The 115,876-nt window shown below is 37.0% G+C and overlaps 3 protein-coding genes across 4 annotated transcripts; 2 read left to right on the top strand and 1 right to left on the bottom strand.

The window, feature by feature from the left end:
* The first annotated feature begins 41,101 nt into the window (after positions 1-41,101).
* Positions 41,102-44,662, top strand: LOC149842751 (Peptidase C78, ubiquitin fold modifier-specific peptidase 1/ 2). Of its 2 annotated transcripts, none has more exons than XR_016431089.1 (5): positions 41,102-41,171; positions 42,183-43,048; positions 43,233-43,331; positions 44,220-44,315; positions 44,408-44,439. XR_016431089.1 is itself a non-coding variant. In XM_090001560.1 (5 exons), exons 1-5 carry the CDS (start codon positions 41,139-41,141, stop codon positions 44,489-44,491), a joined length of 1,194 nt encoding a protein of 397 aa, XP_089857686.1. In that variant the 5' UTR covers positions 41,102-41,138; the 3' UTR covers positions 44,492-44,662. The 2 variants fall into 2 exon arrangements, 1 of the variants encoding a protein (XP_089857686.1); XM_090001560.1 differs by having other exon boundaries at positions 43,217-43,331; positions 44,408-44,662.
* Positions 44,663-47,927: 3,265 nt separating this feature from the next.
* On the top strand, positions 47,928-54,352 carry LOC149842750 (proteasome subunit beta type-4-like). Its single transcript, XM_089999401.1, has 7 exons — positions 47,928-48,049; positions 48,172-48,236; positions 51,238-51,314; positions 52,928-53,057; positions 53,197-53,356; positions 53,454-53,639; positions 53,962-54,352. The coding sequence occupies exons 1-7, from the start codon at positions 48,044-48,046 to the stop codon at positions 54,073-54,075; spliced, it is 738 nt and encodes a 245-aa protein (XP_089855527.1). The 5' UTR covers positions 47,928-48,043; the 3' UTR covers positions 54,076-54,352.
* Positions 54,353-57,116: 2,764 nt separating this feature from the next.
* LOC149842749 (sphingoid long-chain bases kinase 1-like) lies at positions 57,117-84,558 on the bottom strand. Its single transcript, XM_089999404.1, has 9 exons — positions 84,256-84,558; positions 81,947-82,493; positions 81,476-81,841; positions 80,579-80,672; positions 80,407-80,444; positions 62,762-62,908; positions 60,424-60,523; positions 57,697-58,655; positions 57,117-57,577 (listed from the first exon to the last, which is right to left on the bottom strand). The coding sequence occupies exons 2-9, from the start codon at positions 82,370-82,372 to the stop codon at positions 57,428-57,430; spliced, it is 2,280 nt and encodes a 759-aa protein (XP_089855530.1). The 5' UTR covers positions 82,373-82,493; positions 84,256-84,558; the 3' UTR covers positions 57,117-57,427.
* Between the last annotated feature and the right edge of the window lie 31,318 nt (positions 84,559-115,876).

Here is a 115,876-nt window from a genome sequence, read left to right as displayed (position 1 = left end):
TGGAGTGAATGCAGTAGAAGAGTTAGCTCTTGCAAAGGTTAAAATCTATGGGCTTGAAGCAAAGGAGATCATTCTACATATCTAGAAAGAACTTCTACCAACTCAGGCAAAACAGCTATCTACTAAGGATAAAGAGCAAAAGCACAAGGGAAAGATATGTATCATTCACAAGAATCACAAACACTAGATTTTTCATAGTTCGGATTGGATTCATGAACAATTAATTGCTTTTTAGATACTCTTATAATTTATATATACTTTTGTTGTAATTGAATGGCAGGCTCAAACTTGTATACTCATGTTTATATATACTTTTGTTTCAATATTTGAATGTATATATTGTGATTACGTAGATTTATATACCGTGTCTTTGTTTATGAATGTATTCATAGGTTTATTTTTATAAATGTATGTATCATTTATAACATGTTTTTGTGAATGTATATATAAATTGTAACAAGTTTTTTATATTGTGAATGTATGACATGAATATATATATATATATATATATATATATATATATATATATATAAATAACAGGTATTTAAATTATTTTTGAATGATGATATGATTTGTATCAAAGTATGCAAAAATGAGGACATTCACCCAATCCGCTATTTATATTATCAATTGGACGATATTCGCACATTAGAGTATGTAAACCTCATGACATTTGCATGCTCTAATATAAACCATATCAATTGGATGACATTAGCACATGAGTGTGCAAAACTAAGTACATTTTGCATTTTCTGATATTAACCTTATAAATTGGATGATATTTGCACATCAAAGTGTGTGAACCTTATAACATTCACATGCTTTGGTATTAACCATATCAATTAGACAATATTCGTGAAGGTATGAATGTTTTCAACATCTAATTGCCAAATTCAGAAACAAATTTATGGACCTCATGATCATGACAGGGTTGCAAAGGTCGGCACGTTCACAATAAGTATTTGTGAACTTTATCTTGTATTTGCAAACGTCAGTGTTCAATTTGTGTATGTATACTTAAAGGAGATCTGCATGCAATGAACGTGTAAAGGTCCTCTGTTTTGCAAATATGTGATGTCAATTCGTGGACTTCGTGATCATGACAGAGCTGCAAAGTCCTAAAAAAGTCAAGAATCAAAGATTTTGGATATGCAAATTGATAGGCATTCCAAAAAACGCACTATTTTACAAGGACAATATGATCATTTTTTGTATTATTATTTACTAATCTTAAAAATATTGCCATATATAAAACACAAAAGATATAAAAATGTATAAATATAATATAAATATAAATAATATAAAAATGGCAATATTTTTAAATTTGTAATATCACAATAAAAATGTGATATAATCAAAATATTGTCCATTTTGAATTTATCTCTTTATTTGGTATTATATCAGCCTTTGAAATAATTCTAGATATTTTCAAAATATCGATAAATTTGTGACATGGACATAAACTAAATTAATACAATAGGTTGCCCGCTTTAGTCGGACAAAAAAAAACATAATTTTCAGAATAACATAGAAATGATGCTTAGACTAACATGCTGCCATTTATAGAAAAGAAGCACGTATTTGCTGGATTAATACGAAGATGAAAAGGTATTTAGGCAGTGTGACAAATATAGCAAGATTTGTGACAAATATCATGAGAAATTCCTGAATGTTTTAGACGATAATTTCTCGTGATATTGTCAAAATAGCATGATTTTTTCGTAAAGCCATCAATATCGCATTTTAAGCATAATATTTATGTTTTTAACGGCTATTTGTCACGAAGAAACCTATGTTTTTATTTCTAAATATTTTTTATTGGTATTATTTCCTAAAATTTATTTTTTAATTAATTAATTTATTGTTGCCTATATTTTGCCAAAAAATAAGTTTTTTCAAAACTATTTTTTTATGACATTTACATAGAGAAACCACCTCCAACATCATAGACCTAGCTGAGCTGGCTTTACCTGCCATACTTATAGTTGTTGTCCTCGCAGCGTAAAACTTTGTGGGCTCACCCCTTGCCTCCCGGCAGCGTAACAATGCTTTTTTCAAAAACCTTTGGCTGCCAATATTTTGATGTTCTAAACTTTTGCCTATTATAAGGGAAAAGAAGATTTGTTAGTTACATGTGGTTGTCTACAATTTTTGGGTTTTTATTTTTCAAACGAGATGGTTGCCCAATCATTTTGGTACTTGTGACATAAACATGCACTCATTAGTAGGGGTGGACATCGAGCCGACTAGAGATGGCCATGCCCGTTTACTGATGGGTTGGGTTTTGGCCTGGTTCTTAATGGACTCGGGTTTGAAGCGCAGCTCATGATTGTTATCATTGCAAAATTTTACTTTTGCAAGTCAAATTGACCTTTTGAAAAAGTTTCAAAATAACTCGCCTCTGTTTTGAAAATATGGAAAAATTGAGAGATTGGGACTCGCCTGTCGGTACGAGGTTCAACCGTTTCTAGTGCAATAACCAGGGGTAATCAAACCAATGATCAATCTGATGCTTTGTTTTGCTCAACTTGTCTAAATTGATGTTTTATTCATAAATACACGAAGAATCAGGCATGTGCTATGAACTTTGAAAATACAGCTTGAAAACATGATGTATGCTTCGAATACTTGAGGATTCTTGGAAAAAGATGATTTGAAAAATCATGAATCAGGGTTGGGAAAACACTTTTGAAGATAAGGAAAATCAATTTTTGAAGGAAAAGAAGTCCTGATGTTTTGAAAAAAAATCGATTTTGGAAGAAAACTTGGGTAACTTTGAGAAAATCATTTTTTCTTAGATTGGTTTGTGAAATAATTCAACAGAGATGGGCGTGTGGCCCTGTAAAACTCTTTTCATGATGCAATCTAAACCTAGATGATGTATGGATGCAATTTATGAAAATATTTTCTAAGAAATTTGAGAAAATCATTGGTAAATGAAATTTTTGTGCCTTATAGAATTTAGATGAAATAAATTTGTTATATATCCCTAACTATGGCCACGAATACATATTAAATATATCTTATCTGATTCTAAAAGGAAAAATACTTGAAAAAACTTTGAAAATATGCAATGATTTTTTAAGATAGTCTAAGAGTGTAGGTTGTTTGTAACTTAAAAGAAGATGATAAATCTGGGTTTCGTTTGTATTCTGATTATGGCCACAAATACGAAACTCATCGAGTTTATTAACTCCTTAGAAGCGAGTTTACGTGTCATTCGTGTTGACCATTATGAATTTAAAATGTGCATGAACCATCATCCATCACAAAATTAATATTAAAAGTAAACTATATGCAAATGCAACCATAATCTAAGCAGAAAAATAAATTCTCTTATTCCAATATTATAAATTACATCAATAATAAATTAAAGAAAAGAAAAGAAAAATAAAGGAAAATACAATCTTGAGTGTCCCTGCAAAATTAGCAAACTTGTTAGTAGACAAATGTCGGCTTTTCTGGATTTATCCAATAATATTGGAAATTGAGGGATTTATCCAAATATAAGCATTTTTCATGCTTCTCTGAAATAAATACAATAAAGGATGAAGAATAACTAAATAAATAATAAGAATAAACAACTTTGAAAAATCATAATTTGAGGGAAAATAGCTAAAATACCCTAAAAAATTGACCTTTATTGCAAAACAGGGTTTCTCAGAAAAGATTTTTGTAATTTGTTTAATCCGGGGATCAAACAGATTCAAAACAATGCCAAATTGAATAAAGGGCACCCTGATATGATTATGAACATGATCAAATCCTAAAAATATGAAAAATTTTATGAAAAAAAAATGAAATATTAAAAAAATATTGATTTTTGCTCGTGTTTCAGTTGAATCGGGACTCCGCTGGCATCCCGATTTTATGAAATAACTAAATAACATATCGAATGAATTCCAAAATTCATAAAAAATGACATATATGCTTATAATAGCTCTAAAATTAAAATGCAATCAAAATATATATTTTTAAGATTTTTTTAATATAAATATTAAACAAAAAGGGAAAATTACATGATTTTACCTGGGATCACGTACCTATCACAGTGTCAGACAAAAATAGGATATCAAACAGTAGTAAAAATTTATGAAGATTGATAGAGGAAAACTAGACAAGTTAATGAAAACAAAACTTTTTACAGATCTAGAATATGATCTTTGGTTAGGGAGATATGATTCCGGCAATATATATCTAATTTTGCCCTATGCATAACGATACAATAATGATTGATCCGGTTTCGGGTTCAAGAAAATATAACAAACCACCATCAAAATTTAAAAAATTTTACAGAGACAAATTAAAAATTACAATGATAAGAACTTCTTTTACGGATCAGGGATACAATCTTCGGTGAGGGAGAAATCATTCTGGCAATACGAACCAGGGATCGAATCAAGATTGTCACTCAAGAAACATAGATTCTGATTGCGAGCTACAAGAAAATAGAAATCAAAAATAAAAATTTATAAAAACCACACCATCAAAAATAGACACGTAGAAAAATCAGTGGTTTTTTACAGATTGTCAATATGATCTCTGGTTAAGGAGAAATCATTTCGACAAGTTGACCCATGCCCTAAATCGTACCTGTCGGTTCAAGAAGCATAGGTGTTGTTGTTGGGTCAAAGAGACATATAAATCTACCATAGAAATTTATAAAAATTTTACAGATTAAAGTAAATATCCTGACGAGTACACTGCTTTTTACGGATTATCAATATGATCTTCGGTGAGGGAGATACAACCTCAAAAAGATGTTCCTAGATTTTTACAGCGTTTTCCCAGCTCAGAAAATATGTTCCGACTTTGATTTTTGAAAATGGGGTTACAAACCTTAAAAAAATCTGATTTTTTATTAGAAACCATGGACATATGCATGATTCTACCATAAAAATTTCGGATTTAAATAGTGAACATAAATATGCAAAATAATTACATTAACTGACAGCCAAATTTGCAAATAAAAAATCTAAAACCCTAGAATGAAATAAAATTGATTATTCATGCAAAAAATATAAAAAAATATATAAATAATCCAATGAATCATGATTTTATGCTTGAACAACTAAAATAAACATAAATATGATGAAATAAACAAAAAAAAACAGGGAAGCATGGTTGAGGTTTTAATTTAGCCATTAAAAGAGGGATTCGACCTATAGAAAGGTCAAATCTCAATCTTTTTCAAGCCTTTAGCATAATAAATGCATTAGCAATGATTCCAACAGATCAAAATCATGCAAAACACCATGGATGATCAGTAGATTATCATCTTGGGTCGTGAGCATTGGCCTTGAACAAAAAAAAATCCAGTACATAGGGGCGACAATGGTGGAAATACACAAAAAATAAAATAAAAATAATAAAAAGATGAAGGAGAAGAAGGGAAGCTCACCTTGACTGCAACAATGGAGGAGGAAGAAGCTTGAGGGAGAGAGAGGAGAGGAGAGAGCATGTTGGTTGACCCCCCCTTATGCCCCTATTTATAAAATTTTTGAAACTCTTAATTAGAGAGTTTCATTTTGTCAGAACTCTCTTAATTGCTTAAGAGATGAATCAAATGGGGGCGGGGGCGATTTATTTAGGGAGTTTTAACCTAACTAAAATAATAATTAACTAACCTAATCGAGTCCTAATTAAACTTAAAAACAATCTCAAATGTGGCACCACCCACTCTGGGCCCACATTTGGTTTTTAAAACCCTAATTACAAGTTTTAAAAACAAGGTTTTAAAATACCAAAATAAAGGTTGAGTTTCAAAATCAATTTTGACTTTTCAAACTCCTAATTTAAGTAAAACACTAACTAAACCTAAATTAACCTAAACACCTTCAAATGTGTTGCCACCTACTGTGGGCCCCGTTTGATTTTTCAGAAAATGATTTTAAAAAACTTGAAAATAAAGGGGTTAAAAATGATTTTTTTAAAAAAAAAACTTCAAAAAGACACCTAGACTCACTAATATTTTTATATTTTTGAAATATATAAAGCATGAAAATGAGATGAAATCAAATAGAGATGGAAAAATTAAGGTTTGCACCCCCTGTAGGGTGGGCCCCACTTGAAGAAAGTTGATAAAATTGGAAATCAATTTAGAAATCAAGTTTAAAACAAATCCAGATCATTTTTCTAAGGAAAATACTTTGAAATAAGGAATGTAAAGCCCTGGGGTTGGCCAAATGGCAAATGTCGATTTAAAACCTAGGTTTTTGAAATTGATTTCAAAATAAGGTTTTAAAACTCGAATCTGGATTGGAGATTTCGAAAAACCAAAGTACTGGATCTCGAAAATGACATGCAATACGATAAAATGACATGAAATGATACAAAATAATATGAAATGACATGAAATAATATGAAATGATTATAAAATGTAAACCCTGAGAGAGGGATTTGAAGTCCCGGACCCCTGGCAGAGACAAAGAATTGAACATTATTGTTCAAAGATGAAAATTAAGGATTGAACCTCAAACCCGATATTGGATCCGATCCAAATGTGAATTAAGTCTCGGATATAACTAAAATTTTCAGGAAGGGAACTGATCTGTTCCTCGATTAGTGGTTGTACTAACTAGGGGAATGATAAAATAAAGTTCTGGACAAGAATGATTTTGCCCATGCAGGACATGGAGTGACACTAGAAATGAGGTTTGAACTAGTCTCGACTGGTTTACACTGAATCCTAGGGTTTCTGAAGTCAGGTGAACTAAAAGGACACTGACTCAAACAAACTCCCCGACTGAATGATTGAGAAATTGTATAATTCTCAGAGAAATTATGAGAAATGACCACTGGAGTGAAGTGGGTGACAGGAATATACTAAGTTTGAGCTAGAACAAAGGTCAGAAATACTAAGGTGAACTAATTTCAGAGCTCAAACACTAGCTAAACTGACTGGACTTAGCTCAATTTCAGCTGAAATGAGCTGACATGGGCTCCTAGACTGCAGGAAATGGATTTAAACTGAAAGCGAGCCACTTGAACTCTCGGTGAGCTCAAGTTAGACTCAGAGGAACATAATTGACTGGGAATAGCTGACTCAGAAACAATTGTCTGGAATTCGAGCTAGAATTGAGCTTATTTCTCAGGAAATAAACCATTTTTGACTTAAATGGTAAAAAATGAATAGGATTGGCTCATCGTGAGCTCAGAGGAGCTAGAAATGATAGACATTCTAACTATTTTGAGCTTAAAAATAAGCTTAGTCGACGCTTACTGACTGAGATCTAAGGTGACCTAGGGGTAAAATGATAATTTTTTGATAAAATGGGCCGAAATGACACCTAAACTGGGATCAACTTAGGGCTAGACTCCTATACTGACCTACAGGGGTTGGCATCTGTGAAAGTGAGTGTCTGAGAATGGATGAGAAAAATTTGGGGTCTTTACAATGACCTGGCTCAATGAGCCAATGTGAAGCAGGCTAGGTTCAGCCCAAATTCATTTGAAAATAGTAATAATTAACAAGTTCTCAACTTTTCATCCACCAAATTAATTATCTTTTTAGTTTTTATAAAATTAATGTTATTAATTAGGTAAATAATAATATTTACCAAGTTACTATGTAATTGTTAAATTTTATATTATTAAAAAATTAATACATAACACATGTCTATCGGGTTGGCCCACGCCCGGCCCATGTATATAACGGGTTGGGTTTTGGCCCTTTACCTAACGAGTCTGGGCCTAAAATCTTAGCCCAAACCCGGGTCAGGGTGGGCTGGGTCAGCTTGGCTCATCGATCCTCCCGGCCCGTTGCCCGCCCCTACTAAATAGGGTTCCAAATAGGTCAGGTTCAAGAAGACATTTTTTGCAAAATTTAGTTGTTCCGGACCCAAACCGACTGAACTCTCAAGTGTATTTTGGGATCCAAAACCGACCCATTTGCATCCCTAGCACTCAGTTGTTCATGTGACATTGTTTCATTACCTTTGCATGAATTGAGGGCAAAGTAAAATGTGACAACACTATATACTTCGAGTCCCGATCGGGTGCAATATAATTGCACAAAAATTTGTGCATTAAGCACCCATCACCCTCCATCAGGTCTTGGGTCACACACCTGACGGGCCCTGACCCCAATATGGAGGGTGATACTGATCAGGTCCTTAATGCACAAATATTTGTGCAATCATATTGGACCTGATCTTTTCACTATATACTTCTTGCAACTATGCAATTTAGCAATTTAGTTTACGTGAAATGAGTGACCTCATCAAGAAAACGTGATCATAAAGAGTTGTGTGATATCACATAACTTATGCTTGTCTCATTTGGCAACAACAAACAAAGTGGTATTTGGCAAGTCCGGATCAAGTGCCATCACATGGCACATTTTTTGTGCCTTATGCACATGATCTTCCATCCATCCGAATCATGGGCCTCACACCTGACAGGCCCTATCTCCAAGATGGAGGGTGATCAGGTCCATAAGGCACAAAAAATTGTGCCATGTGATGGCACCTGATCTTTTCACGGGATTCACCCGTACGTATCGTATTGGTACACATATTTGTGGTTCATGAATTAACTAACTTATCCATCTAGGCAGTAGGGCTAGGGAACGAGATGAACATGAACCACTTAAAGAACTCGTTTAAGCTTGAGCCTTGACAAACCCACTATGAAAAAATAGGCGTTTGACTCAGATAGGCTTGTATGAGCTTGTTAAGTAATAATAACTACAATTTAGATATACTTTTATATCAAAAAACATAGCATAAATGAAATAGTCAAGGTTTTAGGCTTGCAAGTAATGCATTTCGAATTCAAAGTCTATTGCTTTCAACTTTAAAATGCATTCCGCTAGCCCACTCAAGTGGCAACAGGTCTGAGGAAAGGTGTTGACCTTTTGTCTCATGTTTGACTCGAGCACCTGATGCCCTTCATTTTTAGCTGTCAGTCTTTGTAAAACCGTGAGGATCTCTTCCCTTCCCCACTTAAGAGAGACCCTCATGGACCTCTATATAAACCCGTGAATCTCTCTCATCCCCTCCATTTTTCTGAGAGAGGGAGAGGTGTGAGATAGAAGGAAGGAGAGAGGGAGTTTGGGGAGGTCAAAACACCAAGAAAAAGTGACCAACAGGTAAGTTGTCCTCCCTTTCTCATTCTTTTTTCATAAGAAGAGAGAGAGAGATAGTGAAGGCATGACACCCTTTGTCTCAGCCTTCGGCATTATCGACACCATCATAAAAAAAAAAAAAAAGGTGGGCACCCTTTGTCCCAGCCACCAGTAACCTCAAGGTTGCCAACAATGGTGCCAAGAGGAAGAGCGGGGGACAAGGGACAGAGGGTGGCTGCCGCCCACAGTGAGGAAGAGAGGGGGGGTAGGGGAATAGAGGGTGGCTTTCTATCCTTGTCACCCACCATGAAGAGGAGAAGGGGGGGGGACACAGACGGTGTTCCTCCGTCTCTACCTGACACCGTCGCCAGAAAGAGGATGAGCGAGGAAAGGGGGGATGCCCCTGCCTCATCCATTGGAAACCATGAGGTTGCCAGCAGCCCTTACCCAAGAGAGAGGGAGAGAGAGGCCACGAGCGGAGTCTGTGGCCTCTGTATCGACCACCTAAAGGCCACAAACTAACTTGGTCAGAGTCTAAACCGAACCAAGTCAACCAAGACCCTCGATCTGGGTGCAACCTAGACCAGGTCTGGTGAGTCTGCACCAAGACCAACTCGGTCTAGCACTACAAGAAAAATGCTAGTTAGCGACGAATGCTATCCGTCGCTACCGTGTTTAGTGACGGATGAGCGACGAATAGCGTCCATCGCATAATCCTAGTCGTTAAATTGCGAAAGAATTTATCTGTCGCCAATCCGTCTCTAATTAATGACGGCTTAGCAACAGCTTATGTCCATCGCTAATTAGTGACGGCATAGCGACGAAATATATCTGAATATAATCTGTCGCTAACTTTTGGTCGGCAAGTTAGCGACAGATTAAAGTCCATCGCAAACCATCGCCTGATTGAAATTGGCGACGGCTTAGCAACGGATATAATTTGTTGTTAAGCCATCGCCAATTTTAAAAAAAATATAATTTTTTTTTTGAAATATGAAACTCGATAAAAATTTCTAGTTATACAATTTATATAACCTGCTTATAAAAAACAAAGTATTTTGCAGAATGATGCACATTCTGCAAATTACTCACTAAGGTACTAGATTAACAGAATTGTGAGTACCTGGATGCATATACTGTAAATTACTCAATAAGGTGCTAGATTAGCAAACAATGGGGAGTACCTGGAAAATTTTGTGAACCCATGTAGTCACAGGCTCTTTTTGGATGCCATTTGCTTGAACATTGCGATGCCCATTTGCGATCTTTTTTTATGGAGATGAATTCTCTGGAAAATCATTTGCAGCATTTGATTCTTTCTCAAGGATATCAACAAGCTCATTTAATAAGAAATTCAAGAATTCATGTGCATCCTACACCCCAAAAAAGGGAAAAAAAACTTAGTTACCTTCCAAAAAGAGATGAGCAAAGTTTGTAGAGACATCTAAGATGGCCACCATTCATAACTATCTCCACATACACAACAAAATCCATCCCCTCAATCACCTGGACAGTCTCATGATCTTGCCCAATATAATCATAATCATCTGTCACATGTTTCTGCAAAATAAACAAGAGCACAGACCATTAACCCAAACATCAAACCATAGATCGAGACTATTAAGCAACAATTTCACAACTTGATGCTTTACTGCTCAAGCCTACAGCCGGTATACCTTGTCTCCCAATGCCTACTCCAAGTATTCAACGGATCTCCACAAATACAAGGACATCGTGAATGCACACGCATATCCAATATCCTTCCATCTTTTGCTCTATAATCATATATATTGTGATCATCAATCATGATCTTAAATCACCGTAGTCTCCATATCAGCATTAAGAAAATACCACTTTCTACAGCTAGCTAGATGCAGCAGACGGAGAAAATAGAAGGGAAAGTAAATAATAGAACCTAAAAGACACCCTTGTAATTACAAAAGCATGATTCAATCGGAACCAGAAAACATCTATCTCCATCTTGAGAACTAAGCCTCACAAGCACAAACCATGAGGAGGAGGGGTCTTGTGGCTAAACGAAGCTTCAGTGGTAAATATCGCCAGCATCTCCCCAAACACCAAGCTTGCTACTCTTAGAAACCCAACTATCGGAGAAAAGAAGAAAGCCTAGAAAGGGACCCCCATTTTCTTCACCATCACATGAAGAGATGGAGGAGAGATTCAAAAGGAGAGATCGACAACTCTAAAAGAGCAAGTTTTAATCCTACGCGAATAGCAGCCAATCATCACTTCCAGACCTCAAGCCAGGATAAAAGAGCAGCGAAGATCTACAAACTGCAGACTCAACCCACAAGCCCTTCCATCCCTAGCTCCCTCGAATTCCCATCCTTGGACCAAACAGAGTGCATCCAGGAATAAACAAAACCCTAACTCTCTGAAACAACGCTGAAGCGGAGCCCCTTCAACCAGATCAACACTCTCCCAGCCGTGAATTCTGACGAAAACCTGCTGAAGACAAAGATCTCAGAGAAACCTCTAACAAAAATGCACAACAACTCAGGATGTGAGACGCAGTACCTTCGCCGGGAACCGCTTCTAAGAGAATGTCACTGATGCCCAAGACGTCGTCGTCCTCGACCTTCTCCTTTGAGTTTGTTTCCCCACCGAAACCCTAAGCGTCGACCCCAACGACCACGAAGAAGAAGAAGAATAATAAGTGGGTGATGTGATGGTAGAAGAGAGGGAGGGAGAGAGGGGGCGGTCAACGACGAGCGAGAGGGGGGAGGTCATCGGAGAGCGGGAGGGAGGGGGTGGTAGCCGAAGAGAGGGAGGTGGCGGTCGAAGGAGAGCGGCGCGGGTGAGAGAGAGAGAGAAGCGCGGGTGAGAGCCAAAAAAAAAAAGATCGATTTTGTGCCCTAGGGCGTTTTACATCGACATTTAGCGATGGATGGGCGACAAAAACATTTCGTCGCTAACTAGCGAGCGTTTTACATCGACATTTAGCGACGAAATATTCTCGTCGTAAACACCATCGCTAACTAGCGACAGAAAATATTCCGTCGCTACATCCATCGCTAAGTGCGACGGGTTTTGCGACATAAAAATTTCATCGCAAATCTGTCGCTACTTAGTGACGGAATTTTTTCCGTCGCTAATTTCGTAAATATTTCAAATGTTAGCGACGTATGGTTTTCTCTCTCTAACCTGTCGCAACTTTGCGACGAAAAAAATTTATCGCAAAGTTTCGTCGCTAATTAGCCTTTTTCTTGTAGTGTAGGTGTGACCCAGACCGAGCGTGGTCAATATATATATATATATATATATATATATATATATATATATATATATATAGGACAACAACTGTCTCGGTTTCCTATCTCAAACTGATTCAAATAGACCATGTTCGGGTTTGTACCAAAACCCATACTAAATCAAGTTTGGGTTAAGTTTGAACCAAACTCAAACCAGATCAAGGTTGTGTCTATTTGAAATGGGTCTGGTTCAGCTTATATCAAATTAGATCTGGATCTAGTTTGATTAACTTGTGATAAGATAAAAATTGGATCTTTATCTTGAGTCTAGTTGGGATCCAAATTAGATCAGATTGGATCTAGATCCAGTCTATTTAATTGGAGATAATTAGAGACTAAACCCATTGAGGATCAGTTTGGGCTAAACCCATACCAAGCTAGGTCTAGGTTAGGTTTAGTGAATTCAAGAAAAAAATATATGTGTGTTGGAGAGGGTGGGATGGGATTTGAACCCCCAACCTCTCACATGTAGGGAACTACCCCTAATCAATGACTTAGTTGGTTAAGAGTAGTAAGCAAATTACACATATATATGTTTTAGGGTTTTTCTTATAGGATATGAATTCAGGTCAAACCAAGAATAGGAAATCAGACCTAGAGGGTTAAGTGGATCCCTCATAAATCTGTTATCCAGATCCAAACCCGCTTGAGAGGTAAAATAATTATTTTGTCTTAGTTTTTGCCTACTTTGGTAAAATGGGCATCTCTTCACCCCGAACTCAAAATCAGGCGAGGTTTAGTGTGTTAGAACTGAAACGCAAAGAGAAATCTATTTGTCATATTTTCATGGACACACACAATGCAAAAATGAGGTCTGATAAACTATCTTTAAGAGGGATTATTTGGTAATTTTATAAAATAAAAGAAATATCGATTTGGTTAATTGAGTCATTGTACATACCTAACTATTTCTATGAGAGACTCAACTACATGGTGATTGTTGCATTCGAGGTAAGAGAACATTTACAAATAACTCCCTAGATAATAAAATATAGTCTTTATATATAAATGCATCTTGTTATAGATAGGTGTTGTAATTCCTTATATGTTAGAAGTATGTGTATGCAAATTGCTTCACGTTTATGATTAGATTGACTGAATGCATGCTTAGTTGTCTATATTTTGTGACTTTAAAATGACGCATGTAAATTATGGTTCATATTACATGTTATCTTAGTATTTTGCTAATTCATAGAAATGTTGGTATATGATTCATGTCATAAATGTACTTATTGTGGAAATAAGAATAATGGTTTGGTACATATAATATGTTGTGTAAAAAATGAATGCTAGGCTTTGAAAAAATGGAGGTAGAGTTCTCAAAATATGACTTATTCTATAAATGTCATGCTTATACCTTGAAAGGGGTATTTTAATATTGTGGCATGATTAATTTATGTTGTATCTCTGTGATGGATTGTCATCTCTAGACTTGATATCGTGTCCACGTGATTATGTGTTGAAAACTAATTAGTGAATGTACAATTAAAATGGTATAATATGCTAATACTGGGAAAGGAAAGAAAAGAAAAAGAATAATGCATTTAGGATAACACGACAGAGAAATAAGAATTCTACCAGGAAGGACATGATCTAAGGATTTGTTAGAGGTGTGTGAACCTCAATTATGCTTAGGAAAGCAAATTAAAGAAAAAGAATAATGCATCTAGGGTAACTACACAAAGAGAGATAAGAACTCTACTAGAAAAAATATGGTCTAAGTCTTTGTTAGAAGTGTGTGAACCTCATTTGTGCTTGAGATCTTGAAAAATTCTTAGGTAACCCTTTATGGGTAAAAACATTGCTTATGATACATGTAGGAAGTAACATGAACCATAAACCTTAGTTGCTAATAGTACTAACAGAAATGGTTACGAAAAAGACAGAAACCTCAAAAGGTTTGAGTGCTCGACAACAATACAAATGGATCAGATGGCAACAATTTTGACGTTCTTCTTGGCAACACTGATGGATACAGCAAGAGTGTTTAGACTCATGATGCCTCCCATTCCTCCCTTGGCACCAGTCATCATAGTGGTCAATGATGACTATTATGGAAGAAAGAGGTTTGGACCTTACCACTTAGCACTACCCCTTCCAATGATTAGAGGGTTACCAGCGTCAAGAGGAAAAACCCCACTTGAACCCTTTATAGGAGGACTAGTGAGGCATCAAGGACGTAAGGATGCAACCGTTGGCTGCATGGGTTGCGGTAGATCCCATTGTAATTGTTGCAGAGCCAGGCAAAGGATAAAAGCATTGTCGTAATCAGTGGTGGATAGGAACAACCTTTCAAATCGGGTCAATGCATTTTGGAATCTGGAGGCTACGGCTCTAGAATATGAAAGCGTTGCCGGTTCAGACAAGGGGCATGAGAGAGGGATAGCACAACCTGCACGGGCTTCACCTCTACCTAGGAGAGGTAAAGGCCACATGAACATGCATCAATATTTTTGTTCCCTTCATGTTGCAGCAGTGACAACCTAGAGACAGGTTGTAGGCCGAGTAGCAGAACTTCCAGCTGCACCAGCACAGGCAAGGGTTCTTTTATACTCTGAGGCTGAAGACGAACCCACGTACACCTCGAGTACCCCTTTGTTGTCTAGTGGGGTCCTGAGACATATATAGCAGTGTGTTCTTTTGTTTCCTTTTCTGGTATTTATATGTAATACAGACTATTTTGTAGCCTTATTATTATTGTGATTCCCAGGTTGTATTATGAAAGAACCCATAAAAAAACTTTGTTTGATTTGTCGATTTTGTTTTTGTGATGTGTTGTATTTATAGAAATAAAATAATAGTTTTTGTGATAGATGTGTTTTGCTTACATACTATGAAATGAATGATTAACATATATATATGCAGGTGTCATCTCACACGTATTATAAATGCAGTATGAAGACCCAATAAGGCACATTTTACCAGTCGAGGAACTCTCTAACAAGTAGGAGTTGAGCTACACCCTCACATACGGGACGAGTTAGGAATGCTCTAGTAATAGGGGGTATGGCAAGCCCCAATGTATTGGTCAGCCTAAAAGCTTCTAGGAGCATATCCCATTATAGTATTGAAGCTGAGGGTGGAGGAGTACCACTAGCATCATAGGAACGAGAGCAGGCCAGTGTAGAGGGGGGCGTACCATCAGGGTATACCACCAAAAAAATTTGTACGGGTTGTCACAAAATTTGAAACAGCAAAGTCAGAACCAGATAGTGACAAGAAGTAGTTCTTGGGTTGAAAAGTTCAAAAACATGAGGGTATTGATATTTGACGAAACTCTAGGTGGGGAGGTAGCAGAAAAATAGATTATGCAAGCTGAGAAGGCATTTAATGCAATTTAGTGGCTGAAGTATCAGAAAGCATGGGTCATGACTGCTAGTCCTCGAGCAAAGTGACCCCTGAACAAGAAGCAAAAGACAACTAAACTAAGCAAAAACCTAACTTACTTTTATAGGAATCACGGTTGCATTTAGCATATGCAACAAGCCTTTTAAACCATTGGGTTACCTCAGTGAACGAGTAAGGTCTCATGAGGGTTTACAATGATGCTACCCACAAACATCTCTGTCATGTATGCATAAAAAATCAACTTTAAAAAGTATTAAGCAATTGAGGAGTTGGTTTTCACAAATATTACATGTCATTACATTATCAAAATATAATTAGAGCATTTTATAAGCCATCACATAATAAAATCTTTTCTTTTACTTTTCTAAATATCATAATCATTTATGCTTTATTCTCAGAAAATCAAATATATACATGTCATTATTTATTTATCCTCACTCATATGTTTTCTGCACAGGTTTTCTCAATACTTATTCTTAAGCAGTGAACTTTTTCTTTTATACTCTTTCTTTTTCTAGATTTTTAATTTTTCATACTTTTTCTTTCCTTTTGTTGAGCACTATATCAAATTTTCAGTTTTCGTGACCCGTGTAACGAGCTTTGGGTCAGTGACTCTCAGGCCAGATGACCTTAGGGCACCAGATACAAAGTATTTCTCAGATTTACTTGCTCGAGTCACTAGACCTTCCATTCTCATGTCCATTCTCATAGTTTTATGTATAGCTTGCTTCTTGTCATGTGCAATGTCGACATCTATTAAGCTCTCTATAAAATTCATATAACGGGCTTTCGGACCGGTGGCTCCCAAACCAAAAGGCTTTAGGGCACTAGGTGTACACACCTCTCAGGCTTTACTTGCTCGAACTAAATAGGCCACAAATATTAACTTAGACAAAGAAGTGACTTCCTTCATTATCTTTTTTGACATGGGAATCAAACACTTAAACTTGTGTCTGAGCCCAACTACTAGGGGATACAAAGAGATCAAACAACTAAATGTATGCTCTTTTTCACTTTTGAGCTCTTCTTTTCATTGTTGTTTATTTGCTTAGTTTTTAAAAATAAACCATGCATAAGCATACTTGTGATTCAAAATAAACTCTAATATGCATCTATCATCATTTCTTTGAAATCCACATAAGTAACTATGTTTTTCTAGATTAGTATCAGAAAAAAAATTATGAGGCTTAAAAATTCTCTAAAAATATTAGATTATGTAAAGCATTCATGTAAGGTCAAACTCATTTATTAAAATATTAGATTATGTAAAGCATTCATATAAAGTCAAACTTATTCCTTAAAAGTCTAATTTTTATGAGTTTTCATCAATATATAGATACATATGCAAAAAAAGATTTTGGTGTGCAAACTACACCCTCCCCCATGCTTGAATGACACTGTCCTCAGTGGCACTCCCCCATGCTTGCATGAAACTATATGAATGCATATAAGAAACATAAGAACTAGGAGGAAAATAATAGAAGTCACCTGATTCGCACTATGAAATCTTACCAGAGGTTGCCTTATATTGGCTCTACAGAGATTCTACATGTTTCAATGTTGACAACTCATAAAAATGCAATGCATACATGATCTAACATTCATGCTCATGAACAAAAGAAACGACAAAAAAATAGCAAAATTACTAATATCACAACACTAATATGGGCTACCTCCCATAGAGCGCTAAATTTTACGTCTTCAGCCAGACAAATCTCTGATGACCCTTCATTATCCATGAGATCAATGGACGCGAAGTCATGCTCAATCGAGAGGTCTAAGGAAAATGGTTTTATCTATGACCTTGCCCACAATATTTCTTCCAACTCTACCTCTTTAGACCCTGCAATGGCTCTCTAGCATGCTAAGAACAAACTTAGTCTCCATGTGAAGATTATTCTCACAAGATGGTGAGCCATAAACTGAATATACACCTATACAATCATCCAAATATGGATCAAATTGCTTCCATTGAACGTCTGTCACATGGAAGCATTCGACATTTCTTATTGCTTTCGTGGCAACATAAAAAATGTTTATGCGCAAATGCTTGTTGCCAAAAAAAACTTTAATCTCCTCAGTACGATAATCAATATGAGCGTTGACATTGGCCAAGAATGATGGGGGTTTGGTGAGCGACATTAGTGCCCTCCATGTCCAGAACGAGAAAATCAACAGAAAAATAAAAGTCTTTGACATTGACTAACACATCTTCCAAGATTCTTTGGAGGAGCTCGATAGACTTGTCAGCCAACTGTAAGATGGTCTTCATGGACTTTAAATCCCCAATCCCAAAATGTCATAAAGGAAACCTGACAGTATATTCACACTTGCCTCAAGATTGAGTAATGCATGCTCGATGGCCATGTTTCCTATGACATAAGAGATGATCGATGCCACAGGATCCTTTAGTTTAGGTGGAGCTTGGTGCCGAAACACAGAGCTCACCTGCTCAGTCAGGAATATCTTCTTGGGTAGTGATTTTGACTTTCTTTTTTGCGTGCAAAGTTTCTTAAGAAACTTTGCATAAGCGAGCACTTGTTGGATGACATCTAGTAGTGAGAGGTTTATGTGAACATGCTTGAATATGTCAAGCATTTCGTAAATTCTAGCCCTCTACTTGCCAAAATCATTTAGTTTTTTTAAAGTCTGAGGAAAAGAAGCTTTAGGAATATACGAAAGAGAAGGAATAGGCAGTGGGCTCTACCCGCTTTCCTTGGGCCTGGAAGGGGAGATCGACTGATAAATAGGTCTATCATTGGGTTCTTCAGTCTTCTCCTGAGTAGGGTGGAGTTTCTTCCCACTCTGAAGGGTCATAACAGAGTTGACCTCCTCTTTATGAGACTCTTTGAGATGCAGGCCTTGGTACATGGGTTCTTTATCCTTCGGGTTGACAACAGACTAACTTGGGAGGCTTTCCTCTGTTCGTCTGCTCAAATCCTCAGCCAACTGTCCCAGCTGGATTTCTAGCTTCGCTATCGACTGTGTATGAGAACTGAGGTTGGCCTTGATGTCAGAGAAGACCGCGAGAAGCTTCTCCTAAAAATATTGACTCGATGTGGGCTCCTGAAGAGAAGGCAAGATAAGCTGGGGAGGGGCCTGTGGGAATGTGGACCGCGGGTAACCTTGTGGGGGGTTACCTGGTCTGCGCTGTCTTTGGAAAGGTAGATGGGGTATGACTTATGGATTGCTCCACGCAAAGTTGGGGTGATTTTGCCATCCTAGGTTATAAGTGGTTGCATATGGACCGTGCATCGGTCTGGCAAAACCTTAGGCAATACTCACTTGCTTCTGAATGAATTCAGGATAGAGTGGCGCTGTCGGGCAGTCTGAAACATAATGTGCAGGGCTAGTGCATAGCTCACACACTTTTCCTACGTGATTTAATAAGGCTGAGTTGGCCAATAATTGATCAACTTTCATAGTCAACTGGTCTACATTGATTTGCAATTCATGTTCAGACCCAACTTCATAAATCTCTCACTTTTTAGGACTACTAGAAACAGATGTGGTCCTATCAAGTCTCGAGGATAGGGCATAGTGCATAGCATTTTCACTCAACGTTTCGAACAGGGCTCATGCATCATCCTTGCTCTTGAACATGAACGTGCCCCCACACAAAGAATCAACCATATGCCTATCCTTCTCAGTCAGGCCATCGTAAAAGTACTGCACCAGTTGACAACGAGGCACCTGGTGGTGGGGGCACTTTTGGAGAAGATCTTTCATCATCTCTCAAGTTTTATGGAATTATTCTCCCTCAATCTGAGAAAAACTGGTGATGACTTTTGATCATGCATAATATTTGCACTTTATTCATCTTAATTTATGCATAATCCAATAAAAAGTTGCTTTAAAAACCCATTTTTATTGTTAGTTTTAAGAAACTGTATTGAAATTGAATTTATCGAAAAATTGCATATTTCAAAACTTACCCTGTATTTTTAGTATTTTTATTAGTTTTAGATTTTTTTTAATTATATTTTAATTAGGTTAGGTTTGAATTAGCCAATATTAAATAGTTTAGGAAGTTGTGTTTTTTAGAAAAACATGTTTTTTATAAGAGACCATGTTTTGGAAATTATCAAAAATCTTTGGACTCTTTTAAAAAAAATGGTTTTAACCTAATTAGAGCATTATAAATACATCTTTTTCAGCAAAAGGAGACGTTTTTCCATATTAGAGTTCACGTCCCCTCCTTCTTGCCCCTCTCTTCTCTCTCTTTGTTGCTCTCTCTCGCTCTTTTGTTGATTTCTTTCTTTCCTTGTTCTCCCCTTCTTCTTCTTCTTCCCTTTTTTCTTCAAGCTTCGAACCCTTTTGTCATCAACAACTTCTTCCTCTTCGTTGGGGCAGCGTGGATACAACTGGATTGACCATCTTCTCTTCTCAACCCTTTCATCGGAGGTGATCCGCAATAGGTCATTTTTTTCTCCCTCTTTTTTTTTCACCGTAGTTTTAGGTTTTGCATCGCATATAATTTCTTAGATCATTGCATTAGCTGCATATTTAATTTAGTTTGTTTTGCATCTAAAAAAATAAAAAGAACAAAAATATATTTTGTTTTGAGATAGCGTAGCCATTTCTTGATTGATAAGTAGAAAAATCATGATTTAAGTAGATTGTGGTTTTAATAGAGGTTTTACATGTTTCTTGATTAACTTTAGATTAGTTCTAGGAAAGATCTCAGTTAGAATAGCTGGTTGCACATTTGTTTTTGTCGTTCTTGTAGATCAATTAAATCATGTTTTAGCATTTAGTATTATTCAGCCGATATGCATTGTTTCTATTCAAGTACCATTTTTTTATATAGTTTAGATTAAGGTTAGCTTATTTTATTTTATCAGCTACAAAGTTAATTAGATGCACTTCCAGAAAATTTCCTTTTCACAGAATTAGAGTAGAAATAGTCATTTTAATTGAATGTCATTTTTTTTAGTTGTGGTTTCAAGATTAGCAATTTTGGTTAGTTGCATAGTTTTTAGTTTCAATTCACGTTAAACTTTATTTTCCAGCAATTAGATTAAGATTATTTCTGTTAGTTAATGCTAGTATAGAATAGAATCTGGTCACGTTAATTAAATTTGATTAGTTGTTAATTTTAGTCCAGCCGATAGTCCTTTTTCTTCTTTTGCGTTAGTCATTAAATGATTAGCATAACTAGGCTAGCATACTGTATTGACTTTTACCTTTGTTTTCGTTAGTTAACGTATATGCATAGTCTAGTTAATTTATTTTAGCTTTTCTTAATGAATAGGTGGTTAATTTATTGATGCAACGTTGAGTCTTAGTATTAATTTTTTTGTTGTTGTTTAGTGAAAACAACCATAGTCAATATCTTTGTTTATTCTTGTAGGTGATTCATAGATTAATTAATCAAGATTGATAGTCTTGCTGTAGCCTAGAATATTATTACTTGATGGTAGTTAATTTAGATCTGATTCACATCACATAGTTATTTTAGATGTATGGTGTTTCTTCTTGTGGATTTATTATGCATAGTTAATTAATAAGATAGCCGGTTTTTATTTTATTGCTTCATTTGATTTTCAGCATAGCTTAGGTTACTTTTATATTTCAGTTTTATTTAGTAGTTTACATGCAAAAACCGTACAATAGCATACTTCATGTTCATTTAGTTAATTTCTTGCTTTCTTCGATTAGTGCTATTAGTCTGTTACATTTGCTTTCTTAGTTGATTAGTTAGATAGGTTGTTTTACTATTTTGTCTTTTAGTGATAGTTTGTTAATAGTTGTTCATAGTTAATTCTTGTTTAGTTTAGGTAATTCAAATCTTGTTTTAGCTGAATTTTTTTATTATTAGTTAGTCAATTTCTTGTTAGTTTTCCTCGTACTGCTTTTTGTTGTGTTTTTATGTTTTGCAAGGAAGCGTTGGAACGTGCGGTAAAGCCCCTTTTTGTGTCCTCGAAGTACCCTCTAGGGTCTCCTCAAGCCCTTAGAAGTGCCCTTAGGGAGCTCTCAGAGAGCCCTTTAGCAAACCATACAAAAGTGTTCAACCTAAGTACCTAAAGGGTACACATATGAAAGGATAAAGGGAAGCAAATCAATCAAGAAGGGACAAGAAGACTCGAAGCACTGAAGCCTTTTCTTTTCTTTTTTTTTAGATTAGGATTTTATTTCTGTTATTTATTCAATTATTTGGGTTGTAATAAGGCTGTTAATTATTGTTTAAAGTCCTCCACAGAGGGCTGCACTCTTCTCTTATTCACTCGATTAATTGAATTTTTCTTTTTTGGCAATAAAGAGTAGTTTAGATTGTGTGTTAAATACGAAGTATTTCCCGTTCCCTGAGATCGACCCGGACTCCACCGCTCATGCGAGCCAGTTTTTATATTTTTGATGTCTAGCTTTCACTTGATTTTGATTAAAATATTGCTTTAAAAAAAGGTTTTCCAAAACTCACACCAACTTTTCAAAATTGGTTCGTCTTACCAATTGGAAAGTATTTCTTGAGAATTTCTCACTGCATGCATTTTTAAGTGGTAATTTGAATCGTATCTAAGGCCTTCAGCCAGTGCTTGATTTTGTCCTTGAGGGAGAACGAGAACAACGTCAACATCAACACATCATCTACAAAATTGTTGATCCACATTGTAGAGCAGATCTTGAAAAACTCATCAAGATAATGGTAGGGGTCTTCGTTGCTAAGACCATAAAAGAATGGTAACATTTGGATGATACTGGCCTTGAACTCGAACTATGGTACTCCTATAACGGGTCTAGCGTTGCAGGAGGCGAGAGTGTATTCATTGAGAATGAAATACTTCGTCAGGGGATGGGTCAACTGTTGATCCTCAGCCATGGGGCCAGATCAATGGGCTCTCCGGTCCTCAATAGGCTCAACAAGCTCGGGGTCAAGCGAGCGTCACCCTTGCATACACCTCAGGGTAGACCGGTGTAGCAATCGTCCTAAAATAAGGGATTTCTACCTACCTAACGCGCAACATGATCAAACCACAACAAACCACGATGGGGGTAAAATAAAATAAGAAAAGAAAGCAGTAAACACATACACCACACACTTGCACCCAAACAAATATTTTGTGAAAAGTAAACAATGAGAATAGTACCAATCGTGCACATTCACCTCTTAAGGATAGCCTAATAGATGGACCATGCAGGAATAGTAAACTGATCTCTAGAGCTCACAAGCACGTGGTTCTACAATCCTAAGTACTGAAATAAACTAACAATCCTAAATAATAAGCAGAAAAATAAACTAGCAGCCCTAAGTAAATAACAAAAAAGGAAACTAGCAATCCTAAGTAAAACGAGAACACACAATGGGCAATAAAGTGAATACTCAAGTATTTCACCGTTCTTCAACAACGGTACCAAAAATTTGGTGTAAGTTTTATGAAATAGATTTTTAAAAGATATTTTTGATAAAAATAGTTTATGCAAGCCAGACACTAAATAATAAAAACTTGCTCGCATGAGTGGTGGAGTCCGGGTCGATCTCAGAGAATGAGAGAAATACTTTGTATTCCACAGAAAACTAATCTACTCTTTATTGCCTTGAAAAATAAAAGAATTAATTAATTAATTGATTAAGAGTATAGCCCTCTGCAGAGGGCTTAAATAAATAAAATAATTAAGTGGCCTTATTACAAACCCAATCAATTAAATAAACAAAATAAATCCTAAGCTAAAAAGAAAAGAAAATGGTCTTTAGTGCTCTGAGCTTTTAGTCCCTTCTTATCATCTACTGCTTATTGCTTGTTATTGAGGGCTCGCCGCACGATCAACCGCTTCCCTGCAAAAATAAAAACACAAAACAAAACAACGCAAAACTAAACAAAAACTCATGGTTAGTCAAATAAAAAATCAGCAAAACAGGACTCTAATAGACTACTAACAAAATAACTAAAAGACAAAATGGTAAAACCAACTAACAAACTATTAACATATTTTATAACATCTAACTAAATTGAACATGAAAGAGCTGATTAATCAATAAAGAACGTCATGAATCTAAATAATGAAAGATAATCTAACTAATAAGAACATAGACTAAAAAGTAATTCCATCAAAACATGAATGGGAACTAACTATTAAACAAAAAGAAAATATCAAGTAGATATTACGACTAATTCACAACTTACTTAATTCAGAAACAACAAACAAAATGTGTATTGAATTTACTACTTACTAAAAAATTCAAAACATATATCTGTGCTAACTGTTAATAAAAGAAACAAGACAAACCTTGCGAAGTACTAAAGAACGTGTTAACACACTCATGAAATACTATCATATGGCTAAAGAAATATTATTACATTAAACTAATTTGAATCAATCAAAATAAACAATTAACGCAGATCACGTATGAAGGCCAAAAAATAATCTGTTCTGGACTTAGCGTCAATCATGCAGGTGTGCGTATTTGACGCTGGCTGCAAGAAACGGGTTGCAACTCGTTATCGTGTACAAATCATGGCTTGCAATATAAAAAATATATATTTTTATTATTTTTTTTTATAATATGTTCAACAGGCCTGATCATGTGCTTGATCACATAGATCTGCGTGAATAGCAACTCACACAGATTTGTTTGATGGTGTTGATGTTTCACTCTATGTGTGATCTCAACTAAAAAATATTAACTATAACAAAAGAAACGATAACAACAACATAATACGATCTATCGATTAACTAAGCAAAAAGAACAAAAATATTGTATTTTCAACTATGCTATTTAAACGACTAACAAAAAATCAAATATAACAGGAAAATTCATGAAACTACTATTTGTGATTCATATGAACTATTCTAATATGCAAAAGCCATATAAATAAAAAATCAGATTCTGATATATGCGATGATGATGCTAAAATAACCTTATGATGCATGCAATGATCCCAAATAACTATGGAGATGGGGGAGAAGAAGCAAACCATGTGATTTACCTCCGATGGAGGGGTTGAGAAGAAGAACATGGTCTTTCATTCAGGTTACATGTACCTTTGATGATGGAGACAAGGAGAAAACAATGATAGCAGAGATTAGAAGCAAGATGGAACAAGAGGGAAACAAAGAACCGAGGGAGGAACCGATCAAGAGTGAAATAGAGGAAAAAAAGAAGAGAGGGAGGGGGGGAGGTAAAGGTCTGCATTTTCCAAGAGAGAAGTCACCTTCCATGGTTGAAAAAAATAATATTTATAATGAAAAATTAAGTCACACGATTTTTTAGAAGAGGTCTGATTAATTTTCAAATTTTCTAAAAGACCACCTCTAGAAAAATGTGTTTTCAAAGAGAGAACACTTCTAAATCGAATGAAATACTACTTAAACACTTCTAAACTAATTAGACTAAGAATTAAAAGGTTCTAAACAAAACTAAACACTGAAACATGCAAGAAAGAACTTGAAATATGTGATTTTTTCTTTATTTTCCAATTTAAAAGCAGTTTCTCAAAAATATTGACAAGAATGAGTTTTTAATGCAACTTTTTGACGAATCATGCATAAAAATGTATGAATAAAATGTAAAATATATGCATGATCAATGACATTTAACCTAGTGAGAGATGCAAAGTGCTAATGGCGATCCATCAGGGATGTGCTGGGTGACAAAGAGTTTATTTCCTAAACTATTTTTGTAAACAAATTTTACCAATAATTTTTTTCAAGAATGGAGAGGATGAAGAAGGAAGAGGAATTTCAAAAGTTGAGACAAGGGAGTATGAGTGTGATAGCCTATACAGCTAAATTTAACTAGGTTTGCTAAGACTTTAGTATCTACAGAGAAACAAAAATGAAAGTTGTATGAGCGAAGACTAAGGCTTGAGATCCTAAAGTTAGTGGGACCATTACAAATAAGGAAGTATAGCAAGCTAGTGGAGATGGCATCCCACTACGAGTTTTGGGATACACGTATAACAAAAGTGAGGATGGGGGAGAAATCAAAGCAATTCCAGCAGGGACAATCTAGTTCATCTTCTCGATGTTTCTTTAAGGGCAAGCAAAACAATAACAAGTCTTAGAAGTCATAGGGAGGAAATGGCGGGGAAAACTGCAACAAGCAGCAGGTTAGAAGGTCTGATCAATAGGAAGCAAAGAGGTCTTAACACCAGGGACCAACGAATAAGCACAGTGGCAACTATCAAATATGCGGTCTCAAGCATGAAGGTCATTGTGAAGACAAGAACGTTTGGTGCTACAACTACGGACAAACTAGGCACATCGCTAGGAAGTGTCCTGAGCGAGTGTGAGGAGACAGAGCAAGACTTAGGGAGAAAACAGTTTCTCCAGGCTAAGTGTATGTGACAACTCTTCAGGAGGCTCCAGCCAGCCCAAACGTTGTTGAAGGTACTCTACTCATTTCATGCATTAGTGCACACATACTTTTTTATTCGGGGGCAACATATAGTTTCACTACCCCACTTTTGCTACATGATTTCCCGTTCCACCTACACTGCTAGACATGCACTATTAGTTAGGTATACCAGTAGGGGAATCCATTTATGTGAATACAGCTTGTAAAGGATGTGTGGTATGCACATGAGAACATTTGTTTATAGTAGATCTTCTGCTATTAGAATTTAAGGGAGTAAACAATATCTTGGTCATGGATTGGTTGTCTAACCATCATGCAACTATCGATTATTGGATAAAGCATGTCAATTTCCAACAACCCGAGACTCCATTGTTCACCTTTCAGGACATTAGAAAGCTCATAAAACTGGCAATTATTTTGTGTCTTCAGGCCAACAGATATCTACAAAAGGGTTGTGTTTGTTATTTGCCCTATATGAAGACAAAGGTTGGAGATAGTCTTACTATTGCAAAGGTGAAAATCGTATGAGAATTCATAAATGTTTTCCTTGACGAACTATCAGGTCTTTCACCAGAAAGGAAAGTCGAGTTCCAGATTGATTTAGTTCTCGATATTGTATCCATCTCCATTGCCCCTTACCATACGAGACTTGTACAAAATATTTATCAACATTTACAAAAATATACACAGTTCCCAAAAACCACAAAAGCAGTCCCAGGTCCACACCCATGAATGTCCAAGAGCTACTCATGTGTCCTCTGCTGCCATATATGTTTATCACTGAATACTTGAAAAAAAAAAATAATAATGGGGTGAGACAAACCAAAGTCTCAGTACAAACTAACTACTCACATAAACATCACTTACCATCATCACCCTAGAATACAAATAGCATGTAAACACACCCCTTTTAGTTACCTTAAAATTGTCAGCTTGCAAATGCCCATAACTGGAATATGCAAGATTCCATATCTCAAATGCATCACACAACATGCAATATATATCAATGCATAAAATTGGTTCATCTTGAACCACCTGAAATCACATTATTGTCTCATTACACAAAGATTGCTAAAAAACAATAAATGCTAGTGCCACAGTATATACATAACTATTTCATACTTGATTCTTCAATTATAGGGGTTGACTCTCAGGCTTAACAACCCATACCCCAAGTTAAAATGCCAAGAAAACCATATTCGGGTGTCTCAGAGGTCAACTTTTCTGTTATAAGGGTCGATTTTTTATAAAAATGAGTCGACATACAAAATACAGGGGGTCAACCCTCTACCCCAAGAAACAAATCAATATGAAAAAGATTAAAAGTAGACCCTTGATTTGCAGAGGTAGACCCTCGGGTTTAGAATAACATGCAAATTATAAAATAGTTGACTCCAAACTAATAGGAGTCGACCGTTAACAAGAGAAACCAAAAATTCTCATTTCAAAACATAACTTTTCAACTGAATTCTCATTCTAAAATATGAGATGAACATTTCTAACATGCATTCGAACAAGAAAACATGATCAAAACTGCATTAAACCCCATACTCATTAAAACACACACAAGTATGCTTTTGAAAATACTATTTTCTAAACATACAACATTCATGGGTATGTAAAATTATGAAAAGCTTAAACTAAAACATAGTTGAGCAACTTTATAGCATATTCAAACAAACATAATTTGCATGCTTACATGCCCCTAGAGATCATGGAGTAGGAAGATCACACCTTATAATCACTGAAAAAATACAAAATTCATCGAAGACAACTCCTCACACACGAGGAAATGAACGTCACAAGATAAAAATCCCAAAAAATAAAGACCCCAAATCCGTTCCTATAGGTTGCAACCACTTGTCCTCAACCAAAACGTAATGGTTGAGAGAGAATTGAGTGAAATCAAAGAAAAATGTGTACAGTTTGGTGAGGGAGATGAAAAAATGTGTGTGTGAGAGAGAGAAGAGAATGAATAGAGAGGGAAATGAAACAGAGATATGCATAATGAGAGTAAGAGGGATTAGTTTAGGTTTTATAAAACTTTTTTGACATTAATAATGTCTCTTTTAATATATGTCTACAAAAGTAAAGTTGGTGGGGTTGAGCTGCCCTTATTTATGATAGTTGCCCTCTGCCAAATTACCAAATTGCCCTTTATGCATTTTCTATACCCATTTTGCCCCTTTTGCCAATTTATTTACCATCCTGCCATTACCCAATAAAACCAATTTCTTTCAAACAAAACCTGAACCTATCCCTTGTCAAATTAATCCTCCGCCTTTTCAAAAATTTTCAATTATGTTCTTTATCTATAAAATTATGATTTTGGCCTTAGATCATATCAGATCCAATTTGAACCAGATTTTGGTGATTTTGAGGTCCAAATCTCATAAAATCTAAAATATAATAATATAATTTATGAATTATGCAAAAAAATCATTTTAATATATTAAAACATGGCAAAATATCATGTTACGAAAAGTCAGGATGTTACATTCTATCCCACTAAAAAAAATCATCCTCGAAAATTAATTATAGTGAACCATCAAAATCAAAGAAAATTCCAAAAACCCAAATCACAACGCTTCCACTACGTACTCTGATAAATCTATTATCGACGATCAATACTATCACTTCAAGAACAAACAAAAACATAGCAACACAATCAAATAATATACGAGCAAAAATAATTGACTATATGCATATATATACCTTCAATGGTCTTGCCCTTATTGCTCGGGCCTATTTCCTCTATAGTGGCCACGTATACTCGTCAAACTAGTCTCCTCTGTTGTTGGTCCTGTGGAAGTGTCTGGTGTTGTAGTTGTTGTTGTGGGTACTATCATTCTGGATGTCGTGGTACCGTTGTCCTTTTCGGGCACTCCCTAAGGAAGTGTCCTAATTCTCTGCGCCCTAAACATGCTCCCATCTCCATTGGGCATTGTATCCATTATGATGTCTACAACATCTCTGGCAAACCTTGATCATGGCCTTCCTCTGTCTAATTTCTTCTATCTGAGTACATGATTTCTTTTGTGACCTTTCTCTACCTCTATTTTTTAGGCACGACCTCCTATCATCCCTTCTTGATCCTGATTCCTCCAAGCATTTTTGGGCTTTCCTCAAGGAAACCCAATCTTCCTCTAGAACTGTGGTCACTTCAATGGCATCATTCAATGTCTAAGGACCATGAGTCAATACCTTGGTCCTGAGACCATCAGTCAATCCTCGAGTTAACTTCATAACTTGAGCGCATTTGGTCGTATAGGCATTCAGAAAATAGTGCTCAGGGTGATGAAATTGATTAGTGTACTCTGATAATGTCAGCTCATTCTATCGCAACTCTAGGAAATCCTGCATCTTGCATTTTCAAATATGTATTGGGAAATAAGCATCAAAGAACGCCTTCTTGAAATCTTCCCAATCAATCACCACTGCTCCCACGAATTTGACTTCTTGAGTGGTCTCCCACCACCTCTCGACATCATCCTTGAGTTGGTATGACCCAAATAAAGTCTTATTTTCCTCAGGAACTTCAAGAAACTCAAAATTTCCCTCAATCTCTCTAACCCAATATTCTGCCTTCTCAGGATCTAACCTTCTTGTGAACGCGGTGGATATAAATCCATAAAATGTCGATACGACACTACTTGTGGTTGCATATGTTGTGCCTAGACAATCTCAATCAGTATGTTGAAGTCTCTCTACTCATTCCATTGCTAAGGCTGACGAGCCTTTTACAGATACCAATGCAAAAAAGTATAAGACATCTATCGATAAACAGGAAAGATCTAAGCATAATTCCTCAATTAAGCTAGATTTTCCCGTAATCAAATCAAATCACATACATCAAAATTATAAGTTATCTATTTCATATCAAAGATAAACCTCAGTCACAGATGGCAGAACATCGGTAGAACACAAAGCTCAGACTTCGGGACTAGTTATGGACTTGCTTTGATACAAAGAAGTAAACCCTCATCTGAATTTACTATTTTTTTTTTCAAAAACATAGTGGAAGACTGTTCTTATTTTAAAACTATTTTTCGAATGTAGGTTTCCAAACCAAGATCCAAGATATATAAGATAATTACACACTTATGCAAAACATAAGTCATTCATTTTACAAAATATAACTTGTAGAAAATATTTATCAACATTTACAAAAATGCACAAAGTTCCCCAAAACCACAGAAGCAGTCTCAGGTCCACATCCATGAATGTCCAAGAGCTACTCACTTATCCTCTACTGCCATATATGCCTATCGCTGAATACTTAAAAAATAGTAATAATTTTGGGGTGAGACAAACCATAGTCTCAGTGTGAACCAACTACTCACACAAATGTTATGAGGTAGTAACACGAGATCAAGTCCGTTCGAAAATGTCACTTATACTTACAAATTCTTTTCTTAGACAAACAAAGTCAATCCACAACTCATCAAAAGTCGACATTCAGAAGAACTCTCATTCAAGAGAAGAAACTCAAAGGAGTCGACTTGCCCCATCTCAAGGTTGACTCGAGGACTAAAAGAACACAAACAAATGAAGAACTCAAGAGGAGTCGACTCTTTCAACTCAAGGGTCGACCCTCAGCTAACAAGGAGGAATGAACTCAGATACATACATGAGTCGACTGTAAAAAATCCAACATAATATACAACAAGAGAAGGAGTCGACTCTTCATTCCAATGAGTTTACTCTTAATACTGAACATAACACCAACATAAACTAAGAGGAGTCAACCCACCCAACTCAGAGGTCGACTCTTAGAGTAAAACATAATATCAAAACCTAAGAGGAGTTGATGCTTCTCATTCAGGGGTCGACCCTCAGGTGTGCCCTACACCGAACACACAATCTCATGTTATGTCTGCTTATATGCATGCATATTTTATTAAATCCTTTCATTTAATTATTGTTGCATTACATGCTATGCACCACACACATTTATTAATTTAATCATGCTTATCTAAAGGGGCACCACTCTCCTAGCCATTTGGGCATCACCAGACCATTCAATGGATGTTCATTTATCTATTTCATTTATAAAACCCATATGGTTACCTTGGTGCTTGAATCAAAGTCTGAAACTCTTCATCAAGGCATTTATTTTACTAGGACTCAAAGTTCATAACCATGTCTCTTTTTCTGTAGTCAACGCAGTGCACTACTAAGTATACTATAGCAGCTACACCTAAGCCTCGAGTATCGGAGTCCAGTGTTCCCTAAGTCTCATGGTGAGGAATGGGTCCCTTATACCCAAATGACAAAAATTCTTTATGCTCGGTTGGTGCATGCTTTTTCACATTTAACAAACTAGCTCAAGCCAAACGAAGACTAGGCAAGCATAATAATCATTCATTGTACCTTATATTAAATATTAATTCATTATGCAACAAAATTACTCTCTTGGTACCATGGGTCAACACCCAAACATATTCTTATAACAAGATACATTTAGGGACATCACCTTAGAATACAAATAGCATGTACACATATCCCTTAGTTACCTTAAAATTACTAGTTTGAAAATGCCATAACTGAAATTTGCAGGATTCCATATCTCAAATGCATCACATAACATGCAATATGTATCAATGCATAAAATGGGTCTATTTTGGACCATCCGAGATCACATTAGTGCCTCATTACACAAAGATTGTTAAAAAACAATAAATTCTAGTACCATAGTCCATACATAACTATTTCAAACTTGATTCTTCAATTATAGAGGTCAACTCTCTGGCTTAACAACCCATATCCCAAGTCAAAATGCCAAGAAAACCATGTTCGGTGTCTTTAAGGGTCGACTCTTCAATTACAAGGGTCGATTCTTTATAAAAATGAGTCAGCACACGGAATACAGGAGGCCGACCCTCTACCCCAAGAAATAAATCAATATGAAAAACATTAAGAGTCGACCCTTGATTTGCAGGTGTCGACCCTCAGAGTTAGAATAACATGCAAATTGTAAAGGAGTCGACTCCAAACCAGTAGGAGTCAACCCTTAATAGGTCAAATAAAAAATTTCTATTTCAAAAAACAATTTTTCATGTATTCTCATTCTCAAATGTGAGATGAACATTTCTCACATGCATTTAAACATGAAAACATGATCAAAACTGCATTAAACCCCATACTCATTGAAACACACACAAGTATGCTTTTGAAAATACTATTTTCTAAACATACAACATTCATGGGAAAGTGAAATTATGAAAAGCTTAAACTAAAACATAGTTGAGCAACTTTATAATATATTTAAACAAACATCATCTGCATGCTTACATGCCCCTAGAGATCATGGAGTAGGAAGATCACACCTTATAATCACTGAAAAATACAAAATTCACTGAAGACAACTCCTCACACGTGAGGAAGAGCGTCACAAGATGAAAATCCCCAAAATAAATACTCCAAATCCGTTCATATAGGTTGCAAGCACTTCTTCTCAACCAAAACGTAATGGTTGAGAGAGAATGTAGTGAAATCAAAGTAAAAGGTGTACAGTTTGGCGAGGGAGATGAAAAAGTGAGAGAGAGTGAGAAGAGAATGAATAGACAGAAAAATGAGATAGAGATATGAGTAATGAGAGTAAGAGGGATCAATTTAGGTTTTATAAAACTCTTTTGACATTAATAATGTCGCTTTTAATATATGTCTACGAAAGTAAAGTCGGTGGGGTTGAGCTGCCCTTATTTATGATAGTTGCCTCTTGCCAAATTACTAATTGCCCTTCATACATTTTCTATACCCATTTTGCCCCTTTTGCCAATTTATTTACCATCCCACCAATACCCAATAAAACCAATTTCTTTTAAACAAAACCTAAACCTATCTCTTGTTTATAAAATTATGATTCTGCCCTTGAAACATAACGGACCTGATTCAAACCTGATTTTGGCAATTTCGGGGTCCAAATCTCATAAAATTTAAAATACAACAATATAATTTATGAATTACATGAAAAATTCATTTTAATATATTAAAACATTGGAAAATATCATGTTACAAAAAGTCAGGATGTTACAATAAAGGTATCTATGGGTCATAACTGACCTAGATGTACCAAACCCCATAGGGCCTGGGTTTGGTAATAAAGAAAGAGGTTCAATTAGAATCATGGTCATACTCAAAGGGTCCAATTAGTAGATGTAGATGGGTTTAGTTTGTGAAATTTTATATCAGATTTGAGTCCAACCCAAGTTTCGAATATTATTAGGCTAGCATGCTAGGATTAATGTAAACGATTTGAAATTGGGTCGGATGTGGACAATACCAGATCCAACTATTTAGATATTGGTTAACTGAAGTCAGATTCAGATGGAAAAAAAAAACTTTAGGTTCTGTTTGGGAGAAGGGTGTTAGAGACTGTTACATATTGTGGTAAGCGTAAATGTCAATTGGGAGTCAGCCAACTCCAAATACCAAAAATTTTAAATTTCAACTCCTCTAATAAAGAGGAGGCATTTACAACTTCTTGAATCACAAGGATTTAGTGAGTTCCTAAATTTTTGATGGTTCAAATTTTTTACCTAGTTTACCTCAATAAATCCTATATTCACCTAATTTTATATCAGTTGAATCGGTGGATATGTATTGTATCATTAGATTTTTTATATGATACAAGGGCCTGAATCAGCCTTTTCAAAAATCAGCCAATTTATGCCGAAAATAATTCAACAAGACCGATTCAGAGAATCATTCATGCTGAACCAGCCCGCTAATGAATCGGGCCAATCAGGCTGTTGACCCAATCAGCCTGGTCAAAGCCCGACCCATAAATTGATTGGACCGACCTATTGGGAAAACCTCAGCCACAATCCACCTGTTATGCCCGTGGGCCTAATCAAGTCAAGTCGGGCTTACTCTCTCTCTCTCTCTCTCTCTCTCTCTCTCTATATATATATATATATATATATATATATATATATATATATATATATATATATATATATATATATATATATATATATATAAACGGGTCAAGCCAGGCCGCAACTCAGTCCGTTTCAGTTTGGCTTGAGTCAAACTTGGACTTAATTTTTATGCTCAAGCTCGGCCCATAACGGACTGAACCAACTTATTGCCCACCTCTACTTACAATTACACTCACCTACAACCAAACCAAGCATGTTGAAAGTCTGAATCCTTGAAAGAGTTTCAAAGGAAAGAGAAAATCCTCTTTTAAGGGTCTGTTTGAAATCTGGACGATGGGATGGGCGTCTATGCATTTGGTGTTCCCGAGGCAAAATCTTGGTCAAATGCCCATGCTGGTTTTGTTTGGAATCTGGGTGCTAGGATTTATGCATTTGGGATGAGAAGTGAGGCCCTTTCTCCTTTGTATTTGACAGGTCTGGCAAAACAGCTGCCACTTCCCTCAAATGCATAAACTCCATGAATGTCCGTCTCAACTACAAGATTCCAAACAAGCCCTAAAATCCATTTTTCTTAAAGACCAGTATTTGTATTTTTCTCATACTCCTTGCAAATTCCTCCAACACTGGTTCCCAAACAGAGCCTTTTGATTTTTTACATGAAATCGGGTTTGAGTATCCGTTAGATTTGGTAGCAAAAATAGAAACCAAAACCGAATACAATTTTTAATCAGATTCTATTTGGCTTACTGAACCCAACTAATCAGGGTCGGTTTCAGTCAGATACTAGATAAAAGCTAATCCGTTGACATGAGATATTTTTTTACCCATATCCAAACTCCACTTGTTTACTTCTCAAGCCGGTTACGCCAACTTTTATCGGGTTTGGGGCTGCACAGGCTGCCCCAGCCCGACCAATCTTATAGCTAGGGCTGCAAACTTATTGGATATCGTCCAATATCCGAGCCGAGTCCAACTTGTTATCCTCTGATAAGGATCTTTTAAGTAAAATCTGAATGTGCATTCAAATTGGATTCAGATCTGTTCAATAGGATTGCTTTCAGATTCGGGTCCAATTCAAATCAGCATTTTAAGGAAGTTCTGGAGTTGATCTGAATAAAAAACTGACCCGATTGAACCTTTTACATGTAAATAGTTTGTTTTTGCTCTATTTTTTACGGATCCAGTACTACTACATGTATTTTGGATTGAGATTTAAACTTACCTCTTCAGATCTGATTTGGATTCGGATTCGAATTTACTGTTACATTTAGGATTCGGATCCGATAAGAACCGGATCGAGTCCTACCCGTTGGCACCCCTACTTATAGGCCTTGAATTGAGAGAATTTAAATTGGCAAGTGCCTTGGGAACAATTGGGTCCCTTTCTATCTCTCTCTCTCGCGCGCGCGCGCGCGCGCGTGGTACGTTCTTATCGAACATGTTCTTTAAACTTTTTGGGTTTTCGAAATAGTTCCTTTTAGATGATGATGGTGTTTATGTTTCGTGTTGTTTTGCGTATTCAAATGCTGTGGGTGTTTGTATTATGACGATGGTGGTGATGATGATTGGATTATATGATTTTGGAGTTTCACCGTTTAATCTGCCCTAAATTTATGATGTATCACGAGTATGAGTGCTTCAGTCTTTTTTCTCCTCATATCAACTTGTATTTGTTTGCGTATTTTCTCGGATTCGTGGTTGTGGTGATTCACTGTGAATCGGTGTTTGATGCTGCTAAAGTTGAACCCATGATTGTTAGGACAGGTAGTTGTCGAATTTAGTACTTCACATTTGTAGGTTCGTTTTGGAACTTCAATCCACATGTTGTGCACCTTGTTCATTTATGGGTCTTAATGTGTTGTTTTGTTGTTATATGCAATGATAGACCATGAAGCATTTCATGTTTGTATATTTTCATTGTGCTTCCGTGGTGTATGCATTACGCAAACCTTTTGGTACATATTAGATTTTACACGGCTTCAAGGATTTTTTGACAGTTCCTTATAAGATATCATATACTAATTATTTAGCAGAACAGGGTTACGAATTGACAATCTAAGTACATGATGCGGGCATGGAAGCTTTCTTGAAAAACAGAAAAATTGGGGACTTTTTGTATATATTTTTTATTGTCTGAATGATCAAATATATGTAATACAATACGATTTGTTTTGTAGTATGTTGTTGTATATGATTTATGAAAGACTCAGTTCATAAAGTACAAATAACTAAGTCAAGACTCAAGATCATCAAGCAATATGGTAAAAGTCATGCTGATGGCATATTATATAAAAAAAAGACCACTACATGATTGGAATTGAAGGCTATAAGAGAGCGTAATTCTTTCATGAACAGGACATTGACAATGCCTGTCATAAATTTGACCAGTTCTGAAAGGGTATTATTCACTGTCACCGATATCGCCGATATTTTGTAAATATCATGATATTATCGGCAATTTCAAGGTTGCCGTTAATGTCGGGAATATATTGCTATATTTTCAAAAATATCAGCAAATAAAAAATATCACAATATTAGTATTAGGTACGGATATTATTAATATTATTAGTGTTTATGCACCTCAAGTAGGTTTAGATGATTCCATTAAGCATCAATTTTGGGAAGATTTAGATAGAGTAGTACAAGAGACATCTTATGGAGAAAAGCTTTTCATCGGCGGTGACCTTAATGGACATGTAGGCATTAGTAGGGATGGATTTGAGAATATCCATGGAGGCTATGGTATAGGAGAAAGAAATGAAAGTGGAGAAAGGATTTTAGATTTTTGTTTGTCCTATGATATGATCTTAGCAAACACCTGGTTTAGGAAGAGGGAGTCTCACCTAGTAACATTTAAAAGTGGGGTTAATACGAGTCAGATAGATTTTTTCCTACTTAGAAAGAGAGATAGGGGTTGTTGCATCGATTGTAAGGTTATACCAGGAGAAAGTGTAGCTACACAACATAGAGTCTTAATTTTAGATCTTAGAATTAGACAATGCCGCAAAAGGGATAGACATAGGATAGATCCTAGAATTAAGTGGTGGGCACTGAAAGGAGCTAAACAAGGAATGTTTGTAGAGCAGGTAGTTAACGAAGTTGATTGGTGTCTCGAGGAGGATTCAGAATCAATGTGGAATAAGATAGCGGGTGGTATGAGAAAAGTAGCTAAGGAGGTATTGGGTGACTCTAAAGGCGGTGCACCACTAGGTAAGGATACATCATGGTGGAACGAGGATGTCAAATTAGCTATTAAGGTTAAAAGAGAGTGTTATAGAAATCTAAGTAAGAGTCGTGATAATGAGAATTTGGAGAAGTATATGATAGCAAAGAAGGAAGCTAAAAAAGTTGTTCGAAACGCGAGGGCTAAGGTATATAAGGAGGTTTATGACAAGTTGGATACCAAAGAAGGCGAGAAGGATATTTATAGGCTTGCAAAGATGAGAGATAGGAAATCGAAGGAGTTGGGTATGGTTAGATGTATCAAAGATGAAACGCAAAGGGTTTTAGTCAAAGATGAGGAGATTAAGGAGAGATGGAAAGATTATTTTGATAAGCTATTTAATGATAGTCATGCTCAAGATCTTGGAGACTTCTCCATTCCTTTTCATGAGATAAATCGTGACTTCATGCGCAAGATTCAAAAGAAAGAAATTGCAGAGGCTTTGAAGAAAATGAAATCAAGAAGGGCAGTTGGCCCAGATGGTATACCTATCGAGGCTTGGAAATGCTTGGGAGAGAAAGGTTTAGAATGGTTGACAAATCTTTTTAACTTGATTTGGCGAACAAATAAGATGCCTAATGAGTGGAGGAAGAGTACTTTGGTGCCTTTATATAAGAATAAGGGTGATATACAAGATTGCACAAACTATCGTGGTATAAAACTCATGAGTCATACTATGAAACTTTGGGAGAGGGTGATTGAGTCTAGGTTGAGGAAGGTTGTCATGATATCGGAGAATCAATTTGGTTTTATGCCTGGAAGATCAACTATGGAAGCTATACATCTTCTTAGACAACTTATTGAAAGATATAGAGAGAGGAACAAAGATTTGCATATGGTTTTTATTGATTTAGAGAAGGCATACGATAGAGTACCTAGGGACGTTCTCTGGTGGACAATGATGAAGAAAGGTGTTTCTCTCAAGTACATTAGTATAATTAAAGATATGTATGAAGGAGTAGTAACCAATGTCCGCACTTGTGGAGGGGTGTCAACCAATTTTCCGATAACGGTTGGGTTACATCAAGGATCTGCTTTAAGCCCTTTCCTATTTGCGATAGTGATGGATGAGCTTACGAGATCAATTCAAGAAAATGTACCGTGGTGTATGTTGTTTGTTGATGATATTGTTTTGATTGATGAGTCTAGAGCTGGGGTTAATGCTAAGCTAGAATTATGGAGACAGACATTGGAAGCTAGAGGTTTTAAGTTGAGTAAGAGTAAGACTGAATATATGGAATGTCGGTTTAGTAAGCAACGAAGTAGTGATGGGAGTGTAGTGAAGCTTGGTGAGCAAGATATACCGGTGAATGATTATTTCAAATATTTGGGATCCATCATTCAAAAGTATGGAGAAATTGATGGAGATGTAAATCATAGGATAAAGGTTGGGTGGATGAAATGGAAAAGTGCTACTGGAGTGCTGTGCGATCGTAGAATGCCATTGCGGTTGAAGGGAAAGTTTTATAGGACGACTATTAGACCCGCTTTACTATATGGTACGGAATGTTGGGCAGCCAAGAGACATCATATTCAAAAAATGAGTGTAGCTGAGATGCGGATGCTTAGATGGATGTGTGGAAATACAATAAAAGATAAGATTCGGAACGAAGAGATACGTAAGAAGGTAGGTGTTGCACCCATTGAAAATAAGATGCGAGAGAATCGTTTACGGTGGTTTGGACATATTCGGCGAAGGCCTAATGATGCTCCAGTTAGAAGGTTGGAGAAATGGGAAAATATATTAGTTAAAAGAGGTCGGGGTAGGCCTAGGAAGACTTGGATGGAGATGATAGGAAAGGATATGAATGCTTTGAACCTCACCGAGGACATGGCGTTGGATAGAAATGATTGGAGGAAAAGGATTCATGTGGAAGACCCAAAATGAATTTCTTTTTTGGTTCATATCGCTGACCCCAATTGTTTTGGGATGAAGGCGTAGTTGTTGTTGTTGTTGTTGTTGTATTTTTTGAGATGCTTTTTTTTTAAGTTTGCATTTCCTATTTTTTTGTTTCTTTTATATTTTAAAACCTTTAAAACATGTTTCTTTATAGTTTTTAAAGAAAAATAATACAAAACTTATCATTTTCTTAGGTTTTTTGTTGCTATTTATATTTTTTTCAATTTTTTAAACTCCCGAGATTTACCAACTTTCAAAAATCTCTCCGAGAAATGCCCTCGCCGATGGATTACCTTTAACGATACATGTAACTATGGTATTATTGTATCTGGTGTGGATATGAATGTTTTGTCATGGTGCACCGATACATGTAGCTTATAAGAGGTTTTTTTGTGAGAGGGACCTTAATCGGGACTTTATTTTTTAGTAGTTCATTAGTTGGGAGATTCTCCTGTTTGGTTGTCTACAATGATCAGTATATAGTGATCAAGAGAATTATGAATCAAGTGAAAGAAACTTTAATGTTGGATGCAAAAGTATAAGACAGAGGTCTCCCATGATTGTACAAAGTCATAGATCATTCTTCTGAAGTTAGTCTGCCATTGAAATAGTGTTGATCAATATGTTAGATTTTCTGATAGTCTTTCTGAAAATTCATAGATGTTTATCACTGCCTAGTTCAAGGACCTGCTTATGTTATTTGGACTGGGGATGTCAATGGATCAGATTATATCCGATATCTGACCGAGTCCGATTCCATTTAGTCGGATTTGGTAAGCCAAAACCATATCCAATTATAATTGGATGCACATATGGTTTTGATTTTTTGTTACATAATCTGATGGATATGTGGATTTGACGGACATTCGAATCCGGTTACATGTAGAAAGCCAGATTTGGTATAAGATTTTCACCATCTGAGTCTGAATCTGTTTAGCCAATATCTGATTAGTCGGATCTGGTATTGACCACATCCGACCCAAATCTGAACCATTTACATTCCTAATTTGGACTGACATCTGCTACATGTGTCATGTGTTCATATTCTAGTATGGCTGGAATTTTCAAAATGTTCCAAAATTAGCTTATGATAAGTACATGAAACGGGCTATTTCAGACGATGAATCTTTTTTGGCTGATTGAAGACCACTATCTTTCAACTGCTTGAGACCTATTATTTTGATTATCCTGTTATTATACATATTCATTAAGCTCTGATGTTTATGTTTGTAGTTCAGCTCGTGCCTAGATTTACATAACCATCTTATGAAATAATCTGACGTTTGTTGACTTTGAGGTTAAAGCAGTACATTAGTTACTATTTGACTATTTAGATGTTTCTGGGCTCTGATATTTGTTGATATGGGATTGAGAGCCTTGCTGCCTCTACATAAACAGACCAGAGGGACCAAAAGATATTTTGGCATGAATTAGTTTGGCCTGCTTAAGCTTCTATTCATATTTCATACAACTGTTTGTTTTCCATAATTACAAACAAGGACAGTTTATTATATGCTCAACAATCATATCAGCACCTACACATCTTTATCACTCATGCAGTTCCACTATATGTTCTCATGTCACACAAGATGGATAAGTTTGATTACATGACTCAATCCGGAATATCTACCAAGAGAGCCAATAAAGAAATACCTATATGCAAGTGTAAATATGTTGAAACAAGTTCTTGCCGTCTTGATTTATCGTACAACCATTTTCACTTTTATTTGTTCATCCTGATCAATATCATGAGTTGGGACCAAAATACTCGAACTGTAATTTATGCTTCATAGAGGTGATAATTCCGTTATTCATTTATCAATGATGTGGCATTGTCTCTGTGAAATGTAGAAATCATTACAAAATGTCAATGTGTGCATCTTGTCCTGTATGTCAGATATGCTTACCTTTACCTGATCTGGAAAGGTACAATGCTTTTCTTCTGTCATCTTTTCACTTTTTCATTTTGTTTTTTTTTTAAATAATGGGGAGTTATTTGAATTAGATATTAGTTCATTTGATATAAGTAAGAAACTGCTTGGCCATCTCATATCATTTTTACTTCAAAGCAAATTATCTTTGGTCGTGGACAACATTTACAGGCATGTCAATGATCATTTTGAGGACAATGAGTTTGCAAGGGAAATGGAGCTGGCACAGACAATTGCCTTGACCCCAGTGAGTCCTTTGTCGGTCACAGCAAAATGCTTGTACTATCATTTATTTACTTTTGTTATTGTTGCACGTTTAACCTTTAGTTAGTCTACAACTCGTATAGATTGCTAATGTGTGGTGGAATTCTTTGATGCTTCGAAATTTTGTCTTCACTAGTTTTTATTGTGTGATCCATGTATATGTATGTGCACTCACATATGCTTAGGTTCCTTGCTAACTTTAAGAGAATGACAATGTGCATCATGGGACACCAACTGCCTTTCAATTTATACAATATTTCAGATGTACATTATGTCTGTTTATGCCTTTACTGCTTATTCTATGCTGCATATGCTGTTCTCTTAACCACTCTTTTGAAGATTATTTACTGAAGCATGTTGCACTAGATTTTTCTGAATATGCATCTCTGAAGATCTCCACACCATTCTGTTAGGGTTTGTGGACACTAGACCAGTCAACGTGTTGAGGGTTATATTATGTCCATTTATTCTTAGGTTAATTCACATTGTAATGATTAAGTGAATCAATTATGCCTTTTTGTTACTGGTTTCTGTTAATTCTTCATATATAGCCTAACAACCCTTGACTAAGAGTTGCTTGTCTGCATTTTATGATGGCATTCACGAAGTATGATGTATTCTGTGCTAGTAGGCCTAACTAAAGGGTTGTGCTCCATTAGAAACAAGAATGAATTTGTTTGGAGGTCTTTTGACTTGACGAGGATCAACCTGTGGCATTGGGTTTCCTGTAGTAAACTCTATAACTCCAGCTGTTGCATGATAGGGGATTCTTTGCTCACAGTTTTCTTTCATGGAATTGGCAACTGCTGCCTAGTAGCTTTTGTGAAGCTTCCATGAAATAGGATATGCCCAATATCTGAATGGCCAGTTTTCGTCTTGCTATTTGCATCTCTAGTTAATAGTGAGAATGTTCTCACTTTTTTTTTCCTCCTCCTTTCTTTTTGTCTAAGTTTCTTCTTTTGTTTCTGAATTTGGGTTCTCTTTGATTCTTCAGCAATATGAATTAAACTTTAGTGAAGACCATCCAGGAACATGTCCTTCATGGGATGAAGGCAGTTCAGAAGGGTATACTGATGGGCACATTCAAGTAAAAACTGATCATCTAATTAGTGTACAACTAAGAAGCAAATTCTACCATGTTGAAGATAGTTTAATGGCCTTATTGAGAAACTGCCTGGAGTTTGATAGTAAAAATATATGCAGCATAATTTCAGGACATGTTGACCACTTTCAGAGTACCAAGTCAGAGGACTCTGGCTGGGGATGTGGATGGCGTAACATTCAGATGTTGATCTCACATTTATTAATGCAGAGGAAGGACGCCAGAGAAGTTTTGTTTGGTGGTGTAGGATTTGTTCCTGATATCCCTTCACTCCAGCAATGGCTTGAAATTGCCTGGGAGAGGGGCTTTGATAAGGTTGGTGCAAATTCATTTAAAAACAAAATATATGGTTCAACCAAATGGATTGGAACAACTGAATGTGCTGCACTTCTTCGTTCTTTTGGCCTTCGGTCAAGGATAGTAGATTTTGATCGTAAAAGGGTTGACTCTCTGACATCATTAGGAAATGGTCATCAGAAGAAAAAATTTATGAAACAAGTTCATGGACCAATGGACAAGTTTGTGAGCAAACTTCACTATCCTGCACCTCAAACAAATCCATCTGAACTTGCTGATGTCAAAAGTGATTCTCAGAACTGCTTCCACAAAGAAAAGTGCATCTCTGTCAATCATGAAAACTCTAGCAAATGCTCAACAAAGGATACTAGCAGTCATCATGCCCTTGTTGACTGGGTCTGGAATTATTTTTATGGTGACGGATCCTGTGGCTCAGGCCATGTTTCTGTCAGTACGAAGATGTAAGTAGTTAATGAAAAATTTGTCTCATTTCAATTTAGTTTGCATTTATCAATTCTCCTATTATCAGTAAATGTGGTTTCCCTTTATGTTCTCATCTTGCACATGGCCATCATCATGGATATATGAATATTCTTGAATGGTATCACACTTATTGAAGTTGTAAGCAGGCCTTTGTATTTCCAGCATGATGGCCATTCAAGGACAATTGTTGGGATTCAAGCTCACAAGAGTTCGGAAGGAATGTCGCAACAGTACAGTTTGCTGATTTTAGACCCTTCTGAGGTTCATATCTTATAAAGCCCTATGTACTTAATGTTAGTTTTTCAGAATTGATGGATATTGGGAAAGCATATGATATTTTCTTTTGAGTATGTCATTTACCACCAAGTAACTCGGGGAACTCTCTCTGCCTTTACTTTATTTTACATTGAAGGTACAACCCAAGGGAAATCTCTCTGCCTTTACATTTTCAAGGTCAACATCAATTGAATGCTTTGAAATTAGTTACCATGCTGTCCTTGGAAAACAGATGGATGACAATGTTATGGTTTCTGCTAGAAGATTCATATATATATTCCCTTTTGCTGTTACATAGAAATCATGATTATTAGGTCAACTCTGTTGGATTGGATATGTTAGTTTAATGCATTAATTTTCATTTCTTCATTGGTCAGTATGATTCATATAATTTTGTAAAGTTTATATCTTAGAAGTCTTAGAATCTTAGTTTTTGCATATCCCATATCTTTTCCAAACTTATGAATGTTTTATGATAATCGATCTTTCGGGGATTTCTTTCATGACACTTCTTCAAAATGTCACTCATTGCACAACTATCAAATCCCTGTTTTTTTAGATGTGTTACCTGTATTTGTGACTGCCTTAAAGATTACTGTTTGTGTCTTCATTTTGTAAAGGATATGAAGATTAGAAACCTCCAGGAAGTACTTAAAACTGCTGACAGTTTAAGATAGCTGGACCGTTTAGCGCAGCAGTATCTCAACCTAGGGACCTTTGGTTTAAATCCAATTGGTTGGAGATCACTAGCTTGACTATTAAAAAAAAAACTGGCCTTTTATCTTTGTTACAGTCTTTGAGTTTTAGCTTTCTTGGCTACGTGAAATCGATGTCTGGGCTTTACTAGTTAAGCACCGTGATTTTGTTCTGTAGAGAACAGCTGACCTGGAAAGGTCACTGAAAGGGAATGTTGGATGGCAGAGGTTACTGAAGAGAGGAGTGCATACGCTGAAGCAGCCACAATATCAGGTTACTCTTTATTTTTTACCTTAGGCTTTAGCTATTGATTGGTGTGTTGTATTCTGGCATGTTTGTGTAATCTATCGTGTTGCTTTTTCCAGTTGTGTTATGTTGATCCTGGAATTGCACGTGGGAAGGAATTGGAGCAGCTCAAGACCATTGATAGCATTCTGATCGAAATCTGATGGTCTGAATATGTATTTCATGTCCACAATTCCTTTGTATGAGCACAACTGCGTGTATATATGCGCTTGGCATTAATGAAAGGAACTACATGAAGTTTTTAAATGTTCAAACCTCTGTTAAGTTATATTGGATATTGTCTAATGAATACAAAATATTGGTATTTTCTGATGCTATTTTGGCCATTAGCTAAGTTGGTTGCCTTTGCATCTTATCACTCTTTTGTGCTGCATGTCCGTCTTGCAGCTTTTCCGTGTTCTGCTATATACTTTATGCCATGATACTGGACACTGCTTAAGGCATATACGGAGAATGGACATGCTGAAGAAACTTGCTTTTCTGAAAATATTCAATCAAGAGCATGCAACCAGATGGTTTCATTCCAAGGCCTGTTTGTCTCGTGCAGAAGAAGGCCCTAAGTGGGAAACCCGGTCCGGTTTTGTTTCTGCAGATTGGCAAAGGTTTTGTAGTAACAAGTTCATGTTTTAGTTGACACAGGTGAGATGCGCAGAAACGGCGCCATTTCTGTGCCACACAAACAGGCCCCAAGTGCGGCGATTCATCTCTATGAGCACATGTGAATGGTCCAGGCGGCTGAGAATGTTCTCGGGTTTGTTAACATGCAGGTCTTGGTGTTTCAGGAAAATTTTAAGGTTGGGATGAGATTTTTACAGCATGAATGGTTATGGATAACTGGACTGCTTCATGGTTAGCAGTACCTAATTCTTGTTGATCTATTCTGTCGACAGATATTGGATTTTTTTTTCAATATGACCATGGTTGATTCAGTGCTAGTTGGCTCCCCTCTTGAACTTCATCTAGCCATGGGCATCGGGCCAAGCAGCCCTAAGACCGCCTCTGGCTCATGCGAGCCTGGTTTGTTCAGCTCGGACTGGGTTGGACCACCCCATGGCCTGTCATTGGCTGGTCAAGCTTGCCCATATATGGACCTCTGCTGAGCCGGGCTGCTCCTGTCCATTGGGTCACAAGGCTCACAGATCATTGCATCTACAACCAAGCCATGCCGAGCTGCTCGGTTGCCTACCCATAGGTCCTGTTGTCGAACATTTTGGATATGCTAGAGGCTGAAAGGTATCAGATACTGTCCCAGATCATTGTTGATTCAAATCTTGAATTTTAAGTGATAAAGTACGATCCAGATAATTCTATATGGCAGTACTAGTTCTAGGTAAAAAGGTTGGAAACAAACTTGTTTAGTACATAAATACCAAACGAGGATTGAATATGATCCTGATCCAAATATAGATCTAATAGAAACTTGTGACCTGAATCCAAAAAAGTCCAATCAAACCGATTCAAATCCGATTGCATGGCGTATTTGGATCTTATTATTATTAAAAACCCTTTGAGGATAAGGTGTTTAGCGCCATTGCTTGGTACAATGATAAAGTGCTTGTGCTGTTGTTAGAGTGGGTCCGGTTTATGTTCTCAGCGATCCAGTATCTGAATATCTAGTGCAACACAAGGGACAAGGAATAGAACACTCAATAGTATGTTTTCACACATTATTCTTGAATTTGGATCCAAAAGTATTTTCTGAATAGGTATTCGGACTGAACTAATCGGGTTTTATTGGATTTGGATCCAGAACTTAATCAGTATTTCCGGTTAGATTTACATTTGAATTTGAATGAAATCCAATCTATTTCTACTTTTTCACACGCAAGACCTTCACTCTCAAATATTTTTCTACCGGGTCGGCTTTTATACATATCAAATCATATCCATATTCAACCTCACTCTTTTGGAGTTAAATTGGATATGGATTCAGTATTTAATCTCTACCATATATGATCGAACTCACTAAAGCCCTAGTCCATTCGACCCAAATCAGATTTTGTGCCTTCTCTCGATATCCAAATGAATGAGGATCTCGAAACCTCATGAGTCGGGCTCTAAAAAGACACTGATTTGGGCCCCTTTGTAGGCCTGTGGTCCATGGATTTAGTGAAAAGATCAGGTGTGGCACAAAAATTTGTGCCTTACGCACCTGATCACCCTCCATCTTAGGGATAGGGCCTGTTAATTGTGGGACCCAAGACCTGATGGAGGGCGATCAGGTGCTTAATGCACAAATTTTGTGTCACCTGATTGCACCCGATCTGGACTCATGGATTTAACAGGCTGCAGTTTGTATTAACCACGTATCCAAATGTCAGCAATATTTTGAAAATATCATGTTTTTTTATTAAGATATTTTTAAAGCTGATACATCTTCCAAGAAAACAAGATATTTCTTAAATATCACAATTTATATTAATTCAACATTTTTTTAACTGTTTTATGTTTTTTTACGTTTTTCATATATTTATATATATGTTTTAAATGCCTACAAGGGCTCTGATGGGGGGTTTCCCCTGGGATCGTAACAAAAACAGTTAAAAACGGCAAAATATCAGCAGCCAAAAATTGTGAGAAATTGCATTTTTTTGGGCAAAATCTCGGCAATAAAGAATAAATTAAAAATATAAAAATATTTTTATAAGGAAATATAAATAAAAGTATTTAAAAATAAAAACCACATGGTTTTTTCACGATAAATAACCGGTAGAAACATAAATATCATGTTTAAATCGTGATATTTATGTTTTTGATGAAAAACTCCTGAGAAATTACTGTTTTTAACATTTGAATAATTTTTCAGGATGTTTTTCACAAGATTTTCATAAATCTCGTGAGATTTGTCCATATGCCTTGGATTGTCCAAAAAGTTATATATGTTTTAAATATGATATGAAGCTTCTTTTTTCGATTTTTCTTAAAAAAACAAACCTTTCAATATATCTCAAGAGTTAATTTCCCCTCGTCGGCAATGAAATCTCGATATAGATGTTTTTGACACTGTTACAAACCAGGTCCCAATGGGTCTAAACCCACTTGGTTCTGCTTTGGGTTCGGAATTGGGATACCGGAGGCCTAGTCCGAGTAAACTAGTGTGGGATATCCGAAAATCCAGCCCGTTTATGTTCAGTTGAGCCCTGCTGCGAATGGATCGGATATGGCCGGATATCTGATCTGAGTCTGACATGTTTTTCAAATATGGATTGTTTAAATAAAATCCGAAAATAGATTCGGATTGGATTCTGATCTGCTCAATCGGATCACTTTTGGATTCGGGTCGGATTCGTATCAGCAATTTAAGTCAGATCTAGAGTTGATCCAGATCAAAATCCAACCCGAATTCATTTTTTTTACATGTAAATAGATTGTTTTGTTTTAGGATTAGAATTCAATCAAAACTTTTCGGATCTAAATCGGATTATAATTCGGATTCGGATCTACTGTTTGTATTTCGGATTTAGATTCGGATCTGGAAGGATCCGGACCGAATCCGACCCGTTTGCACCCCTGGGCGGACCCTCCATGAACCAGATCGGATCGAGTCGGGCTGGTAAGAAAACGTTTCTTGCCCCGAAAGAAAGACGGACTCTGTCGAATCGAGAGCGTTTGCTCTTTTGCGTTTTTCTTCGTTTGGGGGAGAGACGACGATCCATTCACTTGTGTTGCCTTCAGCTTCTGCCCTAACAGAAGAGATGGACGTCAGCTCTCTCTCTCTCTCTCTCTCTCTCTCTCTCTCTCTCTCTCTCTCTCTCCGGAGGAGGATGAGGATGGCTGTTTTCCGATCTTCGCCTGAAAATCTGTTGCTTTTTGTGTGTTTCAGATGATGGCTTCCAATCCTTCCGGTGAATCTGTTGGTAAATTCGACGCCGATTCACAGAGAACTCTGTAAGATCTCCTCGGTTGCCTTTTTCTTTTCTATGTTTTGGTTCTTATCTGCATATGCATCATCGATTCCTGAGATCTTCACGGTGATGGTTTTATGTGGCCTTTCTAAGTGCATTTCAGGTTTCTTTTTGGCGGCGTTTGGCCTCTGAGATATTAGGGTTTGATGATTCTGTAACGCGACGAAATGCCCTTCTTTTTCTTGTTCATACCCTAAATTACATATCGGTGGGTTTATTCGCGTGGGAGAGCGTTTAGTTAAAATTGGTTTTCTTGTTGATCGCCGGAATAGATTGTTTTCACAATTGGGACGAAAAATCCAGTGGGATTCATGGTATTTTTGACATGGAGAAAGGCAAATGGCTGGTGGGTTGTAGTATGGGCATTCTTAGGTTCATGGGTTAACAAGAAACAAGTTACTTTCCTGGCGTTTTCTGATTTTCGTGGGAAACATAAGCATGTCAAGATCAAGTCAAATTTGTTCCATGCGGAGAAAGATGGAGGATGTAGAGATTGCTGCAGAATTTGTCGGAATGAATGGTCAAGGGGATGCTAAATTCACGAAAGTGATTGGTTGGTTCCGTGTTAAATTGTCGGAAGGTACCCATGTTTATAATGAACACACCACAACAGTATTGGGCTGGAAATCATAGGTGTAGCTGTATAATGGCCACATAGATGTGTTCAGAATGGTTTTTTTATCTAGTGTTTACACCTTGAATAATGTTTTTCTGACATAAAAACATGATTGAGTTTTCGTACATTGCCGACCAATGATGGTCGTAACCTTTGCAAGGCATTCTTACACATAATCCAAGACCTGTTTTCTACTAAGCAAACCATGTATAATGCATCTGTAGAGTCTGTTCTAAAAAAGATCAAAAAATGATGTCTACTCAGTAGTGCCGTGCCTTCAAAGTTTAACCAACATTACTAAGATCAAAGTGAGTGACCTGTTCGTGATAGTACATATGTTTAACTTTTTATTCAAGAATGTTCATGGCCACTTTACATATGATATATGCTAGATGACAGCATATATGCTAGATGACAGCATATATGCTATTAATATGATTAGTTTTGCAAGCCAACAAAGAGGATAGCGTAAAGATCTGAGAAAGTTATGTCATTTCTTTCTTAGATTGTTTATCTCTTTCCAACATGTCTAATTTCTATGCCCTTAAAATTTGAATCAGTTCTTGTTGGAAGGACTCTTCATTGGTTGAATGTCTAATTTGGCTTGTTTAACCAACGGGGACTCTGCTTGTTTGTTCGGAGCAGTTAGTGGATGTCACCATGTAATGGGACGTTGCAAGTTCGATACACACTGGTATATAGGTGGTTGTGTAACCATTGTAAATGGAGGGGGCTTAATTCCCCCAGCTCTGTTATGGGGAAAAAATTGGCTTGTTTATTCTTTAGATCTGACACAATAAGATTGTCACATTTTTTGTGTAAAAAATTAAAACATCTTTTGAAGAAGAAAAGGGAAAATTAGAATTCAATATTTTGATTTTCCATATGTCCTGCTCCTGATGTCTTCTTGAACCCCAATATCGAAGAAATGTTTTGTATTTGGTAATTGACAGGCTAACATATATGATTTCTAAACTTGACATTGAGACTTGGAGTGATATCTGCAGTGAAGGACACACTTATCAGAAATCATCCTATTGATCAAATTCAGCAGCCTCATTTCTGTGTAATTTTCAGTTGCTTACTGTAGACTCTAGAGAAGGAAATTTAGTGGGTCATAATTGTAGACCTCAATGTACAAAATGTTGTGGAGTTTTTATTGGAGGCTTTAGTTGGAGACAATATTCAAAATCATTCAAAGTCATATGCTTATGTGCATTTTGACAATTTGGGCATACAATACAGAACATCAACATGGGGAGTTAATTTTCATTTTCATTTTCATTTTTGACTTGTTTCCTTGTAAGCTTGTGGGCAGGTGATGCCTTTGTTTTCTTTTTATGCTTCCACCCTTCTTTTCTTATTTTGGATGTTTCATTCAGTTGCACATCTATTATCATCTGCAACAGTATCCTTTTTTTCAACAATCAGCATAATTCGAAGAGCATCTCATGAGCTTATTGAACTTCTATCTAAGTTGCTTTTGGGCTATTGGTTTCCTTGAGAGAACTTGCTTTTTTCTTGTGACGTTGATATGCTATTGACACTTAAAATGTTCGTGTAATTTCCAAGTTCTAACTTTGAATTTGCACTTTTTGATTGATAGTGCTTGGAATGGTCTCTGTTTGTTGTTTAGTATAACTGCCATTTACTTTAAACTCCAAATAAAATACATATGTCTATGTTTGTCTTGCAACTAATTACTTTAAACTCCAAAATGTTTCATGGAATATTTCTGCATGCCAAGCATGATGCTACTGGAAGATCTATGTATAAGGATCCAAATGGGTGTATCTTTTGTTAATTGTGTAATTAACCAATGGAAGGATCCTTTTGATGGATTCATGAAGGTGAAATTCCAGTTAGGGCTCTACTGAACCTCATGTTGGGTGATGCCTTTAGTACTGGAGCAGTTTGGCTGAGTTGTATTTGACTGGTATAAGTGAGAATCGGTGCAGTCCTGGATGTCTGAACTCGAAGCTCCTTGGACTCGGAATTGCCTGAGCCTTTCAGGAGTTGCTTGGTTTTTATCTGTCTTGCATGAGGCTCCATCAAGTTGATGTGAATCATGTTTCATATTTAGTCTCTTCAGTCTATGATGTGATTATATCTCTGTTCATTTGTTTGCAAATGTGCTTGCTCAACATCTAAATTTTTGTTATTTTGTGTTTCTTTCTTGATTGCCTTCAAAATGGATTTTGAAATTTGAATTATAACATGCAGAATCCTTCAGAGATGTTTATTATCTCATAAAAAAACTTATCGTGTTGAATGCATGAAAAGTAAATTAGACTTGTGCATCTGCAGTTGTCCATTTATGTGTTTTATTTCATTTACTAGAGATTCCATTGCCCTATTGCTTCTGCAGGTATCCATATGTCACTGGTACATCTGTTGTTGCTGTTAAATACAAAGATGGAATTCTTATGGCTGCTGATACGGGAGGTTAGATACTGAACTCATTGTTAGGATTCAAATGAACAACTGAATATGGACTTGAATATTGGTTATCTTATTATCCAATGAATGAAAAATCAAGATTCTCAGTACTTTTTAGTACTCTATGGTCTAATGATGGTTTATAACTTCCTTGTTTCTGTTTCGATTCTGAATCCAAAGTGCACTAGCATCACGAGAACAAAAGTGATGATTGTAAAGCTAACTGAATGTACTTCTAAGCTGAGTTGAGGCCAACATGCATATGCCATTATGCCTATGCCTTTTGTTGTTTGAAAATTACTTTCTTTTTGGTTTATGTTGTCAGACTTTTTCATATCACCTCTTTTCTCCTCTTGGATTTCCTTTTCATGTTTCAATGATTTTTTCACTTCATGTATGTTTTCATTCTGATCAGTCTGATCGTGCGAGTGCGTATGCTGAGATGGATGTGTGGAAATACAATAAAAGATAAGATTCGGAACGAGGAGATACGTAGGAAGGTAGGCGTTGCACCCATTGAAAATAAGATGAGAGAGAATCGTTTACGGTGGTTTGGACATATTCGGCGAAGGCCTAATGATGCTCCAATTAGAAGGATGGAGAAATGGGAAAATATATTAGTTAAAAGAGGTCAGGGTAGGCCTAGGAAGACATGGATGGAGGTGATAGGAAAGGATATGAATGCTTTAAACCTCACCGAGGACATGACATTGGATAGAAATGATTGGAGGAGAAGGATTCATGTGGAAGACCCAGAATGATTTTCTTTTTTGGTTCATATCGCCGACCCCAATTGTTTTGGGATGAAGGCGTAGTTGTTGTTGTTGTGTATGTTTTCATTCAGCAGATTCCACTACCCTGATAAATTTCAAAATTCCATGGAAATACTGTCTTGTATTGCACCGCAAGAAACATTTTTTTGTCTTTATTTTGAAACTAGAAACTAAATTACTAATGAATTCAAGAATTCTTTATATAACTTTTGGTACTGATGATTCCCACTTCTATACCGGCAGCATGTTTGCCTGGACTTCATCTAATAGGAAGATCATTGCTGACAAAACTATCTGTTTTTTATTACTTGCATGCTGCTAATGTTTCCTGTCTTGGGTATGGATATGGATTGACATCTTGCATCCAGTTCTTGTAGAACGGCAACCAAATTTTTACCTCTTGCTAAAGTCCATATTCCTTAATTTGATGGTTCTTTCCTTTCCTCATCTTGCTTTCATTGCACTCAAGGGCTATGTCATATTGAAAACTTGATAAAAATGGCTGTATCCCCATGTCCACATCCGTATCCACATGACATAGCTGAAGGGTGATTGCTTATCACCCTGCTACTGTATTTCAATCAAAGATTCCATCTTCCATTTCCAAAAGATGATGTAACTGTTTGTGTAACTAAATTTGTTTAGGCAAATCAGTTATAATGTTTAACATAGTAAAGGGCACTTATTTGATGTATGAGAGACTTAGCAGTTTCCCTCTTAAAGGCCACAGAAGTATTATATCAATAAAAGAGTTCTAGACTCATTGCACATTTGGATATAAAGAGTTCTAGATCCATTGTATACTTGGATAATTTTCTTTTTGATTTGGCATATTTTTGTTGGCAGGTTCCTATGGATCTACTTTACGATACAAGGGTGTGGAGAGAATTAAACCGATTGGTAAACATTCTATTTTGGGCGCAAGTGGGGAAATAAGTGATTTTCAGGAGATATTGCGATATCTTGATGAGCTGATGTATGTATTCATTCCTGTGATTCTCCCCTTTCCTGATAATAGTAGTGGTATTATGTTGGTGCAAACTTATACTTACATTAGCACTCGTATATGTAAATTTTCTCTGCTTTATAGCCATTAATGGTTCAAACATCCGCAGCTTGTATGATAATATGTGGGATGATGGGAATTCTCTGGGGCCTAAAGAAGTTCACAGCTATCTTACTAGAGTGATGTACAATAGGCGCAACAAATTTAATCCCCTATGGAATGCACTCATTCTTGGAGGAGTGAAAAATGGCCAGAAGTACCTTGGCATGGTAAGGAACTGTTTATGATCTTTTGTTACTGTACAGTATTTGCTCTTTTGGAGTGCGACAATATTGTGGCTTCAATTTGTCATTTGTTCTCATCCAGGTCAACATGATAGGGGTTCATTTTGAAGACAACCATGTTGCAACCGGGTTTGGAAATCATCTTGCCCGGCCTATCCTCCGTGATGAGTGGCATGAAGACATGAGTTTTGAGGAGGCTGTTAAGCTTCTTGAGAAATGCATGCTTGTGCTTCTATACCGTGATCGATCAGCTATCAACAAGATTCAGGTCGCTATTCTATGTTGCCTGGTTCTTGTATTTATTACTTTCCTTTTATATAGGCAATGGGAAATGGTGACCATGAAGCAGTCATTCAAGGTCTCTCCCAAGGGCCCAGGGGCCTAGCCAATCTGGTTAGATCAGTTGGAAAGTTCATCTTCCGAGTGGCATCCTCTAACTGAGGTGTAATACCTTGAATAGATAATTACATTTTCTAATGAACTGGTAGGGGTCTGCCTAATCCCAGCTTGCCTATTCTAAAAAAAGGAAAAAAGTTCTCTCAAGTGGCCATCTTAATCAATGAATCATGTTAACTATTTTTTGGTTACAGATTGCCAAGATCACCGATGAAGGTTTCCAGAGCTTCCAGCCTTATGCTTTGAAGACGTTCTGGGGGTTTTCTGCATTTGAGAATCCATCCAAAGGAGCTGTAGGGTCATGGTAGATGCTTCGTGCAGTTCAAAGTTGCCACCATCTAAAGGCCAAGTCCAGAGTAGTCTACAGTGCGTTTGATCTATCTATCAAAATCACATATCTGATATGTGATCGATCATCCATGCCCATCTGTTCACAATGATGATTCAATTCCCAGGAACTTTAGCTGTTCTGCAATTAGCCAACTTCTACTGGAATCTTCGTTTCCCTTTTTCTGGCAAACGCTTAACCACTTGTTATGGTTTTCTACTTTTTAATGCATATGTTGAAATTCACCTTTTGAAGTAGCATATTGAAGATTTCCCCCTGTTGCTCTCACAGACATGGAGGTGTTGCTGAGTCCCAGCTTACTCTGCCAGGATTTCATCTGAATGTCCCGAATTGACTGAAATTTTGGATGATCTGTTTGCCAATCCCATTTGAGCCATATCTAGGCGTTGTGGTTGATGTTTTCTTGGAAACCCTGGAAGTATTGGATTCCCTTGTGTTCTTTACAGAGTTGGTTTATGCTATCCCTTGTGTTCTTTACAGAGTTGGTTTATGCTACATACAAGCATCAGACACGCACATGGATGCTGAGGGCATGAGCTATGAGCAGTCAGGTCACTAGAGCTGGGCACAGTCGGGCTACCCATGGCCAGGCCATTTGTGCGGCGCTTGGGCTGGTTTTTTGGGCCTCGACCCAGACAAGCCCGGACAGGGGCTAGCCCCCAACCTGTGGCTTGTCAATGTGCTGGGTGTCCTAATCTATGCCCAGGTCTGGCCATGGAGAACGGATGTGTAATCTGGCCTCCATGGGCCAGGCCTTAGAGGGATTTTGAGTTCCTGCTCTTTGACCAGCCAGCTTAGCCCAGTCAAGTATGGTCTGGGCCAGGCCTTGAGAGGGATTTTGAGTTCCTGCTCTTTGACTAGCCAGCTTAGCCCAGTCAAGTATGGGCTGGGCCAGGCTGTTTCCCACCCCTACCGCACAATAGCTGGTTAAGAATTGATATTTGAAGGCAAGATTTGGTATTTGATAACTGGATTTAGGGCTATCAATGGGTCGGGTTTGTCTCCAATGCCTGACCTAAACCTGAAAAAATACTGAACCAAATGTTATTTAGGTTGATCTGAACTTGACCCAATTAACATGCAGGTTGGGTTTAAGATATGCTTTTTGCCAGTTAACCGATATGGCCCGCCTGATCCTAGCATTATGCATGTATTTTTAAGTGTAAACATAAGTATTAAATGTCCTTTAAATTATGAGTTGGGTTTTGGGTTCCATTTTCTTGATTTGACCTAATCCGAACCTGAACGTGACTGTTTATTTTTGGGTGGGTTTGAGTGAATAGCGATGGGGCAGATACCCTACCAGTTGACAGCTTGGTAGATTTTGGTTTCGGATCCCCCATGTTTTAGCAAAAAAGAAGTCCGGAACCGACTTTTTAATTAACCCAAAATTTGGTATGTGATAGCTGAAGTGCAAGTGTCTTGGACTCTGTTTGGGAACCCATGATGAGGGTTCACTCCGACTCCGTCTCTTGTTTTACCGGGCAAAGTCAGGAGGGGGTGATGCAGTAGAAATCAGCAGATTTCAACAACATTCGGGCGAGGATATTGTTGCGAAATCTGGCAATTTTGTTCCCACCTCTTAACTCCGCTCCCAAACAGAGCCTTAAACAAGAGATATAAGCTGGAATATCCTGCAGTTGGAAAGATGAGAAAACTAGTAGTTGAAATTCTTTTGAGTGGGAGCCCTTTCAAAATGCTTTGGAGTGGAATGGCCAAATTTGTCGACCACAACCCACTTGGCCAATTTTGGGTGGCCAGCGTTTTGAGCATTCTCGAGTTGGCATCATTGCTTGTGTGTATTCTCAAAAACTCAGCCAGCTGTAAAATGTTTGCTCTAAGACCACCTTTTGGATTGTAGATTCTGCCATTAACCTGCTGTATATTTCTTTTACAGAAGATGGTTGGACATATGAATCACAACAAAAGACTTTCAGTTGTGTTCCCTACCACGAGATTGGCAACCCTTTAGAACCTTGGGAGGATTAGAAGTATTCTATTATAAGATTGAGAAGTAGGAAAGTATATATATATACACACACAAAAGGGGGTATCATTGGACCTTCTTTTGTCAGACGAAAGTCAGATGCAGCCTAGAGTTTTTTTTTGAAAAAATGAACTTTAGAGGTGGTTTTGAACCGCCTCTAAAAGTCTGTTTTTATGCAATTTTTTTTGCACTGCTGATCGTGGGTCTGATGATACACCCGACTATATGTATAGTTACTAGAATATGAGAACTACAAATATGAGAATTTTCTTTACTTTTTTGCAAATCCAACCATGGATGTGCTCGGCATGGTGAATTTGCTAGGAAGCAACCATTGGATCATGAATTTTCAATGAAAAATTGCATTTTTTGAATGCTTAATATTTATGAAGATTATGAGCAACTAAATGTAAATCCTTAAAAAATTCTCATTTATGCATCAAAATCGGATGATTCATGAGTGGGTTCTTATAAAAACCATGCATATAGATAACATCCGTACAGTTAGATTCAAGAGAAAAGAACAAAAACTCCATAAAAATCACAGATACCACATTAGTTCTAATATTCTAGTTACTCATATATATATATATATATATATATATATATATATATATATATATATATATATAAAAGGTAAATATTGGCTACTAATGAAAGCAAGAAACTAATGAGTAGAAATCACTTGTAGATCAAACGTACGGAATTTGATCTACATGGTTTGTTTAATAAGAAACTTGTTTTGAATCTTGTGATTATGACTAGTAATTTGGTTTTTAAAAGGGTCCAAAAATCAATGGCCCAAAATGTGCTAAAATTTTATTACTCAAAATATCTTTTTACATCAGAAAACCAAGATCCAAGGTTTGATCCTTAACAAACAAACCATGTTGAACACATCCCCCCCCCCCTCTCTCTCTCTCTCTCTCTCTCTCTCTCTCTCTCTCTCTCTCTATATATATATATATATATATATATATATATATATATTCCAAGTTCGCCACAGGCTGAAGTAATAAATTCAACTACATTATATCTCAAAACAAGACTCCGAGGCAAAAAAAGGAAAAGTACACGGAATTCCAATACAACAAGTGGACTACAAAAGGGTGAAAGGGGATATAGGGGGGAAAAGAATCAACCTCCCAAGGTTAGAGCAACACATTAATTTACAAGAATAATTAGAAGAAAAGGAGTGAAGAGCAAAAGGAAAAAGATGTACAACACATTTGATGCTCTGGCCATTCCACTGCCACAACCTAATGGTTCTAGGATGTGGAAGCAGAGCACACCTCCTTAGAAGCAAAATACTAGGAAGAACATCCTATACATGGTCCCAGGGTGGGCGGCCAATTAGCTTGCACTGTTCGGGAAGCAATGAAGCAACAACATGACCATTCATCGGAAGAAGCTCACCGTCAATGCCACACCCGTTATGGGCATTCTTCCCAGGTGTAAGCCGCAACGATCTTACCTGCATCACCATTGGAGCTCACAATAGGTTAACATTAGTTTCATAAATTCACAAACAATGCAAGCTCATTACATGTCTTTCCAACAGAATGGATTGTGTGCAGTTTAAATGGGACATACTTGTACATACTCCACGTAGGGCAGTGAAAGGTGTTTGCCAAATTGCATTAGCAAAAAGAATCTCAATAACTTAAGCCTGCCATTCCCATGAACTAGCAACAAGTCCAATGCCTTGTCATCATGCTCTGCTTTCGGTGCAAGCACTTGCGAATTCAAATTCTGCACCGTCTTGCATGAGTGGTTGCAGAGCAACACGCCAAGGAACTCTCCTTTCTTAGCAACCCACTTCTCTTCTTGTTTTGGAACTTCAATTTTCTTTCCTGTTTCCATATCATCATCTAGTCCCAGCTGCCTAAACGGATCCTCAGGAATCCAGGTGGTCTCTGTATCCCACTTGGGCTCAGCGTCCCACTTTGGTTCTGAATCCCAGATTGGCCCTGGATCGGACATTGTTGATGAAATATCTTCTTTGTCATTTCCTGCCATATGTCCCCAAGGTCCACGAGAATCATTTGTGGAAGTCAGACCTGTCCAACCTTTATCAGTCCTTGATTTTGATCTTGTCCTTGGCCAGTTAGGGTTTGCTGATAGCTGCAGCTGAGGATGAAGAACTTCTTCTGGTTCATGCGTTGCATTGTTTCTGCCAGAAGACATCCGCTTCATTTTGGGGTCTATACCACGAACATAATCAGAAGGTTCACTGCCCGCAAGAGTACTACAAGTTGTATCCAGATCCCCTGACATTCGACTTGGAGTTAAAATGGAGTCAATACTTGATAAACTTGATGCCCTAGGTATGCCAGCAGTTGTAGCCTTTCCCGTTGTGTCTGGATAAATTGATGAATCTTGGAGATCTCCATTTGCTGGAGCAGTTCCTTCAGCATCTGGTGCGCCCTTTGACACAGGAAGATATTCCAGCTCAAAGCTATACTTTGGCAAACAGAAAAATTTGAGTACTCCAGCCACAAGGTAGCGCAGAGGTCCAAAACGCTTCTGATACTTCTCAGAAAGCTCCAGTACTGCCACGAGAAACCAATAAAATTGCTACAACACTCCTTTATACATGAAACTTGAAAAGTGAACACAGATTCAATAGATGAACATTTGAGGCAACTATTTGCACAAACACAATCATCCAAAGCTTGGTCTTTAAGATAACCATTTCATAAAAATAAGTTGGATGCTCTAAGAAAAGCTGAAGCTAAACTTGTTCTTGCACGTCCTTTGACCTTTGGAGATCAAAACCTAAGAAATGGAAAGTGAACACACATACACATTTTGTTTAGGAAAATGTCACTAGTTATCCATTCCATTCGTTGCACCAAATCCAGAATGTATGGAGTTAAGAAACATCTGAGCCTTCATATCTTTCCAGAGCTTAGCATGTTTGCATGTGCATGTGAACACACACACAGACACTTCATGGAAAATTACATTGATAGTAATCATTTCCACAAGATATTTCACAAGGACAATGACAACCATGATGGAGGTCGCAGGAATTAACATGAGCAACTTGAAAGTCTTACTATATGACCACAATACCTTTCAGCTTACCAACATTGATGCATCATGCATGTACAGGATAATCAATCTACGCTGGTGACAAAGCATGATAGTTAAAGTGAGACACACTGGCTTGAACTAGGGGAGCCCTGAGATGGACCTCCAATGTTTTCTGTCTACTCGGTAATACACACTATACATTCAGTGACATTATCAGAAAAAAAAAGAAACATGGAAACTGAAAGCAGGGAGGAACACAAACAAGCATAACATTTAGGGGCAGACATCGGACTGGCCCAACCCACCTGACCTGATGCCTGCTAGAGCCCAATGGGCCATGGTCTGCTGATAGCCTAACCCAACCCTTGTCAGGATTAGGATGGGCTCAGGTCTTAACAAAAGATTGGGTTGGGACTCACAGAAATTTTTTGCACCTCGGCCCCAGCCCAGACCGCTTAGTGTCTTGTTGAGTTTCCAGATGCACAGGCAGACAAACCCATCCCATCTCAGAGCAGGTACCCAAAATCCCATCCAGCACCTGGCCTAACATCCACCCTTAGCAACGTGCAAGATGATATGGTTGATACCCATTACCTTTTTTTTTAATGAAGAGGAACCCTCGCTGAAGTGAGGAAAACCCTGGGTGGGGCCCCATGACCACCCTGCCTTACATGGCCCACCTCTGAAAGCTACATAAACACCCATGCACCAGCAGGGTTTGATCCAGTGCCTTCATCTCAAAACCCTCACAACCACCCTGCTGGCCAGGTGGACGACCCCTGTGGTGCTGATGATACCCGTTACTGAAAACTCATAAAAACCATACCAGCATATTTTAGATGCTTATGCACACACCTTAATGCATGGTCTAACATGACATATAAATACACTATTTGGAATAGAGTAAATTGGTTGTCATATCATCTATAGAAAAACTAGGACAAACAAGAAAAGGCAATCAAACAAGTAGCTCGCAGCATTTGCAGAAGTGGCAACAATGCACCTGAATTGGCAATTCCACATCTACTGAATATGTTCCACTTCAAGAGAAGAATCATCTTACCATCAAGAACAAGTGTTTTTTTATGCATTGAAACAGAACCACAGGCAACAAAACCAGGAGATAAAAGGCCTTCAAAAGTATTATTGTACTGAATGGAAATGAAATGTCTAACAAAAGGTTCTTGTTGCAACAATGGAATATTGTTGTGTACGCTTATGGCAGAATGAATTTTCCTACAATTGCAACATAATAATCTAAAGCACAGTTGTTGAAATTACCATCACTGACAAACCCGTAATATGCGACAGTTATGCCAAAGTGTATTGCACCAGTTTGTATCCATTCCACAGCAAAAACATCTGTAGCTGTGAGCCCCCCCTGCATACAGCAAACAAAAGAAAGAGAAGTACATAAATCAAATCAAAGGAACACATACTTATCTTAGGAAAGAAAAACAATCTAACAAGACACCTCAAAATAGCAAGATTGTCCAAACAACAAAAAAAGAATGGTTCTATAATTTTCAAGTGTTACTTTCAAGTGTTACAATGGTACAAGACATTAAAATCAACTGCATTAACCATACTAGTTTGAGTTTTCAAAATAGATTTTCGCATTACAATCTTAATGTTTATTTTTATATGGCAGGGAAGAAGATAATGTTTAAGAACTTTGGTTTGAAAGCCATGTGCTTAATGAGTAGAAGCAATAACAAAGTGGTAATAGTTAAAGAATTTAACAATGAAATGTAAGTTTGAGGAAATAAACGAAATAGAAAAGCACAATGGAAAGAAGGCAGAAATCCATCACTGATAATAGCATTTGGTAGACAAAAAATAATTGGGAAGTTGTATTATACAGCACTGCACCTGGATCATGTTTTGGCTGTCCAAGCTCTCTCGTTAAGAATAACGACAAGCCAAAGCTGCACTTGAGATCAGATGTTTGAGCTTGCACTTGATATATGATTATACAATATATACACACATATTATTTACATATACATATACATATACATATACATATACATGCATATTATTTATAATATATATTATATACACAAGTTTTATACATATATAGTATAATGTATAACAACCATATTATATATGTTGCATATTATATAAAATCATAACAAATGAAGTTGTCATGACCCAGCCGAGTCACAAGTCAACCCATGTAGAGTCGAGTTGCTAATCATTGGGTTTTAAAACACTGGTTCTTGGTCTTGACTAGATTCACTTAACTCAGGATTACATCCTAAGCTTTTCCCAAATAAATAAAAGCATGTGCAACTTCTTTCTCTTGACTTCTCAATAAGATGCCATTGCAAGGAAATGGTTTCTTCGTTGGCCATACAGACATAAACCCTAATTGGATTTAGGAAACCACTAATTATCTTCTTGGTTGTTGCGCCATTAATCTTTTGCTGATAATGCTTTAGTTTTATGTGCAGCTTTCTATATATCTTTTATTTTATAAATAGAAGCTACCATGATTTTCCTCCAATTATTGAGTGTTTTCTTAAGTTAAAACATTGTTGAACAATCTAGCCAGCCATGAAATCTCCACCTTCATCCACCAAAACCAATCACTCTTTAGGAAAAAAATAGTTATTAATGCTTCGTTTTCATAGTTTTTATGGAAATAATTTCAACTTCCATTGAAACAAATTAACTCGACGACACATTCCTTGACCATCTTCTCCTTAGTTATCTATGTAACCACCACCTCCCACTTTACATACTCTCCTAACCACATTATTCTTTATCTAACATGCTCCATCTCTCTTTTATTAAAACCCTTCAGTTTTCAACATCCTTAACACACTTTAAATAGTAGGACTTTTAGCATTTCTTTTCACTAATTTCAGCAATCTTGTAGAAATATTTTGTCTTCATCTAACAAATTTGATCTAATGTTATCATATATTTCACATTTAATGTCACTATTATAAATGTTACCTCCTTGCTAATTTATCTCTCAAGGTTTATCCTATTTCATATCTTATCCAATTCCTTATATGTTCCTTTTAGTGATTTATATAATTTTTCCTTTTCACTCTTTTTGAAAGCCTTGCTTTCCCGAACATATGACCCTCTGCAAAATACTTCTTTTGTCTCTTGTTTTGTACAAATTGACTTGTCTATAGTTCATCCACATTCTAATCCCACTATCCCCATGAATGTTGCAAGCCTTACACATTCTTTGGGATTCTGTTCTTGCCAACTGACTCTTGAATTGCAAACCTAGAATCTTAACATATTTGTACAATACTGGGACTCACTAGATATGGTCTTTCAATTCCTGCATGTTTCCAACTATCTTCACCATCATAAAAACTTGGGAGTATACAATGATTATGATGATGTGAAATTACAGGAGTCATAATAACATTTTTGAGTTTTGTAATTAGGGAGATCCTGTATAGATTAGAAACATATCCAGGTTTCGGTCATTGAGAAGACACCTAAAACTTAGTGGAAAATGGTTCGAAACTAGAAGGAAATGAACATGAAGAAAAACAGGAATGAATCCAACTTTCTTAGAGAGGATGATTATATAATAAAATTGATAAAAAAATAAGTATCTACTGCTCAGGAAGGAAAACATAAATACCTTTACTATAGCTATTGCAGCCGATACAGGGTCTCTAACTCCTAGAACAGTCCAAACAAGTGAATTATCGGAACCAGCGGGGATGATGCCAATTGGAATTGAAATAGCTTCGTTTTGGTCATTTCTACTAAGCAAACCATTTAAAACCTGAAAAAATCCATGACAAGACAAAACATCAGTTTACATCTTATCAGTCAACAGCTCAAGACAGGTCCACGTACTACATACACATTAAACTGATAAACATAAAACATTAAAATAAACAGTAAATTTGTCTCATTTAACCAAAGCCAAGAAATTATTGTGACTTCAAAACTGTCATTAGCAAACAATATGATCTTTGTTACGAGTGCACAAGGATGAATGATTTCACGGATCAACATTTGAAAATGTAAAAGTAAAGAAATACTCTGAACTAAGGTTCACTGACAGCATAACTGGAAATAGCATTTGAGTGATGAAGAATCTTCTTCTCAAATATGCTACTTGACACCATAGTGACAAAAGTTAAAAACGGCAAAATATCGTTTTTCAAAAACTCACGAGAAATTGAAGATTTTTCATAAATCTTGCATTCTTTTGGCAAAATCTCAGCAATAAAAAATAAATTAAAAAATATAAAAATTATTTTTTATAAGAAAATATTAATAAATTTATTTAAAAATAAAAACACACGGTTTTTTCATGATAAATAGCCATTTATTTAAAACATACATATGCGTTTAAATCACGGTATTTATGTTTTTCACAAATCTCGCGATATTTTGAAAATCTTGCGAGAAATTGCCGTTTTAAACGTTCAGGGAATTTCTCGCAAGATTTTCATAAGTCTCACGATACTTGTCACTATGCCCGACACAACATTAAAGAAAAAGATAAGATAACCTTTTTTTTGCTAATAAATAAGTATCACAGCAATAAGAAACCATTTAGGCCACCAGGTACATCTGTTCAACCAGTCAGTATGCTAATCAAACAACTGATAACTATGTCACAGGGACTCGGCAAAACAGATGCCGCACCCGCGTCGACGCTACGCGACGCGGGATCGCGTGCGGGTGCGGCACCGGGTGCGGTCAACACGACCCTGGGTGCGGTCAACGCACCCAGGGTCATTTTTGTCCACATTTTTAGGCGAAAAAAAAATTCCCCCCGATGAAAAGGAGGATTAGGGCAAAAAAAAATTTTTGCCCTAATCTCTCCTCTCTCTCCCCCTGAGCTCGAGCTCTCCCATCGCCGCCCCAGCGTCGCCGCCCCCAGCTCCGCCTCCCAGACTCCTCCTCTCGGCTCGCAGGTATGTCTCTCACTTTCTTGGGTCGGCTGGGGAGGGGCCGAGCACCCCCCCCCCTCTCTCGGTCTCTTGTTGGGTCGGCAAGGGAGGGGCTGAGCCTCCCCTGCTCCCTCGCTTTTCGGCACAGGAGGGGCCGAGCCCCTCCCCCATGTACCTCTTTTTTTGGGTCGATTGGGTCGATAGGGGTTTTTTTGGGGGGTCGACAGGGGAGGGGCCGAGCCCCTCCCCCATCTGTTTTTTTTTTTGGGTCGACAGGGGAGGGGCCGAGCCCCTCCCCCATCTGTTTTTTTTTTTTTGGGTCGACAGGGGAGGGGCCGAGCCCCTCCCCCATCTGTTTTTTTTTTTTGGGGTCGACAGGGGAGGGGCCGAGCCCCTCCCCCATCTGTTTTTTTTTTTTTTGGGTCGACAGGGGAGGGGCCGAGCCCCTCCCCCATATGTTTTTTTCTTTGGGTCGACAGGGGAGGGGCCGAGCCCCTCCCCATATGTTTTTTTCTTTGGGTCAACAGGGGAGGGGCCGAGCCTCTCCCCCATCTGTTTTTTTCTTTGGGTCGACAGGGGAGGGGCCGAGCCCCTCCCCCATCTGTTTTTTTTTTTAGTCGACAGGGGAGGGGCCGAGCCCCATCTGTTTTTTTTCTTTGGGTCGACAGGGGCCCCCTCCCCCATCTGTTTTTTTTTTGGGGGGTCGACAGGGGAGGGGCCGAGCCCCCCTCGCTCTCGCTCTCTAGTTGGGTTGGCAGGGGAGGGGCTGAGCCCCCCCTTCTCCCTATGTTTTCGAATTGATTTGAAAATTGTAATGTATTTTTTTTTGTGTTTTCAGGATAAAAATGACGGATAAAGGGAAAGGACTTGCGTCATCCTCATCCCAACATGTGAGTTCTGCTGCTAGTTTTGCTGATAGTTGCAGTGGGATTGATGATGTGGGGCCACTATGGATACATGTAGATAAACTTGCAAAAACTGGAGGAGGTGGTGGAAACAAAAGATTTCGATGCAAGCTCTGCGAAAAAAATTTTGTTGGGCCTTACACAAGAGTGAAGGCTCATTTGTTGAAGATACCAGGACATGGCATTTCAGCTTGCAGAAAAGTTGATGAGGCAATGCGAAGGCAATACAAGAAAATACAAGAAGAATATGAGAAGAGAAAGGCAATGGCCGATTCTTCTGCACTCAGTGTGCCATTTGCAAGCCACCAAGAAGATGCTGAAAAAAAAAGAAAAGTCAATCTAGGAGGTAGAGGAACGATACAAGCAACATTCAATACATATGGAAGAGAAGAATTGGATAGAAAAGTTGGGAGGTATTTTTATTCTGGTTCACTCCCATTTAATGCGGCTAGAAATCCTTATTGGAAGGATTTAGTAACATCCTTGGCAAATTGTAATTTGAGTGGTTATGTGCCTCCAAGTTCAAAAAAAATACGAACCACACTTCTTGCAGAAGAGAGGGCAAACGTGGAGAGGTTGCTAGAAATTAAAAAATATTCATGGGAGCAAAATGGAGTTTCCATTGTGTCTGATGGATGGACAGATATTCAAAGGCGTCCATTAATCAATTTCATTGCTTGTTCGCTTAGTAGCCCAATATTCTTGAAAACAGTTGATGCATCTGGGGAATATAAAAATGCAGAGTATTTGAAGGGATTGTTTATAGAAGTGATAAAAGAAGTGGGTGATCAGAAAGTGGTATAAATCATTACAGACAACGCTCCGGTTTGTAAAAGTGCAGCGTTAAGTTTGAAGAGTGAGTACCCTCATATTTTTTGGACTCCCTGTGTAGCACACAGCTTAAATCTAGCCCTAAAGAGCATATGCAACCCCAAAGAAGAAGAAAATTCACAAGCATATGCTTTATGTTCATGGATTGAAGATTTAGAAAGAAATGTCAAAAGCATTAGGAATTTTGTTGTTAACCACCATCGTGCTAATGCTATATTTAATAGGCATTCTGATTTGAAATTGTTGAAGGTCGCTGAAACACGTTTTGCGTCCATCATTGTGATGATGAAGAGGATTAAAAGAGTGAAGAATGCTTTGATTAACATGGTGACTGATGAAAATTGGACATTCTATCGTGTTGATGATGATATGAAGGCTCAAGAAATTAAGAAATTCATTCTTGATGATGAGTTTTGGGACAAAGTGGTATACTTCCTTCAATTTACGCAACCTATTTGGGAAATGTTAAGAGAAGTTGATAAGGATGAGCCCATGCTTCACAGAGTTTATGAAATGTGGGATAATATGATTGAAAAAATAAAAGCTATAGTTTTCATGCATGAAGAAAAAAATCCTGCAATGGATGATTCAGATTTTTTTAATCATATTCATTCAATTTTAGTCAGAAGATGGGATAAGAGCAACACTCCTTTGCATTGCATGGCACATTCTCTTAATCCAAAATATTATGCAAATAAGTGGCGGGCTGGTGGTATTGGTCGTGTCCCTCCAAATTTAGACCCAGAGCTATCAAGACATAGAAATATGTGTATGACAAGACTTTTTCCAGAAGCATATCTTCTACATCAAGTCACACAAGAGTTTGGAAAATTTTCATCTTCGAGATTATATGCACCGGCATTATTCGCGAGAGAAGAAGATAATATAGATCCTATCACATGGTGGTCAACATTTGGATCAGAAACACCTCTTCTGCAACGTCTTGCATTAAGATTGCTATCGTAGCTTGCTAGTTCATCTTGTTGTGAAAGAAATTGGAGCACATATTCTCAAATCCACAACATGAAGAGAAATAAACTCACCAGCAAGCGTGCAGAGGATTTAGTATATGTTCATTCAAATCTTCGATTACTTTCGCGAAGCAATGATGAATACAGGTACTAATTTTCTCTCTTAGTTATTTGATTATTTCTTAGTTTTCATTTAAATATACTTGTATTGTATTTATCATTTTCAAATTGGGTTTATAATGCAGACAAGAAACATCCAAATTTTGGGATGTAAACCCAGAAGAGTGTGACTTCGAGGGAGAACATGAATTCAACGTAACAAACATGGATTTAGCTGAGCCCAGTATTCCTTCTAATGATGCATTTGATGATGAAGAAGAAAATTATTAGCATCCATTACTTCATCAGGATATACTTTGGTATGTAATTTAGTTCTTTTATGCAATACTTATTTGATTGATATTTAGGTCGATTTATGTAATTGCTTTACTTATTTGATTGATAATTTGATATTTAGGTTGATATACTGCATGCATGATGAATCATATTATGAGTTTATGATAATGTTTATTGTTAAATGTTAAACTGTTAAAACTTCAAAATTATATATATATATATATATAATTTTTTTTTTACATTTTTGCCCCTGCCGCACCCCCGCACCCGGGTTTTTTGGAAGTGCTGAATCCCCGCACCCGCACCCGCTCCCGCACCCATGTGACATAGACTGATAATTAATCCACAGGCAGATACTTAAGAGCACAGCTTCCAAACTTCACTAGATTTTTTAAGAATTACATGGTTATTACAAAAGCGTTGGTTTGATTCACAAATTGGTATCCAGAGATACACTGCATTTTCAGGTTAAAAAAGCTATCAACAATCAGACTCCTATCAAGATAACATACACAAGTAATGCATAGCTGTAGCACATCAAAGTAAAAAAGAAACAGACTTCAGAGAAGAAAAAAAAGTATTGTAATTCAACAGCAAACTGGCCGGTTTCCATTCATATCACAATGTTTTCAAGATAGTCACCAAAAATAACTTTGAAGTGCTAGGAGATTTGTGTAAGGGAAGGGGGGGCACACTTTGAAGTGTGTCGCTGCACCTGATGTCCTCCAACTTTGGCTGACAGTCTGTCAGTTGCGGGGCCCAAAAGAAGACGGAGGGCAGCCAAGTGCAGAGGCACACTCAAAGTGTGCCATGTGATGGCACTGATCCTGGCTTGGGGGGGGGGGGGCGGGCGGGAATGACAAAGTTGTTATTCGTAAAATATCAGCAGTTAGCTTTCAGCTCATAAGAACCAGAATTCTGTGCATCCTATTATCACAGTCAGAAAATAGTTCCTTTTTACCTCACTAGCTGTGTCATTGCCCAAGTGCAATAATTCCTCTTTAACTGGTGGGCTTCGTAAGGGCTTGGATGTCGGTGACCCCACTCCCGGGTTTTCCTTGCAGGGAGGCCGGCCCATTAAGTGAGCTGATTCTCGGCAAGGGTTCCTTGCCATCAAAAAAATAATTGTGCTTTTTTAATAACTAACTAATTCCTGGGGTGTTTATTGCCACAAGAACCTGTTCTCCATCATATTTCCAAGGGAAGACTCAATTATAGAAAAAGCTAAAGCCAAACATGGAAAAACTAGTATACAACATGCATATTATGATGCATATAGATGGATAGATTGGAGAAAAACTTGAAAAGGCATATCAAGAAAATAATCTCTGAATTTTTAAAATGCCCAGGGTCATGAGAAAAAAATTCTCAATCTATTGAGAATTGGTGCATAATGACAGCTGGGAGAAGGAAGACAAATCATATGACCATCACTGAGAGGATGCAAAAAGAGAACCTATTGTCTTTCTAGACCTCTTGAGCTAAAGAAATGGTGTATGGCATCTATTTCAGTGATGAATTTTGAGATCATCTATTTGTCCATCCACTGGAAAGAGTGATTTTTCATGCAAGAATGAAAGCAGCAGCATTTGCTTAAAGATGTGGAAAAAATTAAAATAAAACCTACTTTTCAAGGAGACAAATTTGAACTTGCATAAACATTCTGCTATAAGAGAAATATCAGCTTCAGTGATGAGGAACACCACCATACTTTCCATAATATTGGACTAAACATTACACTTCAAGAGGAGCTACACCAGAACAAGGATACTCTTAACCTATGTCACAGGGATTCGGCTAGCAGGGTGCCGCACCCGCGATGATGCGACACGAGTGCGGTCAACCCGACCCTGGGTGCGGTCAACGACCCAGGGTCATTTTGGTCCAATTTTTCGGACTTAAAAAAAATTTGCCAAGAATTTTTTTTTTAATATATGTCACAGGGATTCTCCAACTCGGTGCCGCACCCGATGCGGTCAACCTGACCCTGGGTGCAGTCAACGCACCCAGGGTCATTTATGTCCAACTTTTGGACTTTATATATATTATATATTATATATTTTTGCCACACCCCCGCACCCGGGTTTTTTGGAAGTGCCGCATCCCCGCACCCGCACCCATGTGACATAGCTCTTAACACATTCATAATCCAAGATTATGTTTCCAGGATTGCATATGTTGCATATGTAAAAATATCATTCCTAGCTCATCTAAAAGTATACTCCAAAGACTATATTCAGCATCTATGATTACTGGAGGCTATCAGGATGATTTCCTTTTAACAAGGAAGAAAAACAATAAGTACTGCAACTTATTCCCAAAGAATTTCTGACTTATGTAGTTTGACAAATAATCCAAATATCGTGCAACATAGATAAACATTTTGCTGTTCCAACACCAAACTAATATGTCCCTTCATATCAGATCTGACCAGACACTCCATATCATCTATTGACATTGCATTTCCAGCAAAATTGCTTACAAAGATCAGACCTTATCTTTATTCAAATCTAGACAATGTGCATTAGGGTTTCACAAAGAGAATCACAAAGGAGGAGAAGTGAAGAAGAAACTTCATTAATAAGAAAGGGAAGAGAAAATACAACATATAGGGGTCGACCCCCTCATTGCACAAAAAGACAAAAGTAGTTTTCTAACCTCCTAACAGATTACATTGTTACCCTTAATAAATAACAATATGTACACTTTTAGTGTGGTAGTACAAATGAATAGAAATACATAGAATACATGTATATTACATTGTTCAACACTCCCCTCGAACTTGAGATGATGCAAGAGGAATCATCCCAAGTTTGAAAAACAAAAGACAATCTGTAATGGGATTAAACTTAGTAAAAACATCTGTAATTTTCTCTTTTGTGCCAACATGCTCTAGAGCTATGACTCCATCCTCATAAGCTCTTCTGTTAAAGTGACAATCAATCTCAATATGTTTCATTCTTTCATGAAAATCGGAATTCTTGGCAATATGGATAGCACTCAAATTGTCACAGTATAGAAGTGTCCTCTCAAAAACTATTACTCCAAGCTCTTTCAAAAGTCATCTAATTTATATGATTTCAGCAGTAGCTTGATCCATAACCTCTACAAGACAGAGCAACTCGTTGTTGCTTTTTATTCTTCCAAGAAATCAAAGAGCTCCCAATAAAGACACAAAAACTAGTGGTAGAGAGACAACAGCCAACAGCCAGACCTACTGACGTAGGTGAACTCATAAATTGACTGACAACATGCACTGCATGGATAATGCCTAGTCTGGTGATGGTCAAATATAACAAATTGCCCACTAATTGCTTGTATACCATAGGATCTTTAAGCTTCTCACCATTTGAACTTCTCAGCTTAATATTTGTTTCCATAGGAGTAGAAAACTTTTTGGAATCATCTACAAGCCTCGCTTTGGTAACAAGATTTGCTGCATATTGGTATTGTGTTACAAAAAACCCTCTTCCAGAGTAAGCAACCTCAAGACCCAAAAAATATTTCAAATATCCTATTCATCTCAAAGATATCAGCTAATCTGCTTTTGATATTAAGTATTTTCTACACATCATCTCATGTAATAATCATGTCATCTACATACAAGAGCAATATACATTTCCCTTATGCAGTGGAATCCACAAACAAAGCATAATCATGATGACTCTGCTCAAGCCCAAGTGACTTTACAACAATGCTAAACTTCTCAAATCAAGCACGATGTGCTTGCTTAATCCCATATAGGGCTCATCTCAACCTGCACACCCTGCCCTAAAAATCAGAATAACTAGGTGGTAGTTCCGTATACACCTCCTCCAAGTCTCCATTCAAAAATGTGTTCTTCACATCCAATGGACAAAGATTCCAATTGCATTATTGCAGTCACAATAAGTAATGCCCTTATGATAGTCATGTGAGCAACTAGAACAAATGTCTCGACCAATGTTGTATCATACTGTATCGTACGATATGTATCGTTACTATGTATTCTAACGATATGATACACACGCGTATTGTGAAAAGAGTGTGTATCGTATCTGTATCAAGTGTATCATACGATGCACTTCATGCACATTTTAAAAGGGCCGAAACTTTTTTTACTTTGGGTTTTAAAGATCTTCCTAAGGTCGATTTTTCTATTTGTTTAGAGGCCATTAAAGGGAAACCCACACACCCATAGGAGACTTGAGAGCATTTTGGGGTTCAATTCTGCGCAAGGAAGAGGCCTTTGTGGTTTTCTCACATAAGAGTGCATTTTCACCCAAATTTCACTCAAGGAAGTGAGATAAGGTAAAAATTCTTCGTTCTTTGCTTCATTTGTGTATGATTGAAGTTGAAGAAGAGTAAGCACTTTTCTTTTTTTATGTTTTTAGAGGATATTACTTTATTTTTAGTCTTTTACCCTTAATTTCATTTTTTGTGCCCTTAAAACTCAAAATTTGTCCCTAAGTGTGTTATTGAGCAGTGTTTTACATCATTGCAGTGATAGAATTTAGTAATATATACTCTAGGAGGTCAATGAAGAGTGGAGGTCTTGGAGAATGCCTCTCAAAGGATCATGCACTGAAATATTATACTTCAGTTGACTTGGAGATGTATTAGAAAGGAATAGTGAAGTGTAACTTTTGTGGTTTCTTAATCTATAGAAGATTGTATAGATTTAAATGTCATCTTGTAGGGCATAAAAACTCCATCATGAAATTATGTACACATCATATTTCTACTGATATTCGTGTTGAGCTTTTTGCTAGTCTTATAGAAGATGATAAAAGAAATGCACAAGTGCGGCAACATTTGTAGAAGAGAAATAGTCAAAGGTGGCCCCTGATTCAAAATATGAATATGACCCATCATCATCTCAAGCCACTAAATGATGCAATAAACGAAGGAAATCATTGTTGAAGTTTGATACTGAAGATGACTTTTATATATAGACATATGTTTCTGAAGTATAGCTTGTATGTCTTCCCCCTTAGCATGGCATTCTATAACTGAAAAACATAGTTGGCAAGCTTGTGACTCAGGCTCGGATCGGACCCCTACTGGGTCATCGAGTCAGCAGGTTGACTCGGTGTCTCGGACGAGTCAGAACTCTAATTTTATAGTGTAAGCACATGAATAAGACATGGAAATAACTAAACTTCAAGCTAATATGTATAGATAAGTTACAAAAACATATAATTATACATGATTATTATTTTTTTTCATTGAAAAATATTAGATTCTTCATAAAAAGTGACTTTAATATAAGAAGTATGCATTAAAATAATAAAATACATGATAAAAAATTTATATTTAATGGGTTGGATCGGCACACCTGAATCGTGACCCAGTTGGGGTCCGATCCGGATCTACTCGAGCGATTCACGAGTCAACTCGCCGGGTTTGCCAACTATGCTAAAAAATGTAACTAACTTTTGTAATTAGTTATGAAAACCTTTTCGCTTTTGAATGTATCATTATTTTTTCTTAACCGATTGTATTTTTGGTGATTAGATGCGTGGTTGCACAACCAAATGTGTGGTTGTTAAATGTTTAATGACAAATCTATGTTTAGTTAATCATATTACATAAATATATTATGTTCTTGTATTCTATGATTTTTTTTTGTTTTTGCAAATCTTTTTTAGATTTTAAAAAATAGTGAAATTTATGATTTTTTAGATACGATACAATATATATCTTACTTTGGGCCTGACCGATACGAGTTACGATACGCTACTTACAACCTTGGTCTCGACAAAATCAATACTGAATTGATGGTTATATCCGGCATTGTATCTTTCAATGAACCCGTTTGCATTAGTCTTGATCTTGTAGACTCACTTGCATCCAACAACATTTTTTCTTGATGAGAGTTCTACAAGATCCCAAGCATATATCCTCTCAAGTGCACTCAACTCCTCAGCCGTAGCATGTTGTCCTTCCTATTTAGAGGAAGCCTCTACATAAGAATTGAGCTCAACATAAGAGAAGATTATAGCTAAATAGGCACGATGTTGAGGAGAAAATGAATCATAAGACACAAAACGAGTGGGAAGAACAAATATTTTGGAGTTTTTACGTACCTGAGGAGGTGAGGGGGATGAGTGACTCTAGACTCGTGCTCTGGATCAGCCGAGAGAATTAGAATTGGTCTTTAAGTGTCTTATTTCCTCTAACTCTATCCGATCTAGAAAAAAGTATTTTCACTATATTTTCTCGTCTTCTAACATAAGCCTGCCCAAATTTGTAAATCCTCTCAATAGATTCCTCCTCTTGAACCTCCACTCTTTTCAACTACTCTTTTCAGGGAATGGAACTAAGAAAGAAAAGTTGACAACTTCTTTTCATTTATGCTCTACTTTTTCCAAAGTAAGGTGTGTCACGAAAAACTGTGAGAAAGCAACGAACGAGGAGAGAGAGGCTCTGAGGGCTGCAGAGAAAACCCAATACAGATCTGCGTGTTTTGCTTCTCATTAAGTAGATTTCTATACAGTGATTACGGTACGAAAATACCCATTACATGTTATACAAATATTACAACATGCCATTAATGAGCATGTGTTAATAAAGAAGATAAGTTGGGTCTGGATACTGAGATCCAAATCAAGTCATGAATGGTGTCTTTTTACCCTCCCTCAAGGTGTACATGGTCTTGAACCATGAACAACTTGCCTTTTAACATCCAAAATTTGTCCTTGATAAGTCCTTTTGTAAACAAGTCAGCAACTTGATCAGTAGTCCGAACATATTCTGGTTCAATTTCCTTTTCTTCGACCTTCTGTCTTACAAAATGTTGATCAATTTCAATATGTTTGGCACGACTGTGGTAGATGGGATTGAATGACATGTTGATAGCACTTTGATTGTCACACAAGAGAACGCTTTTGAAAATCGATTCTCCTACTTCTGTCAACAGATGTCTGATCCATGTTACTTCAGCTGTAGCTGCTGCCATCGATCTATACTCTGCTTCTGTGCTCGACCTCGCTATGGCTTTTTGCTTCTTACTGCTCTAGGAGACAAGATTTAGGCCAATAAAAATACAGTATCCTGAAACTGATCTACGCTCATCTGGATCTCCTGCCCAATCTGCATCTGTGTAAGTAAGAAGCTCATGCATGTGATGGCCATGCATACTCTTTCTGTATTGAAGACCATCTCCAATAGTTCCCTTCAAATATCGAAGAATGCGTTTAACAGCTTCCATATGCCCAATATGTGGTTCATGCATAAACTGAGATACCTGATTGACAGAATAGACAATGTCAGGTCGAGTGAAGGTAAGATACTGAAGCATTCCTACTATCCTGCGATATCTTGTAGGGTCCTCATACAGATCTCCATCTTGGGAACTGAGTTTCTGATGAAGTACACTGGGTGTGCTTATAGGCTTGCAATCAGTCATACCGGCCTTGCTAAGAACATCAACGATATACTTATGTTGAGTGAGTGTCATGCCTTCAGCAGTCCTGTCAACTTCTACTCCAAGAAAGTATCGTAGTTTACCAAGATCCTTTATCTTGAATCTATGATTCAGAAGTTCTTTAACATGTTCAATATGTTCATTAGAGTTACCTGTAATGATAATGTCATCAACATATATCAATAACAGGGTAACTACATCTTTGCATTTGAATATGAAAAGAGAATGGTCGAGAAGAGACCGAATAAAGCCATATTTTTCTACTTCAAGCGAAAAACTGTCAAACCAAGATCGAGATGCTTGCTTCAGACCATATATAGCTCTCTTTAACTTGCATACGTATTCTTTAGAGTTTCCTTCTGCATACCCAGTGGGTTGCTCCATGTATACTTCCTCCTTTAGAGTTCCATGTAGAAACGCATTTTTCACATCCAGTTGACTGAGAGTCCATTGGTGTTCAACAGCCAATGATAGTATGATGCGGATAGTGCCCATTTTCACGACCGGACTGAAAGTCTCATCATAATCTTGTCCTTGCTCATGTGTGAAGCCTTTAGCAACCAGCCTAGCCTTGTATCGTTCGATAGTCCCATCTGGCTTATACTTTATCTTATACACCCACTTCGATCCAACCACATTTCGATTGTGGGGTCTGGGAACAATATCCCAAGTCCCACATTCATGAAGGGCCTCCATTTCTTCGTTCATAGCTTCAATCCATCTCTTAGAATTTATTGCTTGATAAAATGTTGTGGGTTGATCCTCCTTGCCCAAAGAGGCTAAGAAGAGTTGGAAATCCATTGTAAAATTCTCATAACTAACCCACCTATCAATAGGATGTCGAGATCGGGTAGACCTTCTGTGAATAGGTGATTGAATGGAAACAGGATGATTCTGCTCCTAATTAGAGCTGAGGGGTATCTCCTTCTCACGTCGAGAGTAAACAATGCCTTTATATCTTTCTGGAGCCGATAGTGACTCAGAGATCACACTTTCCTGAAGTCTTTGCTCAGCAGTAGATACGTTTCCCTCATCTCTTTGATGACATTCAGAGGAACAAACATCATCAATACTAGAAAAGAGATCTGAGTTTAACCAAGGATGGTAAACTTCAATTTCAGGAGGAGTGATAGCATTATGACCAAAATTTGATTCGTCAAACACAACATTTCTGGATATTTTGATGCGCTTGCTTACGGGATCATAACATTTGTAGTCTTTGTAATCATCAACGTATCCAACAAATCTGCACTTTAAGGCCTTATCCTGAAACTTATGCCGCATTGAACTATCAACATGAACATAACATACACACCCGAATACACGCAAATCATGATAATTTGGATGCACACCATGCAAAGAGAAATAGGGTGATTTGTTTTCCAAGATGTTCATGGGCAATCGATTTATGACATAGAGTGTTGTATGAAAGGCTTTTGTCCAGAAGGTAACTGGAAGATTACTATCATGCATCATGCTCATTGCACTCTCGACAATATGGTGATGCTTTCGTTCAACAATCCCATTTTGTTGAGGTGTATGAGGGCAAGACACCTGCCTACTTATCCCATTTGTCTGGAGGAAACTAATAAAATCATTTGAAGAGAATTCACCCCCTCCATCACATTGAAAACAAATGATACTCTCAGAGAATTGATTCTGAACAAATGAATGAAAGTTCCGAAATAACTGAAAGGTTTCAAATTTATTTTTCATAAAGAAAATCCATGTGTATCTAGAATAGCTATCAACAAAAATGAGATAATATTTAGTGCCAGACATGAAAGAAACTGGAGCCGGGCCCCAAACATCTGAACATATAATCTCGAATGGTCTTGAAGCTCTTTTATTAATAGAATGAAAAGGAAGAACATGACTCTTACACTGAAGACAACTAGAACATTTTTTATTGTCGACACTTAAACTTAGACTTGACTTGGGAATAAGACTACTTGAAACAAGCTTATCAATAAAACGACTACTACAATGACCCAGACGACCATGCCAAAGATTCGGCTCAATACATTCAGAAAGATTAAAAACACTGTCAGGAGGAACTGAGGATGATGGCGTGAGCTTCAAGGTGGAATCAACAGACTGAATACCGGATGAAGGATTCTCTTGGAACACATACATATTCCCTTGTCGTTTTCCTTCAGCAAACGTTTCCCTCGTGTGAAGGTCCTTAACACAAACAGAGAAAGGAGTAAACTCGACTGAAGCATTAATGTCATCTACAAGCTTAGAGACAGAAACAATATTTTTCTTGATGTTAGGAGCATGGATGACATTTGAAAGAGCAAGAGAAGAGTTGGACATAGGAATTACAGAGTTTCCAATGTGCGAAATATGGTGGTGAGACCCATCTCCAGTGACTATACTATTTCTACCAACATAAGGAACAAGATTTAGGAGCTTACCAGCATCACCAGTGACATGAGTGGTTGCACCAGAATCAACATACCGAGTGCCTTGATCATTCTGTTTGATATTTAATTCAGCCAAAGCAGACAATAACAATTCTTTGACTTCTCCACTATTTTTCAATGTATTTGTTCCCTTTCTTGTCTCCAATTGCTTTCCTCTATTTTGCGAGTTAAACCAGCAATTTGCCTTTATGTGTCCCCTTTTGTTGTAGAGAAAGGGGGTAGGTATGGTCCTTTGCCTTTGCAGATTAGGAGGCATACTGGGAGTAGGTAATATTCAACGAGTTCCTTGTCCATTCCTCTCTTGACTTTCTCTTTCTCTAGATTCATACCTGCCACGTCCACGACCATAGGCGACTCCTGTGACAAGAACGTCGTGGGCTCCAACGGGGTTGTGATTACCTTCAGAGAATCCTTTCAAAGTCATCTCATACTGTAAGAGCTTAGCACGAAGATCTTCAAATGTAGGTAAGTCTGGCAAACACAGCAAGGAAGTAACCATCATATGATAATCGGGTCCCAGCCCGCTCAAAGTTTGTTGCACCATATCTTTGTCGTTAACCGCGCATCCCACTATAGCCAACTGATCTGTGATGGTTTTCATTTTGTTTAAGTACTCCATGACAGTCATGGAGTCCTTTCTCAGCATTTGAAATTCTTTCTTTAAAAATAAAACTCTTGCATGAGAAACTTGAGAGTACGTCTGAACGAGACTATGCCATAACTGCATAGTTGTGCAGTCATCAGGGATTGCCACAAGCACCTCTTGTGACAGGGTGGAAGTGATGTAGGCAACCAAAGCCTGATCTCGCTTCATCCAGGATATATATTCTGGATTTCTGACAAAAGTAATGGAAGTGTCACCCTCCCCAGTCTTGCCATCTTGTGATATGAACTCTGGAGGAACGGAAACAGAGTCATCTAGATGCACAGAAAGATGCTGACTTCTTATGAATGGGATGATTTGTCTTTTCTAGGTAAGAAAATTGGAGTTGTTCAGTTTTTCTGACACAAGTTGGCTAAGAAAATTGGAAGAAAGTACAGATTGAGAAGAAAAAGAATCCATAGGTAATTGAAGGTAGAAAAGGAAAAGACTATTGGGGTAGAACAAAAAAAAAAGTCAGAAACAAAGGTCAGAACAAATACGAAATTTCAGAAAGCTCAGACTCGGCTGCCTTTTTTTCTTTTTTTTTTTACATCAGACCCGAGTCAGGAAACAAATTTATGCAGTAAACTGATCTGAATGAAGATCAGTTAATAAGAAATCAGTTAATAAGAAGCAGAACAAAAATACGCTATTTGGATATAACGTGTTTTTTTTTTAAAGATGCAAAGGGCTGAATCTGATTTTGGATGAAACGATATTCTAAAATGTAAAGAAAAAAGAAACCTGAATCTGTCCAACGATATTCTAGATGAGGGACAAAAAAATTAATGAAGTCACACAAAAATTTGCTCTTGCGTGATCATATGGAATCACGTCAAACAGCGTGAAAGGGAAAAGTAAATGCAAAAGACTCTGATGACGATTAAAGGAAAGATGATTGATGAGATGCAGACCTTAGAGATAGGAGAAAGAAGAAACAGAATACCTTAGAATTAGAAATAGGAAGGCAACGAGGAAAGATTACCAAGGGGAAATCTGCTTGTCTGGTAAGAGTGAAAGGGAATCACGTCAAACAGCGTGAAAGGGAAAGCAGCTAATGCATATTACCTTGTAATGGAATATTTAAGAGAGAACCTGGAACCTGTTGCTTTGATACCATGTGAGAAAGCAACGAACGAGGAGAGAGAGGCTCTGAGGGCTGCAGAGAAAATCCAATACAGGTCTGCGTGTTTTGCTTCTCATTAAGTAGATTGTTGTACAATGATTAGGGTACGAAAATACCCATTACATGTTATACAAATATTACAACATGCCATTAATGAGCATGTGTTAATAAACAAGATAAGTTGGGTCTGGATACTGAGATCCAGATCCAGTCGTGAATGGTGTCTTTTCAAAAACAACATGCCTTGATACCCAAACTCTTATTCAATCGGGTCATAGCATTTATACCCCTTTTGTCCATGAGATATACCAAACTAGGGCAATTCACAACACCCAAAGACTTTCTTACTCAAAAACGACCTGAATCGACACCTTTAGGGCAAACAATCTCCACCAATAAGTCCAGAACAACCCAAAATGTCAAATCTGGACATTATTTGCCAATATACTCAGAAAATATTGAAAAATCATAGAAAATCAGATATACATCCCATTACCACAATTTTTTATTCAATTATCTTCTAAACTCACTCTCTATCAAAGCCCTATATCAAATCAAACAAACTGTAACCTTCACACGGGCATGCTGATGTCAGCACCTTGAGAAAAGTGCCCACAGAAGAAATGCTGAAAATCCCATAACGAAGCTTCCAATACCCTCCTGATCTATGATGACCTCTCCTTAGAGCCATAATGGCTATGATACCATATTCAAATCTGGACCATATGCATTAGGGTTTCACAAAGAGAAGCACAAAGGAGTAGTAGTGAAGAAGAAACTTCATTAACAAGAGGACAAAGTACAACATATAGGGGTCGATCCCCTCATTTAACTCACTTAGTATTCAACCTTGTGTAGCAGACTGAAGTTGAAGGATATTAAGAATTATCATTTCAACAATCGTCCATATTGTTGCATTAGTTTCTTTCTGACCTAATATACTGGGCACTTAGGCATCACTACCGTAATATTATCATTGCAAAACACTAGTTCAGTTTTTTCATTTTCAGTGATTCACTCAAAACAGCATATGTAAGGGTGATACACTAAGTCACCTTAACGGGAATCATGTTCATGCTCTCCACAATTAGCAAAACCCTTGCTACTGTTGAGCATTAGAGCCTAAGAAGCATTTGAGGTCACATAGGGCTTATTTATATAGTGAAGAGTAAAACTTGCTTGTTGCTAGCTTTAACTTGCTGCAACATGACTTCCTCAAATATTTATTAGGCAGTGACAATGATATCAATGTTGTTAGATTGCACATTGCAAGTATATCCTCTAATGCACCCCCAAAACAACTAAAATCACCATCCTGATAGTTTAGAAAGTCAGTTTCACACTCCAAGAGACTCACTACTTGATGGCCATTTTTACTTGTAGAGGATCTTTTTGAACATGTAGTTAATGGTCACCGTTTTCAGAAGACATCCGCTATTGTACATCACTCCTAATGAAAAACTTTCTAATTCATGTGCAGAATCAAACCATTTACCATATAAATTCAATAAAGCCTGTCAAAAAAAGCTGCACACCATTGAGCTGTGGTTAGTTCGACCATGAAGAATTTCAATAAATGGCAAGATAAAGTGACTCATACAGTATTAGAGTAATGTGTAAAGCTGCAAAACAGATACCAAACACAAACAGTGAAAGTGAACCAGACCTCATTGATAATTCCATCTCCACCAACACATATAATTCCTGTCAGCAGATGAGAGACACAAACATTTAGAGCTAATCCTTCTTCTTAATTAGTCAGATGCATGTGTATATGCATACATGCAACTATTTATTATTTAGTTTAATGCACATTTCAAAGAAAGATCAAGAATTACCATCTGGGCAAGTGTTAAAGTCAGCAGTAGAAGCAAGAGTCCTCGCATGACCAGGCGATTTGGTATTGACTACTTCCATATTGAAACCTGCAAGCTGGTCAATAGTTTTGAACCTCAATCATCAGCAGTTTCAAAAAATATACAAGAATAAACATGAGTCTAATTGGTTTCTACAGAATTCAACTAAAGAAATGGTTAAACCACAGAGAGAACAGTTTGTTCTTATAGTCTAAATGCTCAACAGTAAAACTGTATCCAAATACAATCGTAGTTAGATTAGTCAGTGCAACATATATGACGAGGCATGTTTGTTTGCCCAACAGTAAAGAATATTTTTTTTCTTGTTCATGGCAAATGGAGGCCATACATGCCCCAACTAGAGGATTTCATTCCTTCCTGCAAAACAACAAAGGGTAACAGGCCATCCTCAAAGGAAATAATTTTTCTTGGTTAATGGTCCTTAAAAAGGTTTGAATAGGTTACAATACAAAGCAAATGGGACATAGATGCATCAATAAAATGCTATTCTGTGGAATGTGAATTCTTTGCTTCTTGCAAACACGCAATGCTCAGCCTGGCCAGGCTGGTGGTAAATCTTTGAGACATTGTAATGCAATAAAGCCCTATCAGTTAAAAAAAAGATGCAAGAAACAGGGGAAAAACAAAGATTTTGAACAATTATGCCTAAGACAAAGCAAAACAGTAGAGTGTGCAAAGATCCATGGACAGGAGACAACTTACACTGGACACAAAATTGTAAAGCAACATCTAACTATGTCTATGAACAGTTACAGCTCCTATTTTATATATTAACTAAGGTACAAGGGCAAACCAAAGAATCCCAAAACAACCATAAGATCCACAAAAGAATCTTGAATCTTTCATCAAGCAACTGACCTTAAATATGGGTTCCACTTTGCTGTAGAAAACTTTGCTTGAACGACCATGTCCTGAGCGTGGATTCAGTATAACAAGAACTCTTTGAGGGATTTTACATCTGATATATTGCTCAGGTGGGAAATCACTAGCAACCATGTTAGATCCTTGTCTCTTGGAAGATAGTGGATGAGGCAAGCAATTCACATAGCACTGCTGATCTGCAAATCCACTAACCCACTTAAGGGCCTCTTCTGGAGTTGAAGCCAAGAACCTGAAGTCCTTTCTGCTCCTCTTAGGCTTAAAAAAGCAAGACAGACCATACGGTTTCCTCTGTATCGGATATGCATGCACTGTAAAATGTTTGAGTCCATTATTATAGGAGACCTACCAAAATAAGGAAGAAGATCTCAGAAATGAACAACTAAGCTAAACAGAAGAATGCTAAAAATCAAGCACAGAATGCATGTATTATATTCACAGCAAACTTACAGAGATTATGTCATCAAGATACAGGGTGTGAGTCCTCCAAACCAATGCCTTGCTCGTAAGCTTTGCATCAAATCCATTTTGCTCTATACTTTCTTTTGCTGTCTGAACATCAGCATTTGCATTGGTAATTTTCTTGTCCAAAACTAGCTTCCCTGAGACAACCACATACCCTAACAAGTCTGACTGTTCATCTCCTATGTCAATTCTGTGATCATGCACCTTTACTTTATCTGGATCTTCATTGACCACATTTCCCTTACTAGCCCTCACAGATATAACCTTGCCACGTTTCTCTGGAAGGACAGCAGGGAGTGATTGCTGCTCCGTCACTACCCGGGGTGATTTATTACCTGAACGGTGAAGAGAATGTTGTGACAATATATGAAAGGGATTAACATTTTGGGTAAGAGATCCATGCTTCTGCATCTCTATCAACAATCAGCAACTTTGAGAAAACTCATGAAACAATTGTAGAAGACACTTTTGACCTTGCAGAGCTTTGTCCACAGAGTTTCCCGAAAAGCAATTGGAACTAACATCACCAATTCTGAAAATTCAAATGATGAAAAAGTTCTTCTATTAATGCCAGATATAGGAATAGAACTCATCATTTATCGAAAAAGACAAAAAGAAATGAAAAAAAAACTTAAGATACCACCATCAATCCAACCTAACCAGCATGATGTACAAAGATCAACTTCTCATCCATATACCTCATTTGAATGCTAGCATAAAGTAAAAAGATTTGTGGAAAAAAAACATACTGATTGGATAGACATGTAAATCACGTAACTTTAATGAACTCAAAGAGTATGCAACACCGCATATTACATACACTGACCATCATATGTGCATTCCACTGTCTTTTTGCCTTAGCCCCACAAGATTAACATTAGGTAACAGACCTATGTGATCGAATCTGAGCTAAATAGCAGAATCCTTGATGCCTAGTTGACTTGAATGTCTCGATCAACTAGTTGTGCTAGACATTGTCAACTATGACAAATACAAATAGTGACCAACTAGATGGACCACTCCACCCATCTCAGTGTTGAACTTCCCGTCAAGTAGTGCTTACCTGGTCCACAGCTAGTGACTATAGATGAGAACCATGTGACGGCTTCCACACAATTTCATGTGTGTAAAGGTGTTTCACATTTGACAACAAAATCAATAACAAATGCTGTGTAATTTACCATTAGCTTCACATCAGACTTATGTTTCTTCCCTTTCAAACTCTAACCAGTTAATTTCTCAAGAACAGCCACCAAATTATCAATTACATGCCACAGATAGGGAACCTTGTCACCTACCCCATGCCAAATGATTTTCGCCATATTATTAGAGAATATATCCCAACCTATACTAACAGAAGGATACTACTTGTATGTCCTTTGTTGAAATACATATAATGATGCAAATCAAAAGCATTAGCAAGATGAGCAATAAGGCAAGGTGCAGCTTTATGAGATGCATTGGAAACATTGAGATTGGGCAGCTTCAAATAAGGAGCATCTTTGCAGCAAGTTCACGATGAGGTTCGTTCGAGGAAGAGGATGACCCAATAAGAAAAACTTAAAATGCATCCAAGAAAACAAACATCAACGATAACAGAAACATTTGCATCTATAACATCAGATTAACCAAAAGGGTACGTGCACAAACAGCAACAAGTTCATGTTATCAAAGCACAACAAATCGTGAAGATGGAACTTTCCTAATAAGAAGGATTTGCAACTTCGACAAAATCCATCCAAACAAAAACCTTTCGGAGCTAGAAATACAAAATTAGCAATTCCACACCAATTCGAGTGCGCACAACAAAACCGCATCAATTACTCGAGTCCATCTCTACAACTTGGAAACGCTCCCAAAAAATCTAAAAAAAATCATAATCTTTTGTTCGTTCTAGAACACAAAAACCCGCATTACGGAAAGCGACCGAAACAAACGGCAAACTTCTTCCTTATCGGAAGCAAACTCTCGATCCATTAATCAAAATTCTTCACTTTCCAGACTCTTCGTCATCGCACAACATCATAATCAGCAAATTCATATCCAAAACCCAGCATTCCGAGAGATCAACCAAAACAACCTACCTATTTCCGCTGAATTCCCAGCTGATTCCACTCAAATTCAGATCTCACCAAACGAAAAATCATAACAAAAAACCCAGAAAAACCAACAACCCAATTCCCGAATACAATCCTGACCTTTCCCAAGAAGCTGCTCCACATAACACCATCCAGAAAAAAGGCCCTACATTTCACAAAAATCGACAAAAAAATCAAAAGAAGAACATCGCTCACCTCGATGACCGGCCGACTCACCCGCATCCACCAAACAAAGCCAATAAAAAATCCCATAAAAAAAAGGAAATCAAAAACAAAAATCCATCATCCAGAAAACCGATCCCCTCCCCACAAAAAAAAAACAAGAAATTATCGTCGGAGAAACGATCTGATCGGATCCTTCGGACAGGAATCCCCGTAGAGTCACCGGAAATCCGAACTCCGACAAGAAGAAGATCCCCGGAAAATATTTCTCGGGTGCCGAAGCTGCTTCTTTTCTCTCTCACTTTTTCGGCTCTCCTCCTTCCGTCCCATTCATCAAAATGGCAAACTGAAAGCGAGGGATATTTAATTACTCTCCTAATTCGAGATTAATTATTAATCAAATTGTTAATTTAAGCAAGCCGATACTCACTCGTACATCCGGTACAGATGAGTCGCATTCCGTACTGGACTATTTGACTATACCTCGGTAACGCTGGGGCATTTTGGGTATACGGAAAAAAAGGGAGGGGTGGGTCCTGACTGTCTGAGGGGAGAGCCGAGCCTCGCGATTGGTGCGTTTGGCGTACGCAAGGGGGCCGTCCTTACCGATTAATTACGCAACCTGTTCAGTGTGTTTTAATTCGTTGGGTTGACTAGTAACGCAGAGCGGTCCGCGTACCATAGCTACGCTGCGGAGGCTTCGCCAAAGCGAATGATGTTGCGGTGTGGCGCATTAAATTGGGTGGGTGTGGTCCAACTTCATCCTTGTCTCGTTGTGGGTGGGGTGGGCTCGAGCTTGGCTTGGGTTTGAGTTGATGGCTTTGGCTGGGCTGGATGGGCCCAGGCTCTGTTATGATTTGATGATGACACTTTTATTTAGGGGTGGCAAAATCTGACACTTCTGGCCAACCCGCTTCTTAGTCGGACTCGGGTTTGGCTTAAACGGGTTTGTGTCGGGTCGACCCGCCTAACCCATTTATTAAATGGGTCGGGTTCGTGTTAGGGGTATGCCAACCTGGATGACCCGTTTAATAAACGGGTTAGGCGGGTGGGTCAACCCGTTTACCCGAACCTGACCCGCCAACTCGTTTACCCGAACCCGACCCGCCCGCCAACCCGTTTACTCGTACCCGACCTGCCAACCCGCCTGCTAACACGTTTACCCGAACCTGACCCGCTAACCTGTCAACCAGTTTACCCGACCTGATCCGTTTATTAAACGGGTTAATTGTGTCGTGTCGGGTTACCTGTTTAATAAATGGGTCGGGTTCGTGTTTGCCACAGCCGACTTAAGGTATGCTGACCCGCCAACCCGACCCGATTGCCACCCCTACTTATAATGATGTAATCGTAGTGATGAGCAGGTATGGATCAGATTTTATCCTATATCCGACCGAACCCAAGTACTTGATTTACCCAGATTTGGTAAACCAAACCATATTTGACTATAATCGAATGCAGATATGTTTTAGTCTTTTTAATTATCGAATCTGATGAATATTCACATTTAACGGATATCCGAATCTGTTTACATATAAAAAGCAGATTTGGTATGAGCTTTTAACTGTCAGAATCTGAATCTGAATTCAAATTCGAATTAGTTTAGCCAATATCCAGTTAACCGGATATGGTATTGGTTACATATGATCATAATCTAAACCATTTGCATCCCTAGACAAATACTTTGAAAATATCACAAAAGAAACATGATATTTTGGTTGCTGATAAAACTGCCAAAATATCGGGTTATTTTAAAAATATCAGTATATATTATTGTTTATGCAAAAATACTGTGATGTGTACCGTTATATTAGTTGTTTAATGGGGGAGAATGCCTATTGGAAAAAAAGGGACAACGCCACTTTATATATATATATATATATATAATTTTATTTCTTTTAAGTATATTTATTTTTTAATTTATTTGTTTCTACCAATATATTGCAAATAAAAAACATGAGAAAACTGAAAATTCTTTTTCAACCTGTGATTGTAAATCACAATCAATATACTTTCTTAAGGTTAGTGAAAGTAGTGATTGTGATTGTCAGTTGTAATTATTATTATTATTTTTTTTTTGCCTTAAAACTTGTGAAAGTAAATAATAGGGTTGACCTTCTGATCTACTTTAGCATCTTTTATTTTCTCACGCTTCTACTTTCACACCACCAAAACAAACATGCCTAAAAAATTAACTTATAACTTAATTTGTTTTCCAACTATTTTCTACTATTTCGGTAGTAACTAATGAGATACCAATCAAACTTCATTCATACGATATCATTCTATAAATAATGAAGATGGAGGATTTGTAACTAATGAAAGTTTAGAAAAATATGAAAAGTCCAAATATTCTAAGTTAGAGATTTGAAATTATGTTTCTTGATCAAGTATAACTGAAAGATCTTTGTGTCTGTATAGGGGTGTCAACGGGTCAGGTTTACTCGAACCCGACCCAAACCGAACCCTTCGCAAAGAAAATAAACAACTGAAAATTATGCCTTGTTACTTAGGCGAGGTCGTCAAATCAAGAATTAAAGAATTTGCAAGATTTTTATTCATTTAAGGGAAAACATGATTGCATCAATAATAAACTTGGGAAAGAGGGGGCGGACAGACAATTTGCTATCACTCTTTATAATCAGCAGAGACACGTGGACCCCAAAAAAGTAGAAGAGTCACAGCCATATCTGACAGAATGGTATGTTTCGGACCATTGTGCTGATGTAAGGTCGAACTCTGGCACAACTCCTGATAGCAGTCGCGTCTTTATGCGCTTCTGTCTTTGAGAAAACTGTCGAATACACCGCTTCGGATGATAGTAGGCGCAGAAGAACAGACCAAGTAGCTTGAATCTCTTGCCATATGCATAGGTGTATCTGGGAGGTGATAGTTCTCGATCAAAATAATCTCACACCACTTCTTCTTCCTACAGATGATCAATCAGGAATCAGTACCACACAACTGGAAGGAGATCCTTGTCGTTACATCTAAACGAACTAGCTCTGGTCGACACATGCTGAAGGAACCAAGACTGAAGTGCATAAGTACATCCAACCTGCTCTGCAAACATCTTGTTCATCATCTTTTTAAACATGGCATATATTTGAGGATCGATGTCATCATTTGCTTGCTTTCATTGACTTTTAAATGACCGTGAAAAATCCATTTCCTCTTCTGAAGCCATTGAGTACTCTGTTGTCTTCTTTCCTGACCTTTTCTGAACCATTAAATATCACGAACGCTTTCTGCAGGGCAAAATTGATGGTTAGGCTTTTGAGAGAGATTTTGATTGGAAGAAAATATTTAGTGAGAATTTTGGTAGACAATTGAAAGAATGTCCCGTTACTAGGGATTGAGTTGTTGCTGGAATTACGACAATTGCGTTGCCACCCTTGTATGTGGGGGGAGACCATCGCAAACAGATGAGGCTTTCTTGAGGGGTATATTATTCTCTGATGTTTTAATCTCGGGTACTTGATTGTAGCGGACCCAAAGAGGGCGGTCCGTGATCAGAAGAATCACTGCTAAGGTAGAACAAAAAGTAGGATGCATCCTGGACTACTGCAGTAGTTAGAGATCTATTACATAGGACACGTGGATAACCTCGACCTTCGTAGATGTACGAGTGAGTAGAGACCACTGAGATGCCTCACTCCAAAAACCAGAACAGAATTACTCGAGGTTATACCATCTACCTTCTCCAAGGTAGATAGTAGAACATAATGGATTAGAAGAGTTATCTTTATTACAGGGATTATTTTAAGTGCCTTACACTGTGTAGGTCAGAATGGAGTTCGATAATCCATATACCTATTTTTTGACTAATAAACAGAGTTATGTATGTGTACCTGACTCAATCAGTACTTGCTTTATATATACAAGCATTTTGCCAATGTTGACCCGAGTTTCAATTAAGACTCACAAAATGTTAATATAAAAATAATAAAAAATATTATTTTAACGAGTCTGGTTCATGTAGCTCTTACCAGGTTCAGGTATGGTTTCTCTTATAGTAGACTCGGGTTCAGACACGATAGCATACCCAAAAATCTGGTCCAAGTCTAGTTTCACTTGGATCCAAACCAAAAACCGACTTGTTGACACCCCTATGTGTGTCTATGAATCGATTACTGTTTTTTTTTTATCAAAAAATATATAATTTTTTAGAGCTTTCATATTTATGATAATTTTGAACAGTTGATTCTCAAACCACATAAAAACATACTAACATGTTATAATATGGCGATGCAAGATCCTATTTTTATGAAAGCATCCATATAATTGGACTTTAAAAAAATAATAATAACACAGCTGTCAAAAAACATAAACTGGGGTACGTAATGTTTGCTACCCTCCTGGGTAAGAAATCCTCTAGTGAAAAACTGTGATATGTTTTTATTTTTTCAGTTTTTTTACACATTTATCCCTCGAGACATGATCTACGTATTAACATTAGTAGCAATTGACCTTTGGATCATGTTTTTTTAAGGTATATACCAGATTTTATGAGGGTTGGAAAATCAAAAGCCTATAATGTACCAAATTTGTAAACCTCAAAAAATACATTTTTAAGTAAAAAAAAACTATGATTTAAGAGTCAATTCTTATTATTTTGATCATATTCAACACATCCATGTAATTAGATTTGATTAAAACAACCTTCCACTATGAGTTCCAACCCAAGGGTTTCCTACCTACCAAGGTAGCAAATTATATATATATATATATATATAGAGAGAGAGAGAGAGAGAGAGAGAGAGAGAGAGAGAGAGAGTAATGGGTTCGTCTTTTCGGATCTGAGAGTTACTGGTTTAACGAAGCCATCAGTCCTGTGGTCCAAATCAACTTTAGGTATTTGTCGGACGTCAACCATTGCATCTTCAAAAGTTGACGCTGGGACGTCAACCAGAGAATAAAAAATAGATTGAAAAATAAAAATTTTTAATTTTTATAAGAAAATATAAATAAAACATATTTAAAAATAAAAATCTCATGATAAATATCTGCTAAAATGCTAAATATTGCGATATTTGTCATAGTTTGAAAAATCTCACGAGAAATTGCCATTTTAAACTTTCAGTCAATTTCTCGTGAGATTTTTATAAATCTCGCGATATTTGTTACAGAAAAATCTCGTGATATTTATTACAGAGGTGGTTAGTAACAAACTCTCATTTGCTTCTTTCCCACCAATAAAAAAAGATTCCATGGAAAAGCATGGGAAGGTAGGAAAAATGCTTCCGTAAATCCATTCACAAGGGAGGGGGGCACAGTAAATGTACGGTCAGCATGAAAAAACCCATGATGACTGTGGTTCCCATAGAAAAATGGAGTTGACGTGCTAGTTTCACTTGCATATGAAAATGGAGGGTTTTATATACAAACCCTCATTTTCATATGTAAATTGGGTGAAACGAGTTCTTTTGTTAGGAGCAAGTGTGAAAGAGTTTACCTGTAAAAAGTAAAATATTTTTTTGAGAGGAAAACCTTAGAAATATCAATACATAAAAAATAAAATATATAATAAACCTATAAATAATGTAAAAATTTGGAAAAACACTTTTAATGAAATATTCTTTTTTTTTAAGAAAGAAAATTTATTAAGCATTTAATGCAAATATTCATGCATTAAAATCATGGTATTTTAAAAAATACGTCTGTTTTTAATACCATACTTCAATAACAAAATAATGATCATTATTCCCTGGGAGTAAAGGGGAAAGCCCACAAAGTTTTATGCTGTCAGGACAGTGATCGTAAGTACGGTAGGCAGGGCCAACCGGTTAGGTCTTTGATCTTGGGATGTTTTCTCCATGTAAATATTAAAAAATAACAAATATTGAAAATATTATGTTAAATTTATGGTAATTTTCAAAATATCAGTGAGGTTTGTGGATATGCAAGGAAACAGGCAGGTCAAGAGAACCATCCACATACCAATGAGAGCTCCGCATGATTGGTAGGAGCTGTCAGTGCACGTCTCCTTGTGGTGGGACGTTACAGGTTCAAAACTCAGTGGCGAGTTAAATAATAACAGGTGGGGTTCCGCCTTACCCCCAGCTTGCCTTAAAAAAGAAAGTGAACCATCCACATATCACTATTTTTGCATTTAAAAATTTGCTATTGCTTTGGGAAGTTCAGTATCAACCAACTTGTGAGGCGAGCACTTTCATGCACATATGATCATTATATTGCACTTTTAAAAGGGACGAACCAAACTTTCAACTGCTTATCTTTTTAAAAAGAGACTTCTTTTTTAAATAATGTAATAGTTTACTTTTATAAGAAACTTGCTCCATATGGGGGGAGATCTTGTTAATAAATTTTGATGCTCAATTTTTTATTATAAATACATGCTATGATAATGATTGCTATCATGATGTTGATTGTAATAAATGATAAATGACAAGCAATTGTGGTCCAAGCTTTAACTTTATTTTTCTTTTGTTTATTTGTTTTCTCTAATGAAACAATTGGCATCCCCAAAGTATTGTAGATTACTGCATTTTTTTTTTGATAGGCTGGGGTTAGGCAGACCCCAAACAGATATTATTCAAACTACCACAGGGGTTTGAACGTGCAACGTCCGAGATTACTTCATTTGGTGGATATAGAAGCCTACCAGCACCCAATCATAAGCTTACATTTTATAAGAACTTTGTATGATTCCCATGGTAACCGTAATAAGTAAAGGACCTACAGCAAGTGCCCCAATTCTCAGTGGGGCCCCACCTGGGTTTTCCATCGCTTCGGAAAGGGTTCCTCGTCATAAAAAAGAAGTGCCTTAATTCTCATTCTCAAGGAAATCATGGCAATGAAAGACCTAGCAATATTTTGAAAACCTGAACACATATCCAAAATAAAGACAATAATAAAAAAATACTACAAAATATCTTTTGCTAAGCTAATATTGTGATATATATATATATATATATATATATATATATATATATATATATATATATATGTGTGTGTGTGTGCGCGTTTGATTGAGTTACCAGAAATTGACACTTAGATCATGCATTTTGAATGAAAAATTGGTATTTGGAGCTTAAAAAATTTATGAAATTGTAGGCAGTTGATTTTTTAAAACATATCTATGCATGAAATTAAATGCTCCAATAACTAATTCTTATAAAAACAAGCGCATAGAGCACATTTGTAGGTCAAAATTTCAAAAAAACACCAAAAATCTGATAAATGTTTCTTAGTGACTAGGTTTGGAAAGTTTTCTATTGGGTAGGTTTTCATTCTCATATATATATATATATATATATATATATATATATATATATATATATATATAGAGAGAGAGAGAGAGAGAGAGAGAGAGAGAGATCTTTTGAACTAGCTAAAAGAAAAACCCTCTTCTCGCTGACCGCACATTGGTAGGCCTCCAGTTGGTAAAACCTTTGAGGTCCCGCCGCTCATACTTGCAACTTCTACCTTGAAGCAAACACTCCATGAGTTTCAAAATGTGGTTATCCCATGTAGGGGTGGCAATCAGGTCGGGTTGGCAGGTCGTGTCGACGGGTTGACAGGTCAGCATACCTCAACACGAACCCAACCCGTTTATTAAATGGGTCGGCTGTAGCAAACACGAACCCGACCCATTTATTAAATGAGTAACCTGACACAACATGGTTAACCAATTTAATAAACGGGTCGGGTCAGGTAAACGAGTTGGCGGGTCGAGTTTATGGTTTTGACAACCTTTAATGGTTTAACCCTATCAATTTTGAAAAGTTGGAGGGGGTGTTCTGTCATTTTCCATTGGAATTTGCGAACCCCACACAGGAATCTTGACAGCCACTTCACGTGGCTGAATTAACTTGTCACATTTTTTTATGGGAGGTGATCGGTGGACCCCACAAGCATTAAAATTTTTAACTTGTCACATTAAATCATAAACAACGTGAATTCAAAACTTTGGCGGGGATAAGGGATCTGTGGACTCCACAGGCATTAAAATTTTTAAGCCGCCAAAACTGTTTTACATTGAAAAGTTTACGGGTTGGCGGGTCGGGTTCGAGTAAATGGGTTGACCCACCTGCCTAACCCGTTTATTAAACGGGTTGGCGGGTTGGCATACCCCTAACACGAACCCGACCCGTTTAATAAACGGGTTAGGCGGGTTGACCTGTTTATGACACAAACCCGTTTAAGCCAAACCTGAACCCGCATAAAAAGCGGGTTGGCGGGTCATGTCAGAAATTGCCACCCCTAATCCCATGTCCCGTGACATGCCATGGTCACCTCTGGCTAGGAAGGTAAACTCTTTATAGGAGAAATGCGATATTTTAATAATAAGTGACATGCTGATAATATCATTTTTTTTCATTAATATTATGCCAGCCTTTGAAAGCATTGCAATAAAGGACATTGGTGACACAGTTGCAGATAGGACTGGTAAAAGAAGCGAGTAGCTAGTGACTAGTCTTGGTTTGTCTAGTCATGAACTCGTTTGTGGTTCGTATAGTTGTTGAGAGTCCACACACATGGTGTTGGGCTTGGCAAGTGAGAGGTATATATATATATATATATATATATATATTAAGTGTAATATATAAAAAAAAGAATGCATAAAATATATATAAAAAGAAAAGGATGAATGAAAATATATACATAAAATATGAACTATTAAGTGTAATATATATATATATATATATAATGTGCTGGTTCTGCCCACTCAAAATCATAGTCTTTTTGTATATTTTCTCACATCTAACACCATAGATGTGATCTATAGATTTTGTTTATTGGAAACCAGCTCTTGGATTACCGGAATCTGACCTGTATATGGGTTTTTCCGGTGATCCAAAATCAATGGCTATGCGGGCATCAATTTTTTTGGCGCATAAAAATACATTTTTTCATCAAAAAATCTGATCCAAGAGTCGATTCCCACTAAAACAAGCATGCTAAACACATCTAACGGTTCAGATCTATCATAAAATACTTCAAACTATGGGGCACAACTGGGCAGAATGAGAAAAGTGAACCTAATATGTTCATCTCTCTCTCTCTCTCTCCATATATATATATATATTTCATGTATAAATAACATGAAATGTTTTTATACGAGCCAGCTCATGTTCGGCTCATCTCATTCGGGGCAGCTAAACGTGAACTTGAGCCAAGCCAAGAGCTCAATCCACTGGTAAAAAAGCAGAGCCCGAACATGCCCTGTTTGGTTTGTTCGGCTCATTTACTAGCCCTAGTTGCGGACAACCTAACAGGTCATGGCATCAAATTCTCAATGTTTTAATGGGAAAATAATTATCCATATCCAAACAAAACCTAAAAGGTCGGGCTATCCTATTTTTCTAGCCTAAGAAACTTTTTTTTGCTATTTCTGTTTCATTTCTATTTCCATTGTAAGTTGGAGAGGGTGAGGGCCAGGCACTAGCCTTATTCCAAAATGGGGCAAACAGAAAATCATCAAAATATTGCGAGGGAATATGAAACTGCAAATTTTCAGGAATTATATAAGGAAAAACAATTTCCTGCAGTTTAGGAAAATGACAAAATTGCCCTTGTTTTTACAATAGAAAGATTGCAACACTGGTGATGGACTCGGCTTCAGACCATATGGACCTTGGTGATTGTCCCATTTTATCAAAATGTGGCTAAAGAAATCATCACTGGTGATGGGTTCTTTTCTCTCCTTTTTGAAGTTGTGAGGTACAAGAAATCTTGGGATACAAATATTTTTATCAAATTGGGCCCGACCCATATTGTTAGATACAGGCAGGCAGTAGGTGCCCCAAGCATGGGTTAGGGAGCAAAGATTTGTATATGGATTTCAGTAAACATAAGATAGGGGAAGCCAATACCCAAGGGGTTTCACATAGTGGGATGGGAAATAGGCTGCTAGGCGGGTGATATAGGTTCAAATCCCATGAGTGTCACCTCCGGAACAAGCCAAAGCTTGGCGACTCCATGGGGTCGAGGGGTAAGCCCTCGAAGTTTTACACTGTCAAGAAAGTAACCATAAGTTTGGCAGGTAGAGCCAGCGCGACTAGGTCTCTGTTCTTAGGGTGGTTTCTTCAAGTAAAAAAAAAAAAAAGATAAAAGTAAAGCCAAAGTCAAGAAAGGCCCAAGCATAATATTTTTATGAGCTAATTTGCAGCATTACCGACTAGCAGCTCTTCTTTCTTCATTTCAAGCTTGGCTATTAAGAAGGATGACATTTTGGCTTGAACATCACATTAGACAGTATATTTCTGAGAAAAGGCTCTCTACCCTATTGCGACTCTACAACTAGAGCAAGGAATAAAGAAAAGCTGTAAGACATGTATGGTGGTGGCTTGATGCTTCCTGCACAATGAACTTTTTGTGGGAGGGTGGGACACTGAGCTAAGGTCTCGTTTGGATGTCACTCAAAATCAGGTTGAGAACTTTGTTTTGGATGTCAAACCAGAGTTTACTGCATAACCTGGTTTGTGGTTGTTTGGGTATCACCAACCACCAAACTAGGTTTTGCAAAACCTGTTTTTGGTTTTTATAAAAATGAGTCAAAACCAAGTTTTGAAAAAAAATGACCCTGCCTTTAAGAGATTTGGAAGATGCCATGACGAAACGATGAAGAAGATCCCAACATTAAGTGCAGTCAGATCCTGGTCATAGTTAGTCTTAGTTTGGCTTGACCTATTACACCTTTTTTCATATAAAAGTTCAGTGTTTATCCATTTGCACCTATTCCTTTATCACACAAATTTTGCATCTATTATTCTGTTGAGATATGCTGACACATATCCCGAACTGGACCCAACACGTCACTAAAGTGGTAGGTCAAGCATGAACCGGCTCATATCTGACTTGCATCCTTATTTTTTACAAGTCTGGAAATTGAGATTCTCTTTCTTTTGGATTTGGATGCAACTGATATGACATGCAAGAGTGTATTTAATGTAGGTATACCATAGTTAGTTTGTTAAATATATAAACCAAACCCAATAGGGATGACAGTGGACCTGGTTGGTGCGGGAACAAGGTCTTCATCCCCACCTTGTCTTAAAATAGTGACCTCCATCCCATCCCCGTGACGAGGGGAGGGAGAGACTTTGGATCTCTGCCACCCTGTCCCATCTCAAATTTTATTATTTTCGTCTTCATCATCGCTCCTTTTTCATTCTTGTTTTCTGCTTTCGTTCTCGCATCTCACCAAATTTGCCATTTCCGTTTCCTACTCTGTGTTCGTTAAGAGGAGAAGAAGAAACCAAACCATAGAGTGTAAAGCCGATGAAAAAAAAAAATAGATTCGTGTTGGGGCTGAACCCAACCCAGGCATGTTAGGTTAAAACACGGAGGGGCGAGGGTTCTTTTAAACCCTCTTCTCCCCTCATGCGCCACACCTTCCCCGTTATACAAAAAAAAACCCTTTGGGGTTTCCCGATTCGGCACCCCCCGTGCCTTTGGGGAGGGGACGCCCTCACCTCCCTGTGCTCCTCCTCCCCTCCATCTCGAGTGTCTTCCTCCTTCTCTTCCGCTCTCCTTCTCTCGCTCCTTGCGTGTGATGCCGGCCGCCATTGATGCCAACCCCCCTTCCCTCACAGGTACGCCCTTCCACCCTTCTCTCTCTTTTTCTTCCTCTGTTCTTCTTCTTCTACGTCTTCTTCTTCTTCTGCGCTCATCGGAAGGCAAGCAGGAGGCCGACGACCCCCTGTCGTGCCCTCCCTCTCTCTCTCTTTTTGGTTCGTCGAAAGGCTGACGCCCCCCTACAACAATTTTCTCTTCTCTTTCGGTCTGTTAGGAGGTCGGTAGTAGGCCGGTGGCCCCTTGTTGTGGCCACCCCCTCTTCCTCTTTGGCTATCGGAGAGTCGGCAAGAGGCCGATGACCCCCTGACGCGCTCTCCCCCTTTCTTCTGCGTTTGTCAGGAGGCCGGCAGGAGGCTGACGCCCCCCTGCCGTGCCTCTCCTCTCTCTCTCTTTCTATACGTCGAGAGGCTGGCAGGAGGCCCGCGACTCCCTGCCGCGCATCCCCTCTCTCTCTGCACACGCCAGGAGGCTGGCAGGAGGGTCATGACTCCCCTCTCTCTCTGCATACGCTGAGAGGCTGGCAGAAGGCCCGCGACTCCCTGTCGCGCCTCCTCTCTCTCTTTGCATACTTCGGGAGGCAGACAGGAGGCTGATGCCCCCTGTTGCACCTCCCCTCTCTCTGCATTCATAGAGAGGCCGATGACCCCCTGTCGCCTCTCTGTTCTCGATAGGCAGGGGTTCGCCCCCCTACCGCCTCTCTGATTTTTGCAGGCAGGGGCACGCCCCTGCCACGTTTCTTTTTCGGCTGGCGGGCAGAGGGGATGCCTTTGCCTGATTTCTCTTGTTTGGCAGGGTAGTTAGTGCAAAGCCATCATGTGTCGGAACATTGCAAGTTCAAAACCCTATGTTACGTCGTATTGGGGCTAGCTTAACCTCAACTTTTGGGTTAGTCGGGCAGGACCCACTCCTTCCGCCCCCTACTTTCTCTGTATGGGGTTAGCCCCAACTCGGTCAATGCTTCATGTATTTTGATAATCACTTTTATTTGTTTGCAGTACGCACGACGGATCCCGCTTGTGCGCTGCGGCTCGAGCTCTACATCACCTACACTCACAGGCGCACGTAGCGACACAACCTTCTGAGGTAGGGGAAAGTCACATATTGACTTTGGATGAATTAAATAAAGTAGTTGAATCTTGAGATAAGAACAACTGATATTTTCTTGCATGCATAGAGATGAATATGACTTGTAATGACTTGTTATTTACTTGTCTTTATTTATCTGGAATTACATCTTTCTTATAGCCGCCACGTCCTGCATGCACAGTATTAGTTCTGCTGTTAGTTTTTTATCAGTAATCTTCTTTACTTGCTTCTTGTTGTCGTCATACTGCATATGCCTAGATTTGCTAGTATTAGTTCTAGCTTGTGTTTTATCTGTGCATTGCTAGATGCAACTAATTGTACCTCAAGTCGGTTACCGAGAAGGAATGATTGGATACACGGCAATCCCAAGACTTGTTTGAGATTTCTTATTTCGTAGTGATTGAGCATGCCAAGTTATATTACTGATTTTATGTCATACGAAACACTATATAGGGTTATCTTTCGAGAAACTCATGACCTACTATCGTAGTCAGACCCTTTAGACATGTACGATATGTACACTATGATGGGTAGTATGAGAGTTCGATGAGCACCTCGAACTGTGCAATTAACACTCTGTTGAAATAAATAAAAATAATAATGTTCACCTCCACAGGTCAAATGCTCAAAGAGCAATGCATGTCAAGTTTGAACTAAATGAATTACAACATATTAAATGTTAGCCTTTCATCGTAGTCGTACCTTTGGACAGGTATGACCGTATCTTTAGATATGTACGTCTGTTTTGTGTTACGGTGATTGAATGATGAGGTTATGACAAGCTAAAAATGTGCAAATAACATAATATTGAGATCACATAAATGGTGATGATTCGCCTTCACAGACAAGATGCTCGAGTTGGTTGAGATACCAGAGCATGCAGAATGTGTCTTCAGTTAACTAACACCTTACACACCCATTCGAACCGCTGACTCCAGTCAAAAGAGAGGACTGGAATGTACAAAAAATCTGATGGAGAGGTCATTACTGACTATTACGGGTAAAAGACTCAGTTTCCTCAGTTATCAGAGTTAGGAGAAAAGGGCTACAAAAGATTTCAGACACTTCTGTAGAAGTTGGATGTATCATTTGAAACAAATGGCCTTTTAAAAATTCTCTTTTGGTCAACGACCGTCTCCTTAGGAGCAGACTCAACTAGCTATTCAGAGTATTGAAAATGCATGGCATAATAGACCCTCAAACTAGTCTCCGTTATTTCTATAATTTATGCCTTGTGCGTACCCGCAGACTAGCTAATATCGAAACATAAAATAACATGTTTTTACTATTTATTGAGTTGTCTATACCTGTTGTGGCATTACACTCGTCAATCAAACTGCATACGTAGTTCTTTACTTGAAATAATTAGCTACTCGTGCTAGTTAACTGCATATAACATTACTTACATCATGTGTTGTATCTTTCTTTTAGATTAGTCGTACTTTGCATGTGAAATAAATTGCTCATACTATAGTAGATTTACATTCTCGCATTTCAATTACACGTATTGATTACTACTTTTAATGAAATAAATTGCTTATCTTATGAATATCTTACTTTATTTATTTTACATTGGCTATTTATGCACCTACCAGTTTGTTATGAAACTGACACATTTCTTGGGCAGGTGGCAAATAGAACTTTACAGACGATCGATGACGCAATGCAACATGGCTTGAGATCATCATCTTTCTATTGGCGTCCTGACTATTCTTTGTAGATAAGATTGGTTTGTAAGCTATCGTACCCAGAATTGTCAACTTGTTTTCATTTCTAAAAAGAAATTACTTTCGCTGAAGTCTTTAAAACCAAATCTTAAATTTGAAAGGTTTTCTTTAAATGTTTTCAAAATTTACAAGTTAAAATTTTGAAGTGTTACATAGAGAGGTAAAGTTGTCACACAAAACGGTATGAAAAGCCTTGAAAGAAAGTTGAATGGATAAGAAAGAGAGAAAGAAGAACTCAAAAAATTGAAAGGGTCATTTTTAGGGTTAAAAATTTAGTATTAAGAATGTATACAAGAGATATATGTAATTTTATTAAATAGCTAAGAGCAATTTAATCATTTTACTAATAAAATTTAGGCAAGAGAAAGTATAAGCCCATCCCTTCATGTCCTCCATCTAGGGATGGCAATGGGGCGGGGCGGGGGACAAGGTCTCCACCCCCGCCCCGCCTCAAGATTAGAACCTCCATCCCCGCCTCCATCCTCGGCGGGGATGGATTTTAACCTCCACCCTTGCCTTCATCCCCGTTTCATGTCCTCCATCCTCGGTTTAAATGAGGATGAGGTGGGGCGGGGATGAGGTGAGGTGAGAATCGTGGTGGGGACGGGGCGGGGAAAAGGGTATGTCCATCCCTGCCTCCATCCCCGAACGAGGATGGATTTTAACCTTCGTCCTCGCCTCTATCCCCGTTTCATACCCTTCATCCCCGATCCAAACGGGGCGAGGTGGGGCGGGGCCCCACTTTCCACCGGTCCACTGTCATCCCTACCTCCATCTCCGTCCATTTTTAGTTTCATGTCCTCAATCCCCGCCCTAAAAGGAGCGGGATGGATCCCCAGTTCTCCTGCCATCCCTAAAACTCAATCCATTGACATCGCAAATATAGGGGTGCTTAGCTTTAAGCAATATAAATTTAGGGTAAGTTCTTGGTGGTTTTGTCAATTGTCTTGTCCAGGGAGCCATGTCAAGACATGTTAGAAACTCATGAGCTAAAGGATTTTCTGGGCATGTGGGCCGAACCCTACCAACCTATTGTGGTAGTGGTTGGGCTGTCTCACATCATTGCCCTTATGCTGTAGAGGAGGACCAGCCACGTGCGTACATCCTCACATGTTCCTGAAATGAATTTATGTCCTCTCGGTAACCTACTTATATCCGACACACACACGTGAAAACTGAATATCAGAACTAAGAATATGAGCATTTTCAATACTTTTTTTTGCAAATCCAAGCATGTCAATATGCTTGGCATGATGAATTTGTTAGGAATCAACCATTGGATCATGTATTTTGGATGAAAAAATATAACTTTTGAATGTTTGAATATTTACAAAGGTTATGAGCCATTGATTTTAAAACCTTAAAAAAATCACATTTATGCATCAAAACTAGATAATTCAAGAGCTGGTCATTATAAATTCAAGCATGTTGATCACATCAGTACGGTTAAATTAAAAAAAACAAAAACAAAAAACCATAAAAACAAGGTTCACACGTTAGTTATCATATTTTTGGTTCGATTCTCTTTATATATATATATATATATATATATATATATATATATATATATATATATATATATATAATATGAGAACTAGAAATATGAGCATTTTCAACACTATTTTTGCAAATTCAACTATGTGGATGTGCTTAGCATGGTGAATTTGCTAGGAATCAACGGTTGGATAATGTATTTTCAATGAAAATATGATTTTTGAATGCCTGAATATTTATGAAGGTTATGAGCCATTGATTTTAAAACCTTAAAAAGATAATGTTTACGCATCAAAATCAAATGATTCAAGAGTGGGATCTTATAAATCCAAGCATGTGGATCACATAGGTTCAAGAGAAAATAACAAAAAAATCCATGAAAACAACGGTTCACATATTAGTTCTCATATTCTAATGATTATATATATATATAAAATTTGTTTTTTGAGGTTATAAGTTATGTTGGTGTAACAAAATTAGGTATAGAAAACAATAACCAAATTTAATGCAGTCCAATGCTTAATTCATAAACTTGGACCAGTTTCATGTCATACCTTAACTGTACATATGCTTCTTCCTTCATTAACTGTCATTTTTAATAGAATTGAAATCGTTTTTATAGAAGTGCTTTTTGTCCTTAAATTTTTTTTTTCAAAATGGCACCTAGAATTTTGGCATGATGCAAAACTGCACCTACACATTTGAAAATTTCCAATAAAAAAACATCAACTTTTTTCTTTTACAAGTCAAGAAAAAACTGCCCCAAAGGGGTTTGGCATAGCAGGATGGGACCTACGCCGCTAGACAGGTGATCTAGATTCAAATCTCATATGCATCACCCCTTGTACAAGCCAAAGCGCGTGGCAACTCCTTGGGGGCAAGAGGTAAGCCTGTAGAGTTTATCAAAAAAATGTCAAGGAAAAACTGCCCATCACCAACTACACGTTAAGGGGCCTCTAGTTGGTAAAACTTTTGAGGTTCTTTCTCCCCAACATAGAGTACATCTAGGGGGCAAAGGATGACGCCATGGGTTTCGAACCATAATCATGGCATGCTTAAGTAATAACCCGCATTAGCCCCTAGCCAAGAAGGTAGAGCCTTTATCACAACCAAAGATAGAGCATTTTACCGTTTGGCAATTACAGGATACTCTTGATTTTATGTGCCAACCTGGCTTTGTGAGGCTTGAGAAATTAGGCTTACCCCAGCTTGCCCAAGTGGCTAGGGTGGTTCTAGATAGATGGTGGAATCTCATCTTACCAAGGAACGATACCATCTGAGATCATATTGGTGGCTTGCCTGGGTGTCTTTTGTGGGCTATGGCACTCTCATCCGTGGTTTATTATCTAGGAGGGAGGTGGGGGTACATTAAGTGACCCATTCCTGACCAGGTTCTTTGTCAATAAAAAAAGTAAAAGTTTATGAATTAGATGGGTTTTAATTTAACATCTTACTCTTATAAATTTGAATTTTTGTTTTCTATTTACTCACAAAATATATTTATATCTAGATCAACATCATTCGCATGCCAAGCTGATTGGTTCAACTTATAGTCTAAGTTTTGATGAAAAAAGTGATTAATAAATCTTTGTCATATTTAAGATTTCACCATACATTTTAAGCCAAAACTATGATTGGGCCTTTTGATTATAACAAAGTTTAGGCACAGATTTTACAAATTTTCAAAAAACAGGTGAATTTTTGAATTATGCTCGAGTGCCAATTTATAAATTACCTTTGTTTCTTTTTGGGTGATGCATCTTTTTTTTTAGAAAGAAAAATGTAACCCACAAAGGAACTATCCTACAACTAGCCACCCTAAACTACTTAGGGGGGCGCTTGTTTCATGTGTAAGAAAGATAAACATATTTCCACTGATACCCATTTTTAATGAGAAAGTCAAATAATATAAAAAACTTTTCATATGAAAGACTATTTTTAGTTGTGTTTGTTTCTTGTAATATGAAAAGATTTTCATATGAAAGACTATTTTTAGTTGTGTTTGTTTCTTGTGATAAATGCAAGGAGAATTTCTCATATACAATTTATCAAACAATTTTTACGTGGCATTAGTCTCACCCAAAATAAAGCATTTGTCTACCTTTGGCCTGTAAAGATTGTCATCCCACATGCTGGAAAACATAGGTTAAGATATTCAAGATAAGCTATAAACTTTATAAAATTTAAATATTATTATAAATATTATCAATTGAGTATGGTGTATCCATATATGATTTTAATTATGTAGAATTAATTATCTCATCACTTTGTATTGTACAAAAATATGGTATAAAAATCGGTTTCTCAAAAAATAAAACCATAAAATTTTAAAATACTTAAGTTATGGCACGATTTTTCTGTAAATCATGATTTTGGTTAGTAGAACATGCTAGTATAGACATTCTATAAAAATTTGAAGAATTTTCATGATCGAAATCCTTAGATATTACGTATTTAGCCTTATTAGGTTTCTCAGAATTTTTTTTTGGTAAATTTAGTAAAAACCATACAATACTTAATTAAATCCATGAAAAATTTAATTGTAATATGTAGAGTATGTGCATGCTGATACTATGTAATTATTGCATAATTTTTTAATTTTTATTTGTAGGAAAATTTTATGTTTTACTTATTAAACTGTATAATTTACCAAAATTATTACTGAGAAATCATACTATATGTGAGACATGTCTGTTTTTTTGACCAAACGGCTAGGAAAATAGTTTTGTCCACTGTATATTATGTTAGTCTAGTATAATATAATTTTTATGAATTTTTAGATTTAAGTTATGCCAAAAAAATTGGGAGTTATGGATTCAGATGACTCGCTTTGGCCCCACCCGAATACATAAACTTGATATTACGTATTTTCAACTTGACACCCGACCGATAAATCACTCGTATCTTCCTCATTCAGAAGAGTTTTGATGAGTGATCATGCATATATTTTGCATCTTATTCAACTTATTTTATGCATGATCCAGTGAAAAATCACATTAAAAACCCATATTTATTATTAGTTTCGAGAAACCGCATTTGAATTAAAATTATCAGAAAATCGTATATTTCAAAGCTTGCCTGACGTTTTTAGTATTTTTATTAGTTTAAGATTTTTTAATTGTAGTTGAGTTAGGTTAGGTTTAATTAAATAATATTAATTAGTTTAGGAATAGTCATTTTAGAGAAATACATTTTTCTAAGCAGAGCCCTTTTTAGAAATTATTGAAAATTCTTTGAGCTTGTTTTGAAAAATTTGTCTTAACCTAATTACATTATTATAAATAGCATGTTTTTAGCATGAGGGAACATTTTTCCCTCTTATGAAAAAATGCTCCCTCTCTCTCTTCTCTCACTCTCTGGTTCTCTCTCCTTGTCGATTTCTCCATATCTCTTCTTCTTCTTCTTTTTCTTCTTGCTTCTCTTATCCAATCCATTGTCGGCAACCTTTTATTTTTGAGGGGGAGTTGTGCATTTAGCTGGGATTAACCATCTTCTTTTCTCATCCAATCTATTGGAGGTAAGCCGTCAGGTTTGCTTCTTCTCCCCCGTTTCACCATAGTTTAGTTTTGCATAGCATAAAGCATAGCATTGCATATAGTTTTAGTTGATTCTTGCATATTTTGCATATTTATATAATTTAATCTAGTTAGTTTAGTTTTTTGTATCTGAAAAAGATAAAAAGAAAAAAATATATTTTGTTTTGACCTAGTTGAGTTGTTTTCTTGATTTAAGCATAGAATAGTCTTAATATAGGTAGATCAATAGCTTCAATATAGTTTTTTTTGTATTTTTCTTGATTCTTGATTAGTTTTAGGTTAGATCTAGTTTAGTATAACCTAATTTATGTTTTTATATATTCGATTTTTCTTTAGATCCATTAAATAAAGTTTTTTTTTATCATACAGTCGATAGGATTTTCTTGATCCAATTATCATTTTTCTTTAGAATAGCTTAGATTAAAGTTTGTTTGTTTTCTTTTATCAGTTAAATAATTAGTTTTCTTTTAATTCCAGATTTTTTTTCATTAATTAGATTAGAAATAGTGGTTTTCATTCAATTACCATTTTTAGTTACTGTGTTTTAATTTAGTCGATTTGGTTAGTTGTGGTTTTTAGTTTCAAGTCACGTTAAATCTTGATTTTTCAGTCATTAGATTAGGATTATTTATTTAGTTAATGTTAGTATAGAATAGATAGATTCACGTTAATTAATTTAATTAGTTTGTTAAAGTAGTTTAGTTGATTTCCATCTTTTTGCAATTCTCGGTTTTGCTTAATAATTAATATTGTTATTGTTTTTATTTTATGCATCATGTTTGGTTGCAACTTAGAATAGAAATTAATTTAGTTAGTTTCTATCATACTCAAGTAACGTAATTACATTAGATTTATTATTTTTTCTTTTACCGATTTATCATGCATAGGAATAGTTAGCCGATTTTGCTTTTATTATTGCATTTGATTTTTAGCATAGATTAGGTTAAGTTTATTTTCCAGTTTTATTTGTTAGTTCTAAAAAACCCGTACAACATTTAGTTCATGTTAATGTAGTTTAATTTGTTATTAGTTAGTTTCTTTAATTAGTTGTTGCAAGTTAGTTTTTGATTGTTAGTTAGGTTGTTTTGCTATTTTGTCTTTTAGTGTTAGTTGTTACAAGTAGTTCATAGATAGTTCATGTTATTAGTTGTTTCATGTTATTATATTCAAGTTTTTATGATTTTTTCTCATATTTACCTTTGATTTTCTTGTAGATTTTTTTTTCTGCTCGGTGTTTTGTACTTGTGTTTTTGTAGGGAAGCGTTTGGACATGCGGTGTGTAAAACCCATGAATTTTAAGGAATTTTTAATGAAATACAATTGTGTATTTATGTGAAATAATATGGTTTATGAAATATTAATGTGATTTTGAGGCTTGCGGGCTAGTAGAATGAACCCGGTAACGAATACTAGAAAAGGTACTTGGATCCGAACTTTAGCGAGATCCGATGATCCAACTCGGTTCACGAGGCCAAGTAGAGAAATCCGATGGTTCCGAGATAATAGCGTGAGATCCGAATCACATTTATGGTGAGAGAGTGCAAGTTTAGAACCAACGGGTGAAAAATCCATTTGAAAATGGAAGAAATCCATCAACAAGGAAAAACGTCCAAATATGACATAAAAGGAATTTTCTTGCAAAAGTAAACACCAAGTGATGGTGTGGTGTAGTGGTAGGGCACATGGTTGTTTGGAGCTACAACCCAAGTTCAAAACTCATGGTGCGCCCATGTAGAAGTAAAAAGCATTATTTTTTTATGAAATCCAGAACGAAACTGAAAGTGTTATATACAATTTAATTCACACCTTTTGCAACGAAAAGCAAAATAGCACAAGTGGTGGGGCTCGTTACCCCTTGGGTTGAAGACCCCAGTTTAAAACCCCCTGTGCACGAATTTTTCCTTTTTGCACAAGAAAAGTGATAATTTTTACTTTGGTGAAAAAAAAAGTAAAAACGTGAGATCTTGGCCAAGCCTATTTCTGTGGTTTTTTCATCTCACTTTACCAAAAAGTAAGGGGAATCCCATGTGACAGGGAAAAGGGTACCACTAAAGAAAAAAAATTGAAAGTAGAAGATACATTTGCTAATGTGAGGGAGGGGCAATGTTGGGACTTCCAAGCACCCACTAAAAAAAGTGGGCTGGAAGTTGAGTTTTTGAAAAAAACCAAAACTCCCCTACGTGGGGAGAGAAAGAATTAAAGGTTGAGGAGGAGAAAATGTTTCAGATTTCTCTCTCTCTCTCAAACATTTCTTTCTTTCTTCTCTCTCTCTCTCTCTCTCTCTCTCTCTGTGGTGGTCGACCATAGTGCTGGACGGGTGGACCTCCGTTGCCGACGTGGGTGCCGTTTCAACGAAGGAAACGAGGTGCGGTTGTGCCGTCTCGGAACTTCAAAAAGGTAAGAAGTATTTTTATTTTTATGTGAGTGATCGACACCCTGTGGCATAAATAAGCTGCAACACTGCAGCACCATCGATTTGATATGAGGAGAAAGCAAAAAAAATAACAAATATAAAAGTTTATAAGTTTTATGGTTTTGCTAAGAATAATAGAGATTATGAAAGTATCGATCAGAGTATGGCAGATATGCATATTTATACCATTCACCCATGAACCGGCGTGCTCATGCATTTCCCAAATCTGGTGGTAATGTGTAAAAAAAAAATGATGAATATGCCAATATCTTTCTTTCTTTTCTCTGTATTGTGCGAAAGCCAAAGAATAAGGGGGTACAAGTGATTGACCTACCCAACGAAAAAAAAAACTAACTATGAATCTGAGGGTAATGTTGTACTTATGAGTGTTGGATGTGGTTTTTACTCATGCTGGTCTTTATAAGAGTTATTTACTAGTTGTAGTCACATAAGCAACGTGACTACATCTTATAAATATGTAGATTTGTACATACGACCTACACACCCACCATTTCTAAATGCCCAACAGAATACCCAAACTCTGTGCATCTCATTGAAAAAAAAAATATGACACTTCTATTGAATCATGAGGAGTGGTTTGTAATTGCTGTTTACTTTTTGAACTTGCATACACCAAAAACGTTGGTTATTGATTATTACTAAACCTTATTAACTAGGTGGAAGCATATGTATTGACTCAGCGTCTTAATGAACCAAGAAGATATTTTGGTAGTATGCAGTTAAACATGTGAAGGGCTATATCGGAGTCGTTAGGTTGTACATACCACTTCAAATGATAAAAAAATCAATACAGCCTATAAAGAAAAAAAAAAGATACTTTACTGCTGATATTACGTTTCTAAGCACAAATCTGACTATAGGGTTGAGTACATCTCATATAGATGATGAAAAACGTAAGGTCCAACATATAGATGCATAAATATATTTATGCATCCAGCCTCTTCTGTGGGGAGTCTGCTGGGAGTATATCTTGGTCTTTACACAGGTGAAGGTCATGCCGCAGCATATGCATACTTATTATTAACGCGGATATGTCATGTGAATTCATGACAATGACGCAGCAATATATGCATATTTGCTATTAACGTAAATCTGTCATTGAATTTCATGTCGGTACCATTGCAACATATGCAAGTTTGCTATTGTTACGAACCTACCCTTGAGGTCATGTAAGGCATACAACAACAGATGTAGGTTTACGATATATATGATCATGTCATTGTATTGGAGAATCAATACAAAATTGGGTTATGTGTGAGAATCAGCCATAGTAAGTCGAGCTGTGAATAATATCTATATATATATATATATATATATATCAATTAAACCATGCCATGTGGATGGCATAGTTCATGGGTACGAATGTGTACGCCATAGCTCAAAAAAAATTTGAATATTCAAATGTGGGCTCTAGGTCGAGCCGAGTTCTGAGGAATATACACAATTGGCAATGCTTATGAGACGCTCTGAATGGTAAGATGCATAGTATGTGTTTGAACACAGTTGCGGGTTCGGGATTTTGGAAATCCCCGTGGTGCGATGGCTCTCACAAGAAAGCAAACAAAAAAGGAAATGAATACAAAATAAAAAAAAAAATTGTGTGGTTCTGGGTATACCCGAAAGACGGTATATGTTACCGGACCCCTTGTGGTGCGATAGCTCACACCTGATTATAAAGAAAAGGTTAAATAAAAATATAAATATAAAACCTTCGAGATTCTGGGTACACCTAAAAGATTGTGTATGTTACCAGATTCTCCGAGCTCTGGGTACACCTGAAAGATGATGTATTTTACTGGACCCATGGTCTACCTTAGAGAGTGTAGGTGGTACAAGCTTTGTGGACATTCTTGTTTTCATGAGAGCTAGGAGTCTCATCAGGTCCCCAGTCCACGAAGTTAGGGGACCAGGACTACCAGTGTGTCCTAGGTGGTAGATCCAAGTCTTTTGCAGAAGTGTCAAGGGTGCATCCTAATTCTTGTTCTAGCCCTTGGAAAGTTCTCTCTCGATCACGAACCGTCCCCTTTGGATATCCGTACGGCTAGTTATACGGGTTATTAATTAATAGACCCCCGTATGGGCTCGGTCCGCTACGAGGTCTATGCCTGTGCGTACCCACAGAGTAAAGAGTAAGATAAGCATTAAATAATTTAAGTTGACTAGAAACTTATCTCTGAAGAATTATATACTGTTGATTTGACTTTAGTTAAAGTTGTTGAATCTACAACTTGTACTAGTGTAGATAAATATACCTTTAGTTCAATCATCTTTTGCACTGTATCATGAATTAGAAAGCATAATCATCTTCTTAGAATAATATAAACTTCCATGCTAGTTATATCTGCAATTGTTGCACATATTTGTACACAGGACACTGAGCACCACATATAAATATAATGCTTCTTACGCGGACATGGGAGTCTGACCCTTCTGTTTTAAATGTTTTTCAGGTAGCAACTAAATCGGAGCATCGTGAGCGTCACGTATGGAAGTAGTCAAGAGATCTCAGTTTTTCAGCATTTCCTCTTTGAACTCTGATTAATAGATTTACATTTTTGTTATGAGATGTAATTAATGACATTAATGCTTTAATTAATGGTATGCTTTTAGTACTTCTATGTTTCATCCTGTAATGCACCCAACTCTTGTTTTCACACTTTCGCTACTTAAAAAAAAAAATTTACTCCATAATTTTTACTATAAAAGTTGGGGCGTTACACGGTGAAACCCTTTTCTTACCCTCGAAGTACCCTTTGAGGTCCCTTCAGGCCCTCAAAAGTGCCCCTTAGGGTGCCCTCTAATTAATCAAAATATACAAAAGGGAACAAAGACGCAAAGAAGGAAAACCAAAAGTCTCAAGCACTGAAGACTTTTATTTTATTTTTAGAATAGGCTTTTATTTTATTCAATTCAATTCAATTCATTTGGGTCTGTAATAAAACCATTTATTTATTTGTTTAAGCCCTTTGCAGAGGCAACACTCTTAATTAAATTAATTAATTATTTTTATTTTATTTTTGGCGATAAAGCATAGTTAGATTGTGTGTTTGAATACAAAGTATCTCACGTTCTCTAAGATCGACCAAACTCCACCACTAGTGTGAACCGATTTTTATTATTTGATGCACGATTTGCATAAACGTTTTTATTGAAAATATCTTTTTAAAATACTTTATTGAAAAAGTTGCATCAATAAATGGTTTATTGCATTGAAAAACTAACAAAATTTTACACCTATTATAAAAATTTGGGCTCTGTTCATGGATTGAGCTCGTTTTATGATAATCAAAACAGAAAAGTACATGTCTGTAGTAAAACATTCGTATCTTTTTCATACAATGATTTTTTACGAACGGTTTGCGGATCTAGAAAGCTGATAATTTTTTTTTCAAATTATGAAAAATCTAGCTCTGATTACCGATTCAAAAATTTTCTATAAACTCTGTAACAATCAAGCATAGTTGAATCATTCGCAAGTTTTGAACCAGTCTAAGGACCGAACCCCAAACATTTGCGTAATTTTGCTTCATGGATGTGTATACCATTACGAACAATATGCAAACTGTTTATATGTTGCAAAAGTCTGTTTATATGTAGGAAATGATATGCCAATGCTGAGGTATGAATGCATATTTAATTAATGAGATATGTTCACCTAAGTGACTACACGCTAAGTTAGGGACCAAAAGGTCTAACTTGTGTAATTTAATGTAAATGTTTCAATGTTATCCCTGCTGTGTATTTACACATATCCCTATGATGATGATGATATAATTGTGTGGATGCATGCAAATTATGATAGTTTATCGCATTGCTTATATACATGCACATGTATTTGCAAATCATGAGAATGAATGTGTTATCGAATGCAATGCTCTAATAAATGTATCTATTGCCCTAAAAGTGGCTGAATCCTTATGATGAATTCAATCATGATATTGCATGTAAGACATTAATCTAAATAAGTTAAACTTGTGACATTAAAGTAAGGGCTTGCAAGGAGAGGCTAAGCAGTACATCCGGCTTTATGAAACTTTATTTTAAGCACGAAAGGTTGCTCCTCCTCCCACACGAAGATAGAGAAACCTTCTGCATTAGACTACAACGTAGGGGAAAGAAACTCATGAGTAAAAGTCTGATGCATCAGGATGAAGGTATTGGGAGTCTCTCTCGCTTTTGTCGTTCCTCACCCAGGACTGGTGAAAGGTCCTCAGCTAGGCTAAAACCACCATTGTATGAAAATATCGCCTGCATCATGACCCTGATCTAGGTGTCTGCATGTGTTTGTACCCACGAGGCTAAGAAGTAAAACTTAAATGTATGTGCATTAGTTAGGCATAACATGCATCATCTAAGAAAGAAAATGTAATTAAAAATAAGAATTGGTTCATGCATATGAATGTTTTTTGCATTGGTAAGTACATGCATTTGTAATTGTTCATGCATTTTACCTGCTTAAGTTGAAATGAATGATGCATATATGATATTTTTATAATTAGTAGGCTTACTTGAATTATTGAGATGCATGTTAAATTATTTAGATTTAATTTGATTCATTATGAAAAGTTAGATGTAATTTTTGCTTTTATATTTCTGTTTTACTTGTTTAGTATAGTTCTACCCCACCGAGACATTGTATGTCTGACCCTTTGGTTTTAATGTCTTACAGGAAGTGAGTAGGACTTACATGCTATGGCGGGAGGTTGTGACAAGGACCAAGCCATATCTTTCGCATACCTTTGAAGTTTTGAGACTCTGATATTTTATTTTGGTTTATTTATAATTAGATAATTATAATTAATTATAGATATTTAAGTTATTTAATGGATGCTTGATTTTTTTTTTAATTCTATGGTTGTATGGTTATGAATGGATACAAGAAGTAGAACATCAAGTTTTAGACCCAATAAGTTTTTTTGTTGCTATTTGTTAAAGGATTTAAAAGTATTTCAATTTTTTTTTTACCATTTTTCGGGATTTGAAAATTAGGGTGTTACACTCATAGTGTTTTTATGAGATTCAAGTTGAATTTTAGATGACTTGGTTTGTCAGTCATTATTGGTTTGGATTTAGGGGAATTTAGCATGCAGTTTCACATTCTCAAGGTGTTGACTTGGGTCAGGCTGAATACTAACAACCGGTTCCAAGGAAATGCTTAAAGGATTTGCAAGAAACACATGCCATGGACCAACCATAAAAGAGATGATTTTAAAATTAGTAGAATTGATCATGCCTAAATTTTATAGCCATTGAGAGACATCATTGCTGATAGTGGGCACATTGGTTCCCTTGTACAAGAAAGTACTTTCATCAAACACATGTCTTGAGATAAACTCTTTTTAAAATAAGATCATAACATAACAATTCTTTGTGACAAGTCTTATAACCAATAATGACATATGCTCGATGCATTATATGGCATAAGATAATGATATCATGTACAACCAAATAATTTCATAACCAATAAGTTGGGAGTTGTTGAAACAAAAGCTCAAAGAAGATTTATTTTCCAAGTTTTGGTTGGGTAAGAGATTTATAATGTCAACAACGGTTCTAAAAGCATCAACCCCCCAAAATTTTTTTTATAAAAGCATGCGTGAGCATGGTTAGACCAGTCTCAAACACATACTTATGATTTCGTTCTACAACCCCATTTTGTTGTGGGGTATGTGAACATTTAATCCATCTCTTTATTCCATGCCTATTAAGAAAGTTGTTAAAAGCATGACTAACAAACTCCATAAAAAATAATAATTTTATGACCCAACTAATTTTCAACAATAGCTTTGAAATTTTGAAAAGGTCTTAGTATGTTAGACTTTCTTAATATAGGAAAGATCCATGAGAACCTAGAGAAATCATCAACAAACAATAAATGATACTTAAAACCTTCTCTAGAAGCACATGGTGCTGGCCCCACAAGTTAGCATGCACTAATTCAAGAGGAACAAAAGCTTTGAAATTAGAAATCTCAAATGGCAAATGATGCATTTTACCAACTAAGCATCTGAAACATAATTTTAAACTTGATCCATTACAATCAATAACTCTAGTTTTAATTAAAGACTCAAGAGTTTTAATTCCTAAATGTCCCAAACAAAGATGCCATATACTTCCAGTTTCTCCTAACTCTTTTCTAGTTGTGTGAGCCTCTCCATGCCTTGATCCTTCATTGTCATAGTCACACTCCCAGTAGTAAAGGCCACCTTTACTCGATTTTTTTTTGAAAGATTATTCTTTTCTGCATATCCTTGACAACAAATTCACGATGATGAAATTCAAACATGTGGTTATTATCTTTGGTAAACTTTGCAATTGACAAACCATTTGGTTTCCTTGATTTTAACCACCTGAACTTGAACCTTGATCAAAGCTATTTCTTGGGCTACTAAAACCTCTTCCTGAGCCTTTACTTCTCTCACTTCCTCTAAAATTATTGTTACCACATCCCTTATTTCTCTGGGCAAAGGACATGGTGGATATAGATTCCAAGTTATGAAATTGCTTATTTAATAATCACAATCTCTTCTCCTGATTAATTAGCATATCAAAAAGTTCAAAGAACATAGGAAGTGAGTTGAGATAGTGGTAATAAAAGTCTCATACTCAATAGAAAGACCATTAAGAGTATATAAAATTAGATCTTGATCTTGAACTTTCTTACTATTGACACAATGAATCAAATAAGAATTTTACATGATTCAAATAATCAATCATACACTTATCCTTCATCCTGACACATTGTAAATCCTTCTTAAGCTGAATTGAAAGAAGTATGACTTCTCAAGAGCAACCCAGACATCTCTTGTTGTGGTGTGGCAAATTATTTGGCCTAAAATCGGTTTAAAAGCCGTGGCTTTGATCTAATACAAAGCAAGTTGGTCAACTCTCTTTCAAGGGTCACTTTGGATTAGGGACAAATGTATTACCTTGCTCATTGAATTGATTTGATGGAGTCGAGGATTTGTCTACATATTTCGGGAGCACCATAGTAAATAGTTGGTTCGATCCAACTTGATAGAAACCAAAATCGAAAAGGCTTTCCACAATGTGATTGCATTGGACGAGATAATGCTAGGCACAATGGACTGATTGCTTGCACTTTGGGATGACATGCTGAATGGATGCAAGCCTAGATTCAAACAACAAGGAAGAACACAGACTTAAGCCATGAACGATCACCTGCTCTGATATTATGTAAATGGTATTAACAACCTAATAGAGCACACACGTTGCACAGATTGATCACAGACAATCATCAACAAGGATCACAATGATTTAACGTGGTTTGACACTTGAATGCCTATGTCTACAGTTGAAGGAGACTCTATCTTTTACACGTTTTGAGAGAGTCCATATATTATTAGAAAGAGCATTCAATGAAAGTTTACATACATAAGGTCTCTTGTTAATGAAAAGTTACTTCTAACTTTCCTCTCTAGGTAAAAGATGGTTTCTTAATAAATGAAAACTTTCTTCTCATGAAAGATGGAAAGTCTTTTCACGTGATAATTGAAAACTAATAAAAGAATTTCTTTACATGAAAACTTTCTTCACGTGATAATTGGAAACCTTCTTTGAGTCTTCTTTACGCCAGGACTCTCCATAATAGACTCTTCATTGATTGGATGACCCTAGATTTGGATCAAACTCCTTAACAAAGGAATGCATGATAATGGTCAATGACCAAGAACCATCGCACAACAAGGCAGTTGGCAGAAGAAAGGAGGCACCAGAGCTCCCACATATGCAAGTTTCCCATCAAAATCATTCCTCGGCAGAGGGAGGGAGAGATATGAAACAAATTTGACAAAGTCACTTCCACTTGAAAGTGGGTCCCACTAAAGGTGTGTTTGTTTCACAAATATGAGAAACTGCCTTTTTTATACGAAAACAAGTTGTTTCATATAAAAAGAGCGTGAAACAATGCCCCCCTTAAAATAGATAGGTATAATACTCATATAAGCCACAAGGGCTCTACCGTCCTGGTTAGGGCCACTGTGATTTGTCATTTGACAGGGATAACTATAGTTTGAAACCTATAGAGAGTGTCCCGTGATGCAAGGTCAATCTGAGCATACTTCCAAACGGGTGGGGGCGATCTCAAGGGTTTTACTAACAAGGGGACTACCAATGTGCAATAGGTGATTTGAGAGGTTTCCCGTGACCTCACCAAACACACACTCTCATGGGGCATGCTGGCAACATTCCCATGAAAAAGATAGGCCAATTTGTTTTTTTACTTGTTAATTAGTTTTATTATATTTATAATGACCTTTGATTTGTCTTTGAGTTGACACTATCCAATCACAGGGAACCTTATATATAATCAATTGTCAAACAATAACCTTTCCAAGCTAGACAATTTTCTCATGTGAAAACAAGTTTTCTTATTTTCCTGCCAAGTTGGTATTTGATGAGCTATATAGGCTTAATTTCAAGGTAGGGCGTGATCCAAATTCATAGTTTTGACATGCTTAGGACGTATTTCATTACCTTATTGTTTATATTTACATGGAGAAACTACCCCTAGGATTAGAGCCTAGTCGCGTTAGTTCTGCTTGTCATACACGGTTGTTGCCCAGGCAGCGTAAAACTTTATGGGCTTACCCCTTCCCCCATGGAGTCGCCACGCTTTGGCTTGTGCTAAGGGTGACACCCATAGAATTTGAGCCTAAACCACTTGCCTAGCAGCCTAGGTCCCATCCCACTATAAAACCCCTTTGGGGAAACACATATAGTTAGATGCTTCATTACCTTTGTTTTCATGCTTTACACAGGGAAACCCTAGCTTGGGGCCACTACAACAAAAGAAAGAAACAATGACACTCAAACAACGACAATTTTGGGAAATTGCCACTGCTGATCAAATAGCGACAATTTCATTGGAAGCTGTTATTGGTAACTTACAACGCAATTCCAAACAGCTGCTAAATCTACACTTTAACTGCAATGGACTTCCACTATTGCCTAGGATTTTCTCCTTTTTTTTCATGTTTGATCCCCCATGTTGGCACTAACTAATTTTTTCCTCTTCTCTCTCTCTTGCTGTCGTGGCTAAGACCCTCACCCCTTAGGGCCTAGACTGGGCTTCGGCTTATGCAAGGGGGTAGTGCCCGTGAGATTCGAACCCCGACTGGTGGTGTGCTAGACAAGGCCCGCTCCAATTACGCTAACCTTTCACTTGCATCTATTGTTTCCTACAACAAACTAAGTCCATTGTTAAAAATCCAGTGGTATTCAAATGCAACCTTTAGGGGGCATTATCCGTGTGTTCTGGGACTTTTCTGTTCGGCTCATTTCATGTGGGCTCAGAGCTTGTTTGATGCCTCACCCAAGATTGGATAGAACAAACTAACATAACAAACACAACTCATGTTCTGTAACAACATTACTAAGGCCAATGTTTGTTTTGACTGTACAATAAGTTGTGCTCCTTGTGTCCAATGTTTGTTTTACGCCATGTGCATACAACATGAACACATAGATAATGGGTCAGATAACTTCATTTTGGATCGTACGACTCAATCCATCTAACTATATGAGTGTTTTAACATGTTCATTATGGATTTTAGCTTTGGATATGGACCTCAGATTAAATATAAAAATTTAAAAAATGTTTAAAATTTGAGTAATTTGAGAAAAAATATGAATTGATATATTTTTGATATATAAATGATTTGACCAATGTCATATTACACCTAATCATGAAAGTTTATCATAAAAATATCAAACTTTAAAATCAAATTAACTATAAAAATCAAATTATCAAACCCTATTAAATCATAAAACCATAAAATGCAAGAAAATAAATCACAAAAAAAAACCAAAAA

The sequence above is a fragment of the Nuphar pumila genome, chromosome 3, assembly GCF_984573655.1.
Source record: "Nuphar pumila chromosome 3, dmNupPumi1.hap1.1, whole genome shotgun sequence".
Classification (NCBI taxonomy): domain Eukaryota; kingdom Viridiplantae; phylum Streptophyta; class Magnoliopsida; order Nymphaeales; family Nymphaeaceae; genus Nuphar; species Nuphar pumila.
Note: the sequence above shows the minus strand (reverse complement) of the source record. Positions and strands in the feature narration are given on the sequence as shown.

Excerpts from the sequence above, each read along its gene's own strand:
- LOC149842749 (XM_089999404.1), bottom strand. The coding sequence starts at position 82,372 with ATGCAGAAGCATGGATCTCTTACCCAAAATGTTAATCCCTTTCATATA. Across the intron at positions 81,842-81,946 it reads ATCTTGATGACATAATCTCT|GTCTCCTATAATAATGGACT; the intron begins GTAAGTTTGCTG and ends TTATTTTGGTAG. Across the intron at positions 80,673-81,475 it reads AAGTGGAACCCATATTTAAG|CTTGCAGGTTTCAATATGGA; the intron begins GTCAGTTGCTTG and ends ACTATTGACCAG.
- LOC149842751 (XM_090001560.1), top strand. The coding sequence starts at position 41,139 with ATGGAGCTGGCACAGACAATTGCCTTGACCCCA. Across the intron at positions 41,172-42,182 it reads AGACAATTGCCTTGACCCCA|CAATATGAATTAAACTTTAG; the intron begins GTGAGTCCTTTG and ends TTGATTCTTCAG. Across the intron at positions 44,316-44,407 it reads TGAAGCAGCCACAATATCAG|TTGTGTTATGTTGATCCTGG; the intron begins GTTACTCTTTAT and ends TGCTTTTTCCAG.
- LOC149842750 (XM_089999401.1), top strand. Across the intron at positions 53,058-53,196 it reads CGATATCTTGATGAGCTGAT|CTTGTATGATAATATGTGGG; the intron begins GTATGTATTCAT and ends AAACATCCGCAG. Across the intron at positions 53,640-53,961 it reads CAGCTATCAACAAGATTCAG|ATTGCCAAGATCACCGATGA; the intron begins GTCGCTATTCTA and ends TTTTGGTTACAG.